General features: G+C 39.2%; 3 protein-coding genes across 10 annotated transcripts in view; 2 read left to right on the forward strand and 1 right to left on the reverse strand.

Annotated features, from left to right (window-relative positions):
- Positions 1 to 762: 762 nt before the first annotated feature.
- Positions 763 to 54,666, reverse strand: ENOPH1 (enolase-phosphatase 1). Of its 2 annotated transcripts, none has more exons than XM_071215846.1 (6): positions 54,562 to 54,666; positions 22,994 to 23,095; positions 20,954 to 21,156; positions 16,385 to 16,517; positions 5,722 to 5,845; positions 763 to 1,877 (listed from the first exon to the last, which is right to left on the reverse strand). In XM_071215846.1, exons 3-6 carry the CDS (start codon positions 21,076 to 21,078, stop codon positions 1,738 to 1,740), a joined length of 522 nt encoding a protein of 173 aa, XP_071071947.1. In that variant the 5' UTR covers positions 21,079 to 21,156; positions 22,994 to 23,095; positions 54,562 to 54,666; the 3' UTR covers positions 763 to 1,737. The 2 variants fall into 2 exon arrangements, with proteins under 2 accessions (XP_071071947.1, XP_004472696.1); XM_004472639.4 differs by lacking the exon at positions 54,562 to 54,666 and adding an exon at positions 53,866 to 54,292.
- A 32-nt stretch (positions 54,667 to 54,698) lies between these two features.
- HNRNPDL (heterogeneous nuclear ribonucleoprotein D like) lies at positions 54,699 to 61,283 on the forward strand. Of its 3 annotated transcripts, XR_009185691.2 has the most exons (9): positions 54,699 to 55,513; positions 56,252 to 56,420; positions 56,515 to 56,676; positions 56,902 to 57,033; positions 57,157 to 57,271; positions 57,799 to 57,969; positions 58,306 to 58,398; positions 58,772 to 58,876; positions 59,555 to 61,283. XR_009185691.2 is itself a non-coding variant. In XM_004472643.5 (8 exons), the coding sequence occupies exons 1-7, from the start codon at positions 55,071 to 55,073 to the stop codon at positions 58,374 to 58,376; spliced, it is 1,263 nt and encodes a 420-aa protein (XP_004472700.1). In that variant the 5' UTR covers positions 54,699 to 55,070; the 3' UTR covers positions 58,377 to 58,398; positions 58,772 to 61,283. The 3 variants fall into 3 exon arrangements, 2 of the variants coding, with proteins under 2 accessions (XP_004472700.1, XP_004472701.1); XM_004472643.5 differs by having other exon boundaries at positions 58,772 to 61,283; XM_004472644.5 differs by lacking the exon at positions 58,772 to 58,876.
- A 73,190-nt stretch (positions 61,284 to 134,473) lies between these two features.
- HNRNPD (heterogeneous nuclear ribonucleoprotein D) overlaps positions 134,474 to 144,179 on the forward strand; it is a 23,584-nt gene continuing 13,878 nt past the window's right edge. For 3 of the 5 annotated variants that reach the window (XM_058296505.2, XM_058296506.2, XM_058296509.2), the window contains exons 1-2: positions 134,474 to 134,844; positions 136,683 to 136,739. In XM_058296505.2, coding sequence (XP_058152488.1) covers positions 134,612 to 134,844; positions 136,683 to 136,739 — 290 coding nt within the window. In that variant the 5' untranslated portion in view covers positions 134,474 to 134,611. The remainder of the gene's footprint in view (positions 134,845 to 136,682; positions 136,740 to 144,179) is intronic. The other 2 variants (XM_058296508.2, XM_058296510.2) reach the window with 1 other exon arrangement.

A 144,179-nucleotide genomic window follows, 5' to 3' on the forward strand; every position in this document is an offset into this window, starting at 1 on the left:
TGCAATTAAGAGACTCCTTTTCCTGCAGTTTTCTCATAAGCTTTTCTAGGAATTGTATGAAGTTCATCCTTTTATTACCATTAAGAGTTTACCATCATTCATAAATTACTCCCATTTCTAAGTTTACTTAAACTCATTTCCTTTCTACTACTACTGAATATTTTCATAATCTGCAGGTTTCTTAACTAGCTATTAGAAGATAAAAATTAACATAAAATCTTTTATTGCCCCTATCCTCTCATATTTACAAGGTTACTCCCTTTTTACTAAGGTTACTCCCTTTTTCCTTATTCAAACCATTCCCAAAATTTTTCCTCCAGGATTCATTACAATTTTTCTTGATTTAGAATAATTGCCTCCTTCAAGCATTATGTTATATACTTCAAATTAAGATTCTCAAATATCTAAGAAACCCAACTCACATCCTGAATGCTTACTATCCAAAAGAAATAGTAAACAATTAAGTTAGCCATTAAAACATACATATATGCATACATACATCATACACACCCCTCACAGGATTAAGGCAAAATGAAAATAAAATTCTTGAATGCCTCATGATGATGAAGGAGGTTGTTTTTATGGGGGGAGGAGTGGGGTGAGGGGGGTGGGGGGTATATGGGGACCTCATATTTTTTTAATGTAACATTAAAAAAATAAAGACAAAAAAATGAAAAAAAAGAAAAGAAAATTCTTATTTTTCATTCTCTTCAGTCTAAGTTTTTCTGTTGCTTATAGCAGTTTGTGGCACTCACAACTGAGTGAAGAAGAAAATGTTTTTATTAATCACATGAATTTGACATCACATCCTATTAGAATTGAACAAGGATAAATAATGCTGTTATAAAATTTACATTTCTCCCATCCCTTCCAGAGGAAAATATTACATGTTAGAGTTCTTACTGACCTTAAGGGCTGATTTTAATAAAACTGTTTTGGTTTTTTTAAAAAGTAAATGACAATTAACATATTCAAACTTAGCACAATTCAAACTGTGTTAAGTAGTTAAAAAGGCAACTATAAAATCTATAATAACAACTGGCAGGATTAGGACTGTTTTGTTAAACATTAATAAATGTTCATCTCTTTTTTAGCTGTTATATCAATGCACCTTTTTCAATGGTGAGGCATTTGCTTGCTGTGGGTGTCACAATCACTAGCAAGTTTCTTCTTAAGTAGCAGATACGTGACTGATCAAGAATGAAATGTTTTTCTTTCCCAATTTTGCTGTCTTTTGGAGCAGAAGCAAATACCTTTGTCTTGTGAAGATAGAGAGGCAAATATTGTGAAATATTGCTGTTGTAATCTTCTGACAACTAAACTAACAATAAAGGGGGCAATGAATTATTTTTAGGAATAATTCTTTGAAATATGTTTTTAAAATAACAAGGCTTCAGAATAACTAGCTTTCCATTTGGGTGCATGACCTGATAAAGAACACATTCGATCTGCATTTTAGAAATTTATCAACTACATTTTGCCCTTAATAATGGTTAGAGTTGTGATTTCAAACAATTTCTATATATGAGACATTTTTAAAATAAGCTTCCATTTGACTGAACTGAGGTGTTTTTATGTGCCTGTAGAAGGTAATTTGAGCATACACATACATACAAATGCACGTATATGTATATATGCATGTATTTTTTAAAGTTTTAAGTTACTTTTACCATTAGAATAAAATTAGATATAGGGACAACTCTGTGAGGAACAGTGTGAACAATGAGAAATCCTTCTCTAAGTCAAGGACGGCAGGTAGAGTTCGCTGAAGGATGTGATGAGGCTGTAGTACGTCTTTTCATCATCTGTTAATCCTGCATTGCCAGGTCTCACCACTACAGCTACATGCACGTCTGCTTCCTCAGCAGCACTGGCCTCTGTGAAAATCAAAATTTGTGTCAAATTTCAAAACAGGGTATCTGAGAAGTGCTTCAAAGTAATCAAAGGGAAGGGGGAATGGATGAAACAAGTTTGGCCCTGGTTTGATAACTGCTGAAGTTAGATGATGGGCACAATAGAGGTTGACAATAATTGTTCCCCTTTTTCTGTATCTTTTCATTTTTCCAAAGTAAAATTTTATAACTTTACTTGACAGAAGAACTGTACTTGAGAAAACAGCAGCCTGTACTAGACTTCTGGCTTTTATTAAGTACTTGTGAATGGGAGAAGACAGGGTCGGGTCTTGTCCCACCCCTCTCCTCCACTCGCCCCATCAGTCCTACTGAGAGCTGAGCTAGTTCCTTCGGGGCAGGCTGGCAGTAATAATATCAATTAAATAGATATGGGGAAAAAAAACCCCTAACATCTAACCAGGCCAAAGTACATCAAATAAAACCTGCTCTCACCTCCAGACCCCACATGTGTTAGACCCCCTGCCTAGATTGCAGGGGTATCTCTCTATTATGCTTTGGTTTACACTCTTCTTTGTTTCCATTTGAACAGATAACAGCTAATGCCTTATATTAATTTAGCACCTACTATGTGCCACGTACCATTCTAGGACTGAGGATATTATACTGAGCAAAAGAGAGCTTGTTTCATGGAGCTTCAATTCTCATCAATCTTTACAAGAAACCTGAAGTAAGATAGTAATACACATCCTACAGATGTGGAAACTTGAGAGCTAGCAAGTGGTAGATCTAAAATTCGACCACTGGCAGTGTGACTTCATGACCTGCTCGAGAGCAAGGGTTGGCAAACTATGGCAAAAGACACTTGTTTATGTAAATAAAGTTTTACTGGAAGGAACACAGCCATAACCATTCATTTGTACATTGTCTATGTCTTCTGCTCTGCCTTGACAATGGCAGTCTGGGCACATGGTGCCAAAACACAGGATCAGAGGTCACAGAAAAGAGCAAGCAGACAGCCAGCTACATGGCTGCATCCTGGCTGCAGATGACCCTGCTTCTGGCCCTTGTGCCTAACCAGGTATGTGGCTAGCAGAAGATGAGGGGCAGGAATAAAGCCTCCTCCTGGATTCAGAGGGAGCCAATTCCATTTTGTTGTTGTTGTTGTTGTTATTTTGAGGTATGAGAGGGCCTCGGGACCTTGTATGTGGGAAGCTGGCACTCAACTATTGAGCCACATTGGCTTCCCTGAGTTGGTTTTTTTGTTTTGTTTTGTTTTGTTTTTTTATTTTTCTCCCCTTACTCCACCCCCCGCCCCCAGTTGTCTGCTCTCTGGGTCCATTTGCTGTGTGCTCTTCTGTGACCGCTTCTATCCTTATCAGCAGCACCGGGAATCTGTGTCTCTTTTTTTGCTTCATCTTGTTGTGCCAGCTCTCCATGTGTGTGGCACCATTCCTGGGAAGGCTGCACTTTCTTTCGCGCTGGGCGGCTCTCCTTACGGGGCGCACTCCTTGCGTGTGGGGCTCCCCTACGCCGGGACACCCCTGTGTGGCATGGCACTCCTTGTGCTCATCAGCACTGCGCATGGGCAGACTCCACACAGGTCAAGAAGGCCTGGGGTTTGAACCGCGGACCTCCCATGTGGTAGGCAGACACCCTATCCATTGGGTCAAGTCCGCTTTCCCTGAGTTGGTTTTTAATCTGTTTTGTTTCTTGTTTGTTTTTTGTTTTTTCAGGAGGTACCTGGAACAGAACCTGGGACCTCCTGTGTGGGAGGCAGGAGCTTAACCACTTGAGCCACTTCTGCTCCCACCAATTCCATTTTAAGGCCAATAAGTGGCCTTAGGACACAGATTGCAATTATTAACAAGTAACCACAAAGCTCGGGACAGAGTGGGATCACAGGCTAACCAAGTATTCAATCCCAAAATGCTCCAGACAGGCCAGCCTTGTAGGGAGCTCCAGCCCAAAGCTGGGTCCCTAATTATAAGCCGGCAGAGAATTACCATCCAAAGTGCTGGGGAAATTAAATAAAGGGCAAACCCCAGATTTTCAGCTTCAAGAGCCCCCTTTATGGGAAATGAGTCTAGAAAAGAAATTCACAGATTAAACCCTCGCCAAAGCATGCCCTATATTTCCTTTCCATCAGGAGCACAACAGAATTGAAAGTCTTCAAATTATCATTTCTCACAGAAACTGCCAGCATACCCCTACTACCTTATGTGACATAAAGCAACTTCTTCACCTCACCATTCTAAATCCCTAAAAGCCACTCAATGAGGAGGATATGATCATACCTTTGAATCAGTAAAAGGTTTCTGGACAGAAATATGAGAGACAAGCATTAACAAAACATTTACCATTCAAAGAAGAGGCCAGATGAGGCGATTAAGGCAAATAAATGTTTGTCAATGGGACATGCCATGTAGCCTGTCACCTAGTTATACAATGAACCTTGGAGCAGTGTGTCCATGCGTCTATATGTATTTCTCCTTCAGTGCAGTCAGAAATGTGAATGCAAAGCTTTCCCGGAAGTAGAAACAATGAGCTGAAATCTGTAGAAACCCTGGGGCTATTAAGCTGAACCAAGCTAAGATATGTAGGACAAGAGCTAATTCCTACTAAATCTGCTGTGTTTTCAAAACTCAAGATAACAAATGGCTGTATATCAGTACCTCCTATCCAGATAAGGAATAAAAGATACGGAATAGATTCACCAAGGACCAAAATTTAACAGACATTAACATTTACTGAATGTCTACTGTATGTCAAAGTAAAACTAAACCTGTTTTACCTCCCTTTCTCTGGAAAAAATTATTCGGAAGGCTTTGGATGATTTATGCTGATTAAGATATTTAAAACAGCTTAGCAAATGAGTACCTGCTTATATACCTATAATTCTTGCTTAACACAAGAGATCAAAAGCTCTAGAGTCAGCAGCAGAGAAAAAATATAGCTCATTAAACACTACCTCAGAAAAGACACCTTTACCAGCTGTCAGTGTTTTTCCTGGGATGCTATTTCAGAAAGTCCTAGTGAGCCAGTGACTCTAGTTCTGTGACAACAAGAAGGGCTTGAGAAAGGCCTCTTGCCATCCACATTGCTGAAGCTGCCCCAGGGGACTAGGAGTCAAACAGAATAGAGGACTCACTTTCATACACAGATGTTTTAAACTGCCAATAAAATAAAGTATACATTATTTTGTGATTTCAACCCTTTTAAAACAATAATATATATACTAATGTATACTATGTAATAAAGAGAGCCATCCTGGGCTCAGTCATCTGCAGCGAGGCCTGAAGTTCACACCAAGAGGGAAGCCTGGGGAACTGAGACGAGGGACTGCCAGAGACCAGGCTCTTACTCACCAGGGGGCAGGTACTCATTGATCGGAATGACAGGCAGAACTGTCCCAACTTTACATAGCCCTCTCCCTTTCTTTTACTTTTTCTTTTTCTTCCTGCATGTGTATACCTGATCTCACTGCTGTTAAATGCATTGGACAGAGGTCTTCTATAACTTTACTGTCCTTAATTAACAATGCACCTACCCACTAACTCTTGCTACAATGCTTCCAAAGCCTGAAGCCTTACTTTGTCATTTTCCCATTTTGCGTGTGTTTGGTGAAGGGTGGGGAACCATGGATAAGGAGGTAAAATGAGAAGTATTAAAACTATCAAGTCTTTCCAATGCAATTCTCTACACACAATCCCCAAGGATGGGTAAATGGAGGAGGTGGGTCATTTCTTTTTATAAAACTATTTAATTTTTCAAGAATCCTCACACAATCTTTCTTTAAAGATGCGATGTGTTTGTTGTGCCAATCTCAGCTCCTATCCTGGAATACAATGTTAGAAGTTAGATTACTCACCTAGAGTAACGTCTGTCAGAAACAGGATGTTGTTGGTTGAGCACCCAATGCTGTTTGCGATCTTGCGGTAACTCTCACTCTCCACTTTGTGTCCAATCTTGGTATCAAAGTGACCATCAACAAGCTGAACAAAGAGGGATAATGGAAATGCTGACGATGCACATACACTTATGAATCCTGACCCCTTTGTCTCCTATCCCTGATCTCTGAAATACATGCAAGTCAGTGACTTCATTCAGTCAATAAATATTTACTGAAATTGTACCTAAAAGAGAACTTCATAGAGCCTACAAAAAGTAAATAAAAAGTGAGTGATGTCATCATCATGGCAACGTAAGACATTCCCCCTAGAAAAATCTTTCCTCAGAATCAATTAATAGGACAACTCCCACTTGCTTAGAACTCTGAAGGACAAGAGAGACTGGAGAAGGGATCCATGAATGCTATATTGAAGCATAGGTGGGAGCTGCCACTCCGGAGCCCTCCACCTCACTTGGCCCCACACAGCTTAGGAGTTGCCTACAAGCAGCACAGGTCAGGTCCCTCCTGCCGCAGGTACAGACTATAGAGCCACTCACTGCAGCGAGTAAGAACCCCATGCTAGGCACAGGGACCCAAATTTGCAGAGACCCAGGGCGGAACACAAGCCATTAAGGAGTGCCAAATACAAAAGGGCACGCAAAGAAAAAGAAGAGAGAGAGGGACCACAGCAGAACTGTTGGCAAGAGATGCACTCACGCAATCCAGTCACTGATCATTGGACCACCTAAAAACAAAATGGCGTTTTCTGGATTGACCCCACCTGGGTACCCAGGGCGGGTACCTTAACAGGGAAGAAATCAGAGCAGAAAAGCCTCACAGGACAAAAAAAAGGGAAGTGGAGTGGGGTGAGGGGTAGAGCTGCTATATAAAACAAGACAGGTTCCAGAACTGAAAAGTATAAGGAAAAGAGGGCACTGAGTGAGAAAGATAATTTAAACAAATCTTAAGAGCTGGGGAGAAAAAGCTGCACAAAAACAAACAAAATAAATCAAGATTTCCAGGGAAAGAGTAGAGGAAAGGAAATTTCCTCCTGGAGATGAAACATTTGCAAAAAAGGTAAAATCTTAAAAATTGTACCACATATCCAGGGTCAGAAGGAGATTCAGAAGATCTGAGAAAATCTGAAGAGTTAAACATGGGCTACTCTAAAGGTCAAGAATAAGTTGGACCAAGGATCAAAGAAGAGCCTTAACACAAAGCCAATCATCAATTAAACCCCAGACAAAGGGGAGAAATCGATCTTCAGAGGTAATTAATACATCAAAATAACCAGATGCTCAGACACAGCAAAAAATTACAAGCCATACTAAGAAACAAGAAAATATGACTCAGTCAAGGGAAGAAATTAAAACTTCATGAGACACAGAATTTGGAAAATCTAATCAAATAACTTCAAATGAACCTCATAAATCAATTCCAAGAAGTGAAGGAAAACACGATTATAGAGCTAAAGTGATATTAGAAGACAATGTGTGGGCATAAAGAAGAATTTTTTTTTCTTTTTTAGAAAATATATATATATATATTTTAAGATTTATTTTATTTATTTCTCTCCCCTTCCCCCCCACTGTCTACTCTCTGTGTCCATTCACTGTGTGTTCTTCTGTGTCCACCTGCATTCTTGTCATGCGGCACTGGGAAACTGTGTCGCTTTTTTTATTGTGTCGTCTTGCTGCATCAGCTCTCTGTGTGTGTGTGGCGCCACTTCTGGGCGGGGCTGGGCTTTTTTTGCATGGGGCAGCTCTCCTTGTGGGGCACACTCCTTGAGCATGGGGCACCCTTATGCAGAGGACACCCTTGCGTGGCGTGGCATGGCACTCTTTGCGCACGGCAGCACTGTGCATGGGCAAACTCACCACACAGGTCAGGCGGTCCTGGTATCAAACCCTGGACCCTCTATATGGTAGGCGGATGCTCTATCAGTTGAGCTATACCGCTTCCTCATAAAGAAGAATTTGAACATTTAAAAAGAAACAGTACGCTTGGGCCAGTGGCGCAATGGATAAAAAGAAACATAACATAAATTATGAGGATAAAAGACTCAGTGGTAGAGATTAAAAATATACTAGAGACATACAGCAGATTTGAACAGGCAGAAGAATCAGTGAACTATAAGACAGGATAACTGAAATCATACAGCCAGAAGAAAAGAAAACAGAAAAAAAATGAGCAGTGTCAGGATGTGTGACAGAATGAAGCACATTAACAAATGTGTATGGGTGTCCCAGAAAGAGAAGAGAAGGGACAGAAAGAATATCTGAGGAAATTATAGCTGAACATTTCTGAACACTTATGAAAAACACAAATACACAAGTGCAAGAAGCAAAACATACTCCAAACAGAATAAACCCTGATAGACCCATTCAGAGACACAAACTAATTGGACTGTTAACCATCAAAGAGAATTCTGAAAGCAGCAAGAGAAAAGCAGTTTGTCATATACAAGGGATCATCAGTAAGACTAAGTGCCAATTTCTCATCAGTAACCATAAAGGTTAGAAAGCAGTGGTATATTTAAGGTGGTAAGAGAGAAAAAACTGCTAGTCAAAAAATTTTTACCCAGCAAAACTGTCCTAGAATGAGGGAGAGTTTAAAATATTCACAGATAAACAGAAACTGAGGGAGTATGTCAACAAAAGACCCACCTTACAAGAATTACTAAAGGGAGTTCCACAGGATGAAAAGAAAAGTCTGGAAAGAGTGGCTTGGAGTAGTATGAAAAAATGAAGATCTTCATAGAACTAACTAAAGGGTAAATGCAAAACCCAATACTACTGCATCCTCAATAAACAACTCTATTCTTTAATTCCTGAGTCAGAATACAATTGAACAAGAAAAGGGCATACTTCCTGCTAATGGACATGCAAAATATAAAAAGGCAATGTGGGGAAGCGGACTTGGCTCAATGGATAGGGCATCCACCTACCACATGGGAGGTCCGCAGTTCAAACCCCGGGCCTCCATGACCGTGTGGAGCTGGCCCATGTGAAGTGCTGATGCACACAAGGAGTGCCGTGCCACCTAGGGGTGTCCCCCACGTAGCGGAGCCCCACACGCAAGGAGTGCACCCCGTAAAGAGAGCCACCCAGTGCGAAAAAAAGTACAGCCTGCTCAAGAAAGGCGCCGTACACACGGAGAGCTGACACAGCAAGATGACGCAACAAAAAGAAACGTGGATTCCTGGTGCCACTGATAAGGATAAAAGCAGTCACAGAAGAATACACAGTGAATGGACACAGAGAGCAGACAACTTGGGGGAGGGGGGAGAAATAAATAAATAAATCTTTAAAAAAGCAATGTAAGACAAAAACAATATAAAGAGGGGCAACAGACAGATATGGGAGCAGGAAACGGGTAGGATATCCAAGATAAACTGGCATCTTTTCATATTAGTAGCTATAGATATAAGTTGTATAATATAAACCCCCAGGGTAACCAAAAATATAGTATTTTTAAAATATATAGAAACAAAAATGAGAAAGAAATCAGTCAGATACATTACAAAAGATGAACTATACAGAAAAGGAGGTGGCAATAAAGGAAAAATATATATATATATATAAAAAACTCAAAGGACAAAATAGCTAAAGTAATAAGTACTGCCTATACTTACACCATGTAATGTATTAATGGATGTCAATAAAGGCTCAAATGAAAACAAGATATTCTCCTTAGACCCAAAGACAAAAATAAATTGAAAGTGAAAGAATAGAAAAAGATAATCCATGCAAATTATAACCAAAAAAGAGCTGGGGAAGCTATACTATTATCGGACAAAATAGACTTTGAGGCAAAAGCTGTTACAAGAGACAAAGAAGGACACTATATTAATTAAAAGGCAATCCACCAAGAAGTAACAATCATAAATATTTATGCACCTAACCTCGGTGCCCACAAATACATGAGGCAAACACTGGCAAAACTGAAGGAAGAAATAGATACCTCTACAATAATAGTTGGAGACTTCAATACACCACTATCATCAATAGATAGAACATCTAAACAGAAGATCAATAAGGAAGCAGAGAACTTGAATAATATGATAAAAAGAACCAGACCTAACAGACATATACAGAACGTTGTACCCCAAAACAGCAAGATATACATGATTCTCAAGTGCGGTTCTCCAGGACAGGCCAAATTTTGATTTACAAAACAAGTCTCATAAAATTTTAAAAGATGGAAATTATACAAACCATCTTCTCTGACCATAATGGAATAAAGCTGGAAATCAATTATAGGCAAAGAACTGGAAAATGAAAAAATATATAGAAGTTAAATAAAATCCTCTTAACTAACCAATGGGTCAAATAAGAAATTACAAGGGAAATCAGTAATTATCTTGAAATGAATGAAAATGAGAGTACAGCATATTAAAACTTATGGGATGCAGCAAAGGCAATGCTGAGAGGGAGATTTATAGCTCAAAATGCATGCATTAAAAAGGAGCTAAAATCTAAGACCTAACTGCATACCTGGGGGAACTAGAAAAAGAATAGCAAACCTAAAGCAAGCAGAAGGAAAGAAAACACAAAAATTAGAGCAGAAATAAATGGAATTGAGAATAAAAGAAATACAGAGCATCAACAAAACCAAAGTTGGTTCTTTGAAAAGATCAAAGAGGATACTATGAAGAACTGTATGCCAACAAATTAGTCAACCAAGATGAATGGATGAATTCCTAGAAACACATGAACCTACAATGACTCTAGAAGAAATACAAGATCTCAACATATCAATTACAAGCAAAGGTACTGAATCATTCATCAGAAATTTCCCAACAAAGAGCGCAGGGCCAGAGGGCTTCAGAGGTGAATTCTACCAATCATTTCATGAAGAATTTATACCCATTCTGCTTAAACTCTTCAAAAAATTGAACAGGAGGCAATACTATCTAACTCATTCTATGAAGCCAGCATCACCCTAATAGCAAAGCCAGATACATATAATACAAGAAGATAAAATTACAGACTGATTTCTTATATGCCTATAGACACAAAAATCCTCAACAAAATATGTACAAATCAAATCCAACAGCACATTAAAAGAATTATACACCACGATCAAGTAGATTTTTTCCCAGGCCTGCAAGGGTGGTTGAACATAAGAAAATCAATTAATGTAATATACCTCATTAACAAAATGAAGAGAAAAAAAACATTTTCCTGACTCTCAATTGAGTCAGAAAAAGCATTTGACAAACTCGTGTCCTTTCTGAATAAAAACACTTGGAAAAATAGGAAGAGAAGGAAACTTCCTCAACATGATTAAGGGCATATATGAAAAACCCACAGCTAACAACATACTTAAATGTTGGAAGACTGGAAACTTCCCCTCTAAGATCTGGAATAAAACAGGGATGCCCACTGTCACCATGGACTGGACAGTTGTAGCCAGAGCCAGTTAGGCAAGACAAAGAAATACAAGGCATCCAAGTTGGAACAGAAGAAGTAAAACTTTCATTATTTGCACATGACATAATCCTTTGTATGGAAAATCCTGAAAAATCCACAACAAAGCTGCTAGAGCTAATAAATGAAATGAGCAAAGGGGCAGGGTATAAGATCAACACACAAAAGTCAGTAGTATTTCCATACATTAGTAATGAGCAATTTGAGGAGGAAAGCAAGAAAAAAAATTCCATTTACAAAAGCAACTAAAAAAATCAAGTATCTAGAAATATAAATTTAACTAAGGATTTAGTGGCCTTCTGCATGGAAAACTTCAAAACTTTGCTAAAAGAAATTAAAGATCTAAATAAATGAAAGGACACTCCATGCTCGTGGGTTAGAAAACTAAATATTGCTAAGATATCAATTCTACCCAAAATGATTTACAGATTTAATGCAATCCTAATAAAAATGTCAACGTTGCAGAACTGCAGAAATGGAAAAGCCAGGGAAACGGACTTTGGCCCAGTGGTTAGGGCGTCCGTCTACCACATGGGAGGTCCGCGGTTCAAACCCCGGGCCTCCTTGACCCGTGTGGAGCTGGCCCATGCGCAGTGCTGATGCGCGCAAGGAGTGCCGTGCTACACAGTGGTGTCCCCCGCGTAGGGGAGCCCCACGCGCAAGGAGTGCACCCATAAGGAGAGCCGCCCAGCGCGAAGGAGGGAGCAGCCTGCCGAGGAATGGCGCCGCCCATACTTCCCGTGCCGCTGACGACAACAGAAGCGGACAAAGAAACAAGACGCAGGAAAAAGACACAGAAAACAGACAACCAGGGGAGGGGAGGGGAATTAAATAAATAAAAATAAATCTTAAAAAAAAAAAAAAAAAAAAGAAATGGAAAAGCCATTTTATAAAATTTATTTGGAAGGGAAAGGTGCCCCGAATAGAACAAAGCTGGAGGAGTCACACTTCCTGACTTTAAAGATTACCAAAAAAAAACAAAAAAAAAAAACAAAAAAAACACAAAGCTACAGTGGTGAAAACAGCATGGTACTGGCACAAGGATAGATATAAGCCAAATGGAATTGAATGGAGAGTTCAGAAATAGACCTAGACATTTACAGGCAATTGAGTTTTACAAGGCTGCCAAATCCACTCAGTTGGAAAGAACAGTCTCTTCAACAAATGGTGCTGGAAGAATTGGATATCCAAATGCAAAAGAATGGAGGAGGACCACTAGCTCCTGCCATATACAAAAATTAATTCAAAATGGGTCAAAGGGGAAGCAGCTGTGGTTCAATCAGCTGGGTTCCCATCTACCATATGGGAGGCCCTGGGTTTGCATCCTGTGGTCTCCTTGTGAAGGCAGGCTTGTCACATGCTGCAGAGAGCCACCTGGCCGGCAAGCACTGCGGAGCAGTGCCCCGCCCTCAGATGCCACAGAGTGCCAACTCAGCAAGGTGACACAACAAAAAAGGGAGACAAGTGAAAACATAGAAGAATACACAGCGAATGGACACAGAAAGCAGACAGCAAGCAAGCCAAAAGGGGGGAGGGGAAATAAAAAATAAATAATAAATACAGACACAGAAGAATACACAGCGAATAGACACAGAGAACAGACAGCATACAAAAAGCCAAAAGGAGGGGATAAAAAAAAATGGGTCAAAGACCTAAATGTAAGAATCAGGACTATAAAACTCCTAGACAGAAATATAGGGAAGCACCTAACACAGGATTTTGTGTTAGGCAATGGTTTCTTCAACTTTATACCCAAAGCACAAGGAAAAAATAGATAAATGGGACCTCCTCAAAATTAAAAATGTTTGTGCATCAAAGGACTTTAACACAAAAGTGTAAAGACAACCTACTAAATGGGAGAAAATACTTGGAAATCACATGTCTGATAAGCATTTAATATCCAGAATATATAAAGAAATCCTACAACTCAACACTCAAAAGACAAACAACCCAATTTAAAAATGGGCAAAAGATTTGAACAGACATTTCTCCAAAGAAGATATACAAATGGCTAAAAAGCACATGAAGATGCTCAACATCATTAGCTATTAGAGAAAAGCAAATCTAAACTATAATGAGATACCACTTCATACCCACTAGAATAGCTACTATTTAAAAACAGAAAAACTACAAGAGCTGAAGAATTGAACTCTCATTCATTGTTGCTGGGAATGTAAAATGGTGCAGCCGCTGTGAAAGACAGTCAGCGGTTCCTTGGTAAACTAAGGATAGCATAGTGTATAATCCGGTAATCCCCCTACCAGGTACATACCCAGAAGAATTGAAAGCAGGGACTCAAAGATATGTCTGTACATGAAAGTTCATAGCAGCATTGTTCACAACTGCCAAAAGATGGAAGGAATCCAAGTGTCCATCAACCAATGAATGGATAAACAAAATGTGGTATATACATATGATGGAACATTATTCAGCTCTAAGAAGGAATGAAGTCCTGATGCATGTGACAACATGGAAGAACCTTGGGGACATTATGTTGAGTGAAATAAGCTTCAAATGAAAGGAGAAACATTGAATGAACTCACTGATATGAAATGATTAGAATAAGCAAACTCATAAAGTTAGACTCTAGAATATAGGTTACCAGGGACTGGGTTAGGGGTAGGGAATTGAGAGTTAATACTTACTTTGTATGGAATTTCTATTTTGGGTTGATTTTAAAGTTTTGAAAAGGAATGGTGGTAACGGTAACATATCAGTGTAAATGTGTAATTAACAGCACTCAGTTATATATATATGTATGGATAAAGGGGGAAATTTTAGGTCATTTATATGTTACTAGATAAAAATTAAAGATAAAACATAGGACTGTACAACAAAGTAAGCCGTAGTGTAAAAGATAGACTATAGTTAATAATACAATTATAAAAATGTTCTTTCATGAATTATAACATGTACCACACTACTGCAAAGGGTTAGGGTGGTACTGGAAAAAAATACACCCTAATGTAAACTATGTAATCCTATGTAAACTATGGACTATTACAATTATTCTTTCATCAATTGTAACAAAGGTATCACACTAATGCAAAGTATTAAAAATGGGGAGGAGAGAATATATAGGAACACTATTTTTACATGATTTTTCTGTAAACTTACAATTTCTCAAATTAAAAAACTATTTTTTAAAGTAAATAAAAAGTAAGATTTTATAGCTAAGCATTTGGAAGAAGAAAATTACCAGCCCAACATGTATAATAAGATCATTTTATAATCTACTTAGTTTTCAACTGCACTAATTTCATATCTAAAATCTTTTAAAATACGTATTCCCCACTTTCGATCCTTAATAAACACTATTTGTACTCATACTACCTATTGAATTGGATTTCAGTCCTAGTGAAAGTGAACATTGTCTTTTTTTTTTTTTTTTTTTAAGATTTATTTATTTATTTAATTTCCCCCCCTCCCCTGGTTGTCTGTTCTTGGTGTCTATTTGCTGCGTCTTGTTTCTTTCTCCGCTTCTGTTGTCGTCAGCGGCTCGGGAAGTGTGGGCGGCGCCATTCCTGGGCAGGCTGCTCTTTCTTTTCACGCTGGGCGGCTTTCCTCACGGGCGCACTCCTTGCGCGTGGGGCTCCCGCACGCGGGGGACACCCTTGCGTGGCACGGCACTCCTTGCGCGCATCAGCACTGCGCATGGCCAGCTCCACACGGGTCAAGGAGGCCCGGGGTTTGAACCGCGGACCTCCCATATGGTAGACGGACGCCCTAACCACTGGGCCAAAGTCCGTTTCCCAACATTGTCTTTTTTGATCCCAGAATGAATAGCTTTCTTCTAACCTGCCTCATTAATAAGCTGTTACTTTAATTTCAAGAAACCTTTCTTTTCCAATAACATTTTGAAATTCTACTCAAAAGCCAGTATATGTCTTTGTCCTCTTATAATTAACCGGGGTCAAATGTATAATTTGCTAATTTAAACAATAATTAAAATAAGTCTATATTTAGGGTCAGTATTATAACATGATCTTTTGAATGTTTTCAAAACTTTCCACACCTTAAAAGGAAGCCTAATAATTACATAAGCACAAGTTAAGATAGTAGAAACTTTTAAAATGTTAAAATTGGTTTTGCATATTACAGGGTAAATGGAGAATAATGTTTTTACTATCAGATTCAGTAGGTAACTACTGAATTGTGTCCTATCTACTGTCACTTTATTGCCTTTTTTAACAGAGAGAGCAGAAGAGAAGTAATTTGGCATTCAAGAAGAAAAGATCCCAATGATTAAAAATTTGATTAGTGGTTCAGTATTTGACTTAGAAATAAGATAAAAAGCAGAAAAGTACTAAAAATAGAATGTAACAATCTCCAAAGCCAAAGTGTTCTTTACACACAGTAGAGGCTCAATATTTATTTTTTAAAAAGTAGTTGGCTGAGAGCTATTGTATGTCACTAAGTTGGACCTATATTCACTTAGCATTTATTTTAAAAGCCCTAATTTATTCCCTTCTTCCATGAACCACCTTACCACATCTAGGGAACAAAGGGATGGTGGGACTGTTGGGAATTTTCTTTTGTGTAAGAAATACAATAGGTGGTCTTAACTTATCACTTTGTTTAATGATATACCCAGCTTTCTTATATAATAATGCTGCTTCTACTGAACTAGTGTGCATCTCTCAAAAGGATCAGAAACAAATGAACCCGTCTTGTGCTCTGCTGCCTTCAGGAAGCCCATGTGGATACTCTAGAACACCATCCTATTTTATATCCTACCTGATTTAAAACAACCAAAAGAAACGTTCATTCGTTTTCTTTAGTATTGGCTAGTATGTTAAAAGACACACTAATCCATGTCTTTTCAGCTGTATTTTACATACATATAAAATAGTTGGTTGTAGTACTATCCTCATCAGAATCACTAGGGTTGACATTTAAATGAAGACTCCCAGACATGCTGAATCAGATTTTCTAGGGAAAGGGGGCCCAGGGATCTGTATGCTCCTCAGGTGAGCCTTACGCACAACAAAGTTTGAGAATATCTAATCTAAAGACTGGTAGCCCAGAAAACACTTCATCCTTCCCTATAATGTATTCCCCAGTTTTTCCATTTCTCTTTACAATTTACTTGGCATATATAAATGTTATTATCTTAATGTCATTTCACTTATAAATGTAGTACATTCTTTTAACATTTACTATTTCATGCCTTTAATAGTGTCAAAAAGCAAAGTAATCAAGTAACCTACCTCAAGAATATCTCCCTCAGTAGAATGCCCAAATAATAGTTTCTGAGCTTCTACACTCCCTGAAGAATAGATATACACCTTCATTCCAGCCTCTCTCCATTTCTTGACTGCTGGAACTACATCTTCAAAGAACCTAGAGGTAAGACCATCAAGTTACAAATACAGGAACATGTCATGTAGCCAGATGAAAACCAGTCAAAATAGATGCCAAAAGTTCCTCTATTCTTGTCCAGAAATGGTCTTCATGAGAACTCCTGGAAGACTGCAAACTCCTGCAGTTCTAATAAGCTTATTACCAGAGTTGCAGGATCTCAGCAGATTAGAAGCAACAATTTAAGTAGAAAGAATAGTTTTGATAGACACCATAAAAAGTGATCACAGATAAAGGGATGAAATTAAGTGATTTATAAAAATTCCAAGGAACTCAAAGATGAAAACAATAATATTATACTATAAAATAATCTTTTAAGTAATTTATGACCACAAAAGGTTAAATTATGTCTAGTATGCTTTAAGAAAGCACAGAAGTGCTTTTAGAAAGATCTGCATCCAAAATTTTAAAAGAAACAAAGTTGGGGGCTCAAAGCAATAAACCTTTGATTATCTGGAAAACTGACCCACAATTCCTGGTAATTAAGAAAACCTTAAGTTTTACTATACAGAAAAAAATCATGTAACAAGTCACTGTTAGCTAATCAGCAAACAGTGTCTGGTTCTCTGATTCTTGGCATTTGGCCTTTATTTATGTCTTCTATTCTATAGTGTAAATAACAGCTGAGACAAGTGAAAAGAGAAGCACAAGAAACCTGGGACATGTAACCAGTCATTTTAAAAGTCTAACTAGAAAATATGTTTATGTCTATGAGATCTTCTATTAAATCAGAAGTTTTGAGAGTCAAAAGCCTTAGTGTCAGGATATAAAAATCTGGGTGACTCAAGTTTCTAAATTATATAAATTTCTCTACATGCTTGAATTCTTCCTATCCATTTTAATATCCAAATAAAAGAAATCGAACATGTTATTTTTTAAAAGGCAACAATATCAAAAAAAGAAAAATAAGTTTTAAGACAACCTTGAGGGAAACAGATGTGGCTCAACTGATAGAGCGTCTGCCTACCATATAGGCGATCCAGGGTTCATACCCAGGGCCTCCTGACCTGTATGGTGAGCTGGCCCACGCACAGTGCTGCCGTGCGCAAGGAGTGCCATGCAATGCAGGGTGTCCCCCACATAAGGGAGCCCCACGCACAAGGAGCGTACCCTGCAAAGAGAGAAACCCCGCACGAAAAAAGCGCAGCCCGCCTAGGAATGGTGCCGCACACAAGGAGAGCTGACGCAGCAAGATGACACAGCTAAAAGAGACACCGATTCCTGGTGTTGCCAAGCATGCAAACAGACACAGAAGAACACACAGCAAATGGACACAAGAAAGCAGACAACAGGGGTGGCAGGGGGAGAAATAAATAAAATAAATCTTTAAAAAAAAAAAAAAGACAGCCTTGAGCCTGCTGCATAGACATCATGAGCAAAGCTCACCTGTCCGAGCTGAAAAAAATTTATGGAAGTTATCATTGAAATTAAATGGTGGCAGACATGTCCAAGGAATATTGAGGGGATATGATCCCTTTATGAATCTTGTGATAGATGAGTGTATGGAGTGGCAATTAGTGGGCAACAGAAGAATACTGGAATGGTGGTATTACGAGGAAATAATATCATCATGTTTAGAAGCCTTGGAAAGAGTAATGATTGTGTTTGGCAGAGAAATCAATTGCTTCTACATGTCCCCTCCTCAAAGGACCTGTTTTACTATGATATAATAATTGGGTCATGTATATTCTTCATATTAAATTTTTTGTTAAATGAACTTTTGTAATAGTCAAAAAAAAATGTATCAATATTATACAGTCAACAAAATAAGGGCTGAGAGTACACAGATGTATGGCAAAGTATACAAGAAATCATGTTAAATTTAAAAAGTAGAGGGTAATGTGCAATGTTTTCACTCACTTCAAAAACTTTTACATTTATGTTCATAAATGTAGGTTGGGCAGGAAAAAAGAGTGAGAATTGCTGTTGTAGAGCATTCTTACGTTCTGACTAAATGTTCCAGGAATTCCTAAGCAGTGGATGTCAGCACCTAATACAGTGCTTCTCCTCTCACTACCTTGAGTCCTAATTTCCAGTTCAAGTGACAAAGCAGTTCTCTCTTCCTTAGTAAAACTACCAAATGTAGAAATGTTTACAACACACAAATCTAGGCTAAGAACTTAATTAAATTAATTTATATAGAAGGATCACACTCAAAAGTAAATCAGACCCCAAGCAATTGTCAATCAGCATTACATATAAGTAACATTCAGTTCTCCCTTTAAGACTTACTGCTCTGGTTTTCTGTGGTTAGCATGTATTTGGTAAATTACAGAAAGCATATTTATTTAATATTTATATCCTGACAGCTGAGATCACCTTGATCCACTTTAATGGGATATACCTACACAAATGTGGATATTGAGATTGTGGTTTTCTACAAAGTTATGCTTCTTTTATTCTTTTTTGTAAAGTGAAACCAACTTTTATCTTGGGTGAGACTTAGCTTTGTGACCCTGGGACAATTACTTAACCTCACTTTGCCCCAGTTTTACAAATGGGAATGGTTATAGTACCAGGGTCATTAAGAGGCCTAATGAATTAATATATTGTAAGCCCCTACAACTGAGCCTGGCATATATTAAGTACTATATAAATGTTAGGGGCTATCTTTTTTTTTTTTTTTTAAATAAATACCACTTGAGTACTTTTTGTAAAGTAATATGCTTTATTTATAGGAAGTAATTCTTAATTCTACAATATTATCTGGACTATTCTGAACATGTATTTCTTTACATACACACGCACTACTGAAACTGCTAATAAATGATGCAATGATCTTTATGATTGTTGCCAAAGTTAAAACAAAAGAGGGGAAGTAGATGTGACTTAAGCCATTGGGGGCTCCCATCTACCATATCAGGGGGTCCTGGGTTTGGTTCCTGGGACTTCCTGGTGAACATGAGCTGGCCCATGTGGCAAAGTGACACAACAAGATGACACAACAAAAAAGTGACACAGAGGAAAAGACAATGAAAGACACAACAAGCCAGAGAGCTGAGGTAGCTCAAGCGGTTGAGTGCCTCTCTCCCACATTGGAAGGTCCCGGGATCAGTTCCCAGTGCCTCCTAAAAGAGAAGACAAGAAGACAAGCAGACACAGAAGAACATGTGGCAAATGGACAGAGAGCAGACAGCAAGCACAAATGGCAAGGGGCAGGGGAAATAAATAAATTTAAAAAATAAAAATAAAACAAACAAGGCCAAGAAACTTTAGATTTATATATTTTTAGGAGAGTCTCCTAGAGAATCCCAACCCTATTGATGAAGTATTCCAACATAAAATCCCAACCTTTAGATCTTATTTTGAATTTTACTGCGTGTACAACTGAATTAGTTTGAACACCTTGGGATCCCTGCTCTCAATTAAATTTAATAAATTTCACTCTCATTGAATTATTAAAGAGACATTCTGAATAAGAATAAAAAAATACATGTAGCCTTCTTTGCACTAATTGAAGGAAAGAGATCAGTAAGTTCAAAACTAGCACATATAATTTAAATTGTGTTTCTTTGCACTTGAGACAGTATTTTTCCACAACGAATTTGCATAGATTGTTATCGCTCAAAGTGGGCTTAGAAGTCTAAAATAATTTATTCCAAATCCTTGGTATTACAGGTAAGGAACCAAGACCAAGAGAACTAACTATGGGGACAATCTCCTGACTCTATTCTTTTGAGTATTCTACAGAGTGAGTAACTGATATTCCCAGATCGTTACTGTCCTGAAATTAGAATTCATTCTTTAAAAAGTAGAAGCTCCTTATAAAGTATATAAAGGAACAACATCTCATTTGACAAAGAGACAAATGGAATATAGGCAACTGAAAACGATCTAGATCTAGGATCTTAGGGCGGCAACCCTGTAATGACAGTGTCTTCTTGAGAATTTCTTAGCAATACAAGACTCAGGAGTCTCCTTAGGTAGGAATGCTATCAGGAACTCCAAACACAGAGGTTCTATGAAAGTTGCTCAAAAGAGCACAGAACAGAGTAGCACTGCTGATGCTCAGAGTAACCCCAAAGTGACAGGGTACCTAATTTCATAGCATTCCTATTTCTCTAACAGAGCAGGAAGCAGGTCCTATGAAGCAGTCCAACAGTGTGGTAACACCCATGCTAAGGATCAATTATGACTTAGTCCAAGGAATTTTCTAGGAAGCTCTTTTAAACAAGGATTAAAAGTCCTTCAAATCATCCCACAAAAACCAGACATGCAGGTCTGGGGAATTTACCTGGGTGGAATGGCTTAACCCAGCTTTGAAAAAACTAAATGAAATTCACTTGTTGGAATAAAAAGAATGTCAATTTTATCTAGTGTACAAATGGTGTTGTTTACTGTGGAGAGAGGGAACTAGTGAAAAACACATTTGGATTTGGGAGCTGGTGAAACGTTGAGTCACTTGAGCATCTACCTACTCTGCTTTCATGCGCCCAGCTGTGAATGCTGCCCTCCACATATGGCCCTGCAGCTGCTTCAAAGCTGTGGTCTTTCGGTCCAGAGACATCTGCCAGTACACATTATCAACCACAGCTTGGATCATCTGTTCCAGGTCATCTTCCCCATCCCCAGACGCTGCAGGGATCAGAACAGCTCCATCCAGGTGGGAATCCTCTTCAGCCTTTAAGTCATAAACAACATGAAGTTTACTTTTTGCATATTAAAAAAAAAATCATGTAAAATGAAAAACCAAGCAGACCAATTTTCTTCTTCTTAGCCCTTGCACTGGTACAACTTAAAATATCATATACCTTGGGCAGCAGACTTGGCCCAGTGGTTAGGGTGTCCGTCTATCACATGGGAGGTCCGCGGTTCAAACCCCAGGTCTCCTTGACCCATGTGGAGCTGGCCCATGCGCAGTGCTGATGTGCGCAAGGAGTGTCCCCGTGTAGGGGAGCCCCATGCGCAAGGAATGAGCCCCGTAAGGAGAGCCGCCCAGCGCGAAAGAAAAGTGCAGCCTGCCCAGGAATGGTGCCGCACACATGGAGAGCTGACACAACAAGATGATGCAACAAAAAGAAACACAGATTTCAGTGCTGCTGACAACAACAGAAGTGGACAAAGAAGACGCAGCAAATAGACACAGAGAATAGACAACTGGGGTGGGGGAGAAAGGGGAGAGAAATAAATAAATAAAATCTTAAAAAATACATATATCATATACCTTGGGCTGGGATGAATAATTTCTAAAAGAAATTGAATTATAATTCCTAAATTTATATTACCATTCCTAGATTGCTAACGCAGAAATTAAACCTAGAGGCAAAGTGTATAAGAGAAAAAGCATATAATGATATAATGATAAAGTAAGATCTCATTTGCTGACTTACTTAGTATAATCAACTAATCAATACTTCAATTAAATCTGATCATTTTCTCTACACTATAACTGAGGAGCAAACAAAAGAAAAGGTCAATAAAATCAGTTTATGCCTGGAATGCAATGAAAAGAAGCTAATAAAGTAATATATGGGATTGGTTCAAATTCAGTCTCCTACAATTTCCCACAACTTGCAAATATCCTAAAATCCATGACCTGTGACACTGTAAAAGTCCAATCCCTAAAGACGTGATGGTTTATATACTATATTGGAAGAATACGTATCTATAAACAAGGGTTGAAACACCAAAAAAGGTAAAGGAGGGAAGTGTTTTAGATTAACCGTGAGTTATCCAGAAAAGTCAACAAACCCAAATACCCCATGCCTTAAGGATGTACTTGTATTTCCAATTCTAACTCCTAATAGAAAAGTTTTACAGAGCATTCCAAAATATCTATTATGAAAACTTAACTAGAAAATAACTGTCAATGAGTTAGCTTTGTATACCATGTGAGATCTCTCCCCCTTGAAGCAACTTTCATAAGAATATTAATTGAACCGGAGTTCCACAGCACACAGCATGGAAGGAAAAAACAGACCCAAAACAGGAGGGAGAACAGCAGCAGAACAGAGCATATGAGACCAAGATGAAGATGAAGGTGGGGCTGGAGGTGAATTAGAGTGAAGGGTTCACGACAAGTATGGGTGTGAGGACCTAGAGCACTTGGTAAAGCAGGTGCAGCAGGAGCAGGAGGGGCTCATGCCATGAAGCATGAGGGAGTGGAGAATGAGGAGGTGAGAGGTGCTGTCACTTTGAGACATTAATGAAAAAAGATGAAACTGTATATAACTTTTGGCATTCCATCCAGAAAGTACTTAGTTTTATAAATACAAGATATTCTTCTGCAGTCTAAGTAGCCTCTTGAAAGAGGCAATTCTAGAGATAACTAACTGCTGCAATCTGGCCATTTAATTATAGGCTGTGAATTCCTAAGCAGGAAGTTGCTGTACCTTCCATCCCCTGTGAATCCACGGCACTCATTTTAGAACATGCTCAGAGCATCACAGGCCCAAGTCTCTACCAATCCTTAATTCTAAGATACTTGGGAATGTGGAAGCAATGGAACAGGTTCCAACCTGTTTCCTCAAAAGACTGACGTCCTGCTGGCACTCCTCTTCTTCCCAGTGTGTTTGCAGATACTCTTTGACATTTTCTTTGATGTAAGGAAATAAAATGTCCTGGATAAGAGTGAAAGAAAAAACAAAAGGATTAACCTTAGTCATTTGTATGACATCAAGTTCTTCTACAATCTCACTTTAGCTGGTCATAGTGAACAAATCTATGGCACTCTTGATGAAAATTCCTGTTGAGACAGAGATGGAGACCAAGAAACAAATGAACTAAACCAGGAGTCGGTAAACCACAACCCACAGGCAAATCTGGTCCACTGCCTGTTTTGGTGAACTAAGTTTTATTAAAACACAGCCATGTTCATTTGTGTACCTAGTATCTATGGTTACTTTGGGGCCACAAAGGCAAAATTGAGCAGTTGCAACAGAGATCAGAAAAAGCCTAAAATATTTACTATCTGGCCCTTTACAGAAAGCTTGCACTCCTGAACTAGACTGCAAGACCAAAGATCCTTGAGAGTAGAGACTGAGTGTGTCTTGCTCATGGCCAAACCTCCAGTGTACACTATAGTATAGTACTTAGCACATGTACATAACTCAATTGTCTCCTGAAAGAATGGTGTCCATGAATGACAAATGTTTAAAAAAACACCTAGAACAGATAACCGTGATTCTTTCTCAGTAATCAAAGTACCTACAAGAATGATGTACAAAACAAGTCAATAATAAACAATCCAGGGAAGTGGACTTGGCTCAATGGATAGAGTGTCGGCCTACCACATGGGAGGTCGGCAGTTCAAACCCAGGACCTCCTTGACCTGTGTGGAGCTGGCCCATGCACAGTGCTGATACATGCAAGGAGTGCCATGCCACGCAGGGGTGTTCCCTGTGTCCCCATGTAGGGGAGCCCCACTTGCAAGGAGTGTGCCCCATAAGGAGAGCCGCCCAGCGCGAAAGCAAGTCCAGCCTGCCCAGGAATGGCAATGCACATCTGGAGAGCTGCTGCACAAGATGATGCAACAAAAAGAGACACAGATTCCCAGGCCACGACAAGAATAGAAGCAGATACAGAAGAACACACAGCAAATGGTGGACACAGAGAGCAGACAACTGGGGGGTGAGGGGGGAAGGTGAGAGAAATAAATAAAAATAAATAAATAATAACCTGGAAGTAATAAATTCACTTGAAATATCACTTAACTTGGGTCCAAATGTTTACATTTACTTGCAAGTATAGCATGCACATCTTTTCAAATCAGATGTGGTAGACAAATTTTTTCTAGTACTTATAAAGTGCCAAGACCCTGAGAGCAACTGGATGGAGAAGGATATTGAAAAAGATAAGGTATAGACCCTATCGTCAATGAACTGAAAAATCTAGTGGGGAAGACTGGCAAGTAAACAAAGAATTACCATGCAGTAAAATGATGAGACAAACAGAGTATTAGCTGAATGCTGTGCAAATACAAACAGTAATAGCTCTGCAACAGTCTTAGGAATAACCAGTCTTAAAAAATAAACAAACAAATAAAAATAAAAAGATAATATATTGTGAGTGTAGACCCCAAGTATACAGCTTAGAGAAGGCCTTACATTTTTAGGGGAACTCAATAATCGAGATGAATTCAAGACATCTGCTTATTTCAATGCATTCACTCATTTATTTATTCAAATATTTACTGAATGTCCAGTATAGGGCAATCGTGTGAAGAGCCAGAGATATACTTGTGAACAAAAACCATATATACATGGTCCCTAATCTCAAGGAGCCTGAGAGTAGACAAACTTAAAAAAAATTAATATATACTACAAAATAAGAAGTACATAGATAGCACTATTGGGGCATGTTGGGGATTAAATCATGATCCCCACAAAAGGCATATTTGGGTCCCAAGCTTTGTTCCTGTGGGTGTGAACCCATTTGTAAATAGGACCTTTAAAGATGCTATTACAGGAAGCAGATGTGGCTCAAGTCACTGGATGCCCACCTACCACATGGGAGGTCCCAGGTCTGGTTCCTGGTGCCTCCTAAGGAAGATGAGCAAGATAGTGAGCTGGTGCAACGAGCTGATGCAATGAGATGATGCAACAAGATGATGCAACTGAGGAGACATAATGAGAGATAAGCAGGGAACAGATGTGGTTCAAGTGACTGGGCACCTCCCTCCCACATGGGAGGTCCCAGTGCCTCCTAAAAAGAAGACGAGGAGACACAGACAGCGCACAACGAATAGACACAGAGAAGAAAGAGCAAGCACAAATGACAAGTGGGGGTAAAAAATAAATAAATAAACCTTAAAAAAAAAAAAAGATGTTATTAGTTAAGGTGTGGCCAAACTGAATGAGGTCAGGTCTTAATCCAATATGGCTAAAGTCCTCATTAGCAAAGGGAACTGGAAAGAGAAGAGAAGCCATGGGGAGCAGCCAGAAACCAGTTGTCAACAGAACCTAGAGGAGAAAGACATCGCCAGGTGCATTGTCTTATGATGGACTAGGCAAGGAACCTCAGGGAATGCCAGCCAGTCAGAAGACATTGACCCTGGGAAGAAGCAAGCCTTCTAGCCTCTGAACCATGAGCCAATAAAATCCTGTTATTATACCCATTTTATGGTATTTGTTTTAATAGCTTGGGAAACTAAAACAGGGCATAAATAGAAATATTTGACCTAGTAAAGTAGGTCAGGAACGGTTTTGCTGGAGAAGTGACAACAAAACTGAGATCAAAGGCATGGTTCTCAAAAGTGTGATCCAGGATCCCTGGGGAATCCCCCAGACCTCTTCAGGGGGCCTGTGAGTTCAAAACTATTTTCATAAGAATACTAAGATATCTTGTTATTTGTCTTTTTCAAACTTTTATTCTTTCAGGAGTATACAATGGAGTTTTCCAGATGCTACATGATGTACATATGTACAGATCACAACAGACAGAAAGCACATAGGAGAATCCATCTGCCAAACACTAAAAAGACTAGCAAAATATAAAACAATGTCACACTTCTAACCATGTTTTCCAAAACGAAATATAAAAATATATCATTTATTTTTGTTAACAAAGCAATGAGATTTATTGTTTAAAATGAATTAATAAATATTTTCAAGTTTCTCAACTTTAATTTCTAATATGGTAAATACTGATAGAGATAACCCATGTAAACAAAAGTTCTTTGGGGCCGCAATAATTTTTAAGAGTATAAAGGGATCCTGAGGGGAAAAAATGTCTGAGAACCACCAAAGGCAAACAGGATTAACTCACAGAAGACAAGAAGAATGTGCCACATGGAGGGAACATTATTTGCAAAGGCTTTAGTGTAGGGTCACCTGATTATGGCTCCAGTAAGTCAGAAGATTAAATGTTTCCATACTACCTCAGGGTGTGCTGAAGGCCCTGCACTAAGCAATCCTATTCCCTTAAAAGTGAGCTTACTACATGTAATTGTAAGAATGGGCTCCAATTAATGATACACTGGTATGCACTATCATCAACCAGTCATTTGTGCTAAATGACTTTTGCACGTGCCTCTTCTCATCTGTGCTAACCAGAACCAGCCTACCACCCAGCTTTTAAAGAGTTCAGATAACAGCACTTTGAAGCCTATGCTCTTTCCTTTCTGCCTTCTTCTCTTCCCCCTCCTTGTTGCAAGCTTTTGCACCATTATGTCTTCCTAAGTAATGTTACAGAAGAGCAAGAAAGAGCTAAAAAAGAAGAGCTTGGCAGAAAACCTTTATTTCCTGCTAATAGCCCTGAAGAATGATCAGGTAATAAACAGGACTATGTTTTCCTCACATGCATAGTGTTTCCTATAACCAGAATGAGTAAAGGTCTAGTGACATAATCACAATATTTTTATATTTTGGAAGACCTAAGTCTAAGTTCAACTCCTAAATGAAAATATACAACATAAGAAAATTATTATAGCTTTTTAAAAAATGGTAGGGCTGATGTGTTTACCTCCCTTCAAGATACATGCTTCAAATTTCACCGGCCCCAGCAAAATAAAGGAGTCATTCATTTGCTTGTTCTCATGTGGCATCCTGATAAGTAAAGGATCATTCAACGGATTCAGAAGCATAAAGTGTGATAAGGCAAAATTTTCAGCATACTTGGCATAAGTCTTGTTTACACTCAATAAAATTCATTCTTTTTATTTTTATTTTTTCTTCAATAAAAACTCATTTTTTATCTAAAAGAAGGAAAATTAAGAGCTAAGTTGACAGTCTTCTTTTTTCTACCAGAGTTTCTCTTTATGCTATTCATAAAATTCTGGTTCTCTTTAAATATTTAAGTTTTCCCATCAGGCTCTGTCATGCCCTTCCTTATTCTTTCCTTTCTCCTACTTAACGTCTTTCCCCCACCCTCATGCACTATGGTGGGACTACAAACTAGTACCCTACTTGAGAATGCTGTCTGACAAGATGTAGTATAACTAAACGTGCACATACACAGTCATTCCTCCCCGAGGCACATACCACAGAGAAACTCTAAAGCATATGCACAAAAATGCAAGTTAACGAATGTTTATTGCAGCACTGTGTGTAACAGTAAAAATACTAGAAACAATCTGAATTTTCAACAGCTGGAGAATAAATAAATTGAAGTATATTCATACTACTAAAATATTACATAGCTATTACAGAGCTGTTAAAAATGAATGTAATCATCAACATGAATAAAATTCAAACACAAAATGGGTTATACATATTATATAATCATATAATCGGCGGTCAATTACATCTATAATGTTTCATTTCTTAAAAATGTGATCTAAACAAACATAATATCAAAATCTGGTTTGTTTGGTGTGGAGTACATGGATGTCATTGTACTAATCCTTCTTCTTGTCTATTTACAATATTTCACAATTAAAACACAAACAAGTCGACCCCAATCCCTCATCCTATACCTGCTTCTTTCTCACTTGGTTGTCCTCCTCCAGTGTCCTGCCTCCATTATGTCCCAACTCCAAAGCAACTAGAAATATTCCTAGGAAAACACTTAATTCAGGGCTTCCCAGAACTGAAGAACTGAAATACTCAAAAGATTACAAATATGTATCCAGGGCTATAAAACAATGTGCTCCACAAAGCCCCATTTCCTACATCCAGCTTTACTGGTACCAAGTCAATTCACGAAGAGCCCAAGTCCTTAAGTTACCACAGTGGGAGGAGGTAACAAGTACAGACTCAGTACAGCATGCCAGGCCTGGGTCCTGACTGCCCTTTACTAGCTGTGTGTGAGTAACTTGTCCTCTCTGAGTCTCAGTTTTCTCATCTACTTTTTGGGAATGAAAATACCAGGCAGAGTCATTGCAGTTATTGGAAATAATGTATGGAAAGCACCTGTACCTACCCAACTTATTACAGTCTCCAGCACAAACAAGAACTTAAATTGGGCAAGGATCACCATTGGAGCAAAAAATAACAGAGTGTAAATCACAAGCATAACCAACTTTTCATTCAACATTTACTAAGGAACTACTGAGTGCCAGCCACTTCTGATATCAAGAGTTATAAACCACAGCTCCTGCTCTCAGAGAGCGCACAGAAATAAAATGTTCAAGGTCTCAAACAATTAATTCTGAACTTTGGGGAAAGCTTTTAACATTAGAGATTACTTTAGAACTCCTGATCATCCAATCTATCCTTCTCATTATACACACAGCTCTGCTCTGTACTAAGTAAACACACAAAGCTAAGCAATGCAGCTAGAATTTACTTTTACAACTGGAATATCAATATTATCTGTGATAGCATGTTAGGAGAGCATAAAGTGCACGATGCAAATAACAAAATTTTGAAGCTTTTATCCATTCTTTCAACAAACACTTAGTGAGCATCTACTATGTAAAATAAATCAAATGCCTTCAAGGTGCTCATAATCTACTGGGGTAGGCAAACAGAAAAGCCATAATTATAGCATACTCTGACATGTGCTTTAATATCATGTAAGAATACTCTAAAATAGACTTATCAAAGGCAGCACTTACTTCCCAATTCTGCTCATTGAAAAATCCTGCCCATTTCAAGCTTAAAATGTAATTCCAAAATTTTGACAATGAATGGTGGGGACAGTAGCACAATACTGTGACTGTAATCAATACCATTGAATGGTATACTTGAAAGTGATTAAAATGGGGAATTTTAGGTTGTACATATGTGTTCTAGCTTCTCAGGCTGCTCAAGCAAAAACTGCAATGGTTTGGCTTAAACAATGGGAATATATTTGCTCACAATTTTAAAGACGGGAAAATGTTTAAATACAGGCATCATCAAGGTCTGGATTTCTCCCCCAAAGACGGTGGTGGTCTGGGGCTGGCTGCTGATGAGCCTTGGCTTCTCTGTCACAGCAAGGCACATGGCAGCATCTCCTAGTCTCTTCCTTCTCTTACAGTTCTGTTTTGTCATCTGACTTGCCAAGACTCTTTCTCCCTCTGAATTTCACTCAGCTTATAAGAACTCTTAACAATAGGATTAAGGCCCATTCTGATTTGAGTGGGCCTCACCTTAACTGAAATAACCTCATCAAAGAATCCTACTTACAATGGGTTCACACCCACGGGAACAGATTAAATTTAAGAGCATGTTTTTCTGGGATACATATAGCTTCAAACCACCACAATATGTTACCAAAACAAACATTTTTTTTTAAAAAAACCATAGAACTGTACAAGACAAGGAGTGAACCCTAATGTAAACTATGGACTTGTAGTTAAAAATATAATTATAAAAATTGATTCATCAATTGCAACGAAGGTACCACACTGATGCAAAATGTTAGTAACAGGAAAAACTTTGCGGGGTATACACAGGGAATATATGTTCTGAATGATGTTTCTGTAAGTGAAGAAAAGAAACAAGATTCTACAAACGTGAATATTTTTAGTCCACCAGGCAAGATATAGGGGTGTTACAGTTTAGTAGTACACATACCAAAAGGCTGTTGAAGGAAAGAGTACTTGTCTTTCAGGGGATAATGATTAAATTCCACTAAATGCTGGAGGAGACATGGTGCGAGTAACAATTTATATTACTGTTTATAGCTTAATGGTAGCTTTCTGAAAGAGTTCCATTAAGAGCCAGAAAATTTCTGAAGAGCTAATTAAAGAAGCTGGTTGATTTAATAAAAAATATCATAGAATCAATAAAAATATAAGTGCTAAAAGTGTACAGCTGTCTGTTCATGTCTCTGCTCTCAGTTCTTCTGGTTATATACCTACTAATGGTATTGCTGGGTCACATGACAAGTCTATATTAAACTTCCTTCAGAACTGCCAAACAGTCCTGCAAGGGGCTGTACCATCTACATTCCTACCAACAATGAATTGCCACAGCTATTTGACTGTTCTTGTTCATAAATGCATTTTCAGGATCAACAACTTCTAATTTGTTTTGAAGAAGATGGCCAATAAAAAGATCTCTGCTAAGATTAATACTTAAAATGTAGCCATTTAAAGAAACTATTTTCAAAGCTTTCCAAGGGAACCACAGAGCAAATGATTCATAGGATACAAGGCCTTAAATTTTTTTCAACCAGAAAACTAAAAAACACAAAGACAATATTGGTGGGGTTCCTAGTTCTCTATTAATCTCAGAAGATAAAAAGCAAAGGAAAATTAAGTGGCTTGATGGTTCTTAAAAATAAATCACATTCTCTAAATAAGAAATAAAACCAGGGAAGTGGATGTGGCGCAGGTGACTGAGCTCCCACCTACCACATGGGAGACCCAGGTTCAGTTCCAAGTGCCTCCTGGAGAAGACACACAAGACAGCAAGCTGACGCAACGGGCTGGCATGGCAAGCTGCAGCAAGATAATGCAGTGAGATGACACAACCAAGAGAAACAGCAAGGAAACACAATAAGAGACTCAACAAAGCAGGGAGTGAAGGTGGCTCAAGCAATTAGGTATCTCCCTCCCACAGCGGAAGTCCCAGGTTCGGTTCCCAATGCCTCCCAAAAAGAGAAGACCAACATACAACAAACAAATACAATGAATGCAAACAACAAGAGGGTGGGAAGAAATAAATTTTAAAAATAAATCTTAAAAAAAAGAAAGAAACTCTTTAAAAAAAAGGAGAGTAGATGTAGCTCAAGTGGTGGAGCGCCTGCTTCCCATGTACGAGGTCCCAGGTTCGATCCCTGTTACCTCCAAAAAATGAAACAAACAAAGGAAAAAAACCAAGTCTCATTGGGGAGCAATGTAGCTCAGTGGTTGAGTGCCTGCTTCCCATGTACAAGGTCCTGGGTTCAATCCCCAGTACCTTCCCCCTCCTCACCCACCCAAAAAAAAAAAACAGTTACAAACAGTATATAATGCATAATCCTATCTTCAGTAATATCTAATAGATAGAACAAAAGCCTTTCTAAACAAAATGTAGAAAGATTTTCTTTAGGTCATGAGATTACAGGGAGAAAGATATATAATTTTAATTCATATCTATTTTTCTATAATGAAAATGTATAATCTTAAAAGAGTAAAAAGTTTAACAAAAATTTTTAGTAAAAAAAAACAAAACCAACAGATTTGCTGATAGTGTTTTAAGCTGCCCCCTACAAAAACAAATTAGAGGTTGTTGATCCTGAAAATGCATTTATGAACAAGAACAGTCAAATAGCTGTGGCAATTCATTATTGGTAGGAATGTAGATGGTACAGCCCCTTGTTTGGCAGTTCCAAAGGAAATTGAATATAGACTTGTCATGTGACCCAGCAATACCATTAGTAGGTATATAACCAGAAGAACTGAGAGCAGAGATATGAACAGACAGCTGTACACCGATGTTCATAGCACAATTATTCAAGGTTGCCAAAAGGTGGAAACAACCCAGGTGTCCATCAACTGATGAATGGATAAACAAATTGTGGTGTATACACATAATGGAATATGATGCAGTGGTAAGAAGAAATGACGTCATGAAGCATATGACAACATGGATAAACCTGGAAGACATTATGTTGAGTGAAACAAACCAGACACAAAAGGATAAATACTCTATAATTGCACTATTAAGAACTAAATATAAAACAAGATAATACCATCCACCTGCCCCATGGGATCTATACCCCCTCTCAATTAGAGTTGGAGTGGGCATCACCATCCCAGAATCCTCAGGATTGGGGAATGAATGATGGACTAGAGTAGACTTACTGGTATTCTAGTATAGACTTATTGTGATTCTAGAAATGGAAGAACTTTTATCAATGCTGTGGAGGCTGTGGCCACTGGAAGTTCTGAGGAGATGGAGAGGGAAAAACAGGTGCAATAATGGGGACATTTTTGGGGACTGGGAATTGCCCTGAATGATATTTTAATGATAGATACAAGTCACTATATATCTTGTCATAATTTACAAAATTATGCAGGAGAAAGTGTAAACTTAAATGTAAACTATAACCCATGCTTAGCAGCAATGTGTTCACCAATTGTAACAAATGTACCACACTGATGAAGGATGTTGTTAATGTGGGAAAATGTGGGATGGGTTGGAAGTGAGGCATATTGGAATCCCTTATATTTTTTGTAACATTTATGTAATCTATGCTATCTTTAAAAATAAATAAAAAACTGTATTAAAAATAAAAAAAATAAAAAAAAAATAAAAAAAATAAAAAAAAAAGAACTAAATATATTGTGTAAACTCATGGGAGTTAATAATTACAATATAAGTCACCAAAAAATAGAAGGAGGGTAGAGAATGGAAAGCTGAGGTTTAATCTGTGCAGAATTGGTAAAAAGGTTGTTAAAACTTTGGAAAGGAATAAAAATGGTTAAAGCTTATCATGGTGTTTGCAGTTGAAAGGGAAAGTCTAAGGTCATGTACATAACTAGAAGGAAAACTAAGAACTGTAACATGGAACTGTATATTATAGTAAAACCTCATGTAAAACACCATTATGGGTGACACTGCATATATAAGACTGTTTTTACAAAATATAAATACAAATATACTAGAGAGAAGGAAAAATAATAGCAGCTATCTCTGGCAGGGGAACCATAGAGATTGAGAGGTGACTGGTTTTGATTGATTGTTTTTTGTTTATTATTGTTAGAATAATGAAAGTGCTCTAAGAATGACTGAAGTGATGAACCACAATTGTGTGATTACACCAGATACCACTGATTTGATTGCACCTTTTGGATGGATTTATGCTTTATTAATATGTATCAATAATATGATTTGTTAAAAAAAAAATCTGTGGCAGCATGGCTGAAGAATTTAATAAAACCCAAATTACAATCAGAATGACCAACAGTAGTCTCAACAAAAGAGTTGCATCAGCATATGGAGGTAGTTATCAGCTGAGCTATGATAAATCTGAGGATGGTCCATAATGAGTTGAGTAGACATGGCACATAGAGAATGGGAGCAAGTAAGGAAGAATGTGGCATTGTTTCTCCAGTGTCAAAGTGACTTTCTCTAATGCTTTTAATTAATAAAGCATTCTGATTAAAGATCACTCTTCCAAACTACTACTCCCTATGCAGATTTTAGGGTCAGGTTTCTCTGTGGCAACAGTGTATATAAGGGGAAATTAACAAAGGTTTTTATTTACATACATACATCTTTAATGACTTGATTAATATTAAAACAGTCCTTTGGAGACCACCCAATGCTTTCTTCCCTGGTACAGCCCTGGTCCTGTACCCCATGAGCCTCCCTAGGAAGGCATAAGTTACGCAGGCAACCTAGGGGTAACCTCACCCCAATCTCAACCCTGCTCTGACTGTACCAAGTTGCACAGCAGCTCAAAGAATAACTACTTCTACCACTACTGTTATTATTGTTTACTTGTTGTTATTAGAGCATCTCTTAAAATGGTTTTTCTCAGGTTTGCCTGGATACAGCTAATGATGGGAATTTACTATCTCTTGAAATGGTCCATTCTATCTTTCTGAATTGTTTCAGCAGTTATGGTATTAAAACCACTCCTTATTGGGGAACAGATGTGGCTCAAGCAGTTGGGTGTCCACCTCCCACATAGGAGGTCCCCGGTTTGGTACCTGGTGCCTCCTAGGATATGCAAGACAGCAAGCTGACACAATGAGGAGACACAATGAGAGGCACAAAAAGCAGGAAGTGGATGTGGCTCAACTGACTGGGCATCTCCCTCCCACATGGGAAGTACCAGATTTGGTTCCCAGTGCCTCCTAAAAGACAAGCAGACCCAGAGAACACACAACAAACAGACACAAAAGAGCAGACAGTGCGCGCAAACAACGGGGGGTGGGAAGTAGGAAATAAATATTTTTTTAAAATATTCCTTATCATAGATGATGGATGTGATTAACAGTACAAATATAAGACTGTTCTCTTATGAACTATAACCAATGCACAATACTAAAACATGGTGTTAATAATAGGGGGTTGTAGCAGTTTGATATTATTGATGAATTCCAAAAAGAAATATTGGATTATGTTTGTAAACTGATCTTCTCCTCTGGGCATTTAGATTATATTGGATTCATAGGTTTACTTGACTAAAGAATTATGTAAACCTCTTGTGCCAGTAGGGCACTGAGTCCCCACCCATTGGTAGGTGGAGACTCACAGATAAAAGGCATGGCAAAAGACAGAGTTCAGGGCTTTTAATGTTGGAGTTTTGATGTTAGAGTTTGATGCTGAAGCTGGAGTCCCTGGGAGAGAGACAGAGCCGTTCACCTGATAGTCTACAGCTGACCTTATGGAGAAAACACAGGAGCTGAGCCCAGGGAAACCCAGGAAGCCTGAACCCTGACAGACGTCAACAGCCATCTTGCTCCAACACATGAAAATAGACTTTGGTGAGGAAGTAACTTATGCTTTATGGCCTGGTATCTGTAAGCTCCTACCCCAAATAAATACCCTTTATAAAAACCAACCAATTTTTCTGGTATTTTGCATCAGCACCCCTTTGGCTAATATGGGGTATATGGAAAAAATATACCAAATGTACACTAAGGACCATAATGGTAATAGTGTGATGATATTCTTTCATAAACTGTAACAAATGTTCCACAACAATGCAATGTGTTGGTAGAAAGGTGATGTATGGAAATTCTGCACATTATGCATGATTGTTTTGTAAATGCACAACTTCTCTACTAAAAATATTTTTTCAAAAAAAAAAAAAAACACTCCTTAAATATCGTTCTTGAAGACCATACTAGGAATTACTGAGAGATGATTCAGTGCTGCACGGGGCCACAGATGCTCAGAATTTATGAATCTGCTGTCTCCAATCTTCATGGCTTAAGCAAGGTAGGGCCCCATACAGAGTATGTCCCCTCTGAATGCCACAGCCTTTGGGAGTGAACATTAGATCTCATCACATTATCTGTAATCAAAATGAATTAATAAATGTGTTGCTGATAAGACCAAAGTGTCTTCTAAACCTCATTAAGGAGATTAAACTGTAATTAAAGCAAAAGTCTGTAATATAATTACAATTAATCACATTGCACAAGGGAATGTTGCTATTACAAGGGACTAGTAGTTAGGATAAAGTTTAAAAAGAAGCACCAAGAAGACAGAATATCAGTGCCTCCCATGAGCTCCAGAGAAAGAATCCCATTCATCCAGAGTGTGAGCCCCTAACAGTGGAGGAAAAGAGAAAGGAATTCACATTTATCTCTTTGAATCCACCTAACATTCCTGCAATAGGCCTTATTTTACCCCTTTTACAGATGATGATGCTGAGGATCAAAGAAGTTTCCTATTAGTACAAAGTAAAGGGAGGACTCAAATCCAAGTCCACTGAATATCAAAGAACAGGCTCATACAGCTCTCATGGGTGGATGACTTTGGGCACCACAATGCACTAAGATCACCCAACTCCCTGGATCCCAATACCATATTCCTAATGGAAATTTCTAATACACCTTTAGTTTCTGAAAGAGATTTTAAGAAAATGAGAGATTATGGTTCACGTGGAAGTTCTATAACATTTCCAATGAAGTAATAGTAATAAAAATGAGAGTTGTTGTAGCAACTGTGGGAGTAACTGCCAACACTTACTGAGCCCTTTACTATTCAAGGTACTTCTCTTTTCTATCTACACTCATTCCTTAGAGTCTCATCTAATCCTGTGACTCTAAATCTCTATGCTGATGACCCCCAATTTCATTGTTTTAACCTGGACCTCTTCCCTGAAATCCAGGTTGATTTTTTTCCCAACTGCCTACTTCATATCTTCACTTGGATATCTAATAGACATCTCAAACAAAGTATGTCTGAAACCAAACTCTAGACTTCTCCCGTATCTTCCCATCTCAGTAAATGACAACATCATCCTTCCAGATGCTCAGGCAAAAAGCCTTAGAGATCTTTGATTCCTTTTTTTTTTTTTTAAATCATACTCCACATCCAATCAATCCATCAGCAAATCCTGTTAGCTCTACTTTCAAAAAACATCTGGAGCTAACTGCTTCCAACCACTGCCACTATCAAGCGCTCAAAATGTACTCTATATATTGATAAATAATGGCCTGAATGATCTAATTTCAATCTTCATAAAAACCCAATGAAGCACGTGCTATTATTTCCTAAATTTTACATCAGCACCTAAAGGTTAAGTATACATTAATAAACTGGAAAAATGATTTATCATCAGGTCATTTCTTGAGTTTAAAGAGTTGAATCCCCAGAGCCTAATTACTGGGGTGAAGGGTTCTAATGAGCTTAAGGAATCTGCATGGACTGCACCCGCACAAGGCCCAGCAGGGAGAGTCAGCCAGCCTGTTGGTGCATCCTGGCTTAACTGCCAAACACTGCTCTGACCATGAGCTCCTCTCCCAAATCCTCCAAGGGTCCAGCACTGGAATTACCATTAGTTTCAAAATTGCTTGCCTTAGTTTCTTTTTACTCAGTAAAGGAGTATCAGAGTCACACATTTTAGATTTAAGAAGAACTTGCTATAAAGCCACATAATGAATCACTGAAAAGAAAGTCAAGTTAAGTAATGAACTCCTGGGCGGCGGACTTGTCCCAGTGGTTAGGGCGTCCGTCTACCACATGGGAGGTCAGCGGTTCAAACCTGGGGCCTCCTTGACCCGTGTGGAGCTGGCCCATGCTCAGTGCTGATGCGCGCAAGGAGTGCCATGCCACGCAGGGGTGTCCCCCGCTTAGGGGAGCCCCATGCACAAGGAGTGCGCCCTGTAAGGAGAGCCGCCCAGTGCAGAAGAAAGTGCAGCCTGCCCAGGAATGGTGCCACACACACGGAGGGCTGACACAACAAGATGACACAACAAAAAGAAACACAGATTCCTGTGCTGCTGACAACAGAAGCGGACAAATAGACACAGAGAACAGACAGGGAAGGGGAGAGAAATAAATAAAATAATTCTTTAAAAAAAAAAAAAAGAAATGAACTCCTCATGTTACATATGTAGAAGACAAAGAACCCCTCTCTGTCTAAATGACATTCCATCTTTGAAAAGAAACCTGTGTTTCTTAAATGAAGTCCCCTGGGAAGGGCCCGGAGAGGTTCTAAGAGGTCTTCTGAGGACAGAGCTTACAGACTCTAAACAGTGAAGTGATGGAGAACTGGGTACAGTAGGATTATGGTGGTTTGGCTTCCACCCCTCTTCTGATCCCTACCCTCTACCCAAACCAGTTTTAAAAATTAAATGAGTTGATAAATGTGAAATTCAAAAGTTGTATACAAAAATAAGTTTTTATTTTAAGAAGAATACTTCTTTTTCTTTAGCAAAGGGGTAACATGGGGTGAGCTGTAAGGATGGAAAATTTTAAGAACCATCATACAAGCAGTAAGACTTTTCAAAACTAAACATAGGCTATCCTTTAATAAGTTTATCTGATCAAGATAAAGGCCTACACATATATATTAAAAAACAGGTTATATATTAATTTTTGCCCTTTTTGGGAGTTGATTATGTTTCTTTCAAGGATCAAAATGTCTTTGCTGTATGCATCCAAAAAAAAAAAAAATAGAAGAAATATTCATCAAATTTTTAATGGTATTCTCTAGGTGGTGGGAGCATATTTGACCTTTCACTCTCCACATTAGACTATTCTGTTTGCAATTTTTTTTAACAAGCATGAATTTAATTTTGAGGAAAAACATTTGATAAAAAGGCTTTCCTCTATCCTCATATTAACAGAAAGTTCCCAGAAAATAATGTATTATTCACTTTTTACCTGAATTTTAATTTTTAATAAAAACTGCAGTCTTTTATGGTTTATAATTGCCATTGCCAGATGATTTCTTCCTCTAAACTTGCAGGTTTTAGAAATATGGGGTCAATGAAAATCCTAATGCCACTCTAGAGGCATGTCCAGTTAAAACGCATGATATGCAAATTAGATAAGGTCCCACCCTGAGGAAACAAGACATAGCAGAGGCCCCTCCAGAATTCCACACTCTGGAATTCATCATATTACCAAGAATTTGCTGAATGCCTTAGATGCAAGCAGTAAGCAAGGCTCTGATCCCTGCCCTTGAGAAGCTCTTGACATGAAGACAAAACCACACCACCACAAGGCAACATCTGCTACACAGGCGAATACATGGCACTGACAACAAGTGCAGGGAAGGGAGAGATAGAACTTTGAAATTCTTGCTTAAACAAAAGTCCTTAAAGAGCAAAAGTAGGCCTTGTCTTGGTCTAACACATAGGAATACAATATTTTTTTAAGATTAATGAGTACACGGGACCTCCACTTGGAGAGGAAAAGGTATGACACTCCAAGCTGGAAGAATGAAAGTAGCACAAAAGCACACAACCTGAATGGGCATATTCAGCTGTACGAAGTGTAAAGCAATAGAGGGACAGAAAACTGGAAAAACCAATTCTAAGTTCAGGAGCTGAAAATTTATCTCATAGCAAACATGAAACCACAAGAGATTTTCGATGGTACCAAGACAACCTGCTGATGTACCTATCTTCCATATTAGACTCCTTAAGGCTAGAGGCTGGGTCTTAAGCATTTTAGATCTCTAGCAGAGCCTGACACATGGTAGATAACCAGATAAATGTGGAAGGAAGGAAAGATTGATTGGGCTAGAAATATTATGCTAGTGGCATGACACAGAAGTTTCTGGAACAATGAGTCAGAAATTAAGGCTAGAGGTATTTTCTGTCTACCTCTCAATCCACTCAGATCCAATAAAGTGATTCTCTAAAGGCTCCTCCCCTTGTTTCAAGCTGAATCAACTAAAATCTTCTCACATACCACCATGGGTATATCTCCCTTCGGGAAACACTAAAATACTACCCTCAAAGGTGGGGGAGGCAGAGGTAGGAATCTCTTAATCAACCCACCAAGTACTTATCAAGCAGTCTTGACATCCCAGTGCTCCATAAATTGTTATGGATAGATTAGCGATATTCTGGGTCTCATGTTTAACATATTTTCGGCTAGGGCAATAAGGAGCAGAAGGGGAGTTAACCGTGGTGAACAATACTGGGAGCACGGTGAGTTGGAGTAAATGTCAATTTCTTCTTGACCTTTCATAAGCACTTTTTGTCTCTACCAGTTTGATTCTTCCATAATTATAATCAAGTTTCTATAGAAAAAAAAATTTCCTATAGAACTTTATAATTTTCAAAGGCTTCTATATATTATAGTGTCTCATTTGATCTTCATCACCTTATAAACAAGGCAGATCCTATTACCTTGTACCTTGTCCTTGCAGATGAAAAAGCCTAAATTCATATATTGAACGGAGAAAGAAAAAGTGACTCAATGACTGACAGGTGTCAATAATAAACAGCACAGGTGAAAGGAAGCTTTGGGTTCAACTCTTGTCTATGGTCTCCAACTTGTTTACAGAAGAATGAGCATCACATACTTCTCAGTACTGAAAACAAAGTCATAATGTGTTATTATTACGTGGATGTTTAACCAAAGTTGGGGGTTCCATCAGATAACACAAGCTCTCTTCCTATAAAGATCATAAAATTGATACAGCAGTTTCCATAAGAAAACGCCAACTTACTTCAACATTTCTCAATTATTATCTCCTGAAATACATTACTGGAGAGGAGCAGATGTGGCTCAAGCAATTGGGCGTCTGCCTCCCACATGGGAGGTCCTGGCTGGGTTCCCAGTGTCTCCTAAAGATGACGAGCAGTTGCCACAATAAGCAGACACCTCAACCAGCAGATGCCACAGACATTGCAACCAGCAGACACCACAGCGCAACTAGCAGATGCCACAACCACTGCAAGAAGTAGACAAAGCAACCAGAAGATGCTAAAACCAAACAGACAAAACAACCAGCAGATGACGCAACCAGCAGGAAGTGAAAGTGGCTCAAGCAGTTGGGCACGTGCCTCCTACATGGGCAGTCCAGAGTTTGGGTCCTGGTGCCTCCTAAAGAAGCAAGGAGACAACAAGCAGAGAGACGAGGAAGGAGGGAAAAAAAATAATAAAGAAACAGAAAAAATACTTTAACATACATTACTGGGGTAAGCAAATGTGGCTCAAGTGATAAGGCCTCCACTTACCATATGGGAGGACCCAGGTTCAATCCCTGGGGCCTCCTGGTGAAAAAGAAAACGAGAAAGCGTACCTACGTGACGGGCACACATGGCGAGCCGAGTGCCCATGTGGGTACCTGCACAGTAAGCCAAGTGCCCACATGGTGAGCTGAGTACTCACCCAAGTGCCCACGTGAGTGCCTGCATGGCGACTGAGGGCCTGTGTGAGTGCCCACATCATTAGCCAGTGCCTGCACGGTGAGCCAAATGCCCACGTGGTGGGCCAAGTGCCTACTAGTGCCCACGTGGCAAGCCAGTGCCCTCGTGGCAAGTCAAGTGCCCGCACGGTGAGCCAATGCCTGCGCAAGTGAGTCACCCAGCAAGATGATGACGCAACAGAAGAGAGAAAAAGGGAGGGTCAAGGTGAAGCACAGCAGAGACCAGGAACTGAGGTGGCACAATTGACAGGGAACCTCTCTCTACATCAGAGGTCCCCTGGATCAAATCCCGGGAAATCCTAGAGAAGATGAGAAAAGAAGACAAAAAGAGAAATAGATATGGAAGATCACACAGTAAATGGACACAGACAGCAAAAATGGTGGGGGAGGGGAATAATAAATAAATAAATCTTTTAAAAATAAAATAAAACACGAATATAAAATAGTAACATAAAAGAGTAAATTAAAAGCATTAATCAATCAAAATGGATTAATTTTGATTATATAAAAGAATATAAATATAAAATATAAAAGAGTAAATTAAAAACATTATAAAAGAAAAGAGTAAATTAAAAGTATTATTAATCAATCAAAATGGATTAGCTAAATTGAAAAGTGCTTTAACATAAAATATATTCTAAAGAAATTTATTAATCAAACAGAAAAAGCTAACAAGCAGAATCCTGTCTGTAAGGACATTAAAATTTCGCCATTTCGATTTTCAATTAAAAGGGTACCTGCTACTTCAAATAAATATATTTGTAAGACGAAGGATTTGTCTGCTTAATCCATATTTGCTAGCATAGAGTTAAGATCTCTCATTTCCTCTTAGTCTTATTCAAAATGTTGCCAAATATCTCATTCTCTAAGCTAAAACTCTAGCCCTTAAACACTATTTTTATAAACCTCAACACCATGCAATCATTAAATACCAAAACAATCTTTAAAGAAACCTGTCAAAAAAAAGTATAGATTGTATCCAACAACATAAATGATAAATTTCAAAACAAAAATGTACAAACCTTGCACATTCAAAAGGATTTGGCCCTTGAATGGCTCCTGGGAGATAAACTCCAGGCCCTTGGAATATCCTGCCTAACAGTGTCTGTTTACCTGAGGCCTTGGGTTATGCCAGATAGTCTACACCATCAACGTGAATTATCATTGGCCTTGCATTATCACTTGACCTCTGGATGGGCTGGAGACTAACTAAGGCCAGCCCTGTAGACACTCAGCTATGACTATGTGAATGATCCTCAATAAAAACCCTGTATGCCAAGGCTTGGATGAGCTTCCCTGGTTGGCAGTACTTCACACATGCCGTCACACATCATTGCTGAGAGAATTAAGCACTGTCCATAAGACTCCAATGACAGCACAACTGGAACTTCATTCATCCCTGGTCTTTCCTGGCTTCTCTGTATCTTTTTCCTTTCACTGTATTAAATCATAACTGAGTATAACAGGTTTTCTGAGTCCTGAGAGTCTTTCTAATGAATGAATGAACTTGTCCTTCTAGCGAACCACTGATTTTGAGGGTGGTCCTAATCCCTGAAACCTGTCAATATATTAACTTACAGGGCAAAGAAGGCTTTGCAGGCGTAACTAATTTAAGGCTCTTGAGACAGGAAAGATTATTCTGGATTATCTGGGTACACTCAACATAACCACAAAGTTCCTCATAAATGAAACAGCAAGAGAGGGTCAGAGTCAGGGTCAGAGAGAAACTGAAAGATGCTCCTGGCTTTGAAGATGGATAGAGCCTAGAGCCAGGGAATGCAGGTAGCCTACAGAAGTAGAAAAGGGCAAGGGAAACTAATGGTCTCCTGGAGCCTTTATAAAGAATACAGCTCTGCCAACACAATGATTTTTGCCCAGTGAGACCCATTTCAGTCTTCTGACCTCTAAGAACTGTAATAAACTTATATTGTTTTAAGTCATTAAGTTTGTGGTAATCTGTTATAGCAGCCACAGGAAACTAATTCACCAGGTTTAGTGCCCATCTGCCAGGGTATCCAGAGGCTTATTTCATGGGTCCCTATTGTATAGACATCATCTTAAATGTTTGGAGCTAACAAATTAGCTGAAAATCAACAAAAAGTGTGGTGGTAGGGGAGAGGAATTCACAAGGGAATTTTTAGGGATCTTTCAGGACTACATCTTGCTTTCCTGTACGTATACATAACTTCTTTATTACTCAAATATTCTATTTGTCCTTTAAGAAAGACATTTTGCTTTACAGTTCAGTTCTCCAATATGATTTGCAGAAGCTGCAAAAGTAGCCATTCACTTAACACTCTGATTTCTAAACAAGGTTTATTTAATTTTCTAGCTCTCTTTGGAATAGAGTTTTGTTGATCCATAATCAACTTACTTGACTTTTAAGTGTTTTTGGTTCTGTTAAAGATGACAAACTACCTGTAATTCATCCATAATCTTTTGCTCAATTTGCCTTACCACCCCAATGAGCAATTAGAGAAAAACAGAGCAAAAAGACCTAGGTGTGGGTAGAATTTACAAAGTTGTTAAAGCCCTGCTACTCAAAGGGTGATCTGGGGACTAGCAGTATCAACGGCACCTGAGAGTCTGTTAGAAATTCAGAATCCAGGTCCCATTCCAGATATTCTCAATCACAAACTATATTATAAAAAGATACCCAGGGGCCGCGGACTTGGCCCAGTGGTTAGGATGTCCGTCTACCACATGGGAGGTCCGCGGTTCAAACCCTGGGCCTCCTTAACCCCTGTGGAGCTGGCCCATGCGCAGGGAGCCCCACGCGCAAGCAGTGCGCCCCGTAAAGAGAGCCGTCCAGCGTGAGAGAAAGTGCAGTCTGCCCAGGAATGGCACTGCACACACAGAGAATTGACGCAACAAGATGACGCAACAAAAAGAAACAAAGATTCCTGTGCCGCTGACAACAACAGAAGCGGACAAAGAAGCAGCAGCAAATAGACACAGAGAACAGACAACCGGGGTGGTGGGGGGGAGGGGTGAGAAATAAATAAATAAATCTTAAAAAAAAAAAAAAGATACCCAGATGATTCATATACATATTAAAGTTTGAGGCTCACAGATCTAAAGAGCTGTGTATGCTTATACCTTGCAAGGGTACCCACCATGTCTCACTTACATTTTAGGGACAAATATCCTAATCAGGGTTACACATTCCATTAATGGAAGACTCTTAATTATTACAAAGATTTTATTTTCAAGCACAAAACATTTGTTTCTTTTTTATACAAATCAACTTTATTGATACATATTAATAAAGCATGCAATTTACCCAAAGTGTACAATCAGTGATATTTGGTGTAATCACAGAGTTGTGCATCCATCACTTCAATCATTATTAAAGCATTTTCATTATTTCAATAATAATAATAAAAAAAGACAAACCAAACAAGAAAATTCCTCACCTCTCAATCTCTGTTTCCCCTCCTATACATAGCTGCTATTTCTGGCTAACTTGCACAATTATTTATTTGCTTACTAAGCAGTTTTATTGAGATACAGTCACATATCAAATGATCTATCCAAAGTATACAATCAATGGCTTTTTCTTCTTTGGCTATTATGAAGTCTTTTATTGTAAAATTGTAAAATAGAAAAATAGATTGAAAGAAATGACAAATTTTAAAAGAGTACAAGGCCAGGATTGATTTAAAATAATCAATTATAAAAAAATAGCATAGCAACAAACATTTATAAATGTAAACAATAATTCAAATATAATAGAAGTTCATTACAACATTATTTTGATTTTTATATTATGGTTCTAACTATTGGCCATAACAATCTCTAAGAATGAAATAAATTATTGGTTTAGTTTTTAAATTTCCATTTAGGCCATAATTCTTTCTAATCAAATTCCTATTTGGGAATTCTTGTTCATGTATCATTGGAATGAATTATAGCAGATAACAATTTGCCAACTCATAATTTTATGAGGCAGAAAAACTCAAAATCTTATTAAACAGTAGTCATGCTAAATCATTATTGATTCAAATAGATTATTTTAATTAAAGAGTATGAATAAAAAAGGGTTAAAGAAAATGAAGTATTCAAAAATATATCTCTTCTCTAGCCCTCCTCAATTAAAAATGAGTATTTACTTTGTATGAAAAAAAATTACAGATTCTGATCACAGGAACAATTTGCTACTTGCTGAGTAATTACTGTTCACATAGTATAATGTTGTTATTTTACATTTATCTGGTCTACTCCACCTCTGTTCTGGTTACTTTTTGCATGGAATACCTTTTTCCAATCTTTCACTTTTAACCTGGTTGTGTCCTTATGTCTGAGGTGGCTCTCTTGTAGACAACATATAATTGGCTCATATTTTTTTGTCCATTCTATCAGTTGATGTCTTTTGATTGGGGAGGTCAATCCATCAGCATTCAGTGTAATTACTACAAAGGCATTACTTACTTCATCCATTTTATCCTTCCGCTCTATGTTGTCACACCATTCTATTGTCTGTCTTCTTATCCTTTAGTTTACCCTTCCTAAAAATGTTCATTTCTAAACTCTTCTCCAAATCTCTCACCCTTGTTTTTTCTTCTCAGGCTGCAGGACCCCCTTTAGTATCATACACAAATTTGGTCTTTTGGTAACGTATTCTATCAGTTTTTGTCTATCTGTGAACACTCTGAACTCTCGCCCATTTTGAAGGACAGCTTTGCCAGATACAGAATTCTTGGCTGGCAGGTTTTTTTTTCAGTATCTTAAATACACACCACTTTCTTTTCTCTTCCATGGTTTCTGATGAGGTCAACACTTAATCTTATCAAGTTTCCCTTGTATGTAATGCTTTGCTTTCCTCTTGCTGCTTTTAGAATCCTCTATCTCTGATATTTGTCATTCTGAATAGTAAATGTCTCAAGGTAGGTCTATTTGGATTTATTGCTGGGGTGTGTTGAACTTCTTGGATACTGATATTTATGTCCTTCATAAGAGTTGGGAAGTTTTCAATCATTATTTCCTCAAATATTCTTTCTGTCCCTTTTCCATTCTCTTCTCCTTTGGGACACCAATAAAGCGAATGTTTGTGTGTTTTGCATTGTCATTCAACACTCTGAGACTCTTCCATTTTTTCTATTCTCTTCTCTTTCTATTCTGTCTTTTCAGTTCCAACATTCTGTCTTCAAGATCACTAATTCTGTCTACAAGCAATTCAAATCTGCTCTTACGTGCCTCTGATGTATTTTTTTTAAGATTTATTTTTTATTTTTTTCTCTCCCCTTCTCCCTTCCCCCCAGTTGTCTACTCTCTGGGTCCATTTGCTGTGTGTTCTTCTATGACTGTTTCTATCCTTATTAGCGGCACTGGGAATCTGTGTTTCTTTTTGTTGCATCATCTTGTTGTGTCAGCTCTCCATGTGTGCGGCAGGCATTCTTCGGGCAGGCTGCACTTTCTTTCGCGCTGGGTGGCTCTCCTTGTGGGACACACTCCTTGCGCGTGGGGCTCCCCTACATGGGCGACACCCCTGGGTGGCACGGCACTCCTTGAGTGCATCAGCCCTGCACATGGGCCAGCTCCACACGGTCAAGGAGGCCCAGGGTTTGAACCGCGGAACTCCTATGTGGTAGACGGACGCCCTAACCACTGGGCCAAGTCCACTTCCCATCTGATGTATTTTCTTATACACATTAAAGCATTCAATCCATCCAAAGTGCATAGTTCAACGGCATTTGGTATAATCACATAGTTGTGCATTCATCACTTCAATAATTATTAGAGCATTTTCTAATGTCCCCCCCTCCATTGTTTGCGCTTGCTGTCTTCTTGTCTTCTTTTGAGGAGGCACTGGGAACCAAACCCAGGCCTCCCAGGTAGGAGGGAGGCACCTAATCACTTAAGCCACCTCAGTTCCATTTGCTGTGTTTCTTGGTTACATCATCTTGTTGCATAAGCTCACCATGCCAGCCTGTCACATCAGCTCACTGTCTTGCTCGTCCTCTTTAGGAGGCACTGGAAGCCATTGTGGGACCTCCCATGGTGGGAGCCCAGCTGCTTGAGCCACATCTGCTTCCTATCTAATGTATTTTTAATCTCACCCATCGTGTCTTTCATTCCCATAAGGTCTGTTACTTTTTTTTTTGCAAGCTTTCAAATTGTTCTTTATGCTTTCCCAGTGTCATCTTAATATCATTTCTTTAGTCATATTTTCTTTAAATTCTCTGAAGTGATTTAGGAGAGCTGTGTGATGATCACTGATTAATTGTATTAAATCCTGTATCTCTTTAGGATATTTGGTTTGTTCTTTTGGCTAGACAATCTCTTCCTGTTTCCTAGTATGGCTTGTAATATTTTGCTGATGTCTAGGCATCTGAATGTGTTGCTGAATTTACTAATGGCTAATTTCTCTCTCTTGCCTATTTTTGCCCCTACAGCTCTTCTTTGATATTTGGTTTGACTTATTCTCAGTCTTTAAAATTGGCCAGCTTAAGTTTTCAAAATCGGGCCAGGGACTTACTGGTGGGGTGCAGATTTTCTCCCAGGGGTTGGATACAGAAAGCACTAACAGTTTTTGTCCATGCAATTTCCAGACTGGCCAGCAGACGGTATTAGTCAGCTCCCCTTTCCATGGAGGTGTTTCAGTCTCAGCTTTCCTGTGTTTCTGTGGTTGAACCTCCAGATCAAAAATTCCAAGTGAGCTCTGCTGGCCGAATTCACCAAAGAAAAGCGCCGCAACCTCCCCTCCCTTTCCCTTGAAAGAGCTAACAGGGAGGAAGATATCTGTTCCCCTGAGTCAGCTACAGTGAGACAGGTGTTTTACCCAGCTTAATATCTTGGGGGTGGGGTTAGGAGCCCTTCACAGCTGCCACAGGGGCTTGGTAACTCACATTTGTCATTTCAGCTTCTTCATCTCTCTGTCCTTAACCCTCCTAGGAGTTGTGTAGCACTGTTCTGGTCTGCTTAACCCCCAGAAGCAGGTCCCTTGGACAGTTCCTTGGCTATTTCTGTTGTTTTTGTAAGAGCATTCAGCTCTGCCTATTAGTCTGCCACCATCTTCCCACAATCCTCACAAAACATTTTTAAGGCAGAAGGAATATTCATCAAATTCTTAATGGTCATCTCTAGGTGGTAGGAGCATACTGGAGCTTTCACTCTCCACATTAGACTACTCTGTAATATTTGCAATTTTTTTTAAACAAACATGAATTTAATTCTGAGGAAAAATATTTGAAAACTACCAGAAAACAGCAGGATATTGAATTATGAGAGGTTTTGACTTGGATGTCAATTACCATTCCACAGGGGAGGAGTAAGCAGTTTTTCTGTCCATAATACAACACCTACTAAATGGGAATTTGGAGTCACAATTATGCACTTCATGTTTTAACACTCTGAATTACTTCTATTCCCATGTTTTTTCAAAATTATTTTAAAGAAAATCGCTCCTTGACCTTGGCCCTCCCTTATATATATAAGGAGATGCTGGGGATTGAACCCAGGACCTTGTACATGCTCATACATGAGAAACACACACTCAATCACTGAGCTATACCCATTTCTAAGAAAATACTGCATCATCTACTGGCCAAAAGAATCAAGCATTGCTTTGTTGTTGTTGCTGTTACTATTTTGGAAGACTGGAAAGTTATGTAATGTGCGTGATATTGTTATTTAATGGACCTTATGATATAACACCATATCAACATTTGAAGATACTGGTACCTAATATCCTCTAAAGGAAAATTTGTCTCCAAATTCTAAGCTAGAAATCCAGTGGAATAACTTAAGAACTGAATTACAACTATATGCCTTTTTAAGTTTTTGATACACAGATTAAGAATTGTGTACAAATTGTTCATAATGTCTGTGTGCTCATCCTGAAAACAACCAGTATCTCAATTATAAAAGAAAAAAAACTGATGTGAATTTATTCATTTCTTTAAAAAATTTTTTCAAGAGCTGAGCATCCATTAAATGTTCACAACAGCCTCATGAGATAGACATCCCCACTGTATAGACAGGGAGACAGAGATTTCAAGAGATTAACTAACTTGTCAGAAATCACCAAACTAATATGGGGAGTGAAGCCAGAATGCAAATCCAGATCCAGTCTGTCTCCATACATAAGCCCATCCTCTTAAATACCACCCTGCACACGAAACAATGGGAAATCCAAAATATTGATTATTTGCAGGAACAAGAGATAATTTTACTCCCAACTCAGAAACATAGTTAAACAGGATACCTGCAGGCACTGGTGATGGTGTTATTTCATAGGCTTATAGACTAAAAACATTAGAATAATAATACAATGAACAAAGTCAGAAAATGAATATCACATCACGAAGAACAAAAATCAAGTGGTGGCTCCATGTTGTGTATGTCCCAGGGAGTATGCAGGATGACTAAATAGCATAAAAGAGATGATCACAACATCTTTAAATTCCTATTTTGTTTTATAACCTAAAAATATAAGGTATTATATGCACAAAATTTATAAACTGTATTGACAAGGTGCCTCCTCCAATTCTGCTGATGGGATACATGAACAAAAAATTATGGTAAATCACCAGTACAGAGGATCAAAATCAGTAACTGAAAAATAAAATAAAATAAACAAATAAATAAATACCTCCAGGGATGTGTCCTGCCAGTGAGGAGCAGGGCTGGTGGCTGTGAGGATTCTGATGCACTAGGTTCAGGAGGACAGGGTTCCACTGCTGCACTGCCCCCAGCAAACTGCAAGGATTCTCTGCAGGACAACTCTCCAGGCATCCAACTTACACAAAATATTAGCAGGCTGCAACATTCACTAGGTGGTTCTAGCTAGGAGCCTTTCCTGCTATAGAAATGTTACAATTCTATGACTCAGGAAAAAAATAAGTTGTAATGGCTGGTAAGTAAAACCTTTGTTTGTTGTTGCCTAGAGCCTGAGAGCTGAAGGCATGCAGAGAGCAACAGGCTGTCCTGAGAACACCACTTTCCAGACTAGAAAGTCTACAGAATCTTCTAAGATATTCTGGAATGTTGGTGTCATATAGTTAAGTTACATCATATACACTTTCAAATGTAAATGCCCAGTGAAAAAAGATAAAGGGAAAAAAATAACCATAAATGGTGCTAGGCAATCTATCTGCCATTTTGCTGAATGTGGAAGTTCTGTTCCCTGGGTAGGTCTCAGTTCCCATAGTCTTTTACACCCAGTGTTTATGGCACAGATTTTTCATTTACATCACCTAATCCCAAACCAACTACCTCATCTAGTAGTTGTTCAAGTGAAGAAGTAATGTTTCAAATCTAAAGGAAAAACTCATCTTAATGAAAGACTGCAAGTCTCCAGATGGGACTGACTTCCTAAGGGTTTCTCAAGGGCAATTTCTGGCAATCCTCCATTTTCACAGTATACACCATTTTAAAATGAAACCCCCAAATAAGGTAAGACTCTACTCTTGTTTTTCTGGTCCAAGAATTCATTCCTAAACTTATCACGAAGAGGTAGTGTAAATTGAAGTTTGTTACCATATTACTTTTATGCTACTTCATGTTGTTTAAAGAGCTGTCAACTCTCATTTAAAATACACAACAGCCAAGCAAAGAAGACCAGACAACCACTGCATTCCCTATTTCAGAGGTCAAGTTCAATAATGAAAAAAATAAAGGTTTTGGAAGCGGATTTGGCTCAATGGATAGTGTCCGCCTACCACATGGGAGGTCCAGGGTTCAAACCAGGGCCTCCTGACACATGTGGTGAGTTGGCCCACTCGCAGTGCTGATGCATGCAAGGAGTGCCCTGCCATGCAGGGGTGTCCCCCGGGTAGAGGAGCTCCACACACAAGGAGTGCACCTCGTAAGGAGAGCCACCCTGTGCAAAGAAAGCGCATCCTGCCCAGGTATGGCGCCACACACACGGAGCGCTGACACAGCAAGATGACGCAATAAAAAGAGACAGATTCCTGGTGCTGCTGACAAGAATCCAAGAGGACACAGAAGAACACACAGTGAATGGACACAGAGAACAGACAACAGGGTAGGGGGAGAGATACAAATAAAACTCTTTAAAAAATTAAAAAATTTTAAAAAATAAAGGTTTCAAGTTAGACTTGGGTTCAAATTCCAGGCACATTTTAAACTTTTCAGAGTCTTGGTTTTCCTTTCTGTAAGTACATACATCACATTAACTTTTGTGAGGTGAGTCAAGTTTCTCAATATTTCCTTCTAGCCTTTCACAGGAAGCAGGGCACCTAATGTGTCACACCTAACATGACTAATAAAGGCTAAAGTAGAACACCTCTCAACTCCCAGCAATATGCTCAGTGGAAGAAGGATGTACTTCAGCCTCTCTTAACATGTATACAAAACCTTAGTCTTTGTGATACTCTGCTTAAAAAGTTTTTTCTTCAAATAAGTTTGCAAAATGGCCAAAGATTCACAAAGTGTGTGTGTATTATGTATATACATATAAGTGTACATGTATGTAAATATACACATATGATATAAAATCTGAGAAATTGTACAATAAAGGAATCTAATTAAACCTACTTAGCTTAGCATTTCCCAGAAATGTATTTAATAATGGAATACATTCTTACATAAATTACTACAAACATCCCACAGAAATAAGGTTCTTGTGAACATACTTTAAGAAACACTGGCCTTAAAAATTCATTGTTGGGAAACGGACTTGGCCCAGTGGTTAGGGCGTCCGTCTACCACATGGGAGGTCCGTGGTTCAAACCCCGGGCCTCCTTGACCCGTGTGGAGCTGGCCCATGCGCAGTGCTGATGCACGCAAGGAGTGCCCTGCCACACAGGGGTGTCCCCCACATAGGGGAGCCCCACACGCAAGGAGTGCGCCCTGTAAGGAGAGCCACCCAGCGTGAAAGAAAGTGCAGCCTGCCCAGGAATGGCGCCACCCACATTTCCCGTGCTGCTGACTACAACGCTGACTGACGACAACAGAAGCGAACAAAGAAACAAGACGCAGCAAATAGAAACAGAGAACAGACAACCGGGGGAGGGGGGGAATTAAATAAATAAATAGAATCTTTAAAAAAAAAATTCATTGTTAACAAACAGTAATAATCTATAATGTTTATTGAGCATTACAGACCCTGTCCTATGCAATTCGAAAGCATTCTCATTTAATCCTCACAATGCTATGAGCTAAATACTAGTAGGCCCATTTTACAGATAAGAAAGTAAAGGACAGATCATATACTAAGTGACTTGAGTTTAATCTATCTCCAGAAACACATTCCCCACCACGACTCCACTTTAATTTAGGGAACCTTCAACCTTTTATAACTGTGTATGTCACTGTAAAATAAGAATGACCTCCTATAAAGACCTTTGGAGGAGTGGTTTCCAAACCCATCTAATCATCTGAATCACAAGAACGGTGTAGACAAGACAAACTGAATCTGAATCCCCAGGGATAAGGCCCAAGAAACTTTAACAAAGATCCTAGAATCTTTCTTTTGCAGCCTGCCTTGAACTTGGCTATAAACTGATGTCAAACTTAAAAAAATAGATTTAGGCCACTAAGGCATTCTTACTCTCAGAATAATTTTGTTATAGACAAAGATACCAAGAAATGGCTCTTACTATCATCTAGCAGAAGACATAAGGGAAGGCAAAGAGCAGGGAATTGCTGTTTTATTACAAAATTGATTTTTGTACCTTATTCCCCAAATCAACTTTCCAAGAATGTTACTTAGGCCACATCACTAGCTCTCAAGTCACTACCCCTGGTCTCCTGATGACTGTAGAAGGAGAGAGGAAGAATGGAATCACTGAAATGTTAACTATAAACCACAAAAATGGGAAACCTCTTTTTCTCTGAAAACTCCAAAGAAACTAGTTACGCCGTCACAATCAATAAGAAAGTCAACACAATTATCAGTATTTGGGAAACTGAACATTTCTAAAGAAGTCTCTGGTGTGACTAAAAACTTGAGAAAAAAATGCCAAGCTAGATTTAACTCTTGCTAAAATGTCGAGGTACCATGATTCTTCCAAAAAACCTGTACGGGATGTTATACTGGAGTCTGAAAAGTTAACAGAGTACATTGATTTTATATTATAACCTATATCAAGAAAAGCCATTCTTCACAGGTAACTTTTTTAGGAGGTACAGGAGATTCAAAGCAGGAATTCTACCACTGAACTATACACGCACTGCACAAATTTTTTTAATAAAGCAAAAAGAAAAATGTATAACTAAGACTCCTCAGTTTCCTGGAAGATGAATTTTTCCCTACCTTATAAACCATATCATTTGATTATTATACGCAAGCACCTTTAGTTTGTAAGTAATTTTGCCTCAAAAGTAATTCTTAAACCTCTGGGATCTAAATAATGAGACTAGGCCCGAGGGTTCGTTCAAATATCATACTAACATTTGATATTTATTTATTCTAACAAGCAAATAGAACATATTTAAAAAAAGGGAGCTTGTTTCCATTTATAATGCAAAGTTGTAAGCTTGTGCATTAGGAACAGACAAGTGTTGGTTAACAATGATATCCTAGGAGGAACGCTCTTTTTATGGTTGGTTGATTGGTTTTTGAGGATTGAACCTCGGAACTGGGAAGCCGGCACAAGCTGGCACTCTGCCACTGAGCCACATCGGCCCCTAGGAAGAATGCATGTGATGGTTCCATTAAATAGATCATGTGCTCCAGGCTTCCAAGGTTTTCTGAAGAAAATAAACAAGATTTAGAAGGGATCTATAAAGCTCAATAAATCAGCGCTGTGGACCACCAATAAAAAAAATAGTGTGCAGCTCGGCCAATAACAACAGGAGAAGGCAGCAGCAAAGAGCAACCATCAACTGCCGAAAACACCAAGGCTACTTGAAAAGTCATCTTAACACGTCAGTCTGCATTTTGCAGGAACAGAAGCAACGGAGCCAGGCCCAAAGAACAGAGCGGGTGCTCATCTGCCGGGGCGCACCTGCCGGGCGAGGGGCGTCCAGGCCTCGCCTCTTCTCGATCCGGCCGACCCACTTTCCTCGATCCTTTCTCACCACCACCTCCACCCCTTCCACCCAACTGCATCTAACCAAGGAGCAGGTAAGGAGGAAGGAGAAGATGGTGCAGTGAGGAAGAGCATCTCCCACAACCTGCCTTTCTACTCCCTCCCCATTCCACACCCCGTGCAAAGCCACACCGCCTCCCCTAAGCCTCCCGTCTCTAAAGCAAAGTCGGAAAGACCTAAAAATTTAAAAATTTAAAAATGTTTCTAAGCCCAAGTAACTGCCCCCGCTCCCTTCCGCCCCTCACCTTCACGAAAGCAATCGGGGTTGTGGTACCTTCGATATCTAATAGGATCGCAGTGACTTCGGCGGGCACCGAAAGCACGACCATTTCCCTGCCGGATGCTACTACAGAATCGGTAGGGAGAGCTAAGGGTGGCGAAGGGCGGCGGCGCCGGCGGCAGCTCCCCCGGAACGGTCCTGAGCTTCCGACAGCCCAGCAAGAACCTAGAAGCTGGCAACTCCTTGTGGGGAAGAGACCACCTCCGCGGACCTGGAAGTGGAGAAAGGGGCAGGGAGGCCTAGACCACGTGGGTAGGGGAGGGGGCGACCGTCGCGGGGTTCCGAAGGGGCGGGGGGCAGGGAAGGGCGCCAACGCCGATTGGCCGCCAGAGGGCCTCGAACCGGATCCGTCAAAATGGGCCTGGCGTGGGCGGGAACAAAGAAGCGAACGCGGGAGCCGGGTGCGCGCTCTCCGCAGGCTGGTTGAGCGAACGGGAGAGGTCCGGGGCACGTGCAGACTGGAGCCCCGCGAGTGGCGCGCCGGGGATGTGAGTGCCCCTTGCCCTCTACTGCACCTAGCCCCCTCCCCGCCCACCGCCTCTGATTTTGCATATTTACAGTAATCTGACCAGGCCCCGCCCCTCCGCCCTCCCTCAGCCAGCAAAAGAGGCCGTGCTGGGTTCCGGTTTTCCTAACGACGTTCACCCGGGTTCCGACTGACCGGGTAGAGAGACCCGCCGCGCCCCCTTGAGCCGCGCGCCCGTAGCAGTAGCGGAAGAGGCGCCCGCGCCGCTGCCCAGAGGGACTGCGGGGCGCCCGTTTCCTGTTCGGCTGGTTCCAGCCAGCTCGAGGACAAAATACGCGTGCGCGCGGCCGACGGGCGCGCTCGTCATCGCAGCCGCCAGCGACGGGCGCAGTCCGCCTTATTCCGGAGCAGCCCGGGTACAGTGCTAATCGGCAGCAGCAGCAGCCGCAGCAGCTCCCCACTGGGGTACCGAGGGAGGAAAGGCGGGGTTGACGGCTCTTTGCTAAGAGTGGGCTGGACCGGACGCCAGAGACAAAGGCTCTCAAGGCAAGAGGGACTGTGGCCCTGCGGCCCTGCGACCGCGCAGTTCTGGGATTTTTTGACCCAAGGACTTTTCGTCCCTTCGTTTTTCTCTTCTGATTCTTCTCTCGTCCCAAGCCCGCGTCCCCTCTCCCGCGACCTCGCTCCTCACCGAGAGGGCCGCCATGGAGGTCCCGCCCCGGCTTTCCCATGTGCCGCCGCCATTGTTTCCCTCCGCTCCCGCTACTTTAGCTTCCCGCAGCCTCTCCCATTGGCGGCCCCGGGCGCCGCGGCAGCTCGCCCCGCTCCTCCCTTCGCTCGCTCCCAGCTCTGCCCGGCAGGGGGCGCGCCGGGCCCAGCGCCACGTCACCGCCCAGCAGCCCTCCCGATTGGCGGGCGGGGCGGCTATAAAGGGAGGGCGCAGGCGGCGCCCGGATCTCTTCCGCCGCCATTTTAAATCCAGCTCCATACAACGCTCCGCTGCCGCCGCTACCGGGACTCGGTCTGCGCGCCAGCACCCCCCTGCCGACAGCTCCGCCACCATGGAGGACATGAACGAGTACAGCAACATAGAGGAATTCGCAGAGGGATCCAAGATAAATGCGAGCAAGAATCAGCAGGATGACGGGTACCGCACGCTTCTTCTCTCTCCTCCCCTCCCCCAGCGCTCCGCACGCGCCCTTCGTCCCTCCAGAGCCGCGCGCTGCCCCCATTCTTTCCCCGAGTGGATTCCTCGCGTGCCCCCTGGGCCCCGCTGGCTCGGAGGGAAAATGAAAGTGGGAGACCGAGAGTCACTCGAGAGGCCCGCGAAGGGTGGGGGAGGGGCGGAGGGGTTGGAGGAGGAAGGCGGTGGCGGCGACTAAGTCCCGAATGCGCAGGCGCCGCGTGGGGCCTGAGGGGGAGGGGCCGGCTCGCTGCGCCACATGCTGTTGCCGCCGCCGCCTCTTCATTGTGCCTCCATTACTGCTCCGCGCGGGTTTCCGGAAGAAAGCTTAGGGAATTGTTAGGTTAGGGACCAGTGCACGGCTGGTACCCAAGACTCCAAACCGCGTTGTGTTGTCTGTAGGTGGAAAGTTGTCTTGACAGATGAGGAAGAGGGTGTTGTTAAACTGGGAGGGGTCAGTTGAGGAAGTGATTGGTGTCTGAGCTACAAAGAATCTGGGTGTAGTTTGCTGGCCTCGTTTAAATTTTGTGTTATGTAGTGTGGAGAGTGAGGTGTCCACTGACCATTTTGATATTTTGAGACTATTACGCTTAAGAATTTGCCCTTACTTATTTAGCGATTAAGTCTAGTCCTAGGACTAAGGTAGCCGTTTAAGTTGTTAAGCTTTTTTTTTTTTTAAAAGACAAAAACTTTTATTTCTAGTAAAATGTTCATTGGAGGCTTGAGCTGGGATACAAGCAAGAAAGATCTGACTGAGTATTTGTCTCGATTTGGAGAAGTTGTAGACTGCACAATTAAAACAGATCCAGTCACTGGAAGATCAAGAGGATTTGGATTTGTGCTTTTCAAAGATGCTGCTAGTGTTGATAAGGTAAGAACTTATTTGCATTGTTTTTATGGTTTTTACAAATTGTTCCGGAGTTTGATGGTACCTGTCAAAATCGGGAAAAAATTTTGTTTTCTAGGTTTTGGAACTGAAGGAACACAAACTGGATGGCAAATTGATAGACCCCAAAAGGGCGAAGGCATTAAAAGGGAAAGAACCCCCAAAAAAGGTCTTTGTAGGTGGTTTGAGCCCAGATACTTCTGAAGAACAAATAAAAGAATATTTTGGAGCATTCGGAGAGGTACACAGTGTATTAGATTTTGAATGTTTGGTATGTTTATACAGCATTGATTACTCATCCATGTCTTACTGAGAAAACTTAAATTGAATGATAGGATAGGATTACTACTTACTTTGGTAGAAATATATTAGAGAAACATTAAAGCTTGAAAAGGACCTGTGGCATTCTAAAACCCTTCAGTAGCTTTTTAACATTAATGGATGGTCTTGTGTGTCTTGATTTCAGATTGAAAACATTGAACTTCCTATGGATACAAAAACAAATGAAAGAAGAGGCTTTTGTTTTATCACATATACAGATGAAGAGCCAGTAAAGAAATTATTAGAGAGCAGATACCATCAGATTGGTTCTGGGAAGGTAATTAAGTGAAAATTTTGGATTTTTTTTTAATGAAATATTTTTTTCTATCTGAAAGGAATGAAATGGTCTGATGTTGGCACTTTAGTGAAGAAGAAAAAACTTTTTTTCATTTCTTGATAGTGTGAAATCAAAGTTGCACAACCCAAAGAAGTATATAGGCAGCAACAGCAACAACAGAAAGGAGGGAGAGGGGCTGCAGCTGGTGGACGAGGTGGTACTAGGGGTCGTGGACGAGGTGAGAACCTAATTTTTGAGACATGGCTTAAATGGTTAGATATGAATATACCTGTAAAAGTAAGGCCAAAATTAAACTTCGAACATGGAAAAATTATCAGTTTAGGTGGATGAGCCTTTTTCTGTTTTGTTTTTTTAGTTGACTCTCTGTGTCACCTGTTCAAAGAATGGTCATTCTTACAGTGGCATCACTGGTAGGGAAATGAGACATTAAATATTGATAAGATTATATGATACCGCAGCATGATAGGCTTTTTAGGGTGGGAGTTTTTTGTTTTAGGTAGAGCAGCCTACCTGGGTTCAGCTTTGTCGTGATCTTTCATTAATTATTAGTAGGTTTGATACTGACGCAATTTGACTTACCCCCTTTTATGTTGGGGTGAGGAGGTAGTACTTTAAGTAGATATTATATACATTCTGCCTTTTAAGGTTTGCAGAGGGAGGAACAGGGATGCATGGTAAGGTTTTTGTTTGTTGGACTTGGGGGGTCAGAAATTGTTTCCTAACAATCATTGTGCATTGTTTCAGGTCAGGGCCAAAACTGGAACCAAGGATTTAATAACTATTATGATCAAGGATATGGAAATTACAATAGTACCTATGGTGGTGATCAAAACTATAGTGGCTATGGCGGATATGATTATACTGGGTATAACTATGGGAGCTATGGATATGGACAGGGATATGCAGACTACAGTGGTAAGAATATTTAATTAATTCCATAAATGATGGGTCTTTAAAATTCAATGTTTATGGGTTTTTACACTTTTGAAGTGTTTGGAGTTAAGCCTTTGAGGTATCTGAGAGGCATCTAATTTCAGAGAAGCTTTGCTAATTAAGAAACTTTGTGGTGGTTATAAATTTATTAGAATGCCTGATTGCTGGCTAGTTTATATTGTCTGAAAGGTCTGAATATTTCAGTTAATACTGGCATTCGAAGTTTTAACTATTTATTACATCTTTTATGTGTTAATATGTTCGCAAGCCTATTCCATAGAGAGCTTGTTTTAATACAGTCTTGTCTTCTTAAAATAGGCCAACAGAGCACATATGGCAAGGCATCTCGAGGGGGTGGCAATCACCAAAACAATTACCAGCCATACTAAAGGAGGACATTGGAGAAAAGAGGTGTGTATAAAGTACAAGAAACCAGTGGAAATGTCTTAATTTAATTTAAAGATCAATAGACAAATGAAAAACAAGTAAAAACAAAATATGATGTAGCCTGTTTTTACTAAATTGTTAATTTTTTTAATTGCTTTACGAGCCTGTTTTGCCTAAAGTGTCTATAGATCTTTAACTTTAAAGTCTGATCTCACCTTCTTTAGTACTACAGAAAAACTTAAGAGTTTTTCTGTTTGCTTTGTGTACCAGGTGGTCTAGAGGAATAAATAAACTTTTTAGAACTATTAACAGGTAAAGTACTGAAATGGGTACAACTTAAGGAAAACAAGAATGTTGTCTTCTAACTCTGACATTATACCTTGTTTGTACCCGCCAGCGGGAACTTCATTGCAGGCCGTGTGTCACCCTGACCACGTCTATCTCTGGGGGTCGCACGTTGCGGGCAGAGCGCAAGGCATACACCAGAAAACGCTGTCCTGTGGTATGGTCTCTTCCAACTTCATGTACCAGCGTAAAGATTAAAGTGGAAAACTTCAGACTTTGGCTTCTTTTTTAATCTTTTTGAAGATTAAGTGTCTAAACTTAACTTAAATGGTTTTTTACAGGAGTTAAAGTTACATAAATGCCTTTTTACAGCTTAATCATTTTGGTCTTCTGTTTAGTGTTGTATTTCAATTGTGGAGCCTCATTTTAAGTGTTCATTCTTTAAGATTTAATGCTTGCTTTTTCTTTTTATAGCTAATAGTGAAATCTACAAACCAAAACAACTTTTAAATCTGGGATATAAATTAAAGATCATATGCACAAACAAAGCATTTTGTTTCCTTGCAGCATAATAAATCATCGGAAATTCATGTTTGTAATAACATTTTACTTGGCTTACTAGATGGTTCTAGTAGACCTTAATTTAGCACAGTTCAACCTGTGAACATGGGAAGATTACTTTCCATTCCCAGATTCTCTTCTGAGATTTAAATTTAATATTTATTTGGGAACTCCAGGGTGAGTTTAGCTACAAACTGCATTTTGCCAGTGAATATGCATATGATCTTTAATCGTTGAAGAAAAGAATAAAGTGAGGACTTAATTCATGAAAGTGGACCTTTGAAAGCTTGTCAGAGTTGCACAAATCTAATTGTTATTTTGTTTTTGTTTTTAGGAGGAAATGATAAAGTACCCGTCTTACAGGACGACATTGAAGATTGGTCTTCTGTTGATCTGATTATTTTGTAAAAGACTTTCTAGTGTACAAGACACAACTGTCCAACTGTATATAGCCGCCAATTAGTTTTCTTTGTTTTTACTCTGTCCTTTGCTATCTGTGTTATGCCTCAGTGTGGATTTGTGTTTATACAAATTTTATTTGTATGATTTCATGTTAAACCTCAAATAAATGCTTCCTTATGTGATTGTTCTTCTGTGTCAGGTACTAAATAGCTATGTAAAAATGTAATTTTAAATAAGCAATAATGAAGGCATGGTTTATTTTGTAGGGAGTATTGGTCCATAGGGAGGAACAGTGGTCCTTTATGAATAGCCAGTCATTGTCACCCTGTTCCCATTTTACTAGATGTGTACTATGCTCTAGACTTCCTCTCCCTGTTATTTGAAACTTCTACCACACTATTGGAAGAATGTTCTTTGCTATCTATCTGGAGATAATTGTCATGGTATTGTGATCAGCTGAAGCTTTCTGGTAGACCATGAATCTTCTGAATTATGTTTATATACTTTTTATAACAAAGGCTTAATAGCATCTTTTATGATTAGAAAAGTTTTTGTGTTCCTTTGTGGAAAGCCATTTGTTATGATTCGCTAATTTTTTTATTTCAGAGTCAGTGGTCTAGAAGCTTCAATTAATTACAATACTATAACAGTTCTCTTGACAGACTCTCCAGATACATGCAGAGAAAGCACTGTAAAACTGGTAGTAGCTATACCTAACTGAATTAAGAGTCAGTAAAAAGTATTTAGCAAATTTAAAAGATTTGGTAGACAGGTACAAGTCTGCTCATTAAAGTTGGTAGATTTAGGTATAAGATAGTTGAAGTAGTGGCAAAGTAAAGTCACGGTATATGTTACTGTTAAGCCACAGCCACCACCAAACTAAATTTTTCTGTTTGGGCATTCTTAGGGAGCTATATTGGAATTAACAGCTCCTGTTAATTTTTAGAAAATGCCATGGTAGCAGATCCCATCGTTTTTAATGCAGTTAATGCATGAGCCTGAGTAGTTAAGCATTTCCATATTCAGACATAAGAGTAGTGGAATACTTTAAATCTTTTGTATATTAGTGCAAATCTAAGTAACAGTTTTATATCATTACAGCAGATCTCCCTGGTCTTGGAGGACTTTTTGGATAGACCCAAACTTTGAATTTTGTTCAGTCTAGTTGATAGGGTTTAGGGAAAAGTTTATTTCCATGATTTCACATTAGTTTATAGTAAGGGATTATTATGAAAAATACTTAGCTTACTCAGATGCTCACATGCAAACTAGTTAATTCCACACAAGTATACATTTCTTTTTATGTTGATGAAATTGCTGTTATAAAAACTTGGTGCCTGCAACTTTTTTCCTCTTAATACTTGTATTTGCTGGGCTGTTAGGTTACAATGTTCTTAGTCTTGTTTGTTCCTTTGTTGATATTTGATCTTTAGTCCAAGTACCAATGTTGGCTATCACAAGGGATTCTTTGTTCTTTAAACATGCAATCTTAGGGAACTGAGGGGAGATCATTTTAAGTTGTATTGTCAAAGTTGATAGGAACAGTGTCTTTAGGGTAGTCAATCCTGTAAATTTCAAATTTATGATTAGGTGACAAGCTGACATTGAGACTGTCCTTTCCCTGATCAAAAATGAATAAAAGCTTTTTTAAAAAATCCAAACTCTTAGTCAAGTCTTGATATATTTGACTTTGAGAAAGTAATTCTAGAGATTATTGTCCAAGATGGTTTACAAAGAGTTGAAGGGTTTGAGAATGCACTCTGCTTTCTTCCCAGGTTTTTCCCAAATGTGTTGAGCAGCTGAGGTGGTAAATTTAAAGTAAGCCAAAGGCATGTTCTAGAGACTTTAATGTTGAATGAACTGTAAAATTGCTATCAAGGTCCCATTCCTGAGCATTAGAGTTGATCTAAGTTGACAATTCAATATGGTGGGGGGGGTAAGTTACATTCTCAAGTAGTCTCTTGTTAAATGTCCTTTCTGGATTCTGATAAAATTCTGTGTGGTGGTATTCATCCGAACAGGAAACCTAACTGCCAGTTTTAACTAGTTAAAAGTTGAACTGCACTATGTTAATATTCCAGTCTTAAAGCCACATTTACAAGATTAAAAATTGTTAAATGTCTATTAAGATACTAATAGAAGCAGAACCTAATTCTGCTACTCCTTGGTGCTGCTTATTTTCATAATGGTGGTAACTTAATATAGGGACATCCAAACAACTCTGTGATTCTCCAGAATTGATAGGATGTGGACCACGGTAGTTTATTAAAAAGGTGATTCAAGGATACCATGTAGATACATAAATGGCAATTTAGTTGCAGATGAAGACTAATGGGTATGTATGTATATATATTATTAACCATGTGAATTAATCCTATTTTAAGCAAAACTAGAAAGTATTCTACAAAATTCTCTGTCCTCACACTTCCCAGACTGGTAAAATTGTCATCCATCTAGTGTGGTCTCAATGTTTTGAGCAAAAGCAATGCAACTTCTATGCTGTTTTTCTCAAAGCCATTCAAAAATGTATGTCATGAAAACAAAAGGTTTTGGGTTTTTTATTTTAGGCTTCATTGGGGTTTTCAAGACTTTGTCTTGAAACTGTCTAATTGGGTATGAGATTTCAGTGAGATTTGGTTAGTGAAAAATAGAAATAAACCTTTGACTTCTCAGCCACTCCCTTTTCCAAGCTGTGGCTAAGGTATAGTGGTATTCTGAGCATCAAATGACAATGCTAAACATTTTGAAGCCCATAACTTGTGCCACACTAAGTGGCAGTTAAATCTTAGGTCTTACCCTTTTATCAGTAATAACCTGAGGCAGCATACCCATCTGGAAAGGTGTCAAAGTTAATATAATTTGATTTTCAAGTTTAAGTGTTTTAAATGCTAAAATTTGGATTTATCAAAGACCAGCACAAATGAGAAAAATATGAAAAAAACTATCCTGTTCCAGTGGGTTATCTCCTTTTAAGAGTCTGATCAGACAATGCTTTTCTATGCATAAAATATAAATATAGGGGAGCTTATGTGGCTCAAGCGGTTGAGCACCTGCTTCCCACATGGGAGGTCCTGGGTCTGGTTCATGGTGCCTCCTAGGGGGGTGGGGAAAAACTGGAAACCAATGTGGATCACTGTTTCAGCACTGGCTTCCCACATAGGAGGTCCTGGGTTCAATCCCTAGGGTCTTGGTACCTCAAAGTTAAATATAGTTTCAGGGAAATTACAGACTGAAAGCCTCCTGGCTTAAAGGTTCCTTGTTGGTTTATATGGTAGCAAAAAAGTTTACTGGATTGCCATCTTGGAGGTTGCACTAATGACTTCTCTTGAGATGTTTTCTCCTTGGATATTTGTTTTGTTGGCTGGTGTAAACGTTCATAATGGGTGAGTCTTTCATTGATAAGAGATAAGGATGGTTGGTCTGCAAAAGGTCCTATTCAAAACCTTGATTAATCCTGTAAATTTTCAAGTTTGGGGATATTAACTAATTGTAAACATGAATTGTGATTACATTTTGGAAGCTCTTAAACTCCTATCAGGCATATATGAGGCCTAGATACTGAACAAAAATACTGTAATGGGGGCGTGACTTTCAAGCGTTGAGGTTGGTCATCAGTCTTAGTTGATTTATGAGATCTGTTATAGAAAGAGTAGGATTGTATCACAGTTGGTCCATTCTTGTTTCTCTGGTGAAGCTGGAGCAACTACCCATTCCCAGAAAGATTTGTCCAATGGAATTGACAGTGATAATTTAGGTCACTCTTGAACCCATGAGACACGTGGGGCATGTAAGTTTTAATAGACCATGCAGTCAGAGGGATGAAAGGAGGGTGTGATAGTGGGGTTAAGAGGTGGTATAGTGTAGTTCCAAAAATCTCCATTGCCAACAGACACTAAATATTTTCTCTCCTTGGACTGTTTTGAATTACTTGTTAAATATATTGTTCTTGTTTTGTAATGACAATCCAATAGTCAAAAGTGTATAGCTGTCAAAGTATTAAAATCATCATACCAAGTTAATTTGCCAACCAAAATCAAAGAAGCTATTTTTGTTAGCCTGTGCAGATATGTTTAATGATACATGATTTCCATCAGACTTTTAAAATACTGAAAATAAATCCAAGATTCATTACTTCTTGGACTTTTAGAACTCCTACCACATCACTGGGCATAGCAAGGAAAAATAAAAAGCGTTTTGCAGTATGCATTACTTTCCTAATTGGGAAAAACATGATACTAGGAATATGGATGCAGTTAAAATTTCTATAAAGTATGTATGTGAATGACTTCAATGGAAATAAAAAGACCCCAAATCACATCTTTGATCCAATTTGATTTACATTCATTTGTTTTTCATATGTTTATGCTTTAGTTGTAAGCCATGTATACATAGGTCTTTGAGCCTGTCAAAATTGAGAATCACTCCACTCTGGCCTAGGCCTTCACTTACATTGATTCTTTGAATTGATATTAGCCTGATGTTAAAAAATGCCACGGTATAGTTATCAGCAGAAAGTTTTCTTTTCCCTCTTCCTTATCCAAGACAATAATATTCAGACATTGCATTCTACTTCAAATCCTCTGCTGAAGATAGAACATTTCCTTCTTTGACCCTAAAAGATAAAGGTTGTCTTGGTGTTGGTAGCAGCTACATAGATTTACCAATGACAACAAAGATCCATAGTATAACATTTGAAAAAAGATCTGAATCTTAAGTTTTCCTGGGCATAAATGGTTACCTCTTGATAATATGAAATGATTCTTCCCTTACTTCATTAAGGCTACCAAGTTTCTTTGCAAATTTCTTTGTTCTTTAGTAATAAGAGAACAATCAAGCAGTGACTTAACCAGGAAATATACAGATCTCACTGTTCTCTTGACAATTTTTGTTTTGAGAAAGGGGTGCAAACTTTTAGTATAATTTGATTAAGAACAATGGTAACAGTTTATTGATTACACCTTTTACCATTAGAAAGGGGGGAAAAAAGCATCACATGAAAATGCTAGAGGGTCTCAGAATTATTCCAAAAATCTCCTAAGATGTTTAATGTCTTGGTTTGCCAGGGCTACTATGACCTATATGACACACTGGTTTGGCTTAAACAATAATTTATTGGCTCACAGTTTGGAGGCTAGAAATCCAAAATCAAGGTATCAGCAGGCCATGCCTTCTCTGAAGTCTAGTGTTTTGCTGGTGGCTTGCTGACAACCTTTGCCTCCATTGCATGGTGATCTGTCTTTAGCCCCTCCTGTGGCTTCTACTTCTGTGTCCAAATTTGCTTCACTTATAATAACTCTAGTTATATTAGATTAAGGCCCTCCGATTCAATTTGGCCTCAATAGGATCTTCGAGGTTGAAGTTAGTTCAAACCCAGGACTGATAGTTAGGATTTGAGTTCATACCTACAGGGCTGGGGGTTAAGAAATGAACATGCCTTTGTGGGCCACATTATTAATCTACCGCAGTTAATATTACATTTCACATTTCCAGGCATTAGCACAGACCAACACATAGTATAAAAACATCTACTCAGGTGTATATATAAACCATATAAAATGAAATGGCATACACTTTTTTTTAAAAGGTATACACTAGAAGAATAGGAATAGAAGGAAACTTCCTCAGCGTAATAAAGGGCATATATGAAAAATCCACAGGAAATGAATATGCTCTAATATCGATAGCGGTGATGAATGTACAACTTTGTGATTATACAAAAAGCCACTAAATGCACACTTTAGATAGATTGTATGATGTGAATATATCTCAATAAAATCACTAAAAAAACACAGCTAACCTCATAATGGTAAAAAACTGAAAGCTTTCCCTCTAAAATCTGAAAAAACACAAGGATGCCCACTGTCACCACTGCTATTCAACACTGTACTAGAAATTCTAGCCAGAGCAGTTAGAAAAAGAAATAAAAGTTATCCAACTTAGAAAGGAAAAAGCAAAACTTTCACAATATGCAGATGACATGATCCTATGTATAGAAAGTCCCAGAAAACCTACAGCAAAACTATTACAGCTAATAAACGAATTGAGCAAAGTGACAGGGTACAAGATCAAAAATTAAAAATCAGTATTTCTATACTAGTAACGAGCACTCAAAATCAAGAGAAAATTCCATTTACAATAGCAAAAATGATCTAGAAATAAATTTAAGTATGTTGTGGTAGGCTGAGACTATGTACTTCAGCAAAGATCATGTCCTTAGTGCTAATCTACTCGTGTTGGTCTGAACCTATTGTAGGTAGGATCTTTTGATTAAATTACTTCTGTTAAGGGCCTTTGATTAAATTACTTCAGTAAGGCTTGGCATGTCAATCTTCTTACTGGAGTCCTTTATAAACAGGATGAATATGAAGAGATACACAGCCACAGGAGCAGAGAAAGAAAGCCATGAGAGCAGGAAGCTGAAATCAATGAAAACTAGAAGAGAAGAAGCCAGAAGCTGAAGCAATGAAATCTGGAAGAAAAAGGAAAGACCAGCAGATATCTCCATGTTGGTTTTCAAGGAGAAAGCATCCCCTGATGATGCCTTGATTTGAACACTTTTATGGCCTCAGAACTGTAAGCTTGCAAACTAATAAATCCCCATTATAAAAACCAACACATGCTACTTTATTGGAATTGTAGTTGGTGCTGGGTTTAAGATATATGTAGGGGATTTGAATCTCTGGACTGATAATATGACACCCAGGCCCAGAGCCTCAACAGACTTCAGCTCCTACACTTTGACTTATTGGACTTACTCCACTCAGCTAACATGGAGTTGAAGAAGGTCAACCACCACAACATGGAGCCTAGAGTGTCTACAACTAGAAGCGGGAAGAGTGCATCCAGTACCCATGTGGAATCTAAGCCCTCACTTGACATAGGTGTGCAATGGACACAACCAATCCAATGTCCACAGAGAAAATGTGGAATGGGTGTGGGAACGGTAGCCATGGGGGCTGCTGGGTGTGGGGAACGGGAGGAAGAGATGAGATGTGGAGGCGTTTTCGGGACGTGGAGTTGTCCTGGATAGTGCTTCACGGACAATTACGGGACACTGTAGATCCCCCCAGGGCCCACTGGATGGAACGTGAGAGAGTCTGGGCTATGATGTGGACCATTGACTATGGGGTGCAGTGATGCTCAGAGATGAACTTACCAGGTGCAATGGATGTATCACGATGATGGGAGAGAGTGTTGCTGTGGGGGGAGTGGGGGGCGGGGGCGGTGGGGCTGAATGGGACCTCATATATATTTTTTTAATGTAATTAAAAAATAATAATAATAATAAATAAATATTAAAAAAAAAAAACCAACACATTTCTGGTATATTTCTTTTGGCAGCTTTTAGCCAACAAACAATTGTAAAGGACTTGTACAAAGAAAACTACAAAACGAGAAATCAAAGGAGACCTAATAAATGGAAGAATATTCCATGTTCATGGGTTAGAGGACAAAATATTGTTAAGATATTAATTCTAATTAAAGAAATTTACAGATTCAAAAGAATCCCAATCATAATTCAAATAGCTGACTTTTCTGAAATGGAAAAGCCAAGTATAAAACTTATTTGGAAGGGTAAGTGGCCCTGAATAACCAAAAATATCTTGAAAAAGAAGAAAGAAGTTGGAGGACTCACTCTTCCTGACTTGAAAACATATTGCAAAGCAAAGTGGTAAAAACGGCATGGTACTGGCACAAGAATATATATATTGACCAATGGAATCATATTGAGAGTTCAGAAACACATCCTCACATCTAGGGCCAGTTGATTTTTGACAAGGCTACCAAGTCCACACAAATGGGAAGGGATAGTCTGTTCAAAAAATGGTGCTTGGAGATATGGATATCCATATGCAAAAGACTGAAACCACATACAAAAAGTAACTCAAAATAGATCAAGGACTATAAAATTCCTAGAAGAAAATGTAGGGAAGCATCTTCAGGAACTTGTATTGGGCAGTGTATTCTTATATCTGAAGCACAAACAATGGGGAAAAAAATGATAAATGTGACCCTCTCAAAATTAAGAACTCTAGTGCCTCAAAAGAACTTCATCACAAAAGTGAAAAAACAACCTACTCAATGGGAAAAATTATTTGGAAATTACATATCTGATAAGGTTTAATATTCAGACTACATGAAGGAATTCTACAGCTCAACAATAAAAATCAAAAAAAAAATTACAATTTAAATATTGGCAAAAGAGTTAAGGAAACAGAGGTGGCTCAAGCCATTGTGCACCTCCCTCCCACATGGGAGGTCCTGGGTCCATTTCCCTGTGCCTCCTAAAAAGAAGTTGAGCACACAAGGAACAAACAGAGAGCAGACAGTGAGTGCAAATACTGAGGGGAGAGGAAATAAATAAATCTTAAAAAAAAAAAAAAAAGACTTGAATAGACATTTTTCCAAAAAGGAAATACAAATGGCTAAAAAAGCACATGAAAAGATGCTCAACATTACTAGCAATTAGGGAAATGCAAATAAAACCCAAAATGAGATATTTCACACACACTAGAATGGCTTTTATTAAAAAACAGAAAACTACAAGTGTTGGAGAAGATTTGGAGAAACAGGAACACTCATTCACTGCTGATAGGAACATAAAATAGTGCAGTCACTGGTAGAGTTTGGCAGTTCCTCAGAAGCTAAGTATAGAATTGCCATATGACCTAGCAATCGTACTACTAGTTATATACTGAGAAGAATTGAAAGCAAGGACCTGAAAAGATATTTGTATACCCATATTCATAGTGGTATTATTCACAATTGCCAAAAGATGGAAGCAGCCCAACTGTCCATCAGCTGTTGAATGAATGAAACAAATGTATATACATGCAATGAAATATTTAGCCACAAAAAAGAATGAGGTGGGAAGTGGATGTGCCTCAAGCAACTGGGCTCCCATCTACCAAGTAGGAGGTCCAGGGTTCAATTCCCAGGACCTCCTGGTGAAGGCAAGCTGGGCTGCATGGCAAGCTGGCCCACACAGAGTGGTGGCCCACACAGGAGTGCTGGGCCATGCAGGAGTGCTGGCCCACATGGAGAGGTGGCACAGCAAGATGATGCAACAAAAAAAGAAACAAAGAAAAGAGACAGTAAGAGATGCAACAGACCAGGGAGTGAGGTGGTGTAAGAGATTGAGCACCTCTTTCTCACTCCAGATACAGAAAGCAGACAATGGGGAGCGGGGAGGGGAAATGGATAAATAAATCTTTAATAATAAAAAAAAAAGAAGTCCAGACACATGTGACAACATTAATGAGCCTTGAAGACATTACGCTGAGTGAAATAAGCCAGACACAAAAGAACAAATACTATATGATCTCACTGATATGAACTCACTATAATAAGCAAATTCATAGAGTTAGAATCTAGAATATAGATATCAGGGGATAGACTGGAGTTAGAAAATGGGGAGTTGATGGCTTAATTTGTACAGAATTTCTATTTAGGTTAATTGCAAAGGAGGTGGTGATGGTAGAATAATATTATGAGTATAATTTACAGCACTGAATTATATGAATGAATGTGGCTAAAGGGGAAATTTAGGTCACATATGATACTTGAATAAAAATTAAAAGCTAAAACATAGGGCTGTATAAAACCATTTTATAGTTGGCTGTACATTGTAGCAGTTTGATACTGTTTATGAAATCCAAAAATAGATATTTGATTATGTTTGTAAACTGGTCTGTTCCTCTGGACATATCAGATTACATTGGATTCAGAGGTTTCACTTTTACTTGATTAAATAATGATTAAGGCTTTGACTAGGCCACATCAGTAGGCTGTTGAGTCCCTACCCCATTTGTGGGTGGGGACTCATAGAGAAACCACACCTCAGAGAAGGAGGTTGAAGTTTTGATCCTGGAGCCCAGGAGGTAAGCACACAGAGATGCAGATACATGAGGAAGGAGAGAAGTCTCCATTAGACTCCACAGAGCCCTGGAGAAAAGAGATGAGCCATTCACCTGACAGTTTACAGCTGGCCTTCTGAAGAGAGAAGAGCAGCTGAGCCTGGGGAGGAATGAGCCCTGGGACAGAGATGAGACTTGTCCCAGCCTACAGCTGATATTGGTAGAAGCTTGGACCATGAAGACTTGGGAGGAGGAGGAAGGCTGAACCCTTCTAGATGTTGGCAGCCATCTTGCTCCAACATGTGGCAATAAACTTCGGTGAGGGAAGTAACTTACACTTTGTGGCTTGGTAACTGTAAGCTTCTATCCCAAATAAACACCCTTTATAAAAGCCAATAAATTTCTTGTACTTTGCATCAGTTCCCCTTTGGCTGGCTAATACATTGATGTATAAGAATGTTCTTTAATGAATTATAACAAATGTATGACACTAATATTAAGTATTAATAGGTCAGATATGGGGGAAATACACCAAATGTAAACTATGGATGATAGTACTATTTTAATAATCTTTCATCAATTGTAGCAAAGGTAACTACTATTTAAAAAACAATACAGCTGAGGGATTACTACCAAGTACCAGCTGATGATGTAACTAGAAAATGACCTTAAATATAAGGGTCAACTCAGACCAGCAGAATATCTCAGCCTACATGTAATATCAGGAGTTAAAAATGCTTTTTGACCTGAATAAAAGGGGGAAATGGAAAGGACAAATGAGTTTATATAGCTATGAGTCTCCAAAAAAGAGCCGGGAGGTTATCAGAGGGGTCGCCTTATGTACACCTCAGCAGAGTCCCAGAGACAGATAAAGTAGATACAACCCCAGGTATTGGTTCTACTGAGGGCTACAGAGACCCACAGGTTCTATGGTCATGGCAAATGGAGTTCAGTGTCATGTCAGTTGGCCCTACTTTGGAGTTTGTATTTCTGTGTGATGGAGCTGGACTCAGATGTGATCTTTGTTCACAAGCCTCTCTTGTTACTTTTACCGGACCTGTGGCACTGGGGTTTAGTGTATACTCAGGGGACCTGAATCTCTGGACTGTCTATGTGATAGCCAGGCCCTGAGCCTCAACAGACTTGCAACTCCTACACTCGGGTTTATTGGATTTACCCATGTAGCTAACTTGGAGGTGAAGAAGGTCAACCACCACACCAGGGAGCCAAGAGTGCTTACAACTGAAAGCAGGAGAATTGCATCCAGCATCCATGTGAAATCTAAGCCCCCTCTTGATATAGATGTGGCGTGGACATAACCATTCCAGGGTCCACAGGATGAAAGAATTGAGTATGGATTAGGTGGACTTACTGATATTCTATTCTGGAACTATTGTGATTAGTGATGGTAGTAAATGTAGCACTGAGATGGAGAAAGTGGCCATGGTAGTTGCTGAGGGTAGGAAGTGGGAAGAAGAGATGTGATATGGGGGCCTTTTTAGAACTTGGAGTTTTCCTGGGTGGCGCTGCAGGGACAGTTACTGGACATTGTATGTCCTCCCATGGCCCACTGGGTGGACTGGGGGAGAGTGTAAACTATAATGTGGACCATTGACCATGTGGTGCAACAGTGCTCAGAGATATATTCACCAAGTACAATGAATGTCCCATGATGATGGAGGAGGATGATGGAGGAGGAATGGGGTGAGGGGGGTGGGGGGTAAATGGGGACCTCATATTTTTTAATGTAACATTAAAAAAATAAAGACAAAAAAATAAAGCTAAAAAATACAATTATAAAAAAGTGCTGTAATCAACTATAACAAATATTCCACATCAAGGCAATATTTTGGTGGTGGGGTAGTATATGGGAATCCTATATTTTATGCATGATTGTTTTATAAACCCACAACTTCTCTAATTAAGTATTTTTTTAAAGCAGCCAAATCTTCATCCAACTGCTAGTAAGCAGGAAATACAAGACAGAGAGGCACATGTTAAACATCACCATGAGAACGCAACAATCCAAATCTAGAATGTGGAAGATTCTAAAGGATGAATGCCCTAGTTACTTCAAAAAAGGGGGGAAGGTGTGATTCAATATTAAAAATGACTTATAGTGGGAAGCAGCTGTGGCTCAATCAGTTGGGCTCCCATTTACCATATGGGAGAACCTGGGTTTGCATCCCGGGACCTCCTTGTGAAGGGAGGCTTGCCCGCACACCGTGGAGTGCCACCCAGCCCACAAGCACTGCAGAGAGCCAATTCAGCAAGGTGATGCAACAACAACAAAAGGGAGACATGCAAAAAATGCAGAAGAGCGCAGCAACGGACACAGAGAGCAAACAGCAAGCAAGCTACAAGCGGGGGGAGGGATTAAAAAAAGGACTTATGGCAAACAACATTTATTTAGCATATAAAGTGGAAATCACTATCCTTTTATTATAAAATTGTAGAGCAATTTATGGAAAATAAAGAATACCTTCCTATGTTAGCAAAATTTCCATCTGATGGTGAGAAGTACAGAGTGCCACTTCATATAGAAACTTAAAAGTCACTTTCCCAGGCTCCTTTATATCCAGCATCACCCAGTATTTAGCATTATGTTATTGTTGAAATCAGCAGCATCTGTGCAAAACATATGCAGCAACGGCAGAAACAGAGTTGTCTTCATGGAACCAGTTCTGTGGTGTCTTTTGGAAATTGTTCCTGCATGGGAATACCCAAGTGTGGTTTTCCAATCCTCTTGGAGAGTCCAAGGTACCCAAATATTCATTATTAAACTCCTTTTTAGATAAAAATAAATAAAAATGGGAAGGAGGAATATAGATTTAATGCACATATCAATCACAAGCACCGTGAAAACAGTGGAGTAAGGATATCCAGAATTCTGCTTCTCCATAAAAGTAATGAGAACAGTGGCAAAAATTGTCAAAATCAATTTTTTTTCAGAACTTTGGAATATAACCAAAGTCTTGCAACTACCCAAGGAGCATTTATTCAAGAGAAATGGCTGAACAGTGAGCTTTGTGACATGTTCTGTTCTCAGATTCTCTCCCTAGCTCCACAATAGCTTTGAAAGCAAACTGCTTTACAACTACAGTAGGTATAAAAACCAGCAGACTAGCAGCCATTGGAAGTAATAGAATGGGTTCGGCATTCCCTCAAGAACCCCATGCCAAGAGACCTACCAGGCAAGTCACTTAACAGCTCCATTTTCAAGGTTTTCCTTTATTTCACCTGATTCAGAACTCACTTTCTTCCATAAGGTGTATTCCTGCATATTTCTCTAAAACACTCAGTGGAAATTGTTTAACATCACACCTGTATGAGGTGGCAAAGCAAGTTAGGGTTAACTTGAAGCTGAAAGAGAGAGAGAGGAGAGAACAGGAGAGGAGAGGAGAGAAAAGGAAAGTAAAAACTGGGGGATAAGAAAGAGAAGGAAGGAAGAAAGGAAGGAAGAGAGGGTGGAAGGGAAGGGAGGGGAGGGGAAGGGAAGGGAAGGGAAGGGAAGGGAAGGGAAGGGAAGGGAAGGGAAGGGAAGGGAAGGGAAGGGAAGGGAAGGGAAAACTGGGGGATAAGATGTCCAATCAGGGCTTTAAAAACTCCAGTATATTCCTGGAAATCTAGAAGACCATGCACATGTGCAGATCTGTGCACATACCCATGAAATACCTGAGAAGGCCCTAATCCCTCACCTCTTCCTCACTATGAGGCTTTGTAGAGGCAGGAAGAAAAAGCTAAGGCAGAGATATAAACTACCTGCTAGAACACTGAGCACCTTCCCCAGCACACTCAGAGAGCATGCCAGCAAAAGTTGTGAAACTAATTGCTTCAAGACATTTAAAGAAATCTGTCTAATCATTAGCTGACCACAAAGCTAACAAAGCAGAAACTTAAGTGGCCATAAATGACAGAACATACAGAATTCGTTCAGGAAATTCATTAAACAAACAAACATCAGTAATTAGCAGCAAAACAAACCCTAGGAAGGGGTATCTGATTTCCAGGGTTGCCAGTTATGATATAAAATGTCCACTTTTGAACAAAAAATTCCAAGACAGGCAAAGAAACAGGAAAGTATCGTCCATAAAGGAGAAAAGAGCAATCATTCAAAACTGTCCCTAAGGAAGCCCAGATGTTGGACTTAGAGGACAAAAAGATTTTAAATCATCTATTAAAAATATATTCCTATAGCTTAAGAAAACCACATCTAAACTGTTAAAGTAAGGCATGAGAATGGTATCTAACTTTAACAGAAAATATCAATAAAAAGTTTGCAATTATTTGAAAGAACCAAATAGTAAGTCTGGAGTTGAAAAGTACAAAGTTAAGATTAAAAATAAAATTTCAAATCGAAAAGAAAAACTAGAGAGACTAATAGCAGATTTGGACTGTTTAAGAAGAAAGAATTAGTGACTTTAAGACAGGTCAATTGAGATTTTAAACTTTGATGAACAAGGAGAAAATAGAATGAGGAAAATTAAGCAAAGACTAAGAGACCTATGGGACAACATGAATTTACCAATATACACATATTGAGAGTCCCAGATGGAGAGATGGAAGAGAAAATGGCAGAAATAATATTTTAATAAATAATGGAAGATTACTTCCCCGATTTGATATAAAATATTAATCTGCACATCCATGAAAGTAAGTAAATTCCAAGTACGATAAATTTACATGGATTTATACCTACAGATATTATAATTAAACTGTTAAAAGAAAAAGAATCTTGAAAGCACCAAGAGAAAAACAACTTATTATGTACAACGTTCCTCTCTAATAAAAACAGATGGTTTCTCAATAGAAAATACGAAGTCCAGAAGACAGTAGGATGATATATTCAAGGTACCCAAAGAAAAGGGATGTCAACCTAGAATTCTTAATCCAGAAAAACTATCCTCCAAATATGAAAGCAATGATTCCATTCATATCATAATACAGACTAGGAAATCTAAAAGGGCAGAAAGTAGATTAGTGATTGTTTAGTGCTATGGGTGGGGTTAGGAACCAGGAGATAGGAGGGGGATAGCTAAAGGGTGCAGACTTTCTCTTTAAGGTGATGAAATAGTTTAAGATTGACTGTAGTGATGGCTGTACACATCTGTACATATACTAAACACCAATGAATTACACACTTTAAGTGAGTGAACTGTATAGTATGTGAACTATATCTCAAAAACTCTTTTTAAAAAATGAAGAGAAATTAAGACATCCCCAGATAGAAACAGAGATTTAGTCTCTAGGGGACCAACCCTACAAGAAATACTAAAGAAAGTTCTTTAGGATGAAATTAAAGGATTCTACACAGTAACCCAAGTCCACACAAAAAATTAAGAGCACCAGAAAAGAGAACTGTATAGGTAAATATAAATGACAGTATAGGTTGTAGGTAGGTACGGGGAGGGGGAGTGGATTCCCTATATATAATAGTTATAACACTTTTCTTCTCCTACATGATTTGAAAGATAACTTCATAAGTCAATAATTATAACACTCTATCTAAAGGCTTCTAATTTGTGTGACAATATCACTTTTTTGTACACTATTGAAATTAAGTTCTTATTAATCTGAATAGATTGTTTTGAATTAAGATATCAGTTGCAATCCTTTGGGTAATCACTAAGAAAATAATTTGAAATACAGAGAAAAAAACAACAAGGGAATTTAAATGATGCTAGAAAAATATCTATTTAACACAAAAGAAGTCAGCAATGGAGGAATAGAGGAACAAAAAAATGAGATACATGGAAAACAAGCAGCAAAATGGCAGATGTAAATCCTATTTTATCAGTACTTACATTGAATTTAGATGGATTCAACTCTTCTATTAAATGGTAGACACTGACATAGGGATTAAAAATAACAACATAATTCATCTATATACTATCTACAAAAGAATTTAGATTCATAGGCATAAATAGGTTGACAGTAAAGGGATTGGAAAAGATATTCCATGCAAACAAAGACCAAAAGAGAACTGGAGTGACTATACTATTATTAATTGAAATAGACTTTAAGAAAAAAAATGTTTTGAGTGACAAAGAAGGACATTATATAATAATAAAAGGGTCAATCCATCAAGGATATATAACAATTATAAACATATGTGTACTTAACAACAAAGCCCAAAACACATGAAGTAAACACTGATGTAATGCAACAATGATAGTTGAAGACATCAATATCCCGCATTCAGTAATGGATAGAACAATAGGCAGATCAACAAAGAAATAAAAGACTCAAACAACACTATAAACCAACTAGACCTAATTGATATCCATAGAACAATCCTCCCAACAACAGTATAGTACACATTCTTTTCCAATGAACAGGGAACATTCTTCAGCATCAACCATATGTTAGGAAATAGAACAAACCTCAATAATTTCAGAAAGATTGCAATCACATGTCCTTTAAATGCAATCCAATTAAATTAGAACTTAATTACAAAAAGACGTTGGAAATTCACAAATAAGCGGAAATGAAACAACAGTGGAAGAATCCTTGAAGATCAAAAAGGAATTGTTCATAAATTTCTCATGGATTGGCTAAGAAAGAAATACAAATTATCAGTCATTTGTCAAATTCAAAATGAATATTATTATTTGATGTAGGAATGACAGCAAATAGAAATGGTTTCACCTAAACCTGTACATGGTAAAATTGGTGATACACAATGTCTTACTTAAAGACACATCTCTTTATGTGTCATTGAAAAGCTTTAAATATTGATCCAGTAAAGTTTAGAAATAACAAACTGAAAAACAAAACATTAACTAAAAATTGAAGGGCAAGATTATTTTCACAAAATTTAGATATGCAAAATCTGAACTGGAAAAATTGGATTTGGTAGAAATAATAATTGTAAAAGGAAATTACAGTGACAAAATTTACAATGGCAAAATTAGATACGGGCAAAAATGTGACTAAATTTTCAAAGAAATATTACCTAACAAAGAATTGATTCTGATTAAAGAATTTCAGAGAAATTTTTGAAAAGGAAAACATTGGAAATGGTTTTACTGCTCTCAATTGAAAACTAAGCAAATCTTTCAAATTTGCTTTATAGTTAGCTCAAGGAAATAACTGGTAATTCATCAGGGTATAATTCTATTAAAATACCTTTTTTTAAAAAGATTTATTTTCTATTTATTTCTCTCCCCTTCCCCACCCTCCCTCAGTTGTCTGCTCTCTGTGTCCATTTGCTGTGTGTTCCTCTGTGTCTGTTTATATTCTTGTCAGCAGCACCTGGAATCTGTGTCTCGTTTTGTTGCGTAATCTTGCTGCGTCAGCTCTCCATGTGTGCGGTGCTATTCCTGAGCAGGCTGCACTTTTTTTATGCTGGGTGGCTCTCCTTATGGAGCGCACTCCTTGCACATGGGGCTCCCGTATGTAGGGGACACCCCTGCATGGCATGGCACTCCTTGAGCACATCAGCACTGTGCATGGGCCAGGTCAGGAAGCCCTGGGTTTGAACCTTGGACCTCCAATGTAGTAGGCAGATCCCTATCCGTTGGGTCAAATCTACTTCCCTAAAACGCTTTTATTGATAAGGAAATACGTAATTAAAATTTCCTAATCTCAAGGAAAGAAGGTGAAAATGTATTCTTAATTCCATAATGTGTGTATAAATGTATGGAGAAAATATTCTTTTTGTTAATTCCTTCCTTTAGTCTTTATTTCTTGACAATTTTGTAAAGTAAGGCCACACATTAAGTTCATATCACAATGTATATAGGAAAGAAACATTTTTTTTTTCCTTTCAAACTTGGACTTTTATTGTGTAGAAATATGGCACTTGAATCCATCCTGACATTCTGGGATTCATACTGTATTTGTTATTTGGTTGTATATTTAAATTTGGCCATTTTCCCACCAATAAATAACACTGTTGGTTATAACATAAGGTTATTTTGGGATTGTTTGTTTTTAAATGTGGTACATCAAATGCCTACTTTATAGAATCAAAGAATATCAGAAGCTTTCTAAGTAACCAACTTCATACTAGAAAATGCATTTAGGTATAGGAGAGAGAGAGATAAATTTTAAATCAGTCATTCTCCATGGTGGGGGTAGTGTGTGGATGGAAGAAATAAATGTAAAAGCATTTGAACTACTCTCCCTAAAGTAACTCTCTCTCTCCCCCTTTCTTGACTTTTTCAAACTTGATGCATTTAATCCCTGAAAGTGGTCATAGGATTTTCAAGACAGAACCAGTTTGAGAATCTGTGTGTGTGTGTGTGTGTGTATGTCTAGATCTGCCTTGGGTTGAGGGAGCTAATGTTTCCAGAACCATGAATAGCTTATGTCCTGACACCTTGGAAACTAGGTAAGCATGTAGTGGCTGAAGGGAGAGCCTGATAATTTCCTTTAATATACATGAGTTTTTAAATTTTGATGAAGTCCATTATATCTTTTTTTCTTTTGATGATCAAGCTTTTGGTGTCATACTAAGAAATCACTTCAAAATCCAAGGTCATGAATATTTTTCCCTACGTTTTCTTCTAAGAGTTTTATGGTTTTAGCTCTTACATTTAGGTCCTTGATGCATTTTTTAACCTAAAACTATTCTGAACTGTGATCTAGCAGAAGGGTAAACTACTAAATATCCAATCCAGTTTAAGCCTTGTCTACTCTAATAATCTAAACAATTCATTTAGGAAATAATTCCTCATTTAAATTAAAATGTTCAGTTTTGTTACCTCCTCTTTCTCCAGTTTCCCTGGGTATATTACCTGGGAGAGAGGACTTATGTGTTCGGTGTGATTGGAAAGAGTTGGCATCCTCAGGCCCAGTATCCTCTCCCTCCTCTGGCCTCCAGAACAATGTCATAGATTGGATTTCCTGTGGCAAATACCCTGAAATTCTGTGATTTGTGTGCAGGAAGTTTATTGTAAAGTACTTTTGGGAACAATATCATGGAAGGAGGATTGGTAGTGTATTAGTCAGTGAAAGGGGTGTTGATGCAAAATACCAGAAACCTGTTGGCTTTTATAAAGGGCATTTATTTCGGGTAGAAGCCTACAGATACCAGGCCATAAAGCATAAGTTACTTCCCTCACCAAAGTCTACTTCCATGTGTTGGAGCAAGATGACTGCTGACGTCTGTCAGGGTTCAGGCTTCCTGGGTTCCTCTCTTCTCAGGTCTTGCTTCTCCCTGGGCTCAAGATTCATCTCTTCCCAGGGTTTACTTCTTTCTGGGCTCAGGGTTCCTCTCTTCCTGGGGTTTGCTTCTCTTTCCTTTGTGTGCTTACTTCCTGGGGCTCCAGCTTAAGACTTCAGCATCAAACTCCAACATCAAAACTCCAACATTAAAAACCCTCCAACTCTGTTCTTTGCCATGCCTTTTACCTGTGAGTCTCTACCCACCAAGGGGTGGGGACTCAACACTCTACTGACGTGGTCCAGTCAAAGCCCTAATCATAATTTAATCACTCCCAGGTAAAGACCAGTTTACAAACATTATCCAATATCTATTTTTGGAATTCATGACTATATCAAACTGCTACAGGTAGATAAAGAAGTTGGACTGTGATGAAGTTGTGGCTAAGACTGCCATCAGTCCCTAGGGGCCTTCAGAGTTGCTCTTCAGGATTGCCCTAAATAAAGAGCAAGTAATCCAAGCCTATTAATGAGTCATTGAATGTGAGTTGTTCCCTGGGAAGGGGAGTATAACTTTGAATGAGGTGTCTCTAAGCTATCAGCTTGAAGCTATCAGTTTCCAATACTCCTGGTATCTGGGGGAATGAGTGCTGTGGTCTTGAAGTGATTCTGGGCAGTACCCCTTGTAGCCAATCCATTCCTTCTTCCTATTGGATATTTCTTAATCTGCAGACATTCCGAACAGAAGTCTGAACCTGACATCATTAATTTAGTCTCTTTATCTGGGAATGCTCCCTGGATATGTCTTCCTTCCTCAGACTTATGAATGATTGCCATACTCTTTTCCTAGGCAGTTAGCATAGGGGTCTACTTCAGGCTGCTGCAGGGATTACCTTCCTCTCCTGCCATAGGCCCTTAGTAGGCCCACTAGCTCTCAACTCAGATTGAATTACTCTGGAACTCTGAGCAAATCCAAAGAATTAAACCTAAAGACCTCCTTTTGTCTGGCTAAGCTTTCTGGCCAAGATGCTGGGGTTAAGTCCCAGGCTGGTACAGTCACTACCAGCTCTAGAAGTAAACTTATACAAGAGTACATAGAGGGCTAGCATCCTCAATGCTACCCAAATGCTCCCAAAGCCCAGAAAAGAAAATCAGAAGACATGTCTGTCATTGTTCCCTCCCATTTTCCATCTCCTTTCTACCATCCCTCAACTGGAAAACAAGTCTGGCTTTTCATTTATTTTTCCTACATTAAGTCCTATTCTACTTTCTGATTCCTAAGTGTGATGGTTTGAAGCTGAATAGAACCCAGACAATTCTGTTCTTAGTTAATCCATTCCTGGGAGCATAAACCTTTTGTGAGTAAAGCCTTTTTATTAGGTTACCTCAGTTGGTGTGTGGCCCACGGTGGGTCTTAATCCTCTTACTGGAATCTTTTATAAATGGAATAACAATGCAGAGAGAGAGAGGGGGAGAGAGAGAGAAAGCCATGGAAGCTAGAACTTGAAAGCAATGAAACCCAGAAGAGAAGGGAGAGACCAGTGGAAACCACCATTTACCTTGCCTCATGACAGAGGAATCCAGGATCAGCCACAGGTGGCCTTTAGGGAGAATGTATTGCCCAATGATGCCTTAATTTGGACATTTTTCCTACCCCTGAAACTGTAAGTTTGTGAATCAATAAATCCCCCTGCAAAAGTCAACCCATTTCTGGTATATTGCTTTTGGCAGCCTAGCAGACTAAAACAATAAGTGTAAGAATTCCATGAACAAAGTCTTCCTAACTTAGCTTGCAAGGTTATGTTACTGCACAATATGTTTTAGTATGTCAGTAATATCTCTCTTTCTCTAGGCAGACAGATCCTTAGGACAGACTGGAGAATGTTTTTGTACTTGGTAAGGAAAAAGGACAAAACATATTTTAAAATGTAAAACACCTAAAAATGTTATTCTTGCAATTATATTTTTCTTCAGCCATGATTGGGAATACAGCAGTGAGGAGGATGGAAGGAGGAAGACAATGGGAAAGAACCGTCAAATATGAAATTTCAGGTGAAAAGACAGAAGTGGGGTTTTAAAGGCCCAGCTATGGTACTGTGGGGCCAAAATGATGTTGGAGATCCTATCTTGCTTTTCTAAATGATGTTTCTAGAATCATCATCTACCATTGTACCTGACTGAGGAAGAGTATGACTAATAAAAAAGTGGTTTAGAAATAAAACCAAGAGATTGGGAAAACAGGTAACAAATATAACCTATAGTAGCTTATATCTCCAACATAAAGAACTGACTTATATAAATAAAATACTGAAATTCCTTTTTTTTTCAGTAGGTACCAGGGATTGAACCCAGGACCTCATACATGCAAAGCAGATGCTCAGCCACTGAGCTATAACCACTTCCCTGAAATTCCTTTTGATAAGTGTTCAAAAGAAATGAAGCACACAATTGCATTTATATAGTTAATTATTAAATGAAATAATCTTAGTAACAAAGAAATAGAAATCATGACTTGCTGCCCAGCTGCAGGTAGTGTGACCAGCAGACAGCCCCGAGGTGTCAGTTCCATCAGGGACTGCCTCAGCTGCAAAAAGCTTCCTCACTTGAGGTCGTGCCCTTTCTGGGGAAACCTGCCTCAGGTGACTGAGCAAAGAATGAATGTAAAGGCCTGGCCACTTTGGCCCAACATGGAACAAACTCAAATGGGAAATGTATTAGTCAGGGTTATTTTGAGAAACAGAATCAACAGGAGGCATCTGTAAGTAGTGTGAGATTTCTAAGATTCTCTCCTGTGACCACGGGGATGCACAAGTCCAGGTTCCACAGGGAGGCTACAAACTAAGGGCTCCAATAAAAGTCCAATGAGGGTCCTTGATGAGTTTCTGGGAGATGACAGTCCAAAGATAAGCTGGGAAATTCTCTCTGAATGCTGAAATCACTTCTCCTTTTAAGGCATTCAACTGATTGGATAAAATGTCACTTATTGCTGACAGCAATCTCCCTGGTCGATGTAGACGTAATCAACCATCTATGCAGTAAACTCACTGATGACTAAAGCCCATAATTATCCTTGTATTACAATTATCCCAGTGCTTGCTTGACCAAATAACTGAGCACAATTACCTGGCTGAGTTGACACATTAGTGTAACCATCACAGGCAATATTTATTCCAAAGCTCCCCACAGACTTTGTCAGGCTTTGTCAGGCCTGCATCTCAGTGCAATTACTTCCACTGCTCAATGCTGTTTTTCCTTTCTTCTTTTCATAGATGTTGATTTCTATAAACAAGTTGCACCCCAAAATATCTCAGTGTCTGTTTCTAGAGAACCCAACATGAGACAGGAGGTTTTGTTTTTTTTTAAACTCTTCAACTAGAAAAAATTTAGAATGTTATTAAAAATGAAAAATTGACCCTCTAATTTGGTTGATTTTCTTTTTCTTTTTTTTTTAAAGACTTATTTATTTCTCCGCTCCCCCCCCCCCCCATTCCCTCCATTGTCTGCTCTCTGTGTCCATTTGCTGTGTGTTCTTCTCTGTCTGCTTGTATTTTCATTAGATAGCTTTGGGAACTGATTCTGGGACCTTCCAGAGTGGGAAAGAGGCGATTACTCTCCTGCGCCACTTCATCTTCCTGTTCTGCTACATCTTCTTATTTTCTCTCTTCTGTGTCTCTTATTGCATCATCTTGCTGTGCCAGCTCTCCGTATAAGTTGGCACTTCTGCACGGGGTGGCTTTCCCATGCGAGGCAGCATTCCCACGCTGGGCAGTACTCCTGCACAGGGATGCATTCCTGTATGGGCTGACACTCTGCGTGGGCCAGCTCACTGCATGCACCAGCTTGCCCTCACCAGGAGGCCCTGGGCATCAAACCCTGGTCCTTCTATATGGTAGATGGGAGCCCAGTTGGTTGAGCCACATCTGCTTCCCTTGGTTGACTTTCTAGTGAGGTATCTAGTAGGGCCTACCAATGTCCAGATACCTAGATAGCCTAAAATGTCCCAATCGTCTCTCATTTACATATTTTATTAAGGAGGAACTTGAGTAGTCTAGAACAGTTTCATAGGCCCAGGTTCTTATGGGAATGGAGTTTTTCCAAATTACTTAGGAGCTCAATTTCCCAAGAAAAAATAAGAATCAATCTGTTTCTTGCTTTCTTAGGTGACGCATACTCACTCTAAATAACTGTTTAAACAAGGCAACAGGGGATACAGTAAAAGGCAATCTCCCTCTCACTTCCTCCTCCTCCTAGATGTTACTATGGTTATCAGCTTCCATGCATCCTGCAAGACATATTCTGTGCATCCACCAGTATAATGGTAGTCTACTATACATAGTGCTATATACGTCTTGTTTTTTTTTTCACTTAACAAATGTATCTTCAAAACTGTTAATGGATTAATTTAAATGAAACTTTACCACCCCTCAAAAGAACTTAATTCGATTGTATCAAGATGGCAACTGAGTGGCAGTTCAAGCCTCCTTCACCAGCCTTCCCTAAATAATGCAAATGATCAACATAGTGGTAGGAAAGAAGCACAAGTGTGTAAGATTCTTATCTTGCTCAAGAAAGAGGATATAGATATTGATTGATACCATATAAAATGTGTTTAATGTTTAAAAATAGAAAAAAAACATATAACTTCAGGAGGTTGAATTGCGTCCCCCCGCAACACCACCAAAAAGAAAAAGATATGTACAAGTACTAACAGCTTGTATTTGTGAATGTGACCCTATTTGGAAACAGAGTCTTTGCTGATATGATCACGTTTAGATGACATTAGGATGTCATTATAAGAGAAAGGAGGGGGGATTTGGATACAGAGACACAGGAAAAAAGACTATATGATGATGAAGGCAGAATTTGGAATGATTCAGCTACAAACCAAGGAAGGCCAACAGTTGCTGGAAACCACCAGAATCTAGGGAGAGGCAAGGAAGGATTCTTCCCTAGAGTCTTTAAGGGAGTGTGCCTCTATTGACACCTTGACTTCAAACTTCTACTTCCAGTAGTGTGAAAGAACAAATTTCTCTTATTTTAAGCCAACAAGTTTGTGGTAATATGTTACAGCAGCCCTAGGAAACTAATACAATAACTAACTTCTATATGTTTAGAAGAAAAAAGGGAACAAAGAAACCGATGATTCCAACAAAGGGTATGTTATGACTGAATTTTATCCCTCTTTGAAACAGGGTTTCTTAACAAGGGGTCCATGAGCTTGAATTTAAATTTAAAAAACCCAACAAAGCCATTATTCTTGTGGGGACATGTTAGTGTGAGTATAATATATTTATTAGATAATACATAGTATAGTGTGGACTTAGTAAGGGGTCCATGGTTTTCACCTGACTGGCAAAGGGCCCCATGGAATAAAAAAGCTTAAGAACCCCTACCCTAAAAGAAATGCTGAAGTCCCATGATGGTTTGAAGCTGAATGGATACCAGATTATGTTCTTAAGGTTAATCCATTCCTGTGGTTGGAGGCCTCCTGTAGGTGGGACCTGTTGATTAGTTTACTTCAGTAAGCCATGGCCCAGGGTGGGTCTTTTATTTCTCTCCCTTTTCCCTGCCCCCGCCCCCCCCCCCCCGCAGTTGTCTGTTCTCTGTGTCTATTTGCTGTGTGTTTTTCTTTGTCCGCTTCTGATGTTGTCAGCCACAAGGGAAATCTGTGTTTCTTTTGATGCGTCATCTTGTTGTATCATTTCTCTGTGTGTGCAGCGCCATTCCTGGGCAGGCTGCACTTTCTTTCGCGCTGGGCGGCTCTCCTTACAGGGCGCACTCCTTGTGTGTGGGGCTCCCCTATGCAGGGGACACCCCTGCGTGGCAGGGCACTCCTTGTGCGCATTAGTACTGCACGTGGGCCAGCTGCACACGGGCCAAGGAGGCCCGGGGTTTGAACCGCGGACCTTCCATGTGGTAGATGGATGCCCTAACCACTGGGCCAAGTCCGCTTCCCACAGGGTGGGTCTTAATCATCTTACTAGAGTCCTTTATAAGAGAATGAAATTCCAGAAGAGAAAGCCATGGAATCTAGAAGCTGAAAGCAACAAAACCTGGAAGAGAAGGGAGAGACTAGCAGACACTGCCATGTGCCTTGCCATGTGAGAGAGGAGTCCAGGATCACCAGCAGCCAGTCTTCAGGGAGAAAGCTTGCCTGATGATGCCTTGATTTGAACATTCTCAGGGCTTCAGAACTGTAAGCTTGTCAGTTAATAAATTCCCATTGTAAAAGCCAACCCATTGCTGGTATATTGCCTGTGGAAGCCCTAGCAGATGGAAATGAGTCCTAACTCCCAGTACCTCAGAATGTGACATTATTTGGAAATAGTCCTGTTGAAGATGTAATTAGTTAAGTAAAAATGAGGTTGTACAGGATTATGCTGGGCCTTTGCCCCAATATGACTAGTGTCCTTATAAGAAGAGAAGAGAGACAGAGACATGTAAGGAAGAAGGCCATATAAAAATGGAGGCAGAGATTAAAGTCATGCAGCTTCAAGCCATGGAGTGCCAAAGATTGCTGGTCACCACCAGAATCTAGGAAGAAGCAAGGCAGGATTCAGTGAGAACATGGTAATTGATCTCAGACCTGTAGCCTTCAGAACTTGCAAGAAAATAAATTGCTGATGTTTTTGGTTTTTTTTTAATTATTTATTTATTATTATTATTTTTTAATTACATTAAAAAAAAATGAGGTCCCATTCAACCCCACCGCCCCCACCCCCCACTCCCCCCACAGCAACACTCTCTCCCATCATCATGACACATCCATTGCACCTGGTAAGTTCATCTCTGAGCATCACTGCACCCCATAGTCAATGGTCCACATCATAGCCCAGACTCTCTCACGTTCCATCCAGTGGGCCCTGGGGGGATCTACAGTGTCCCGTAATTGTCCATGAAGCACTATCCAGGACAACTCCATGTCCCGAAAACACCTCCACATCTCATCTCTTCCTCCCATTCCCCAAACCCAGCAGCCCCCATGGCTACCGTTCCCACACCCATTCCACATTTTCTCTGTGGACATTGGATTGGTTGTGTTCATTGCACACCTATGTCAAGTGAGGGCTTAGATTCCACATGGGTACTGGATGCACTCCTTCCGCTTCTAGTTGTAGACACTCTGGGCTCCATGTTGTGGTGGTTGACCTTCTTCAACTCCATGTTAGCTGAGTGGAGTAAGTCCAATAAATCAAAATGTAGGAGCTGAAGTCTGTTGAGGCTCTGGGCCTGGGTGTCATATTATCGGTCCAGAGATTCAAATCCCCTATATATCTTAAACCCAGCACCAACTGCAATTCCAATAAAGTAGTATGCAAGTCTTGTGAAAAGAGATCCCCTCTGAGTCCAATTCCATCACGCAGAAACACCAGCTCCAAAGAAGGGCCATCTGTCATGGCAGTGAACCCCTTCTGCCATGCCCATAGAACCCGTGGGTCTCTTTATCCCTCAAAAGAACCAATACCTGGGGTTGTATCTACCTTATCTGTCTCTTAGACTCTGTTAGGTTGTACATAGGGGTATTCCTTCCGACAACCTCCAGACTCTTTTTTAGAGACTCACAACCTTATAATCTTATTTCTCCTTTCCATTTCCCCCTTACATTAGGTCAAACCGCTTCCCGAAGTCATGGTATTATATGTAGACAGGTATATTCTGCTGTTCCGCATTGAATCTTTAATTCAAGGTCATTTTCTAGTTGCTTCTTCAGCTGGTATGTGGTAGTGATCCCTCGGTGCCAGGGAGGCTCATCCCCGGGTGTCGTGTCCCACGCTGGGGGGAATGCATTGCATCTACACGCTGAGTTTGGCTGTGAGAGTGGCCACATTTGAGTAACATGAAGGCTGTCAGGAGGAAACCCCCAGGCACAATGCTACTCTAGGCCTTGTTCTTATTGCAGGTGTATAGGCTCAAAAGTGTAGCCATTAGTATCAAGAGCCCACTGTTGGGCCCTCCTTCCTTCCTGGTTCTTGCCGTTGCACCTGGAGGATTGCCGCTGCTCTCCCAGGGCCCACAACAGTGACCCCCCGGCCAGGAGCCCAGTACCCCCCCAGCTGTTGTTTTTAATTGTTTCCACTATGAGTATATATAGACATTACCATATACCCTGGGCATATGCCCTATATAACTCCCTGTCAACCATATATATCCTGTCAATAACATCCCATATCAGTATTCCTCCGCTGCCATTGTTGAACCACTCTGTGATCCAAAACTTCCCGTAAAAAGAATCCCAACATAATGTCAGCTTCAGAAGAGTCTTAGATCACCGAAATTCATATATACAATATACAGTATTTCCCCAGATCCACCATAAAACCTTTTCCCTTTCACAGCAATAATCTTTTAACTTATTCATATCATATTTCCTGAAACTGATGTACAGATTCCGAAACTATAGTTTTCAAACAAGGTGACATTTGTGCTTACTATGTGGTCCATACTTTAGGCTGTACAGTTTTCTAAGTTTTTTAGTTATCCTATGTTTTGTCTTAAGGTTTTCATTATTAGTTTGTCGTCCCCTATATGTTTTTGGTGTAATATTAGCTGTTTTATATTCATCCTCGTGTACTCTCACATAACTCCTCTTTTGCCCCCTTATTTACCTTTGTTCCATCCATTGCACATCCATTTTCCCCTCCCCTTAGGGCCCACAACGCCTGCCAATCTAATGCCCTGGGAGCCGTCCTTTCTCACGAGAGATACAGTTCTCTCTATTCGACGGCATTAGTCTTCCCCAGGATATGGGTCCACCCCACCCAATGGTAGAACCCACCTTGGCAAAATGAGCCTTCAGCTCTTCCCTCCGGAGTCCGTCCCGCATCAGACCATACCCCCTGAGCGTCCTAACCAGGTAACCCTCCTACTTATACTTTGATATGTTTTACTCAACATTTAGTTCTCAACGCACTTCTGACACTCTCCCATGTTCGTATGTTGCCCCTCCCTCCCACCTATTTCTTGGACCATATTACCCCTCTTCCCATCCCCAGCCCCCCTCAAACCCAGAAAACCCCACCCGAAGGTAACCCCTTGCCCCCATTTTGTCCCTTCTTTGTGCTCATACTTACCGCCAGCTCATCACAGATTCCACCCCTGCAGACATTAACTCACATCCTTCCTCCACCCCCCGATTTCCTGTAAGCCACTTTTCCAGACTCTAGCTCTCTGAGGCAGTTAACTTATTTCAAATCATTGAGGTCATATAGTATTTGTCCTTCAATGCCTGGGTTGCTTCACTCAACATAAGATTCTCAAGGTTCATCCATGTTATCACGTGCGATTGTAGTGTATTGGTTCTTATAGCTGAGTAGTATTCCATTGTGTGTATATACCACATTTTATTGATCCACTCATCTGTTGATGGACATTTGGATTGATTCCAACTTTTGGCGATAGTGAACAATGCTTCTATGAACATTGGTGTACATATATCGGTTTGTGTCCTTGTTTTCAGATCTGATGGGTATATACCCAGCAGTGGTATTGCTGGGTCATATGGCAAATCTATGGATAATTTTTTGAGAAACCGCCAAACTGTCCTCCAGAATGGTTGGATCCTTCTGCATTCCCACCAGCAATGGATGAGTGTTCCCCTTTCTTCACATCCTCTCCAGCATTTGTATTCTACTGTTTTTTTCATGGCTGCCAACCTTATGGGAGTAAGATGGTATCTCACTGTAGTTTTGATTTGCATTTCCCTGATAGCTAGAGATTTGGAGCATTTTTTCATGTGCTTTTTAGCCATTTGTATTTCTTCTTTGGAGAAGTGTCTGTTTAAATCTTTTTCCCATTTTTTAAATGGGTTGTTTATCTTTTTGTTTTCGAGATATATGAGTTCTTTATATATGCAAGTTATAAGTCTCTTATCGGATATATGGTTGCCAAATATTTTCTCCCATTGTGTGGGTTCCCTTTTTACTTTCTTGACAAACTCCTTTGAGGTGCAGAAGGCTTTAATTTTGAGGTAGTCCCATTTATCTATTTGTTCTTTTGCTGCTCGTGCTTTTGGTGTGATATTCATGAAGCCATTTCCTATTACAAGGTCCTGTAGATGTTTCCCTACACTGCTTTCCAAGGTCTTTATGGTCTTGGCTCTTATATTTAGGTCTTTGATCCATCTTGAGTTGATCTTTGTATAAGGTGTGAGATGGTAATCCTCTTTCATTCTTCCACATATGGCTATCCAGTTCTCCAGGCACCATTTGTTGAATAGGCCATTCTCTCCCAGTTGAGAGGGTTTGGTGGCTTTATCGAATATTATATGGCTATATACATGAGGTTCTATATCTGAACTTTCAATTCAATTCCATTGGTCTGTGTGTCTCTCCTTATGCCAGTACCATGCTGTTTTCACTACTGTAGCTTTGTAGTATGTTTTGAAGTCAGGAAGTGTGATTCCTCCTATTTCGTTTTTCTTTTTCAATATGTCTTTGACTATTCGGGGCCTCTTTCTATTCCAAATAAATTTCATAGTTAGTTTTTCTAGTTCCTTAAAGAAGGCTGTGTTGATTTTTATTGGGATTGCATTGAATGTGTAGATCAGTTTTGGTAGGATAGACATCTTAATAATATTCAGTCTTCCTATCCATGAACAGGGAATATTCTTCCATTTATTTAGGTCTTCTTTGATTTCCTTGAACAATCTTGTATAGTTCTCAATGTATAAGTTTTTTACCTCTTTAGTTAAATTTATTCCTAAGTATTTGATTTTTTTATTTACTATTGTGAATGGTATTTGTTTCTTGATTTCCTCCTGATCTTGCTCATTATTGGTGTACAGAAATGCTACTGATTTTTGCGCATTGATCTTATAACCTGCGACTTTGCTAAACTCCTTTATGAGTTCTAGGAGCTTTGTTGTAGATCTCTCAGGGTTTTCTATATATAGGATCATGTCATCTGCAAATAATGAAATTTTGACTTCTTCCCTTCCAATTTGAATGCCTTTTATATCTGGTTCTTGTCTCAGTGCTCGAGCAAGTACTTCCAAGACAATGTTAAATAGGAGCGGAGACAATGGGCATCCTTGTCTTGTTCCTGAGTTTAGAGGGAAGGATTTCAGGATTTCGCCATTGTAAGCAATGTTGGCTTTAGGTTTTTCATATATACTCTTTATCATGTTCAAAAAGTTTCCTTGTATTCCGATCTTTTGGAGTGTTTTTATCAGGAAGGGGTGCTGTATTTTGTCAAATGCCTTTTCTGCATCTATAGATATAATCATGTGGTTTTTTTCTCTCAATCTGTTTATATGGTGTATTACATTGATTGATTTTCTTATGTTGAACCATCCTTGCATACCTGGAATAAATCCCACTTGGTCATGGTGTATAATTCGTTTAATGTGTTGTTGAATACGATTAGCAAGTATTTTGTTAAGTATTTTTGCGTCTAGGTTCATTAGAGAAATTGGTCTGTAATTTTCCTTTCTTGTGGTGTCTTTGTTTGGCTTTGGTACTAGGGTAATGTTGGCATCATAGAAGGAATTAGGCAGTGTTCCTTCTGTTTCGATTTTTTGGAATAGTTTCAACAGGATTGGTGTTAGTTCTTTCCGGAATGTTTTGTAGAATTCACCTGTGAAGCCGTCTGGCCCTGGGCTCTTCTTAGTTGGGAGATTTTTAATGACTGATTCTATCTCTTTGCTTGTGATTGGTTTGTTAAGATCATCAATTTCTTCTTTCGTCAGTATGAGCTGCTTATGTGTTTCTAGGAATTTGTCCATTTCCTCTAAATTGTCATTTTTGTTGGAATATAGTTTTTCAAAGTATCCTCTTATGATAGTCTTTATTTCTGTGGGGTCAGTGGTGATATCACCTTTCTCATTTCTTATTTTGTGTATTTGCATCTTTTCTCTTTTTTTCTTTGTTAGTCTCACTAAAGGTTTGTCAATTTTGTTGATCTTCTCAAAAAACCAACTCTTGGTCTTGTTTATTTTTTCAAGTGCTTTCTTATTTTCTATTTCATTTAGTTCTGCTCTTATCTTTGTTATTTCCTTCCTTCTTCTTACTGTTGGATTACTTTGTTGTTGTTTTTCTAATTCCGTCAAAAGTGCAGTTAGTTCTCCAATTTTTGCTCTTTCTTCTTTTTTGATATATGAATTTATGGCTATAAATTTCCCTCTCAGTACCGCTTTTGCTGCATCCCATAAATTTTGGTATGTTGTGTTATCATTATCATTTGTTTCAAGGTAGTCATTGATTTCTTTTGAGATTTCCTCTTTGACCCACTGTTTTTCCAAGAGTGTGCTGTTTAATTTCCAAATTGTCGTGTGAAGTCTGGGTCTCTGTCCCTTGCAAATTTCCAGCTTCACTCCACTGTGGTCAGAGATATTGTTTTGTATGATTTCGATCTTTCTGAATTCATTAAGCCTTTCTTTGTGGCCTAGCATATGGTCAATCTTGGAGAATGTTCCATGTGTGCTTGAGAAAAATGTATATCCTGCTGTGTTTGGGTGTAATGATCTATATATGTCTTTTAGATCCAGCTCTTCTAATATACTGTTCAAATGTTTTGTTTCTTTAGTGATTCTCTTTTGAGATGTTCTGTCCAGAGTTGATAGTGGTATATTAAAATCCCCCACTATAATTGTAGATGCATCTATTCTTTCACTTAGTTTTTCCAGCGTTTGCCTCACATATTTAGAGGCGCCCTTGTTAGGAGCATAAATATTTATGATTGTTCGATCTTCTTGACAGATTGTCCCTTTCACTAAAATATAGTATCCTTCTTTGTCTCTCACAATTGTTTCGCATTTAAAGTCTATTTTGTCTGATATTAATATAGCTACTCCTGCCTTTTTTTGGTTGTTGTTTGCTTGTATGATTGTTTTCCAGCCATTCACTTTCAACCTCCGTGAGTCTCTGGGTCTAAGATGTGTCTCTTGAAGGCAGCATATAGATGGGTCGTATTTCCTTATCCAGTGTCCCAGTCTGAATCTTTTGATAGGTGAGTTTAATCCATTGACATTCAGTGTTATTACATTTAGAGAGTTATTTATGGTAGCCATATTTTGGTTGGATTTGTGTTTGTTATATTTTGTTTGTATTATTTTATTTTCCCCTTCTATTTTTGTCTTTCTTGTTGCTTTTACACTCTCCTCCATCTCTGACTGTCCTGTTTTTTCCTTTCTTCCTGCAGAACTCCCGTAAGAATTTCTTGAAGGGGAGGTTTCTTGTTGATATACTCTTTCAGTTTCTGTTTATCTGTGAATATTTTGAACTCTCCATCATTTTTGAATGCTAGTTTAGCTGGATAGAGTATTCTTGGTTGGAAATTTTTTTCCTTTAGTACCTTGACTATATCATACCACTGCCTTCTTGCCTCCATCGTTTCAGATGAGAAATCAGCACTTAATCTTATGGAGTTTCCCTTGTATGTGATGGTTTTCTTTTCTCTTGCTGCTTTTAGAATTTTTTCTTTGTCTTGAGCATTGGATAATTTGACAAGTATATGTCTTGGGGTGGGCCTGTTGGGGTTTATGACCAGTGAAGTGCGCTGTGCTTCTTGGATATGTACATCTGTCTCTTTCAGTAGATTTGGGAAGTTTTCAGCCATTATTTCCTGCAACACTCCTTCTGACCCCTTTCCCTTCTCTTCTCCTTCTGGAATGCCTATAATACGTATGTTTGAGCGTTTTGCGTTATCATTCAGGTCCCTAAGTCCTATCTGGATTTTTTCTACCTTTTTATTGACCACTTCTACTATCTGTTTGATTTCCAATGCACTGTCTTCCACATCACTAATTCTCTGCTCTGCCTCTTCTAGTCTGCTGATATTTGCTGCAAGTGTATTTTTGATTTCTTGAATTGTGGTGTTCATTTCCATCATATCTGTTATTTTTTTGCGCATGTCTGCAATTTCCCCTCCAAGTGTTGTCTTCACGCTGTTAACCTCTTTCATTACTTCATCAAATTTGTCGGTGATAAATGTTCTGAGATCTTTCATTGCTTGTGCGAAGTCCTGCCCCCCTTCCTGATTTTCAGTTTGTTGATTGGATTCAGCCATGTTTTCCTGATTACTGGTTTGGTTTGTAGATTTTTGTTGCTGTCTTGTCAACATTTTTTCTTGACGGGTTTAATCAGTTCCTTAGCTTCTTTGTCTAGTCTTGGAGATTAATTAGCTGTTGTTTTTGCGTAAGTGTTATATCTTCTCTTTGTCACTTTGTTCTTCTTATTCCAATTTCTTATTGCTAGTTAAGCTCACTTTAAAGGAAAGTATTAGTGCTGGGGAAAGGCAATTGTGTAAGGAAGGAAAAAGTGTGAAGTAGTATTGGTGATATATGTTAACAAAGCAACAATATGAGTTCTGGGAGGATGGAGGTTAGATCATGTAAATTGTGTAGAGTTATAGTAGTAGGAAAGTACCTATAATGAGGTAGACGACTGAATATGGGAGGAATGTGGTACGTACTAAGAGGCTATTGTTTTCGTGAGAGAGGGAAAGAGAAAAGAAAGGTAATAGTTTCAGGGACGAATACCAGATGGAAAACTAAACAAAGGTATTAGAAATTAAGAGTTAGACACTTTGTGGATCAAAGAAAGGGAGATGGAATATAGGAGAGATAGCAGATGGTGGAGGATATCAAGTTGTAGGGGAAAGGGGATAGTGTAGATAGGCTAAATCTATTCACAGAGAAATGAGGCAGTGGAGGGTGAGGAAACCCAGCAAATGTGAGGTATTTCCTGTAGGACCTATTGTATTGTTAAGGTAAAATAGTATAAGAAGAATATTAGGGACAAGAAAGAGAGGATTAAAAAACAACAACAACAACAACAACAACAACAAGAAATAAAAAAATAAAAAGAAAACAAAAAACAAAGAACAGAAACCCCGCCGCCAGGCTCGGCTGGGCTCGGCTGGGCTCTGGTCCCCCGCCTGCCGCCCGCCGCGGCTCGGCTGGGCTTGGCTCGGCTGGGCTTGGCTCGGCTGGGCTCGGCTCGGCTGGGCTCGGTTGGGCTCGGGTCCCCCGCCTGCCGCCCGCCGCGGCTCGGCTGGGCTTGGCTGGGCTTGGCTGGGCTCGGCTCCCCCGCCCGCCGCGGCTCAGCTGGGCTCGGCCGGGCTCGGCTTCCCCACCCACCGCCCGCCGCGGCGCAGCGCGGCTCGGCTCTCCCGCCTGCCGCCCGCCGCGGCTTGGCTGGGTTCGGCTGGGCTCGGCTGAGCTCTGTTCCCCCACCCGCCACCCGCCGCGGCGCAGCGCAGCTCAGCTCTCCCGCCCGCCGCCCGCCGCCCGCCGCGGTGTGGCTCGGATCCCCCGCCCGCTGCCCACCGCGGCCCAGCTAGGCTACCCTGGCCGCTGCCCGCCGGGGCTCGGCGCGGTGCTAGCTGCCTCTGCTCCGCCTACCCAAGGAGGGAATCCTCCACACGTAGCTGGGATCTCCGTGTATATTTCGGATCCTCTTTGTTACCTTACCTCCAAATCGATGTCCAGACACCTCCGGACCAGGAAAAATCCCGAAACAGCCCGGTCCCAAAGAGTCTCCTACGCCTCCCAGCCGATTCCCCCCAGGAGCTAGTAACCAGGAAGTTCACTCAGCCGCCATCTTGCCTCCTCCCTCAATTGCTGATGTTTTAAGCCAGCCAGTTTGTTGTATTTTGTTACAGTAGCCCTAGCAAGCTAATACAAGATGTGATAGTTAATTTCATTGTCAACTTGGCTAGGTTATTGTGTCCAATTGTTTGGTCAAGAAAGCACTGGCCTGACTGTTACTGTGAGGGTATTTCAGGAATTTAAATCAATAATCAATTGATTACATCTATGACTGACCATAATCAACAAAGAATTGCCTTCAGCAATGAGAGAGGTTTCCTCATCAGGTCACGTTACGCCAAAAAAGGGAGAATTGATGATTTCAACAGTCAGAAGAATTTTTATCTCTACCCCAGACAGCCAACTTCTCCTGGGGAATTCATTATCACCTTCATTGGAGCTCCCAACTTGCAGCTTCTCCTGGGAAATTCAATGTCACATTTATTGATTTTCTCCTATGGAATTTGGACTTCCCATGCCCCACAGTTGCAAACCAATTCCTATAACAAATCTCTTAATATTTCCATATATATATATAAATGTAGATGTGTATATATATATTTATACACACATAGCCTATTGGTTCTCTTTTTCTGGAGAACCCTGACTGACATATAGGGTAGATTAGTTTTCTACTGCTGCATAACAAATTATCACAAACTTAGTGGCATAAAACAACACACATTGGGGAGTGGATGAGACTCAAGTGTTTGAGCACCTGCTTCCCACATGTTAGGTCCCGGGTTGCTTCCTGGTGCCTCCTAAAAACAAAGACAAACAAGTGAACAAATGATAAACCAACTCAGGGGAGCCAACGTGGCTTAGTAGTTGAGTGCCGGCTTCCTACATATGAGGTTCTGGCCCCAGTATCTCAAACAAACAAATAAACAAACATACACACATTTACTATCTCATTGTTCCTGTAGTTCAGGAGTCCAGGCATGGCTTAGCTGGGTCCTCTGTAATCAAGGTGTCAGACAGGACTACATTCTTATCTGGAAGAATTATAAGGGAAGAATCCGCTACCATGCTTACTAGGGTTGTGGGAAGAATTCTTTTCTTTGTAGCTGTAAGACTAAGGGCTCTGGCTTCTTGCTGGCTGTTGAATGGAGGCTGCCCTCAGCTACTAGAAGATGCCCATGGTTCCTAAAGGCCACCTGCTGCTCCTTGTCACAAGGGCCTTGCCACATGGCTGCTTACTTCATTAAGCCAGCCAGAAGAGTCTCTAGAGTAAGTCTGTCAGCAAGGCAGAGTCTCATGTAACATAGCGTAATCATCACTTTTGCCACATTTTATTGGTTAGAAACAAGTAACAAGTCCTGCCCACTTTCAAGGGGAGAGGATTATACAAAGGCATGAACATCTGAAGGAGGGAATAATGGGAGGCCACTTCAAGAAAGAAACCGTGATAAATATAAAGTACAAAATAAGATGACTGTAATAAGTTAGAACATTACAGTAATCAATAAATTAATTTCACTGGATATAAGATGGGATGGGATAAAATAAGACAAAAGTCATAGTGGCAGGGGATGGCAGAAAGAGGGAGTTATTGCTTAATGGATGCAGTTTCTTTTGAGGTGATGAAAAAGTTGGGGTAATGGATATTGATGATGGCGGCACAATATTGTGAATGTAATTAATTTTACTGAATTGTACACTTGAAAGTGATTAAAACGGGAAATTTTGATTTGTAATTTGTTATTACAATAAAAGTTAAAAAAACAAAATATTTATTTCTCAGATAATCTAGGACATCTGATTATCAACTAGGTTATTAAATGATATTAAGAAATTATTGTTAACTTTGGTAGGATATTGGTATTATGGTTTCATTGAAATAAAATAAAATAATTTTTTTTCTAAAAAAAGATGGAGTGGCTCAAAAGAATCACAACTTAAGTGTGAGTTTCCAATAGCCAAGGCTAAAAGGGAAATGTGATAAATTGGGTAACTCATTGCATAACTCACTGCCTTTAAAGGGAAATACACCATTTTATAAGGAGAGAGGTTTTATCCCTGTAAAAAGTCATTATGGCATGGGTACATATAAGGGGACTTACCACTCAATAAACAGTGCCTTTGTAAGCTGTTTCATAAACATTGTACCTAATATAAATTTATCTGAATAAACCAATGTTCTGAGTCTGGTTGATGCCACTATCAAAACATAACGACGAACATTTTTTGTATGTTTATTGTGTGACTGACATTGACAAAGTGCTATGTAAGTGTGATCCTTTAACACTCAAAACTGCCTTCTGAGGCAGGCAATATGATTTCTCTCATTTTACAGATGAGGAAGCTGAGCCTCATTTCAGTAACTTGTGAAGGGTCGTGCATAATAAGTGTAAAGCTGAGAGTAAATATAGAGAAGGTGGAAATGGAATAGAATCTATAAACCTGGCAACATCTCCTCTAAAGCTCTTTCAAGTTGACTGCCTGTGCAACCTGACTTTGACATCAGACTGGATGTGACCACATGCCAATACTGTAACTTTGGTTGAGTCATATAACCTTTAGGCCTCAGTTTGCTCTTCTCTAAAAGATTGTTTTAGTTTGCTAAGGCTGCTGGAAGCAAAACACCAGAAATTGGTTGGCTTTTATAAAGGCAATTTATTATGGTTAAAACTTACAGATCTGAGGCTGTGAAAATGTCCAAATCAAGGCATCATCAGAAATGCTTTCTCACCCATAGTTGGCTGCTGGCAGATCCTGGACTCCTGCCATGTGGCAAAGCAAAATGGGCCAGTCTTTGCTTTCTCCTCCAGGTTTACTTTCTCCCTGGGCTCAGCTGTGGGCAATCAGGCATATAGGTCATCTCTTCCCAGGCCTCCTCTCTTCAGCTTTGGCTGCTGCACTGAGCCTCTGGCCTCTCAGCCTCTCAGGGTTTCTCTGTCCAGCAGCTGTAGGCAATCCTGGAGTCCTATCACACATGGCAGGGTAAAATGGCGGCGGTCTTTCTTTGTGGGTTTTTTCTTTCAGTTCTCAGACTCCGGAAAGAGGGTAGAGATCGATTCTGAGTGACCTCTCACTGACATAATCCAATCAAAGGCTCCAAAGTGAGCTAACCAAAAGTGATCTAATCTAAAGTTCCCTTAACTGAATCTAATGCAATTAAAGGGCCCCCAGGAATGGATTAATTCAAAGAATATGATCTTTTCTGGGATTCACATAACTTCAAACTGTCATGAAGAGGAATACTGACACATACTATATGGGACTAGAAAATATTAAATGTCATAAATAAAGGTTTTTAAGGTCTCAGCTCAGTGCCTGGCACACAATGGACCCCCGAAATGGAATGTATTACTATCCACAGTTTTACATAAAAAGAGAGAGAGAGAGATAAAAGTCAAATATGCTGTTTATAAGAGATATACCCCAAAGAAAATGGTACAGGAAGGTTTACAATAAAGACATAGTAAAAATATAAAGCATTACAATATTAACAATATTGGTAATAGGCAAAAGTGAATTCAAGGTAAAAGGCGACAAGAGAGATAATGAGGAATACTTCATATTGATAAAAGTATAAAACAGTAGGAAGATAATAATAGCCTTGAAACTTTATGAAACCAATAAAATAACTTCAATACATAAATATTTTAGAAATCAAGGAAAATTTGACACACTTGAATCTTTTTTTTTAAAGATTTATTTTATTTATTTATTTCTCCCCATCCCCTTGATTGCACTTGCTGTGTCTGTTCATCTTCCTTGTTTCTTTAAGGCACTAGGAACCAAATCCAGGGCCTCCAATGTGGGAGGGAGATGCCTAACTGCTTAAGCCACCTCCATTCCCTGCTTTTGTTGTGTCTCTCATTGTTTTTCTTCTTGTGTCTCTTGTTGCATTATCTTGTGTCACCTTGCTGCACCTACCCATCATGCCAGCTCTCTGTCTTCTTTAGGAAGTACTGGGAACTAAACCAGGGACCTCCCATGTGGTAGGTGGGAGACCAACCATTTGAGACATATTCACTTCCCGCATTTGAATCTTAATGGGACGTTTTAACAACCTTTCTCAGAAAATTCAACAAATCAGGGAAGTGGCTGTGGCTCAATCAATTAGGCTCCCATCTACCACGTGGGAGGCCCTGGGTTCACATCCTGGGGCCTCCTTGTGAAGGCAGGCTCGCCTGCATGCTGCAGAAAACCGTTGGCCCGGGTGCTGCGGGCCCACAAGTGCCGCAGAGAGCTGACTCAACAAGGTAATGCAACAAAAAAGGGAGACAAGCAAAAAAAATAAAACAAAACACAGAAAAACGCTCAGCAAATGGACAAGAGAGAGCAGAGAGTAAACAAGCCGCAAGGAGGGAGGGAATAAATAAAATAATAAATACACACACAGAAGAATGCACAGCAAATGGACACATAAAACAGAGCAAGGAAAAAAAAAGCTGTGGGGGGGGATTCAATAAATCAAATAAGAATAAGGCTACTAAAGATCTGAGTAATATAATGAGCAAGCTTGATTTAATGAAATAGTTATAAAAATAAGTATGTTTTAAGCCACAATGAAAATTGCAACACATTTCAAAAGACAGAAATCAGGCCATACTCACTGGTTGTAATGAAATAAAGTTAGAAGTTAAAAATAGTCAAATAGTCATAAGAAATATGACTTATGACATAGAAAATAGTCATAAGAAGATCTATGCATGAAGAAATTAAAGAATAACTTATTAAATTTACATATAGATTTTACTCTGTACCCTAATATAAAAATGTAAAAATATGGAAAAAAACCATCTGAGGAAAGAGAATATATCATCTATCTCTGGTTCTAAAGACTCTCCTTTAGACCACACTTCCCTTGTGCAAGCTGCAATTTCTTGCTTTATCTATCAGGACACTGAACATCAATGACTACAGGGTCCTTCCTCCAGACTTTCCTTTACATCTCAAGGCTCTAGGGAGCATATTTAGCGGGGATAGGAACAGTATGGAATATGTTCACCTGTTAACCTATTTAATTCTCACAATAATCCTGATGACAGAAATCCAGTTGAGAGTGTGTAGAGTAACTTGAGTTACTCTTTTACTGTCAGCCTGATGGATGCCAAGGTTCCCAGCCCCTTAGAAGTCCTGGAGGATCACAGAGCTAGACCAAGATAAGTACGGCCTAATGCTTCATCCCTCGGGAGAACGGCATGTACCTGATCGATGCCAAGGAGGAGGAGACCATTCCTGGTGTCCATTTATGGAACAGGCCTGGAAGGTAGCATTTCAGGGGGCCCAGCTGAGTTTGCCCTGAACACAAGAAATGGGGGCTGGCCTTTATCAGTGACCATAGATGGCCCCTCCAAAGTGAAAGGGATAACTAGGAATGCCCTCAGGCTACCGTGACCTCCTACACACCGCCCCCCCCCCCCCATTCCCTCTCTCCCTGCTCCCCCACCCCCACCCCCTAGTCCTGCCAGCTCCCTCATCTCCATCCAGTATGGAGACTTCTACCATATATCCGGGACAGCCCAAGGGCCTGGGGCTGACCAGGGCCTATGCCGCCAGAAGAGCAGCTGTACAGTTGACTGCAGCAACAAAGGCAACAACACGCTGCTGGGAGGAGAGAGGTGCACGCCGCAGAGGCCACGGAGGAGGTCCTGGTGAAGCGCGGGCAGCGGTCCCTACAGCGTCTCCTACCTGTTCAAGAACAAGGGGCAGAGTACACGCTGGTTGTCCAATGAGGCATCCGGTAGCTCCCAAGAAGAGAAATGCTCCCCACACCCCTTGCCCGAGCTGTCCTAACCCGCTTGCCAAGCTTGGACTTCGTCTCTCCCTGGTTGCCTCTCCACTGCGTGCTCTCACCGGCCTGGAAGCTTTCGCTTGGGAAAACGGGAGAGGCTAGCAAAGGGAGCGATTGATGTCGATGACGCCTGCCTTCTTGGTTCCACGAGGGGTGCGGGGCTGGGGGTTTCTTGCACTACTGCCGGCTAGCTCTTTTCCTGAGCCAAGAGAAATAAGGTTTTGCTTCCACACACACACAAACACCATTTCTGCAACCTTTAAAAAATAAACATTATTGAGATCGAGAAAGTAAAGATGTCCCTTACCATTCATCAGGTTGGGAGGAGAGTCAGTTGTAAAGTCAGCTACTGTGAACAATGCTGCTATAAACATTGGAGTGAAATATTTGAGTCCCTGCTTTCAGTACCTTTGTGTTTATAAGTAGAAGTGGAATTGACAGATCATATTGTAATTCAGTGTCTAACTTTTTGAGGAATCACAAAACCCTTTTCCACAGGGGCTCCACCATTTTCCATTCCTGCAACAACAGGTTCCTATTTCTCTGCATTCTCCCCTGCACTTGTTATTTTTGTTTTTAAAAAATACCAGCCATCTAGTGGGTGTGTTTCTCACTGTGGTTTTGATTTGCATTTCCCTAACTGCTAATAATGTTGACCATCTTTGCAAGTACTTATGAGTCGTTTACAAATCTTCTTTGAAGATGTGTCTATTCAAGTCCTTCATCCATTTTTTAAAAAAGATTTATTGATTAAAAAAAATTTTTGTTGATATTTTTTGCTTATTTTTAAATTCAGTTGTTTGTCTTTTTATTGTTGAGTTGTAGTTCTTTATATATTCTGGATATGAAACCCTTATTAGATATATGGTTTCCAAACATTTTCTCCCATTTTCTAGATTGTCTTTTCACTTTCCTGATGATGTCCTTTAATGTACAAAAGTTTTAAATTTTTATGAAGTCCAGTTTAACTATGTTTGTTGTTTGTTGCTTGTGTTTTTGGTGTGCAGTCTCAGACTCTATCAGCTAATACAAGGTCTTGAAGATATTCCACTACATTTCCATCTAAGAGTTTTATAATTTTAGCTCTTATATTTAGGTTGTTGATCATTTTGAGTAAATTTTTGTATGTAGGTGAGGTAGGGATCCACTTTCATTCTTTTCATATCCAGTTTTCCCAGCACCATTTGTTGACGAGACTATTCTATCCCCATTGAGTAGACTACGCATTCTTGTCAAAAATCAATTGGCGCTTTTGCTCGGGCAGCGGAGAGAAGAAGGTGCGCGTGGACCTGTCAGCCATGAGGGCTGGCGGCCCGGGACACCCTGACGCGATGCAATAAAGCCTGAGTTTTAAAGAAGTATGAAGATCATACTGCTAAATGTTTTCCCAAAAAAAGATGGCTGAAAAAAAAAACAACTATAAGAGGTACCTAAAGTTACAACATATACATAGCTGCAGATCAATGTTCAGGTCCGTAGCCGTGGTATTCAGAAATTCTTCCTAGCCTCAAGTGTGGCATGCAACAATCTTGGCAAGAAAAATGAATTGGCCAAGAAGACAGATGAATAGAAGCAAATGGAGAAAATTAGTTTGATGTTGATAACTTTATCTTAGTTTAATACTTATATTTTTAATTTCTGAGCAATAAAGTCTGTTTTCTTTTAAAAAAAATCAATTGGCTATAGATGTGTGGGATTTATTTTTGAACTCTCGATTCTATTGCATGGTATATATTTATTGCTGATTTTCTTTTCTTGTGGTATCTTTATCTGTCTTTGATAGTAAAGTGATATTGGCCTTACAGAAAAAATTAAGAAATGTTTCCTACTCTTCAATTTTTTGGAAGAGTTTAAGAAAGACTGGTATTAGTTCTTTTTTAAATAATTGGTCAGACTCACCAGTGAGATTATCTGGTCCTGGACTTTTCTTTGTTTGAAAGTTTTTGATAACCAATTTAATTTCTTTACTTGTTATTCGTCTATTGATATCTTCTCTTTCTTCTTTAAAATTAGTTTAGCTAATTTGTACAATTCTAGGGATTTGCCCAATTTATCTATTTTATCTAATTTGTTGGTGTCTAATTGTTCATTGTATCCTCTTATAATCCTCTTTATTTCTTTATGATCAGTAGTAATACCTCCCTTTTCATTTCTGATTTATTTGCACCTCTTGTTTTTTGTAAGCTTCACTAAAGATTTGTCAGTATTACTGATTTTTTCAAAGAAACAAGTTTTTATTTACTTGATACTCTATTGTTTTTCTATTTTCTTTTATTTCTGCTCTAGTCTTTATTATTTCCTTCTTTCTGTTCTCTTTAAGTTTAGTTTGCTCTTCTTTATCTAGTTCCTCCAGGTATGAGGCTAGGTTACTGATTTGAGGGTGGTTTTTTTTTTAGCTAATGTAAACATTTACATCTATAAAGGTCCCTCTGGGCATTGATCTTGCCTCATCCAATATGTTGGGTTTTCATTTAAATTCACCTCAAGATATTTTCTTACTTCCCTTGTGATTTCATCTTTGACCCATTGGTTGTTTAAGATTGTAATGTTTAATTTCCATATATTTGTAAATTCTCCAGTTCTTTTTTTGTTACCGATTTCTAGCTTTGTTCCATTGTGGTTGGAGAAGATATTTTGTATGATTGAAACCTTTTAAAATTTATTGAAACTTGTTTTGTGATCTAACATATGGTCTTATTCTGGAGAATGATCTATGTGCACTTGAAGAAGATGTGTATTACACTGTTTTTGGGTGACATATTCCACATATGTTTGATAAGTCTACTTGATTTATAGTATTTTCAAGTCCTACATTTCCTTACTGATCTTTTGTTTAGATGTTCTGTTATTGAAGCCTTTTACTGTTACAACTCCCATCTATTTTGCCCTTTAAATCTGTCAGTTTGGTCATATATTTTGGGGACATGTTATTAGGTGCATATATATTTATGATTGTAATATATTCTTGATGAATTAACCATTTTATCCATATACTATGTCTTTTTCTGTCCCTTGTAGCAGTTTTTGACTTTATATCCATGTTATCTGATATTAGTATAGCCATCCCCACTCTCTTTTTGGATACTATTTGCATGGAATATTTTTGCCACCCTTTCACTTTCAGCTTACTTATGTCTTTGTTTTTTTTTTTTTTTTAAAGGATTTTTTTTTTTTAAAGATTTATTTATTTATTTAATTTCCCCCCCTCCCCTGGTTGTCTGTTCTTGGTATCTATTTGCTGCGTCTTGTTTCTTTGTCCGCTTCTGTTGTCGTCAGCGGCACAGGAAGTGTGGGCGGCACCATTCCTGGGCAGGCTGCTCTTTCTTTTCACGCTGGGCGGCTTTTCCTCACGGGCGCACTCCTTGCGCGTGGGGCTCCCCTACGCGGGGGTCACCCTGCGTGGCACGGCACTCCTTGCGCGCATCAGCACTGCGCATGGCCAGCTCCACTCGGGTCAAGGAGGCCCGGGGTTTGAACTGCGGACCTCCCATATGGTAGACGGACGCCCTAACCACTGGGCCAAAGTCCGTTTCCCTATGTCTTTGAATTTAAGGTGAATCTCTCATAAATAGCATGTAGGAGAATTATGCCTTTTCTTAAGAAAAATCAATTCTGCCAATCTCTGCCTTTTGACTGGAAAGTTTAATCCATTTATATTTATTTATTTTTAGGAGGTTCTGGGAATTGAACCTGGGAACTTGAATATGCAAAGCTGACACTAATAAATGAGCTACACCCACTCTTCTAAACCATTTATATTTAAAGTACTACTGATAATGCAGGACTTCCTTTTGCCATTTTGCTCTTTGGTTTTTGTAAACTTTATATCACTATTGTCCCTCAATTCTTCTGTTCCTGCCTTTTAAAAAAATTTAATTGACCTTTTGTAATGAATCCTTTAGTATACCTTCTCATTTCATTCTGTTTGTATTTTTTAGATTTTTTGTGTGTGCTTACCATGGGGCTTAAATTTAACATCCTAAATCTATAACAATCTCATTTTATCTCATACCAACTTAACTTTAATATCATACACAAATTATATTCTTAAACCCCTCCATCCCTCCATCTTTATGTTGTTCTTGTCACGAATTATGTGTTTACACATTGTGTGCCCAAACTATTAATTATGATTTTCATTTTCATTTTAGATCCTGTAAGAGATATAACATGGATTTACAAACCAAAAATAAAATAGTATCGGCATTTATAATTACCCTGTAGTTAACTTTAACACAGATCTTTATTTTATCATATGGCTTTAGTCAATTGTCTAGTGTCCTTTCCTTTCAACCTGAAACACTCCTTATAGGATTTCTCGTAGGACCAATGTAGCAGTTTGATATGGTTATGAATTCCAAAAATAGATATTGGGTTATGTTTGTAATCTGATCTGTACCTGGGCATAATTGAATTATGATTAGGGCATTGACTCCCCACCCCTTGGTGGGTGGGGACTCACAGATAAAAGGCATGGTAAAGAACAGAATTGAGGATTTCTGATGTTGGATTTTTTTTTTTTTTAAAGATTTATTTTTATTTATTTAATTCCCCTCCCCTCCCCTGGTTGTCTGTTTTCTGTGTCTTTTTGCTGTGTCTTGTTTCTTTGTCCGCTTCTGTTGTTGTCAGCGGCACGGGAAGTGTGGGTGGCGCCATTCCTCGGCAGGCTGCTTCCTCCTTCGTGCTGGGCGGCTCTCCTTATGGGTGCACTCCTTGCGCGTGGGGCTCCCCTATGCGGGGGACACCCCTGTGTAGCATGGCACTCCTTGTGCGCATCAGCACTGTGCATGGGCCAGCTCCACACGGGTCAAGGAGGCCCGGGGCTTAAACCGCGGACCTCCCATGTGGTAGACGGACGCCCTAACCACTGGGCCAAAGTCCGTTTCCCTGATGTTGGATTTTTGATATTGGAGTTTGATGCTGAAGACATAAGCTGGAGCCCCAGGAAGTAAGCTCACAGGGGAAAGAGAAGCCAACCCCAGGAAGAAAGGAACCTTGAACCCAGAGAGAAGCAAGAACCTGGAAGGGAGGAATCCAAGAAGCCTGAACCCTCACAGCTGTTGGCAGCCATCTTGCTCCAACAAGTGAAAGTAGACTTTGGTGAGGGAAGTAACTTATGCTTTATAGCCTGGTATCTGTAAGCTCCTACCCCAAATAAATACCCTTTATAAAAACCAACCAATTTCTGGTATTTTGCATCAGCACCCCTTTGGCTGACTAATACAACCAATCTAGAGATAAATGACTACGTTGTTTTTGTTTTTCCTGGGAATGTCTTAATCTCTCCCTCATTTTTGAAAGACAGTTTTGCTGGATATAAATTTCTTGGTTGGCTTTATTTTTCTTGCAGCACTTTAAGTATGTTATCCCACAGGATTCTTGTCTCCATGGTTTCCAATGAGAAATTGTCATGTAATCTTATTGTGCCTCCCTTGTACATGATGCATTACTTCTTTCTTGTGGCTCTCAAGATTCTCTGTTGGTCTTTAGCATTCAACAGAGTGTGTCTATTTGAGATTATCTTGTTTGGAGCTCATTGGGCTTCTTGAGTGCACATATTAACTGTCTTTTTGTCATGTGTTGGAAGTTTTCAGCCAGTATTTCTTCAAATATTCTTTCTACCCTTTCTCTCATTCTCGTCCTGGGCTCCAACAATGTGTATATTGTTACATTTGATGGTGTCCCACGTTTTTTCATTCTACTACTCAGGCTGAATAATTTAAATTGTGTTATCATCAGATCCGTCAATTCTTTTTCTGCCTGATCCAATCTGATGTTGAACCCCTCTGGAGAATTTTAAATTTCTGTTCCTGTGGTCTTCAACACTAATATTCCTGTTTATTCCTTTTTATGACTTCTCTCTCTTTATTGAAATTCTCTTTTAGTTATGGTTTTCATGATTTTCTTTAGTTCATTGTCTGTGTTTTCCTTTAACTCTTTATGCATATTTAAGACAGTTCTTAAAAAGTCTTTTGTCTGCTATGTCTCAAGTCTGGTTTTCCCTATTGATGTTTTATTTTGCCTTTTTAAAAAATAAAAACACATTTCTTAATTAAATGTACTGTACACTTATAATTTTTTTGAATCATACAATATGTTACACAATATATTTGGTTCATAGTAACACAATCATATAGTATTTGTCCTTTTGTGTCTGGCTTGCTTCGCTTTTGTTTCCTGTGCTTTGGGTGTAAGGTCCAAGAAACCACCACCTACCACTAGATCTTTAAGATATTTCTCTACATGTTCTTCTATAGTTTTATGGTCACCACGTTTATATTTAGGTCTTTGAACCATTTTGAGTTGATTCTTATACAGGGAGTGAGATAGGGGTCCTCTTTAATACTTTTGGTTATAGCTATCCAGTTCTCTCAGTACCATATGTTGAAGAGACTGTCCTGTAAACATGGATGTAGCAGTTTAATATTATTGATGAATTCCAAAAAGAAATATTGGATTATGCTTGTAATCTGATCTGTACCTGAGCATGATTATGATTAGGGCATTGCATCCCCAGCCCTTGGTGGGTGGGGACTCACAGATAAATGGCACGTGAAGAACCGAGTTGAGGGTTTCTGATGTTGGAGCTTTGATGTTGGAGTTTGATGCTGAAGACTTAAGCTGGAGCCCTGGGAAGTAAGCTCACAGAGGAAAGAGAAGCCAGCCCCAGGAAGAAAGGACACTTGAACACAGAGATAAGCAAGCCCCATGAATGTAGGAACTCAGGAAGCCTGAACCCTTGCAGACATTGGCAGTCATCTTGCTCCAAGTAGACTTTGGTGAGGGAAGTAACTTATGCTTTATGGCCTGGTATCTGTAAGCTCCTACCCCAAATAAATACCCTTTATAAAAACCAACCAATTTCTGGTATTTTGCATCAGCACACCTTTGGCTGACTAATACAATGGACTTGGTAGGTTTGTGAAAATCAATTGACCATATAGGTGAGGGGTTATTTCTGGATTCTCAATTCTATTCCATGGATCAATGTGTCTATCTTAATGCCAGTACCATGATGTTTTGACCATTGTAGCTTTGTAGTATGTTTCAGGGTTAAATTCCTCCCACATTGCTCTTCTTTTTCAGAATGCTTATGGCTATTTGAGTGCACTTTCCCTTCCAAATTAATTTGGTAATTACATTTTCTAATTCTGTAAAGTAGGCTGTTGAAATTTTGATTGGTATTGCATTGGATCTATAAATCAGTTTGGGTAACATTGAGAACTTCATGATATTTATTCTTCTAATCCATGAACATAGAATGTCTTTTCATGTTTAGATCTTTTTAAAATTTCTTTTTGCATTGTTTTGTAGTTTTCTGTGTATAGACCTTGTACTTCTTTGGTTAAATTAATTCCTAGGTATTTGAGTCTTTTTGTTGTTATTGTAAATGGAATTTTCCCCTGATTTCCTCCTCAGATTGTTCAGTGTACAAAAACATTACTGATTTTTGCTTGTTGATCTTGTATCCTGTCTCTTTTCTGAGCTTGTTTATTAGCTCTAGTAGCTTTGCCATGGATACTTCAAAATTTTCTTTCTTTTTTTTTTAAAAGGCATGCCAGCATATTTTTTTAAAATAAGGATCTTTTTTTTAGAAGATAATCCATTTTATTTTTTTCTCCCCCTGCCCCCTCACCCTGCTGTTTTGCTCTCTGTGTCCATTTGCTGTGTGATCTACTGTCTCTTTTTGTCTTTTCTTCTCATTTTCTCTTCTAGACTTCACCAGGATTGGATCCTGGGGACCTCCGATGTGAGAGAGAGGTTGCACCACCTCAGTTCTTGGTTTCTATTGCATCTTGCCTTGACTCTTCCCTGCGTCTCTTTTTTTTTTTTTTTTTTTAAGATTTATTTTTATTTCTCTCGCTCCCCTTCCCACCCCCCCTTCCCCTCCCCTAGTTGTCTGCTCTGCTCTCTGTGTCCATTCACTGTGTGTTCTTCTGTGACTGCTTCTATCCTTATCAGAGGCATGGGAATCTGTGTTTCTTTTTGTAGCATCATCTTGTGTCAGCTCTCCCTGTGTGTGTTGCCATTCCTGGGCAGGCTGCACTTTCTTTCACGCTGGGCGGCTCTCCTTACAAAGCGCACTCCTTGCTCATGGGGCTCCCCTATGCGGGGACACTCCTGCGTGGCAGGGCACTCCTTGCGCACATCAGCACTGCGTGTGGGCCAGCTCCACAAGGGTCAAGGAGGCCCGGGGTTTGAACTGCGGACCTCCCATGTGGTAGACGGATGCCCTTCCACTGGGCCAAGTCTGCTTCCCCCTGCCTCTCTCTTTAGTTGCATCACCATCTTGCTGCATAGCTTGCCCCATGGGCCTGGCTTGCCACATAAGCACATCTTTACCAGGAGGCCCCAGGGATTGAACCTGGGTCCTCCCATATGGTAGACAGAAGCCCAGTCACTTGAACCACATCTGCTTCCCCTCAGAACTTTCTAAATACGGGAACATGTCATCTGCAGAGTTTTACTTCCTCTTTTCCTATTTGGATACCTTTAATTTTTTTTCTTGTCTAGTAATTGCCCTAGCTAGAACTTGTAGTACAATATTGACTAACTGGTGATAGTGGGCATCCTTGTCTTGTTCTGAATCTTAGAAGGAAAGCTTTCAACTTTTCCACGTTGAGTACAATGTTGGCTGGGAGTTTTTCATATATTCCTTTTATCAGACTGAGGAATTTCCTTCTATTCCTATCTTTTGAAGTGTTTTTATCAAAAAAGGATGCTGCATTTTGTTGAATGCCTTATCTGCATTGATTGAGATGATCATGTGGTTTTTTTCCCTTCAATTGTCAATATGGTGTATTATGTTGATTGATTTTCTAATGTGGAACCAGCCTTGCATACCAGGAATAAACCCCACTTGGTCATGATGTATAAGTCTTTTGATATGCTCTTGGATTTAATTTGCAAGTGTTTTGCTAAGAATTTTTGCACCTATGTTCATTAGAGAGATTGGTCTGTAATTTTCTTTTCTTTTAGTATATTTATCTGGCTTTGTTATTAGGGTGATGTTTGCTTCAGAAAACATGGTAGGTAACAGTCAAAAATGTCTAAAAGAAAGAGTAATAAATGGGTTGATTTTTATTTTTAAAATTCTGGCCTGGTGAATTTAAAAAATAGCCGTTGTTACTGAAGTTATGAGAGAAAAAGAAGGGGAGTTTTAAAGTAGGATTTTAAGATTCTTTAAAATTTGATTCATGAAATGAAGCTTATAAATTGCATTTTTAAGAAATTCATATAATATTTCTGGTAAATAAATGAGTCTTAACTAATTGTTACTATTGATTTAAAGACAACTCTATGTGTCTTTCCTGGCTTTATTATATAAAATTAATGCTAATGTGTTCTAACTTAGGTAAGACTGAAATTAAACTTCTCAATTTTTATATTGGTTTTATGAGAAAAATAAGTTATTGTTGCTCCCAAATTTAAGATTAGTATATAAAATGGTATTTAATTAAATTGTGATGTCAGATGTCTTTTAAAATTTTAATCATGTAAAGTTCTTATTATACTACAAGTCATGAGACAAACTGTGAATTAGGATTGTGATTTTTAGTTTCTTTTTTAAGTTTTTAAGACCTTAAAAGATGTTATGTTAATAGCTATCTAATCTTTGGATATGTGGACAATTTTTAAGTAAAACATGATTATACAAATTTGGTCACTAAATATAGTTTTAATTTACCCATATTTGTATATATCACAAAATGACTGTATATTACCAGAACATGCAAATACTTTGGATAATGTCAAAATAGGTTTATTTTGCCAGCTTAAAATTTACAAAAATAACTTGAATGTGAATTGAAAAAACTAGTTAGATATTTGTTGGATTACTGTCTGCTAGGCTTTTCTGTCTGCTGAAAACAAAATTTCATTACTTTGGTTAAAGGTGTTACTTAATAAATAAAAATGATAAATAATGTACTCATAATTACAGAGAAACATTATATGCATACAAAGTGATAGACATGGCTTGTCTATATCTTATAGATATTATTGGTTTATTAAAATGGTAATTTCAGGTAAATATACATTGTTTTATTTAATACACTGATCAAATTAATTATATATTAAAGTTAGCGTTTTAGTTTTATTGTATATTTAAATAGGAATTTGTTTATGTATGTCTAAACACACATATAAATGTATATTAGAATTAATTAAAATCAATGATAAAAAACAAATTTAAGGTATACTCAATCTTAATAGATTTATTCATAAAAAAGGCTTATAAATACTTTTTTAATAAAAGATTTATTTATTTCTCCTCACCTCCTCATTCTTTTCACTTGCTGGCTCTGTTCATCTTCCTTGTTTCTTTCTTTCTTTCTTCCTTTCTTTACTTTAATCAACTAAACTTCCTCTTCATTTTATTTTTATTTTTACTTTTTTAATTTCTTCCCCCTCCCTCTGTTGTCTGCTCTCTCTGTCCATTTGCTGTGTGTTCTTCCGTGTCTGTTGTATTCTCATTAGGCGGCTCTGGGAACCTATCCTGGGACCTTCCAGAATGGGAGAGAGGTGATTATTCTCTTGCTCCACCTCAGTTTGCTAGTTTGCTGCATCTCATATTGTCTCTCCTCTGTGTCTCTTTTTTGTTGTGTCACCTTGCTGCATCAGCTCTCCATGTGGTGGCACCACTCCTGGGAGGTCTGCTCTCCTACGTGGGGGCTGCACTCCTTGCGTGGGGACCACTCCTTGCATGGGGGGCACCCTTGTGTGGGGCGACACCCCTTGAGCGTGGCACATTCCACATGGGCCACCTTGCCACACGGGCCAGGGGGCCCTGGGTATCGAAGCCTGGACCTCCTATACGGTAGGCAGAAGCTCTATCTGTTGAGCCATATCCTTTTCCTTCCTTGTTTCTTTAGAGGCACAGGGACATCCGATGTGGGAGGGAGGCACCTAATCACTTGAGCCATCTCTGTTTCCTGCTTTGTTGTATCTCTCATTATGTTTTTCTTCTTGTGTGTACTGTTGTGTCATCTTGTTGTGTCAGCTTGCCACATCAGCCTCTTGCATCAGCTTGCTCTCTTGTTCATCTTTAGGAGGTACCAGGAACCTCTGCTCCCTGCTTTATTGAGTCTCTTATGTTTTTCTTCTTGTGTCTCTTGTTGCATCAGCTTGTCATGCCTGCCTGTCATGCCAGTTTGCTGTCTTCTTTAGGAGGCACTGAGAACTGAACCAGGGACCTCCAATGTGGTAGGCGGGAGCTCAATTGCTTGAGCCACATCCACTTCCTGGCTTATTAATTCTTTACCAAAAATTGTTACATGGGGAAGTGGACTTGGCCCAGTGGTTAGGGCATCCATCTACCACATGGGAGGTCCACGGTTAAAATCCCGGGCCTCCTTGACCCATGTGGAGCTGGCCCATGCGCAGTGCTGATGAGCGCAAGGAGTGCCATGCCATGCAGGGGTGTCCCCCGCGTAGGGGAGCCCCACGCGCAAGGAGTGTGCCCCATAAGGAGAGGTGCCCAGTGGGAAAGAAAGTGCAGCCTGCCTAAGAATGGCGCCGCCCACACGGAGAGCTGAGACAACAAGATGACGCAACAAAAAGAAACACCAATTCCTGTGCCACTGACAACAACAGAAGTGGACAAAGAAGAAGACGCAGTAGATAGACACAGAGAACAGACAACCGGGGGGAAGAGGAGAGAAATAAATAAATAAATAAATAAATCTTTTAAAAAAATACTATAAAAAATTTGTTCCATGGATGATAATCTAAAAAGAGTCAAATTAGCATTTGGGTTTTATTTCCAGAAAATGATCAAGTTATTCTGTCTAGATAACAGAGGCCTTTTAAAAATTTTACTGTGATAACTTATATATATATTATATAAAATTTGTCATTTTACACATTTCAGGTGTACAACTCAGTATCATTAATCACATCCAGAATATATGACCATCACAAACATCCATTACCAAAACTTTTCCATCACCCCAGAGAACTCTATACCCTTCAGGCAATAACTATCCATTCTCCCCTCCCCAGTCCCTGTCAATGTCCAGTCTACCTTAGGTCTCTATGAAGTTGACCATCAACAGAGGTTCTTTTTAATTAACAAAATATTCTCTTAATTCTCTGAACTTCTGGCATATTTTTTAGCTATTTTAAACAAAAATGTTTCCAGTAAAACATTATTCCTTATTTTGGTTTTAAAATATTGTCTATAATAACTATGTCTTGGGTTTAAAAAATTATGACTTATATTCATGTCTTGTTTTCTCTGACAATTCTTGACTTTTTCTTTACCAAATTAAACCCCAAATTCAGAATAATAAAAATGTTAAAATGTTCCTTATTCCTAAGATATTTTGGGGCTTTCCTGGAATGGCCACCAAGTAACACAAAGATTTGTTCCTTCACTTTACAAAAAGGAAGGATAATTGAAATAATTAGGTTTGCTTTGGCATTCTTCAAATTTTATTTACTCAGACTACTTTAAGAATTATTACTTTTTATCAAATAGAATTAAAAATGACAACATGAGAAAGCAAATCTTTACAATGTTCCCTACTCCCAGGATAATTTTTTTTATTTTTTAATTTTAATTTTTCATTTTTAAAGAAGCTTTAGTTTACATAAGTGAAAAATTGCAAATACCCAGGTTAATCTTTGACTCCTTTCTTCTAGCATTAATTAAGATGCCTTAGCCAAAGCTGAAAGATACATTGGCTATAATATCAAACTGGCATAGGTAAGAAAATTATAAAGGGGGAAGCAGATGTAACTCAAGCGATTGAGCTCCTGCTGACTACATGGGAAGTCCCAGGTTTGGTTTCTGGTGCCTCCTAAAAAAGAAGATGAACACACAGCTAGCACAAACATTGAGGGAGGGGGGAGAGAAATAAATCTTAAAAATATATATATAAAAAAATAAATATAACCATGGATGTTTTTAGTGCATGTCCTATCTGCCTACCATACAATCCTTTCAAAAGTGTAAAGATGGGACAGAACTTGGCGCCAAAGCCATCAGGCCCTTTTAAACACCTTTGAAAAAATTTGATACAATTACCCACAGGAATGAATGAATGGGATATAAATATGTTTGGTTCTTAGATCTGTGTTTTCCCAGATGAAAAGCCTACAACTAATGTGATGGGGGTGGGGGAGATTGCTTCACTCTGTGGTTCCTGCATGGAAAATGACAAATTATCTCTCTATTGATGAGGACATTTATTTCCATCCAACTATTACTATGGAGCTTTGTAAGACATTATATCTTACTCACAATTCTCCACTTCCACACCATGCTCAGTCTTCAGGTAAGATAGAATGTACAAACAGAATTTTCAAACTAAGTTGGCCAAACTTTCAGAAATTTTTAATTTCCTTGGCCTAACATTTTTTTGAAGGATTTATTTATCCCCCAGGCCCCTCGCTGTTTGCATTTGCTGTGTCTGTTCATCTTTCCTTGTTTCTTTAGGAGGCACTGGGATCCAAACCGAGGACCTTCGATGTGGGAGGGAGGTACCTAATCACTTGAGTCACCTCTGTTCCCTGCTTTGTTGTCTCTCTCATTATGTTTTTCTTCCTGTGTCTCTTGTTGCATCAGCTTGTTTCATCAGCTTGCCATGCCTGCTCATCACGTCAGCTAGTTGTATTCTTTAGGAGGCACTGGGAACCAAACCAGGGACTGCCCATGAGGTCGATGGGAGCTCAATTGCTTGGGCCACATCTGCTTCCCTTGGCCCAAAATTTTAAACATCTTTGGCCTGGTCTGTTCACAAATGGGTGGCAAAAAAAAGCAGGCTTCAGTCCACAGTTTTTGTTTGTTCATTTGTTTGTTTCATTTTAGCAGTAGTTGGGGCTGGGAGAGGGTATTGCTATTTAAATCTTTTAAGTTTGAATGTCTTTAGGTGGGGCTTTCTAGTCTCCAGTTATGCCTTATCGTTTTATAGTTAGTCATCTTCATTCTTCGATGTTAGTTGCCTGGTTTCTGAAGATTTGAGTTTACTGACCCCTATGTCCTAGATGGATTCCAGTTTCTTTTCTTTCCTCTTCATATGACTGTCTACTGCTAGTAGTCTTACATATAATCAAAGGCCTCTGGAGTGGGATTGGATATATAACAGAATGTTTCTCCCCCACTTTCCACTTTCTACAAACCCATCTCTCATCAACCACATGGCCTGAAATTCCTCTGGGTGATGTTCCTGCAGCATCAAAGGGCCTTTTGTAAACTGCAGCTGTCTTTGCGTGTGGTGTCATATTAATATGTCAGTACATATGAATTGACTAAAACTTTTTTGAGACTCTTTCAGTCAATGTATGAGCAATGGACAAGAATCAACAATTCACAGAAGAAAAAAGAAAAATGGCTAATAAATATTGGAAAACATGTAGGAATTAAATAATTACAAACCAAAAACTATAGAATACTGTTTTTGCTTGGAAATAGTAAAGTGATTTGGTGTTTTTTAATTTTGTTCCTAAATAGAATACCCTATTCTGGTAACTTTATTGTAAAATGTTACTTTTTTTCACAACTGGTAGGAGAGTTCATTGGAATAAATTTTAGGAAAGGAATTTGGTAAACTGAATCCAGAACACTGAAAGTGTTCATGAGCTTGTCTCAAAAATTCTGGACACTTATTCTGAGAAAAAGGTCTAAAGTAAATAAAGAAATAAACTTATACACTAATTAGGTTTTTTACTATATTGAGAAATTATATAGTATGTCTCATACTAGTGTAATGGTTAAATAAGCTGTACTGTAGCCATACTTTGGAATATTATATTTCTTAAAATAGAAATATAAATAAAAATGAATCTTTTTTGTTAAAAGTCATATTGCTTGCTCTTGGGAAGGTTGGAGGTAATGAGAGAGTTTTCTGGGGTACTGGTGACAATCTGTTTCTTGATCTGGGTGCTGGTTTTAATGCATGTATTCAGTTTATGAAGATTTGTGAAGCTACACATGTATGTGCACTTTTCTGCGTGCAGGTTATATTTCAATATAATTTTAGAAAACATTTATAGGGGCGCAGATGTAGCTCAAGTGGTTGAGCACTTGCTTCCCATGTACGAGGTCCCAGGTTTGATCTATGGTACCTCCTAAAAATCAAAGCAAACAAAACAAATGAAAAAACCAACTCTCACTGGAGAGTGGATTTAGCTCTGTGGTCAAGCACCTGCTTTCCATGTACAAGGTCCTGGGTTCAACCCCCAGTATCTCCTAAAACAAAAACAAAAAAACAAACAAATTTATAAAATTAAAAAAAAAACACAATTGATAAATGTTTATGTTTTCTCCTTTTCACTTTTTTAAGTGAAAAAAGTGAGATGAAAATTGTGTATCTGATATGATCTCAGCCATAGAAAAATAACTTAAGGAAATATATTAAATATATTAAAATATATGAAAAGAATTGATTTCTCCCCAAATTGTCCACACTAAAAAAAAAAGGAAAAGAAAAAATTATACTGTATCAATTTATTATAGCGATTATACATTTTTTTAAGATAAATAACTTTCTGAGTCTCTCTTGTTTAGTCACAGCTGGAAGACATGCACTAAGAACATAGAAGACAGTTGGTAGAAATAATTTTTGGAGTCTGGAGGAATGGCTGGGGCAAGGAGGGACTGAGGGAATCTGGAGTCATAAAGAAGACTCTCTAGGCTATGGAAGGTGCAGCGGGGCGGTGTTAGGAAGAACAAAAGATGGGGAATTTAATTTTCACAAGGTAAATGAATCAGAAAAAAAACTACTCTGGATAAACACAGCACCAATGAACAATATAGTATTTCTAGGGGAAAAAAATAAAAGAAATGTCCAGTAGTTTCAAGGAGCATCTTATCTAGTAGTTTTGTTGGGTGTACTCAAGTAGGAATGGCTGGCTCTTCCTGAGTGAAATGAAGAATTCCTAGAAAATTCTGGGCTGGAAATGTTAGCAAGTCATTTTACCTACAGGACTCAATTTTTCTCTTTTTCTTTTTTTTAAGTTTAGAAGAGAGATCTGCTAAAGATCACTGAAAGCCTCTGGGGACTTTTAATAGACAATCTTTTATTCTAAAAGAGGACCTTTGATATTAAACAGAGGACAGAGGGAAAAATAGTAGACTTAGAGAAAAAAGGATAGAAGTATGCATAAAAATGATTAGCATAAATAAACGGAATTTTCTTCTCCTGCACAGATGTAACTCCAATAATTAGCAGTTGTAACTTACATTCTTTTAAAAAAAATTCAATAATTGAAAATATAAATTTCTTCAATAAAAATTATATGTGAAGTAGAAGATTTCTATAATCTTTGCCAGGAAGTAAATTACCTCAAATAACTATAACCTCCTTTTAAATTTTATTCTCTTTTTTCGCAAATATTTTTATATTTTATTATTCCTAAAGGCAAAACAAAAGGCATCTATAAACATACTAAAATAAGCAACTGCTTCTATTCATTTTTTTAAACATTTTTATTTATTTTTAAAAGATACATAGGTCACATCTATTCATTTTTTTAAAAGATTTATTTTTATTATTTATTTATTCCCCCCCTCTTGCCACTTGCTTGCTGTCTGCTCTCTGTCCATTTGCTGCTCTTCTGTGTCTGCTTGTCTCCCTTTGTTGTGTCATCTTGCTGCGCCAGCTCTCTGCAGGCACAGACTGTCAGCTGTCCATGGGTGTGGGCCGTCACTCTCTGCGGGCGTGGGCCTACACAAGGCCCACTTTGTCTACACAAGGAGGCCCTGGGACACTAACCCAGGCCTCCCCTATGGTAGACAGGAGCCAATTCAATTGAGCCACATCTGCTTCCCACATCTACTCATCTTTAAAATGACAACTTTATTGAGATCTAAGTCATGTGCCATAAAATTCACTAATTTAAACTGTACAAGTCAATGGTTTTTACTATATTCACAAATATATGGATATCGGGAATGGATTTGGCTCAACTGATAGAGTGTCTGCCTACCACATGGAAGGTCTAGGGTTTAAACCCAGGGCCTCCTGACCCATGTGGTGAGCTGCCCCATGCGCAGTGCTGATGCGCCCAAGGAGTGCTGTGCCACCCAGGGGTGTTCCCCGCGTAGGGGAGCCCCACGCACAAGGAGTGCGCCCTGTAAGGAGAGCCGCCCTGTGCAAAAAAAGTACAGCCTGCCAGGAGTAGCACCACACAGACACAGAGCTGATGCAGCAAGATGACGCAACAACAACAAAAAAGAGATTCCCGGTACCACTGACAAGAATACAAGCTGACAGAGAAGAACACACAGCTAATGGACACAGAGAGCAGATAAATGGGGGGGGGGGGGGGCGGGGGGGGGAGGGGGAAGGGGAGAGAAATAAAAATAAATAAATGAGACGTGTAGTTCATAAAAAAATAAACAAAGATATAGGGAGATATATATATATATACGTAACCATCCACCACAATTTTCTCTCTCTCCCCCCTCATTTTCCTCCAACCTCCCCTAGGCAACAATTGCTTTCCTATCTTTATAGATTTGCCTATATTGGGCATTTCATATACACAGAACTACACACTATATAGCATTTTGTGACTTCCTTCTTAGCATAATGTTTCCAAGGTTCATCCATGTTGTAGCTTGCATCAGTACTTCATTTCTTTTTATCACTGAATAATATTCTATTTGTGGTTTGGAAAAGAGATAACTAGCAAGCATGAGATTAATGTCCTTAAAAAGACCTGCTTGCAAGTTTGACCTCTGGAAGCATCTGGAAACTTGGATTTCAGGAGGCTCCCACTATTCCTTAACTAAGATGAGTGGTTTACTGTGCCATAACTTTTTTACAAACAATGTGGTTTATACTGATCATCAGCTTTCCTTCTGGGAGTCTGGCATCTTAGTATTTGTCAGGCAGATGGGACTGATTGTGACCAGCCCCCAATAAAATCCTTGGACACTGAGTCTCTAATATGGTTCCCTAGTAGAAACATTTTACACTAGTTTTTACAATACATTGCTGGAGGATTTAAGCATGTCCTGTGTAACTCCTCCAGGAGAGGATCCTTAGAAACATGCAGCTGGTTTCCTCTGGACTTGCCCCATGCCTTTTTCTTTGTTGATTTTGCTTTTTATCCTTTGAATGTAATAATCTTAGCCATGAGTATGAGTCCTGTGAATACTCCTAGTGAATCATCAAAAATGGGGGTGATCCTGGGAACCCCAATACTGTATATACCACACTTTATTAATCTGCTCATTAGTTAAAAAATTTTTTTTGTATTTTGTTCATTAGTTTCTTTATTTTTTAATTAAAAAAAAAATTCTCTCCCACTACCCTCCCCACCCCATTTTCTGCTCTCTGTGTCCATTCGCTGTGTGTTCTTCTGTGTCTGCTTACATTCTTGTCAGCAGCACCATGAATCTGTGTCTCTTATTGTTACATCATTTTGCTGTGTCAGCTTTCCATATATGCGGCACCGCTCCTGGGCAAGCTGAGCTTTTATCGTGTGGGGCGGCTCTCCTTGAGGGGTGCATTCCTTGAGCGTGGGGCTGCCCTACACGGGGGACACTCCTTGTGCGCATCAGTGCTGTGCATGGGCCAGCTTACCACATGGGTCAGGAGGCCCTGGGTTTGAACCCTGGACCTCTTACATGTTAGGTGGATGCTCTGCCAGTTGAGCCAAATCCGCTTCCCTGTTCATTGGTCTCTATACATTGGATTGTTTCCACTGTTTAGGTATTACAATTAATGCTGCTATGAGCATTCATGTATTCATGTACCAGTTTTTGTGTGGACATACGTTGTAATTTTTTTGGGTATAATATGCCTAAGGCTTCTGGAAGTTTGGTGGCCTAGAAAGACATAGGACTGTCTTCTTTTCCAGAAAAACAGCTAGAGGGCAGGCAGAAAACACGTGCCAAACAGACATTGCACTGAGAGGGCTGCCAAAGGGTGCCATCTGCTGACAGACCAAGGAAGTGCAGGTGAGGAAATTAAAAGTAAACATATGAGAGGCTTTTTTCAGGCTTTATAGCCTCCCTCCCCAAGGCCCTAGGAAGCAGGTCTGCAACCAATTACCACGTCCAGAGCCCAGTTTTGAGCAACTAACAGGGACAATCCTAAAGACCCAGGTTGAACCAAGAATTAAGGAACAGCACTAATACACAGCCTTCCACCACCAAATCCCTATGAAAGAGAAAGAAGTTGAGCATCTGAATAAACTATATTCTCATCAGATGCCTAGATATCAGGAAACATTACAACCAATACCAAGAAAATGGAAGACATGGCTCATGAAAAGGAATATATCAAAGGCCCAGAAGAGAAACAGGATTTGAGAGAATTAGCGAGATGCGCACAAATTTCCAAAATCAAATTGAGTTGAGAGACAATATGGCAAAAGAGATAAATGACATCAAGAAGACATTTAGTGAACACAAAGAAGAGTATGAAATCCTCAACAGAAAAGTAACAGAACTCATGGGAATGAAAGACACAATACGTGAGATCAAAAACACACTAGAGGCATACAACAGCAGACTCGAAATGACAGAAGAAAGAATAAGTGATACCAAAGACAGAAGAGCTGGAATTGAAGACAGAAAAGAATGGAAAGAGAAAAGAATGGAAGAAATTGCGAAGGGGCTCAGAGAGTTGAATGATAACATAAAACGCAACAGCATTCATGTCATGGGAATTCCAGGAGGAGAAGAGAAGGGAAAAGGAGCAGAAAGAGTATTTGAGGAATCATAGCAGAACATTTCCCAACTTTCACAAAAGAAATGAACTATGTGTCCCAGAAGTGTAACGTACCCCAGTCAGAATAAATCTGAATAGACCTGCTCCAAGACACATACTACTCAGAATGTCAAATGTCAAAGATAGAGAAAATTCTCAGAGCAGCAAGGGAGAAGCAAATCACATGTACAAGGGACATCCAGTAAGACTTAGTGCAAATTTCTCTTCAGAAACCATGGAGGTGAAATGACAGTGTATGATACAATTAGGAAATATAATATTGAAAGAGAAAAACTGCCAGTCAAGAATTCTTTATCTAGCAAAATTCTTTATCTTTATCCTTCAAACATGAAGGTGAGCATAAAATATTCACAAACAAACAGAAACTAAGAGAGTTTGCAAAAAGAACCCACCTTTGCAGGAAATATTAAAGGAAGCTTTAGAACCTGATATAAAAAGACAGGAGAGAGAGGCCTGGAGGAAAGTATAGAAGAAAAAATAGCAGAAAGGAAAATAAAAAGAGTGAAAAGACGGACAAAAATATGATATGACATATGAAAACAGAAAACAATGGTGGAAGTAAATAATGCATTTACAGTAATATCATTGAATGTGAATGTACTAAACTCCCCAATCAAAAGATACAGACTGACAGAATGGATAAAAAAACATAAGCCATCCATATGCTATTTACAAGAAACTCACCTTAGACCCAGGGATACAAACCAGATGAAAGTGAAAGGTTGGAAAAGGATACCCCACGCAAATAGGAGTCAAAAATGAGCTAGGGTAGCTACAATAATATTGGAGAAAAGAGTCTTTAAATGCAAAAAAAGTTGTAAGAGATACAGAAAGCCTTTATATATTAATAAAAGGGACAATCCACCAGCAAGATATAACAGTCATAAATATCCATGCACCTAACCAGGGTGCCCCAAAACACATGGGACAAACTCTGACAAAATTGAAGGGAGAAACAGATATCTCTATAATAATTGATGGAGACATCAACACCCCACTCACATCATTAGATAGAACAACTAGACAGAAGATCAACAAGGAAACAGAGAACGTGAACAATATGATAAATGAATTAGACCTAACAGACATATGCAGAACGTTGCATCCAAACTCAGTGGGTTATATATTCTTCTCAAGTGTCCATGGATCTTTCTTCAGGATAGACCACATGTTAGGGTACAATGCAGCTCTCTATAAATATAAAAAGATTAAAATTATACAAATCACCTTCTCAGATCATAATGTATGAAGCGGCAAATCAATAATAGAAAAAAATAAATTTGCAAATGTGTGGAGGTTGAATAACACACTCCTAAATAATCAGTGGGTAAAGAAGAAATTGCAGGTGGAATCAGTAAATATATCGAGACAAATGAAACTGAGAGGACAACTTATCAAAACTTACGGGATACAGTGAAGGCAGTCTTGAGAGGGAAATCTATAGCCTTAAAAACGTATAGTAAGAAAGAAGAATGAGATAAACATTTGACTGAACTAGAGAAACAAGAAAAAGAAGAGCAAACCAATCCCAAAGCAAGCAGAAGGAAAGAAATAATAAAGACCAGAGCAGATATGAAATGAAATTGAGAATAAAAAGAATAGAGGGAAGTGGATGTGGCTCAAGCAAATGGACTGCCATCTACCACATAGGAGGTTCAGGGTTCGATTCCAGGGGTCGCCTAGTGAAGGAAAGCTGGCCCACACAGGTAGCTGGCAAGAGTGGAGAGCTGGCCTACACAGAGTGCTGGTTCATGCGGAGTGGTAGTCCATGCAGCGTGCTGGCCCATAAAGGAGTGCTGGCTCCCACGGAGAGCTGGCATAGCAAGATAACACAACCAAAAGAGACACAGAGGAGAGGCAATAAGAGACACAGCAGACCAGGGAGCTGAGATGGTGCAAGAGATTGAGTGCCTCTCTCCCACTCTGGAAGGCCCCAGGATTGGTTACTGGTGCCACCTAAGGAGATGACAAGCAGAAACAGAAAAACACACAGGGGAGGAACACAGAAAACAGACAGTGAGTGCAAAAACAACAAGGGGGAAGGGTATAAATAATAAATCTTAAAAAAAAAAATAGAGAAAATCAACAAGACCAAAGCTGTTTTTTTGAGATCAATAAAAGTGACAAACCCTTAGCCATTCTAACAATGAAAAAAAGAGAGAAGATGCAAATAAATACAATCAGAAATGAAAGGGGGGATGTTACAACTGACACCAATGAAATAAAAAAGATCATAAGAGGTTATTATGAGAAACTGTATGCCAACAAACTAGAAACCTAGATGAAATGGACAAATTCCTAGAAAGGCACAAACAACCTACACTGATGATACAAGAAATACAAGGAAAGTCCAGGACCAGATGGTTTCACAGGTGAATTTTACCAAGCATTTAAAAAAGAATTAACCCCAATCCTGTTTAAACTCTTCCAAAAAAACTGAAGGAGGGAAAATTACCCAACGCATTTTATAAAGTCAACATCACCCTAATACTAAAGCCAGATAAATACACTACAAGAAAATAAAATTACAGACCAACCTCTCTAATGAACATAGATGGTAAAATTCTCAACAAATACTTGCAAATTGAATTCAACAGTATATCTAAAGACTTATACATCATGACCAAGTGCGAGTTATTCTTGGTGTGCAAGACTGGTTCAACATAAGAAAATCAATTGGTGTAATAGAACACATTAACAAATTGAAGGGAAAAAAACTACATGATCATCTTAATCGATGCAGAAAGAAAAGGCATTGAACAACATTTAGCATCCTTTTTGATAACAACACTTCAAAAGATAGGATAGAAGGAAACTTACCAAATCCATGTTAACAGGGCAAAATTATCTCTTCAACAAATGGCGCCAGGAGAACTGGATATCTATAACCAAAGAATGAAAGAGGACCCCTCTCTCACTCCGTATACAAGAATAATTCAAAATGGATCAAAGACCTAAATACAAAAGCCAGGACCAGAAAACCAGCAGAAGAAAATGTAGGCAAACATCTTCAAGATATTGTATTTGGTGGTGGTTTCTTGGACCTTATATCCAACACACGCAATAGATAAATGGGATCTTAAAATTAAACACTTTTGCTCCTCACAAGACTTTGTTAAAAGGGTGAAAAGGCAGTTGACTCAATGGGAGAAAATATTTGGAAATCATATGTCCGATAAGGGTTTAATATCCATTATATATAAAGAGATGTTACTACTCAACAATAAAAAGTTGAACAACCTGATTAAAAACTGGGCAAAGACTTAACAGACAGTTAAAACACATGAGGGAAGCAGACTTGGCCCAGTGGTTAGGGCGTCCGTCTACCATATGGGAGGTCCGCGGTTCAAACCCCGGGCCTCCTTGACCCGTGTGGAGCTGGCCCATGTGCAGTGCTGATGCGTGCAAGGAGTGCCCTGCCACACAGGGGTGTCCCCCGTGTAGGGGAGCCCCATGCACAAGGAGTGTGGCCCATACGGAGAACCACCCAGCATGAAAGAAAGTGCAGCCTGCCCAAGAATGGCGCCACACACATGGAGAGCTGACACAACAAGATTATGCAACAAAAAGAAACACAGATTCCCGTGCCACTAACAACAGAAGCGGACAAAGAAGAAACGCAACAAATAGACACAGAGAACAGACAACTGGGGCAGCGGGGGGTGGGGGGAATAAAATAAATAAATCTTAAAAAAAAAACACATGAAAAAATGTTCAACATCACTAATGATTAGGGAAATGCAAATCAAAGCTACAATGAGATATTTCACACTTATTAGAATGGCCACTATTAAAAAGAAAGAGAACTACAACTGTTGGAGAGGATGGGAGAGATAGGAACACTTAATCACTGTTGGTGGGAATGTAAAATGGTACAGCCACTGTGGAGGACTGTTTGGCAGTTCCTAAAGAAGTTGAATATAGACTTGCCACGTGACCTAGCAATACCACTACTGGATATATACCCAGAAGAATAGAGAGCAGTGATAAGAACAGACATCTGCACATTGATGTTCATAGTGGTGTTATTCACAATTGCCAAAAGTTGGAAACAACCCAGGTATCCATCAACTGAAGAATGGATAAACAAATTGAGGTGAATTCACATGATGGAATATTTTGCAGCTGTAATAAGAAATGAAGTCATAAAGTATTTGACAACATGGGTCAGCCTGGAGGACATTATGTTGAGTGAAGCAAGAGAGACACAAAAGGACAAATACTGTATGATTGCACTACTATAAACTGAATATATTGTGTAACTTATTGTATGATTCCATTTATATAAAAGGTAAATATAAATCAATTTATAAAGATGAAATTAGATTAGTGTTCTGGGGAAGGCATGCTAAGGGGTGTTTTTCTTTTTGAGTGCTGAAACGGTTCTAAAATTTTTTTGTGGTGATGAATGCACAACACTGTGATTACACTATTAAGTCATTGATTATACTCTTTGGATAGCTCATATGGTATGTGAATATATCTCAACAAAACAGCTTAATTAAAAAAATATATATGCCTAAGAGTAAAATTGCTGGGTCATTTCATTTCTATTCATTTTGCATGTGTTTTTCCATAAGTATTTCCCCAAAATATTTTTATAAAATAAGTCAAATGGAATGTTATTTTTTTGGTAGGTTTTCCAAACAGTTTTCTCTTCAGAGACTCCAATTGTATTTAACATTGTGTCAGAAGCACTTTCTCAAGTACCTAGGCAAGAAAAAGATAAAAAATGCATCCAACTTGAAAAGGAAGAATTAAAAAATTCACTATTTGCAGATTACAAGATCCTATAAATAGAAAGCCCTGAAAAACTACAACAAAGCTTCTAGAGCTTATAAATGAGTTCATTAAAGTGGCAGTTATAAGATCAATGTACAAAAATGTATAGCATTTCTGTACATCAATAATAAGCAATCTGAGGAAGAAATCAAGAAAAAAATCCCATTTACAATAGCAACTAAAAGAATCAAGTACTTAGGAGTAAATTTAACTAAAGATGTAAATGATTTATAAGCAGAAAACTACACAACAGTGGTAAAGGAAATCAAAGAAGACCTAAATAAATGGAAGAATATTCCCTGTTCATGGATAGGAAGACTAAACATCATTAAGATGTCTATCCTACCCAAACTGACTTACAGATTAATTGCATTCCCAGTAAAAATTACCACAGCATTTTTTACTGAATTGGAAAAGCTAACTATGAAATTTATTTGGAAGGGCAAGAGTCCCTGAACAGCCAAAGACACACTGAAAAAGAAAAATGAAATTGGAGGAATCATACTATCTGACTTTAAAACATACTATAAAGCTATAGTGGTCAAAACTGCATGGTATTGGCACAAAGACAGACTGACTGACCGATGGAACCAAATTGAGAATTCTGATATAGACCCTCATATATACAGTCAACTGATATTTGACATGGCCATCAAGCCCACTCAACTGGGAGAGAGTGGACTCTTCAACAAATGGTGCTTGGAGAACTGGATGTCCCTATCCAAAAGATTGAGAGAGGAATACCATCTCACACCATAGACAAAAATTAACTCAAGATTGATCAAAGATCTAAATAGAAGAGCCAAGACCATAAAGATCTTGGAAGATAATGTAAGGAAGCATCTACAAGATCTTGTAGTAGGAATGGTTTCATGAACTTTATACCGAAAGTACGAGCAACTAAAAAAAAAAAAAAAATAGATAAATGGGACCGTCTCAAAATTAAAAGCTTTTGTACCTCAAAGGAGTTTGTCAAGAAAGTGAAAAGGCAGCCTACACAATGGGAGAAAATATTTGGTGACCATATATCTGATGGGGTCCTAATATCCAACATATATAAAGAAATCCTACCTGATTGGCAGTTCATAACTGTTCCCACTGCATTTTGCTACAATTTTTCAATTAACATTAAAACTTAAATATAGTTAATCAGAAATATAAATATCTTAAAAAACTTTTGGCCAGCTATCCCAGCTCCTTTATTTAACAGATGAAAGAAATGAGGTATAGAGGAAAAAAGTGATCATTTCACAATGGTAAACCTAAGTCTATACTTACAAGTTTGTGAGAAGGCATATTAATGTAAATAATAAATTATAGAAAGAGACAGTTATTTAAAGTGTTGTGTGTGGGGGAGGTGGGTTAGTCAGGAATACTCCAAATTTGTGATTATAGAGTAGGTTTGTCAAATATTTTTCTTTGCTGTCTATGCTGTTTGTTTATAAACAGCATATAGTCCAGAACCCCAAAACAGTCATTTAATAACTTAAACTTGTTCATGGCTACCAATTGCATAACTCAGCCTAACAGGCGTCTATTCTTTGCCTAACTCATGGTAAAAAAATTTCACGGTCATCAGTTTTCAGAAGTGTTGTCTGTGACCAAAGCGGATGATTGATTAAGTCTTTGGGTATAATTAAGTATAATTCATGATCACCAAATGAGTGAAGATGCAGAATGTTCTAGGAAAATCACGGTACTAGGTATCAGGAGCTATACTCATTCACTATGTGGGTGACTTTGAACAAGGCATTTAGCCTCAATGGCCTCATTTCCTTCATCTATAAAATGAGGAATTCAGGCTAGATGATCTCTCATGTTTCTTCCATTCTACATTTTTTGCTTCTTTATGTTGTATGAACTTATAATACCTCTATCACATTTGTGCATTTAAGATTTTTCTAAGTTTTCAATTTTGGCTTCAAAGATCTCTTTGCCTCTTGCACTCATTTCTTCCCTCTGGGTTCAATATTTCTTCTAAAGTGGAGTTAGCCACATTAATAGCTAAAAAAGTAGTCTTTAAGGAATAAAAAGGGACAGTATGGGAAGTGGATGTGGTTCAGCTGATCGAGCATCCACCTACCATATGGAGGTCCAGGGTTTGATACGCAGGGCCGTCTGACCAGTGTGGTAAGCTGGCCCACGCGCAGTGCTGTCGCGTGCAAGGAGTGCAATGCCATGCAGGGGTGCTCTTGCATAGGGGTGCCCCACATGTAAGGAGTGTGCCCTGCAAGGAGAGCCACCCCACGTTGAAAAAAGTACAGTGCGCCCAGGAGTGGTGCCGCATACACAGAGAGCTGATGCAGCAAGATGACGCAACAAAAAAGAGATGCCGTTTCCCAGTGCCACCTGATAACGCAAGCAGACACAGAAGTACACAAAGTGAAAGGACACAGAGAGCAGACAATGGGGTGGGGGGGGAGGAAGGGGAGAGAAATAAAAAAAATAAATCTTAAAAAAAAAAAAAGGGACAGTATGTAAGGATAAGAGGTTGGTGTAGCCTATTCAACAAAGGGTACTGGACATCCATAGACAAAAAAGAAAATTAAAAAAAGGAACATTGACCTAAACCTCACAACTTATAAAAAAATTAATGGAAAATGGATAATGGACTTAAATGTAAAATATAAAGCTTTTAAAAAAAATAGGAGAAAATCTTTGGGATCTAGAACTAGGCAAAGAGTTTGTAGACTTGCTACCAAAAGCATGATCCATAAAAGGAAAAATTGATAATTGAACCTCATCAAAATTTAAAACTTTTACTCTATGAAAGTCTGTGAGAAGAAAATAAAAAGACAAGCTACAGATTGAGAGAACGTATTTGCAAACCACACGTAGAAAAAGGATTAGTATCTAGAATATATATTTTATTTTTTTTAAGATTTTATTTATTTCTCTCCCTCCACCCCCCACCCCGGTTGTCTGGTCTCTGTGTCTATTTGCTGCGTCTTCTTTGTCTGCTTCTGTTGTTGTCAGCGGCACGGGAATCTGTGTTTCTTTTTGTTGCGTCATCTTGTTGTGTCAGCTCTCTGTGTGGGCGGCACAATTCCTGGGCAGGCTGCACTTTCTTTTGCACTGGGCTGCTCTCCTTATGGCGCGCACTCCTTGTGCATGGGGCTCCCTGATGCGGGTGACACCCCTGCATGGCACGGCACTCCTTGCACGCATCAGCACTGTGCATGGGCCAGCTGCACACGGGGCAAGGAGGCCCAGGTTTTGAACAGTGCACCTCCCATGTGGTAGACGGACACCCTAACCACTGGGCCAAGTCTGCTGCCCTAGAATATATATTTTAAAATGTTAAAATGCAACTGCGAAAAATAATTCAGTTAGAAAATGGGCAAAACACAGAAATAGTCATTTCACTGAAAAGGATATGCAGATTGTGAATAAGCACTTGAGAAGTTGTTCAACATTATTAGCCATCAGAGAAATGCAAATTAAAACCATAGTGAGATGTCACCACACGCCTATCAGAATGGCTAATATAAAAAATAGTGACAATGCCAAATTCTGGGAGGATATAGAAAAAGTTCATCATTCAAACATGGCTGATGAGAATGTGAAAAGGTACAGCTACACTGAAAAATAGTTTGGCAGCTTCTTTAAAAATAAACATGTACTTGCCATATAACCCAGAAATCGCAATCTTTGGCATTTATTCCAAAGAAATGAGAACTTATGTTCACACAGAAACCTGTACACAAATGTTCATAGCAGCTTTATTCACAATAGTAAAAAACATGAAACTGCCCAGATATACTTAAACAGGTGAATGAAATTAGCTATTAGCCTTAAAAAAAAAAACTTCTAATGTGGCAAATATAAATTTATGTTATTCAACTAGCCTTTCAACTTTTAATTAAAAAAAAAAAAGATTTATTTATTTCTCTCCCCTTCTACCCCTGCCCCAGTTGTCTGTTCTCTGTGTCTATTTGCTGTGTGTTCTTTGTCTGCTTCTGTTGTTGTCAGTGGCACCGGGTATCTGTGTTTCTTTTTGTTGTGTCATCTTGTTGTGTCAGCTCTCCGCACGTGCGGCGCCATTCCTGGGCAGGCTGAACTTTCTTTCACGCTGGGTGGCTTTCCTTACGGGGCGCACTCCTTGCGCGTGGGGCTCCCCTGTGCAGGGACACCCCAGTGTGGCATGGCACTTCTTGCGTGCATCAGCACTGCGCATGGGCCAGCGCCACGCGGGTCGAGGCCCGGGGTTTGAACCGCAGACCTCCCATGTGGTAGATGGATGCCCTAATCACCGGGCCAAGTCTGCTTCCCAACTTTTAATTCTTTATGTGATATTAGACATTCAATCACCTGAACTCAGAGCTGTGATTGTGGGAAACTTAAAAAGTATTCTAGATTATGATTTGTCAGAGACATCAAGGAGTCAGTGAAGAAACTTAAAAGTCACAGCACAATTAAGGAAGAGTGAAGACTGGATGAGGTGGAAGGAGGTGAGTGATTTTCAAAAATTAAAACCAATTACCTAAAAAAAAAAATTTTTTTAAAAACCCCAAAACCAATAAACTTTTTTTTTTTTAAAGATTTATTTATTATTTATTTATTTCTCTCCCCTTCCCCAGCACCCCCATTGTCTGCTCTCTGTGTCTATTCACAGTGTGTTCTTCTGTGACCGCTTCTATCCTTATCAGTGGCACCGGGAATCTGTGTTTCTTTTTGTTGTGTCATCTTGTTGTGCCAACTCTTCGTGTGTGCGTCATCATTCTTGGGCAGGCTGCGCTTTCTTTCGCGCTGGGCGGCTCTCCTTATGGGCACACTCCTTGTGCGTGAGGCTCCCCTACGCGGGGGACACCCCTGGGTGGCACGGCACTCCTTGTGTGCATCAGCACTGTGCATGGGCCAGCTCCACACAGGTCAAGGAGGCCCGGGGTTTGAACCACGGACCTCCTATGTGGTAGGCAGATGCCCTATCCATTGGGTCAAGTCCACTTCCCACCAATGACCTCTTTACTTGTGAACTGGATTATTTACTAATTGTTTGCTTTTAGAGATAGATAGCCTGGCAGCTTGCAGGCCACTGTGAATATCTGATCACACACTGTACTCAGTGGTTATAAAGCACACTGATAAAAAGAAATCATCAATATGAGATAGTATTTGAAGCTATAGTATAGAACTTATATATGGTAAGAGGAGGCCAAAGAACAAATTCCTGTAGCAGTGTTTAAAGAGGGCAAAGAAAGTAGACAAGCAGAAGTTAGTGGTAAATTTCAAGAATGGAGGTATCATTCAATGTTTATTTTTGGAGAGGGAAAGGAAAGGATGGGGAGGTGACGACTTCCTTTGATTGATTGATTGACTGATTGATGGATTGAAGTACCTGAATGGAGGGTTGAACCCAGAGTCTCGTGTGTGGGATACTGGGGCTCAACCACTGTGCCACATTAGCTCCCCTGAGTTGGGTTTTTTGTTTGTTTCCTTGCTGTTTTTTGTTTTTAGAAGGCACCAGGGACTGAACCCGGGACCTCCCATGTGGAAGCAGGTGTTCAACTGCTTGAGCCACACCTGCCTCCCCTCCTTTTAAAAATATATATTTGTATTTTTTTTAAAAAAGATTTACTTATTTATCCCACTTCCCCTCATTGTCTGCTCTCTGTGTCCATTTGCTGTGTGTTCTTCCGTGTCTGCGTGTATTCTCATTAGGCAACTCTGAGAACTGATCCTGGGACCTTCCAGAGTGGAGGAGAGGTTATCATTCTCTTGTATCACCTCAGCTCCCAGATCTGCTGTATCTTTTTGTTGCGTCATTGTGCTGTGCCAGCTCTCCGTTTGGGTCAGCACTCCTGTGCAGGGCAGCACTCTGTGTGGGTCAGCTTGCCACACGGGTCAGCTTGCCTTTACCAGGAGGCCCTGGCCATCAGACCCTGGACCTCCTATATGGTAGATGGGAGCCCAATTGCTTGAGCCATATCTGCTTCCATGTCTGGATTTTTATAATGAACAGTACTCATGTATTTATTTTAAAATGAAAATATGCCATATAAGATAATGAGGCTCTGCAAGATGTATACCGTGTAAAGATACACGTTACTGAAGACAGAAAGAGATGGACTGTTTTGATTACATGCTAGGCTTATCATGCTGTTTGCCATACAAGAGGCTGCAGTAAACTGTTCAATAACTGAATGATGTTTGGCAACTTTCTGAGGCAGGGGAAGCCTTGGGGCCTGCTGTGGCCTATGGGGAGGTATGCTGTCTTCCTGGGGCATCTTGCTGGAAAGTGATATGTGGTCTACAGTCTCATCAAACTCCACAGTCACTATCTGCTTTTACTGATTTGTGGGAAATGTCATCCATCCCTTTTGGAAGAGACCTTGAAAGTATATTAATGGATTTTGAAGTGCTGGGCCAGAAGCTTAGTATTAGGAGTGCAAACAGCATTCTCAACTTTGTTTTCAATGGAAATTTGGAAATGAGACAAGGAGTGATGTGAATGCTTAGCTGCACAGAATTTGTATTCCTGTATTACATGCTTGAACACTTGTGGGTAGAATTGTGTCCCACCCAAAAAAGACATATTGAAATCCTAACCCTTGGTACCTGTGAATGTGACTTTATTTGGAAATACGGTCTTGATCTTTGCAGGTGTAATTAAGATGAGATTTTACTGGACTAAGGTGGGCCCTAAATACAATGACCAGTGTGTCCTTAAAAGGAAAGGACACACAGAGATAAACACACAGAAGAAGAATACCATGTAAACGATGGAATGAGATTGGAGCGATGTGTCTACAGCCAAAGAACACCAAGGACTGCCAGCAACCATGGAAGCTAGGACAGAGGCATGGAAGAGATTCTCCCTCAGAAGGAACTAACCCAGCGGACACTTGAGAGACTTTTAGTCTCCAGACCTGTCAGAGAATAACTTTCTGTTTTAAGCCACCCAGTTTGTGACATTTTATTATGGCAGCCCTAGGAAACTAATAGTGAAACCTGGTATCTTGGCTACAGATAAAGGGCATCCCTTAAAGACCAGATAAAAAAAGACTTTCACAGAAACATGCCCAACTGATCAAGAGGGCTGTAAATTACATGGGGAAGAGGAGGGAGGAAATCTGAGATAAGACTAAATTTTTATAAGATGGAAGACATAATAAGATGGAAATGACACAGAATAACATTGAATGGAAATCCAAGCCAGTAAAATTCTTAACATTAAAGTACCATGCTGCATATTGCATGGCTGAATGTGAATAAATCTAACTAGAAAAAACTCCAGTGTTTATATTCTAAGAAGCATTTTAAATGAATCAAGTTATATTTTGGAGGTAGGAGGAGTTAGTGATTGATTGGATGTGGGGGGTAAAGGAGGGAGTGGTATCTTGATTTTTGGTCAGAGTATATGGGCAGGTGGAGGTGTCATTTACTGAAAAAGACCAAAGCAGATATATAGGGAAGGCTGAGTTCAGTTTTGGACATCTTAGGCTTCAGATGCCTGGAAGTAGAGATATCAAGTAGGCAGTTGGATACATAGGTCTGGAGTAAGATTACTAAATTTCCTTATTGAATCCTTTTTGAGGTAGGTTTTCTGTTAATTGCACCTAAAGGCACCTTATCAATACCTTGCAGTTAGGCAGTAACTCACCCTTTGCAGTAAAGTGTTGCTGAAATAAAACCTGACCTTTCAGTGATAGGGCTTCCCCTTTCTCTGAGTCAAGTTAGAGCTTCCTGACAACTACCAGGGATGATAGGAAAGGTTCACTGGATGAAGCTTCACCTTACCTAAAACGGAAAGCTAACTGTTCATTAACAAATGCTTATATCCTGAGGGTGCTCTGCAAGTGAGTAAATGTTCAGGCTGGGTATAGACTGTTAATCACAGTTGTAGAAGAGGCTTAGTATGCATTCTCAAATAGGAAGTGGGTTCTTACTACTATTTCAGACACTGCCTAGCCGAGATTGCCAATTGATGGCATATTTCACTTTCAAAATTTTGAGTATAGGGTATCCCCCTGCCTCCTTTGCAGAGTTTAAGTCCAAACCATCTAAAAGATTAAAACTAACACTTTATTGGGGTTTTGAAGGAGGGGGAGGAGTTTATTAAGCAGAGGAGAGGAATATGAAAAGAACTAAGGTTGAAGTTAAATGAATTTTAAGGGGAATTTTGGGTGGGTGTAGGGGTAGGAAGGAGAGATTTCCACCATAATGTGAAGGGCTATGAGTGATGTGGCATCATACATACTAACACAGCAGATAAAGTAAAACTATTACCTTTAAAATGATTTCTAGGCTTTTTAAAAAATATATAAATTCCATTAAGTCCAAAAGCTATGGGGTTACATGTGAATTAAAATTAATCTTTAGGGAAAGTCACTATTACTAAGGGTGGAGGGGAGAATTCACAGAGCCATCCTCTCTTGAAGTTAGAACAGGGTCTAATGACCTTCCTTCAGTAGATCCTTAGTTGTCTTTAACTTGGAATATTAGGTTTGAGCATAAAACCCACTTTCTCCGTGGCTGATATTTTGGCAGGTGGAAAAGTAAATGAAGTCACTGCCACTTGCTCCAAGTTAAACCTTTTTTTTTTTTTTTTTAAAGGAGGTACCTGGGACCGAATCCAGGACCTTGTACATGGGAAGCAGTTGCTCAACTACTGAGTTACATCTGCTTCCCTGTTCTGTATTCTTATTCTGCAATGCAAAGTCTGCTACCTTGATTAATGTAAGAAGTTATTTTCACTCATCCTTTGAAATTTTGGATCATGTCCAATTAATACAAATTTATTTAACAAAGGTTTTCAAAATATTTTGCAAATTTGTCTTTGTTTCCCCTTTGCCTGAACAGGCAAATATTTGTTGGATAAAGAATTACTAGAAACTTAAAATTTTTTTTAGATGTACTGCAGGGAGCTGCAAACCTCAAAGTCCGAATAATCTGGTTTCCAGCCAAGACATTTGGCATTTCTATGCGGTCTTCTTAAAGAGTAACTTTACAATTGTCTCGCATGAAACCCCTAGTGGTGTTTAAAAAAAACAAAAGCAAACCCCTACAATACAACAAACTCAGAAACTTCATAAAGATGACGCACGGCATTTATACATTCTATTTAGTGCAAGGACTAAACACATTACGCGAATCCTTATCCTTACACTTCTCAACTCTTAGTTTACCAGAGTGGTGGTAGGTTTCAGAATCTTCAAATAAAGGTGGCAGAGCAGAGAGACCCCTGTTCCTTAAAATTTGCCAATTACCTGCTTCTTTCCCCGAAAAATTTCAGAAGAAAAGCGGGTAAGCAATAATCTTACTTTGAAAGCTAATCTTAAAAAGAAACCAATCGTCAGCAGCCTCGGCCTGCCAGTCAGGGGTGCAGCTGCGGCGGGGAAACTTCAATGTCACCGGGTCGGGGCCGGCGACGGCGGGCGGAAGAGCTGCGGCAGTACTGCACGCGCGGGCCCGCGTACGGCGAGCGACGTGTCACCGAGGACAGAGCTCGGGGCACAGGGTCGACAGCTCAGAACGACCTCCTTTCTAAGGCTGGGCGCTTATAGGTCAGAAGGGGCCGCCAGATGTGCGTTTCCTTTCCCCCGCCTCACGCTAGAGACCCACTGGGTACACTCTCCCGGAAGGTGCGGCCCGCTAAGTCGCGGGAGATACAGCCACACCCCCGCCCCACGCGGTCTCACAAGTTCCGCGCCGGTAGGAGGGGGAAGGGTGAGCGGACTCCAGGAACTCTCGGAAGGGCGGGGGCAGAGGAAAGGAGCCCCTCTAGCCAAACCTTCGAACTAGCGCGCCTTGTTCTCGATGGTCTCCGCGCGGCGGTCTTAGAGAACGTAACTTCCGGTTCCTTTTAAAGACCCCACGCTGTGCGCCGCGGCGCGTGAGAGGGAGGTATAAAAGGGGAGCGAGAGGGCGGGACCGAGGAGGAAAGGGGGAGAAAAAAAACTAGCGGTACTGAGGGCGGGGGAGGCGCAAAGGGCGCGCTCTCACGTCACGTGACCGGGACGCGCCGTTCTTCCGTCGGCCATTTTAGGTGGTCCGCGGCGGCGCCATTAAAGCGAGGAGGAGGCAAGAGGGGCCGCCGCTGCTGCTTTTTCTTTTTAAGTGCAGCCGGAAAGAGCAGGAGTGCGCGCCGCGCGAGAGTGGGAGGCGAGAGGCAGGCCAGGGAGAGGCGCAGGAGCTTTCGCAGCCACGCGCGCGCCTTCTCTGTCTTGTGTGCCTCGCGAGGTAGAGCGGGCGCGCGGCAGCGGCGGGGATTACTTTGCTGCTAGTTTCGGTTCGCGGCAGCGGCGGGTGTAGTCTCGGCGGCGGCGGAGGCAGTAGCACTATGTCGGAGGAGCAGTTCGGCGGGGACGGGGCGGCGGCGGTGGCAACGGCGGCGGTAGGCGGCTCGGCGGGCGAGCAGGAGGGAGCCATGGTGGCGGCGGCGCAGGGGGCAGCGGCGGCGGCGGGAAGCGGAGCTGGGACCGGGGGCGGAACCGCGGCCGGAGGCACCGAAGGGGGCAGCGCCGAGTCGGAGGGGGCGAAGATCGACGCCAGTAAGAACGAGGAGGATGAAGGGTGAGTAAGGGGCGGCCCGGGATAGTCAGGCCCAACTAGTCCCCCATCCCCCCTTCTCTCCCCCGCCATTAGGCCTCGTTCCCGCTCTTCGCCCGCCCACCCTCCGGGCCCCTTCTGCAGCCTCTTTGCCCTGTTCTTCCCATCTTTATCTAGGGCTCCCCTTGGGCTTCCCCGGGCCATCTTTTCCTTCTCCCTCTGCCTGCTTATCACCCCCTCCCCCATCACACACGTTTCCACCTTTAGCCGTCACCATGCTGCTCCCTGGCCCGCCCTCCTTCCCTCCCTCGCGGTGGGTCTCCTCCCACCGATTTAGCCGCCGGGATTTTTTCCCGCCTGTCGAGAGGTACTGTTCCTTTTCCCGCTGTTCTCATATTCTAAAGTCCCGAGCATAAAAACGCAAACAGACACAAAAGCCTTTATTCTTGAATTGTTAAGGGTAATCTGGGGATTCTCACTCCAGCATCCCAGACTATGAGATCCTTTATGAACACATGCTTTTGGGATCTTGTAGAGGGCCGTCCACCCTTGTACTCTCGCCTCGGCTTTAGGCCGAATGTTTTTTTGCATCTTGAAGATTTTGCCTTGATCTGTTCATTTTCTGCTTCATGCGCTGTACATTATACACAACGGCATGAGTGCCTAGGCCCTGTATTTCAAGCTACGGAACAAAATGGGCCTAGTGAAATGCCCGAGTCGCCTGTTGGTACATTGGTTCCGTGGGCCTTGTTTAAGTTCCTTGTCCGCAGGGCCTGCACTTGACTGGAGCTGTGTTTCTTCCTCTCAGCCTGCGGGCTGCCCTTCCTCCACCCCGCTGAGTTATTCTAACCGCGCACTCTTTTCGCGCCCTCAGCTATTGGGTTCCCTTACTTGAACTTCTCTTACAGATTGTTCTCTTAACTTATTTTTTTCTGAGTAACTTCAGTTTTTAGAAACGTTAATTTTTTCAGTGTCCAGGATCCATTTTGACTTGTGATTTCTCCTTCCCGCTCTCTAACCTACTGTTGGAAAGGAGATCCACCTGCCTTATTTCACGAATTGAATTTTTTTTTTGCAGCTTTCCAAATAATCCTTGCTTTCTCCAGTTTGAATAACAGTTATATGCATTGCTTAAAGCTGCGTTTAAGTTGTATTAAGATGCAGCATTTGCGAGCGGGAGCTAGCAGGAGTTTAGAAGGAGGGACTAAATCGGGTTCTTGGTTGGGTTTTCTTCCTGTCCCTTTACTGATTGCCGATCCGGGGATAACAGTTCAGTCATTTTTATGTTGGGGTGCTGGTGAATTTTTTCTCTATAACAAGGAGAGAGGTGTGGTAAAAGCAATAGAATATTGCTTTAATCCTGTATTGGAAAGCACGAGTTCCTTTATTGGAGAAGAGAACACAAAATTTGGAGGGTGTGGGAGAAGCATTTTGGAATATATGATTTATTCCCAGCCTAGGCAGGCTCATCATCAGGCTGTTTTGTCAATTGTGTTGGTTTTGGGGGAGTGGAGGTGGGAGGGGAAACTAGCTTTCTTAATTAAAAATAACTAATCTTGAATTATGTATAGCTTAATTTAATAAAATAATGTTAAATTTTTGGAAATTTAAGCTTTTAACATTTTGGTTTTTGTTTTCTGAATTCTGTTCTTCGGACAGAGGCACCAAAATGATTAATTGTGTAACTTGTTGTTATGGCAGGCTTTCTATTAGCCTTGAGTTTTCAGATCACAAAGCAGCTGCCTTTCTAGTTATCTACTGTTGAACTGAAGTGTAAATGAATTAAAGTTTTTAACCCTAACATTGTCGAAAACTAAAACTAGAATTTTGATTGGTTGCTGTACCGGTTGTTAATTCCCTAGCCATTCAAACTCCTCCCCACGACACTCTGAAGCAGCGACGGCACAGCGGGAAGAATGGTAAAACTTTTAAATTTTATTTCTGTATTATAAGGGTTTCAAATAGCCATAACATGCAAAGGCTGTGTATTACTTGCCCATTGATCCCCAGGAAGTTTTAGCCATTACTACAGTAGGATATTTTGTACCTGGGATATAAAATCGTTTTAGGCATTGTGTGTAATCTTTGGGCAAAATTGATGCCATTATATGGTTTTTGGTCTGTGATAATGCATGTAATTGTGGTTTGGCCAATTTAAGCTAAGTATAAATAATGATATTTATATCTGTGCTAGAAAAAACATTACTGTAATTTCAAAGTCGATGGAAAATGTTTTGTATTGTAATTTTAAGTTTGATACTAAATATTGAAGGTTACTTGTTAGAAAATCTTGTGTTTAAAGTGTCTTGCATGATATACTGATATTCTGGACGTATCAGAAGTAAAGCAGTTTCAAGTAGCACTGTGTATGAATTATGCAAACAATTTGATTGCTTTTTATCACCATATTTGTAAATATAACTTGAATAAGAACTGGTTATGAACCATTCAGGGGAGGGCTGATAAAGGCTCTCCACTAGAGAGTTCTTACCACCTTTTTGATTTTCAGTATGATTTGGCTGGAATGTTAATTATATTTGGTTGACATGTGTTCATTGTTGCATGACTTCTCTTTGAAAGGCTGGTAGGTTGAGTATTCTTTTTATCCTGTCCTTCCTCTCCCCTAAATGTCAACTTTTGCCTTCAGGAGCATATTTGAGTTTTCCAGGGGTTTGTATCCACCACCACTGGAGTTTGGAGGGCCACAGGTGAATAAGTAATTTTCACATAGTTGACTTATTCATATAAATACTACGTTCTATTTTAAGAGCCCATTTGGGATTAAAGCTTTTAATTTTACATAAAGTTTACCTGTTAATGTACTCTCATCCACTAAAACTGCCTGGTTTTATATTGGAAATGAAGCAGACTGGCACTAGTAGATTAAAGGAAAAGCAAATAGGAAAAAAAGATGAAAGACTATGATTAGAATAACAATGTGTTAGATTAGTTTTTATTTGGTGACTAGTAGTACATTTTCACTGCGTAGTTAAGAATGGCAAACTTAAGCTTAAATTGTAAGTAAGACTTGTTTACTACTACATTATGTATTTCAAATTTTTCTAAGCAATTGTTTTCAGTAATTTGATATCATAAACTTATTTTGAAGGTCACTGAGTCAATTATATTTGCCCTGCTACCTAACTTTACACTTTCTTGGGTGATCTCTTAGAAGAAAATGAATGAATAATAGTAAATGTGTTAGATTATGACCAACTGCCATCCATTGAAAATAGGACTTTACTGTGCTTCATTTGAAGCAAGCGTTATAAATGTAGATTTTGTTCATAAGTTTTAATATTTGATTTTTCTTAATGACTATTCAATTATCTATACTTTTCTAGTTACATATATTCTTTTTCTTTTTGAGCCAAAAAAACCCCTTATAAAGACCTTTAAATATTTGTTTTTTTTGTTTTGTTTTGGTGTCTGGAAAGTGCACCCTGTTTCCCACTTTGAGGGCCTTTGGGCAACAGTTTTCATAATGTAGTCTCAATAAGTGAGAATAAGACTGGTTATTTAAATATAAAGTCATCTAAATTTAACTTATTAAGCACATTTCTGTATGCATTCCCTAAATTGAGAATAAAGTGTTTATAATTTCATCCTAAATGTGTTTTTAAAAAATCCCCATTTTTGTAGATGTACAGGGTTTTAGTTTTGTTTTTTAATGTGAAAATTGAAAGCTGCTTTTTAGGGAAACTTGGCAGTTGTCATTACCTCTAGAGGATGTTTCTGTGGTTTACTGTGGGACTTTAGGATAATATTCCTTTCCACAGTAAAATGTCCCGAATGCAACTCTTATTAATCTTTTCAACTTTACCAGTATTCCTAGTTTTTGTTTATAAGTGATTCTACTGGAATTTTCTATTTTTCTCTATGGTGCTGACTTGTTCTGTTCTTTACAGTGCTGAAGTTCTTTTGGATAGGTACTTTAGTATCTGGCAAAATGATACGCCATGTAGCAAGCTACCCGGGGGCAGAGTTTTAAAAATCTGATAATGTGGAAAACTAGAATATTGTGTTAGCTTTCAGACACAGTTTTACAAGGTAGGTACATTGACTTGCTTGTACTGGGATGGGCAAGAAGCAAAATAGTCCCAATTCATTTATCAGGCAAAGTATAGCAACGCCTTTCTGATTCTAAAGGACCGGTCTAGTCCTATAACTGTCAGTATATAAGCTCAAGTGTGGACATTTTCATTTGGGAGGTTTTTGAACTTCCAGGTTGTCTCATACCTAATTTTAAAAGAATGGACCAATGTGTGTTTTTATCTGTACCTTAGAGCTTCTGGGACAATCTGAACATTGCTTTGTAATTGTTAATTACTTTCAGGGCAGTGTCATGACAAACTTACAGGTGCTGCCTTTTGATTCAGTAGTTTGAGTTTATTTACATGGCCAATTGATCTCAATTTAAGTGCTCTGTGGGACTTTTGATAAGTTTCTAGTGTTAAACCTGCAAGAATTGCTGCCCCAAATCTTAAGATAAGGAACATAAAAGAGGATATTAGATTCTTTTAAATTTCAAATTCTTACCTATTTTGAAAGATACTAGCAATAAACTGACCTTTTGGGTACGGAGTTGGAGAAAATTTGAAGTTTTTCATTGTTTATTTTTGAGATAAATGTACTTGGCTTAAACCTGGGTTTATTTTCAAAGCATTTGGTGCCTTTTATAAACTAAGTATATATTTTTAATTTGCCTGGGTATTCTGCCATTTCAAGCCTACCATTGTGCTGTGTGATTTATGTCCAATATGAAAGTTAAATAGTTTTAGCCTTCAAGTGATGATATATGCCGCACTTGAAAGCACTTATAAAGGAATAGTGTAACTTTTTTCTTATTTCACGTAAAACCACATCACAGTTGTGTGCAGATTCATAAATGGAGTGAAGATAACTTGTGTTAGTCAAAGTCTGATTTGACTTTAGCACTACGTTTTAGTAGATAGGGCCCTGAACTGAATGCTGGAAGCTTGGGATCTCTTTCTGTTCCCTTCCAACAGCGTGGTCTCAGGTAATATAACATGTTTGTTACTTGGTTTGCTGACTTCTGTGTTGGAAACAATGCTCACCACAGGAAGATTGACTACATAGCCTGCTTTGATAGCTTGTGTGTTTTAATCCGGTGCCCTAATAGTTGATACTGCCAGTGATTTACTCCTGTGGAGTAAAGGTAAGCATATTTTAGTCTATGGAGTATTATATTGTACAATGGAGCTAGGCATTTAAGAATGCATAACTGGGGGTTGGGTGAGGAGACACGTATTCCAGTTTTGGGCCAATAATCAAGGTGATAATTTTATTGAGGTAACACAGTTCTAAGTATTGGGTCATGTACTGTAAACTCCTGCTTATCTAGACCTCAGGTGTGACCACAGAGTCAACAACCAGGAATATTCCTATCCTGACATTTTATAGTTTTGTGAAAAAGATGAAAACTATCAGCAAGTACTCAAATAACAGAGAATGACATGTAATTTCTTACTTTTTTCCCCTTATAATATTGACAGTGTAATGGTAAAGCATCGTAAGATTATAAAATTTTATCAAAAAAAGTAAAAATCATTTTCTGATTTTAGTGTTGGTATCTAAATTGATATCTAGTATAAAACTATAAAACTTTGGAATGTATGATAATCTCAGTTAACCAGAACCATAACTTTCTAGGTTAAGGAAACTCTAGGTAAAGGGGAGTTTAATATAAAGCTGAGTTTATTTAAAAAAATGTGAAATACAACAACGCTTTCTTGTAATGAAATAAAAAAGGACATTGGGATTAAGCATTTAAGTTTTACTCAACTCATGTTTAATTTATGTTCTTTTTCAAATTTACTTTTTTATAGTAAATTATGTTTATTTTTAAAGTATGAAGCAATGTTAATATACTAGGCTATAGGAATTTTCTTTGAAAAAATTTTATCCATTATATGTTAGTCTAGAATAAAAGTAGAATTCATTTTCATGATTACCTTGAAAATGTTATCTTAACGTATATAGACAGCTTGGGAGGATAATTATCTATTCCTTAATCATGGGCAGTAATACTGAGATTTAGATTTTATCAGTTAAAACATTTTTGAAAAATTTGTTTCTTGGCTAGCCTTAGACTTTAATGTCTAATACTTATAGTTAAAAAGTTGTCTTTTGTGTATGAGATCTGATATAAAAATGCTAGTTTATTTTTGTTAATTTTGTCAGAATACTTCCAAGGATAGTTTTATACACATTCTACCCTACCATGTGGAATTAACTAGTTGTAAAGCAATCTCCTCGTTATAGGTAACTAGTGACTTTTAAAATTTGTAATTTCTAAGAAATATACTGATCTTTAAGTGTTTGCGAGATTTCATTATAGTTTATATCATTTTAGGATTTTAAGGAGTAATTAAAACAAACTAGAAAAATTCTTCAAATGAGGATTAATGGTGTACTTCTATAACATAAATGGTGACAGTGGTTGGTCAGTCATTGTTATATAGCTGAACTGTGTATTCCATTAACCACTTTTTTAAACTGTCAGAACTTGTTATGAAACTGCATGAGTTGTAGTAAGTGTTCAAAAGTTACTAAATGCTTTTTTGTCCCTAATCCAAAATTGTGAAGAAGTGCAGTGCTTTATCGTTTTATTGTGATAAGATGGTTAAAGCTGTCATGTTTCTCAGTAGAGATTGTTAGGTATCTTTAAAATAGTTACTGTTGACCGTGGCACATTAAATCTAGCGATTTAATTGTCCATAGAATAAATTACTTGGGTGGGGGGAAAACAAGATGACTAAATTAAGAGAACATTTTCTTCCAGCCAGGACAGCTCTGTATGTATCACCTTTTGTGATTTGAAATGATTTTTACTTAACATGATTGGCATTTATGTATAGATGAATAGAGATATTTTTGGAAACTGTATTTTATTTAAGGGTCTTAGATGACCTAATTTCTAGTCTGTGTTTTTCACTTGGGCTGTTTAAAATTCTCTGGATTATTTTAAATTTGTAGCATTGAAGGGAATAATCCTAAGATCCATTCATATAAAACTCATTCTTGCCTTTTTTGTTTCCCTGAATGTTGGAAACCAACTTCATATAGCCCATGTAGTTAAAAAAAAAAAAAAAAAAAAATTAAGCCATTGAGTAATTGAAATAATTGCTTGATATTAAACTGATGATTGTTATCAACAATTGATTGTGGTTAAATTGTGTTTTGCCCCTTCTAAATAATTTATTTTTATTGAGTACTTAGGATGTATCATAATGATGCTCTGTTGTATAGCCTGTAAGTGTTTGAGCTCAATTTAATATTTGCTGCAGATAATGTGATGTGTAGGCTATTAGTCCTCATTTTACAGATGGGGAAGCAGTGTCAGAAATTGTTAGTAAGTGGCAAACCCAGGCAGTTTGGCTTATGGTCCCTTTCTCTAAAAGGTGATAGAGTAATGTCCCACAAATGAGGCAAAATTCTTGGATGGGTCATCTGCATTGACTTGTGTAACTTCATGCTTGTCATTTAATTTTATAATCTGGTAACATCAGTATCTGTAAAAAAGTGTTGAAGCTTCAATTTTTGAGTAGATTTGAATGCTATATTGCATGAGGTGCTAATTTCATTGCTAGAAGTAAGAAATTAACCTTTAACAAAATATTGCAAGTGAAGTCTTACATTTTAATTGTGGGACTATTCACTTAGAATCAGGTTTTAAACTTGTATTGCAGTATTAGGGACCCATTTTTGTTGCTACCTAGACAAGTCTTGTAATATAGTTTTAGCTTGGCTATTGAGGATTTTTCTGTCATTCTAGCTCTACTTTATTGGAAAGTGTACCTCTCCTTGCAGGAGTGTGACAGGTACTTTAAAGCCAGGCTTTGTGTTGATGCAGATCACACAAGTAATCTGGATGGGACCATAAATTTATTGGGCTTTAAGATGCAGTCATATGAAATTTAGATTACTTAAATTAGTATTGCCTTATGTCATCTCATGATTTGAGAGAGCATGTCAGAATGCTGATGTTCTAGAAGGGCTAAAATAAAAGTTCTCCTTTATCTAAATAAATAGATCTTTTCCCACTGTACCATACAGTTGTGACTTGGCATGCCTGCTAAATAAAGATGGAATGGATTTAATAGACTTGACATAATAAAGATGAAATGGATTTGGCATAATTTATATTCAGTGTAGTATATTCACCTGCCTGGTTAACAGTTCAACAACTTTCTCTTATTAGAGCAGAGGAAAAAGACAAAGGGGCTTTTGTGCTGCCTAGATAGATGTAATACATTTTCAAAGGATGGCCACTTAGGTTCTTGCTCAGATTTACTTCTACTTTACAACGTGTTAGAAAAGATTAGAATAGCAAATGATGATTAACCTAGCAAAAAGGAAAATAGAACTTGTTGAAAGAACTAAAAAGTGAGATGGAGTTAGTACATTAATACCTCATTTCAGAAGACCCTTAGGACACAATATATTAGTGAAGATCTATTCTAGGGTGTTAAGTTCTGATTACTTATTTAAGAAGGCAGAAGAGTGTGATATGTTGTAGGAAAAAAACTTGTTCCAAATAGTTGAAAGTCAAAAAAAATTGGAGAGGGATCTTAGGATGACAGGGATGCTTTAAGGTGGAACTTCCAGCTCTGAAATACTTGGCTTGTCATTCTCTAAAGGTGCTGGTTATCTGAAGTTTTACTATGTATTTTGTTCCAATTTTTAAAGAACTATTGATCACTGTGATAATGTTTATGTTATAGTTAACCAGATTTTTAGTATTCTGGATAAATGAGATTTCATTGGCTTTGGAATGCTAGACTCTTCAACAAACCACTTTAGTTTTAATGTAGGCATATTAAAATTTTAACTTAGGCTAAAAAATGATATAGGAAAGTATTAAAGATTATGCTAAAGGTGGGGAGTTTGTTTATGCATTTTACTGGCCCAATTGATGAAATAGTATGTGCTTATCTAATTAAGAAAACTTGACGTCCTGTGCTGTGTAAAACATTTGGGGCCAGTGAGTAGGACGTGCCTCATTCTTGGTGTTTATTTTTAAAAATTGCTTTCTATTATTTTATATGGTACTTTCCCAATAAAAATATTGCCTTGGTTAAATAAAATAAAAACTAGTTCTCTCTGAGGAACAGAATTTTCTTGCTTCTCAACTTTAGCTTTTTCAAATAAGGCTTTTGTTTATAATTCTCAGCAGGCTGAGATATTTTTTTCCAAACTGTTTTTGCTCAATTATTGATGGGAAATTTCTGTAATAATCACAACTGGTAATTTAATAATTAAATCTTAATTGGAGTGTTTCTGTTCTAGAGCTTGTCATGGGTATCTGAGCAAGAGGCCATCCATGGCTTTATAGT

The sequence above is a fragment of the Dasypus novemcinctus genome, chromosome 1 (genome assembly GCF_030445035.2).
Source record: "Dasypus novemcinctus isolate mDasNov1 chromosome 1, mDasNov1.1.hap2, whole genome shotgun sequence".
Taxonomy (NCBI): Eukaryota; Metazoa; Chordata; class Mammalia; order Cingulata; family Dasypodidae; genus Dasypus; species Dasypus novemcinctus.

Excerpts from the sequence above, each read along its gene's own strand:
- HNRNPDL (XM_004472643.5), top strand. The coding sequence starts at position 55,071 with ATGGAGGTCCCGCCCCGGCTTTCCCATGTGCCGCCGCCATTGTTTCCC. Across the intron at positions 56,421-56,514 it reads ATGCTGCTAGTGTTGATAAG|GTTTTGGAACTGAAGGAACA; the intron begins GTAAGAACTTAT and ends TTTGTTTTCTAG. Across the intron at positions 57,034-57,156 it reads ATCAGATTGGTTCTGGGAAG|TGTGAAATCAAAGTTGCACA; the intron begins GTAATTAAGTGA and ends ATTTCTTGATAG.
- ENOPH1 (XM_004472639.4), bottom strand. The coding sequence starts at position 53,949 with ATGGTCGTGCTTTCGGTGCCCGCCGAAGTCACTGCGATCCTATTAGAT. Across the intron at positions 21,157-22,993 it reads TCAGTCTTTTGAGGAAACAG|GCTGAAGAGGATTCCCACCT; the intron begins GTTGGAACCTGT and ends TATGACTTAAAG. Across the intron at positions 1,878-5,721 it reads TCTGACAGACGTTACTCTAG|AGGCCAGTGCTGCTGAGGAA; the intron begins GTGAGTAATCTA and ends TGATTTTCACAG.